The 111,015-nt window shown below is 48.3% G+C and overlaps 2 protein-coding genes and 2 non-coding genes across 12 annotated transcripts; all 4 read left to right on the forward strand.

Moving 5' to 3' along the window:
• Positions 1–3,047: 3,047 nt before the first annotated feature.
• LOC114676628 (small nucleolar RNA U13) lies at positions 3,048–3,149 on the forward strand. Its single transcript, XR_003727677.1, has one exon. It is a non-coding gene; the product is annotated as a small nucleolar RNA U13 (small nucleolar RNA).
• Positions 3,150–3,708: 559 nt separating this feature from the next.
• On the forward strand, positions 3,709–13,888 carry VHL (von Hippel-Lindau tumor suppressor). 8 transcript variants are annotated; one of them, XR_013414120.1, is made up of 6 exons: positions 3,709–4,107; positions 5,692–5,848; positions 6,410–6,532; positions 6,928–7,001; positions 7,603–7,674; positions 10,018–11,049. XR_013414120.1 is itself a non-coding variant. In XM_077993424.1 (5 exons), exons 1-4 carry the CDS (start codon positions 3,768–3,770, stop codon positions 7,642–7,644), a joined length of 579 nt encoding a protein of 192 aa, XP_077849550.1. In that variant the 5' UTR covers positions 3,709–3,767; the 3' UTR covers positions 7,645–7,674; positions 10,018–11,905. The 8 variants fall into 8 exon arrangements, 5 of the variants coding, with proteins under 5 accessions (XP_077849550.1, XP_028700275.1, XP_028700273.1 ...); XR_013414119.1 differs by lacking the exon at positions 7,603–7,674 and having other exon boundaries at positions 10,018–11,905; XM_077993424.1 differs by lacking the exon at positions 5,692–5,848 and having other exon boundaries at positions 10,018–11,905.
• Positions 13,889–25,409: 11,521 nt separating this feature from the next.
• On the forward strand, positions 25,410–106,530 carry IRAK2 (interleukin 1 receptor associated kinase 2). 2 transcript variants are annotated; one of them, XM_001090790.5, is made up of 13 exons: positions 25,410–26,165; positions 36,026–36,208; positions 60,925–61,071; positions 71,297–71,400; positions 74,613–74,807; positions 74,890–74,954; positions 78,966–79,080; positions 82,001–82,110; positions 84,854–85,049; positions 89,407–89,469; positions 97,047–97,247; positions 101,312–101,603; positions 104,817–106,530. In XM_001090790.5, the coding sequence occupies exons 1-13, from the start codon at positions 26,072–26,074 to the stop codon at positions 104,927–104,929; spliced, it is 1,878 nt and encodes a 625-aa protein (XP_001090790.2). In that variant the 5' UTR covers positions 25,410–26,071; the 3' UTR covers positions 104,930–106,530. The 2 variants fall into 2 exon arrangements, with proteins under 2 accessions (XP_001090790.2, XP_014985735.2); XM_015130249.3 differs by lacking the exon at positions 60,925–61,071 and having other exon boundaries at positions 25,734–26,165.
• On the forward strand, positions 79,244–79,351 carry LOC114676527 (U6 spliceosomal RNA). Its single transcript, XR_003727595.1, has one exon. It is a non-coding gene; the product is annotated as a U6 spliceosomal RNA (small nuclear RNA).
• Positions 106,531–111,015: the final 4,485 nt, after the last annotated feature.

The following is a 111,015-nucleotide window of genomic DNA, read 5'->3' on the forward strand; positions in this document are numbered from 1 at the left end:
GCCCAGGCTAGTGCTGAACTCCTCAGCTCAAGTGATCTGCCCACCTCAGCCTCCCAAAACGCTGGGATTACAGCATTTGTAATCCCCTTCCTCTTTTTTTTTTTTTTTTTGAGACGGAGTCTCGCTCTGTCACCCAGGCTGGAGTGCAGTGGCCGGATCTCAGCTCACTGCAAACTCTGCCTCCCGGGTTTAAGCCATTCTCCTGCCTCAGCCTCCTGAGTAGCTGGGACTACAGGCACCCGCCACCTCGCCCGGCTAGTTTTTTTTTTTGTATTTTTAGTAAAGACGGGGTTTCACTGTGTTAGCCAGGATGGTCTCGATCTCCTGACTTCGTGATCCACCCGTCTCGGCCTCCCAAAGTGCTGGGATTACAGGCTTGAGCCACCGCGCCCGGCCAATCCCCTTCCTCTTAAATGATCTTTGAAACATATTTGCAATCTCAAAGCCTGCATTTATCTAAACAACTGGTTTCATTTTAGGGATGTAGGCATTTCTGTAATATTAAACTGGTATATTTCACCTCGCTATCATGGCAGTACAACTGAGGGGATGTTTGCATGAATCTTGTGAATTATGATGGCTCTGAGCCATTGTAATTTGATTAACCGAAGTCTTACTTTGGGGTTTATTTTATTTTTATTATTTATTTATTTTTTGAGATGGAGTCTCACTCTGTCGCCCATGCTGGAGTGTAGTGGTGCTATCTGGGATCACTGCAACCTCTGCCTCCTGGATTTAAGTGATTCTCCCACCTCAGCCTCCCAAGTAGCTGGGACTACAGGCACGGGCAACCATGCCGGGTAATTTTTTGTATTTTTAGTAGAGACGGGATTTCACCATGTCGGCCAGGCTGGTCGCGAACCCCTGACCTCAAGTGATCTCCTCACTTTGGCCTCCCAAAGTGCTGGGATCACAGGCGTGAGCCACCACATCTAGCCTACTTTGGGATTTTTCTCTACAACATTTTCATGTTGTTAATGTAGCTGGGGGTCCAGCATCACTGCTGGTCACTTAATCCGGCTGGAGGCCACCAGGATACATCCTCTCTTTGTAGTAAGCTGTTAAGGAGAGCCCTAGGCAAAATTACTTAGGTTCATGGTGTCAGTGCTTTCGTGGAGATGTCCAACTCCTGAGGTTCACTCATACTGTCATTTTTTCCTAAGGCATCAGGTGATGAGCCTCTCTGACCCAGCATTCTGACTACACTACCCTTTTCACATTCTTTTCTTTCTTTTTTTTCTTTTTTTTTTTTTTTGAGACAGGGTCTGGTTCTGTTGCCCAGGCTGGAGTACCCTGGCATGATCACAGCTCACTGCAGCCTCGACCTCCCGGGCTCAAGTGATCCTCCTGCTTCAGCCTCCTGAGTAGCTGGGACTACAGGTGCACGCCACCATTCCTGGCTAATTTTTTCATTTTTTATAGAGACAGGACCTCGCTATGTTGCCCAGGCTGGTTTCAAACTCCTGGACTCAAGTGATCTATCTCCCTTGGGTTCCCAAAGTCTTGTGATTACAGGCATACGGTGCCTGGCCTTCACATTCTTATATACCCTTCTTTATTTTTATTTTTATTTTTTATTTTTTTGAGACGGAGTCTCGCTTTGTCGCCCAGGCTGGAGTGCAGTGGCACCATCTTGGCTCACTGCAAGCTCCGCCTCCTGGGTTCACGCTATTCTCCTGCCTCAGCCTCCGAGTAGCTGGGACTACAGGCACACACCACCACGCCCGGCTAATTTTTTGTATTTTTAGTAGAGACGGGGTTTCACCGGGTTAGCCAGGATGGTCTCGATCTCCTGACCTCGTGATCCGCCCGTCTCGGCCTCCCAAAGTGCTGGGATTACAGGCTTGAGCCACCGCGCCAGGCCTCTTATATACCCTTCTGTTTCCTTAGTTGTGAAATGGAGATAATGACATAGCCTTAATTCATGTGGGATGCTTAGCACAGTGCCTGGCACTTGATAGACTTTTTCTTTCTACTTGAAATTTATTTTTGAGCTGGGCATGGTGGCTCACACCTGTAATCCCAGCACTTTGGAAAACCAAGGCAGGCAGATTACCTGAGGTCAGGAGTTCGAGACCAGCCTGGCAAACATGGTGAAACCCCATCTCTACTAAAAATACAAAAATTACCTGGGTGTGGTGGCACACACCTGTTATCCCAGCTACTCCAGAGGCTGAGGCACGAGAATCGCTTGAACTCGGTAGACAGAGGTTGCAGTGAGCTGAGATTGAGCCACTGCATTCCAGCCTGGGTGATAAAGAGAGACTGTCTTTAAAAAATATATTTTTACCTAATATAAAACTCTCTGGATCCTTCTTTTTCTGAGCTGCATCTCCACTTGAGTCCATCCCACATCATTGAACATTTAATTACACAGAATTGTGTACCATCTTCCTTGACCCCCAGATCTTTAGCCTTCTATAGTACCCTGTGTCTCTTTTTGTTGTACGAGTCACAGTTGCAATTTTTTTTTTTTTTGAGACAGAGTCTCATTCTGTCACCCAGGCTGGAGCACTCACTGCAACCTCCGCCTCCTGGGTTCAAGCAGTTCTCCTGCCTCGGCCTCCTAAGTAGCTGGGATTACATGCCCGCACTATCACGCCAGGCTAAGTTTTGTATTTTTAGTAGAGATGGGGTTTCACCATGTTGGTCAGGCTGGTCTCGAACTCCTGACCTCCTGATCAGCCCTCTTTGGCCTCCCAAAGTGCTGGGATTACAGGTGTGAGCCACTGCACCCGGCCATAGTTGCAATTTTATTTGTGTGATTGATTGCCGTATGACCCTTTTATTGAAGTACAGTGAAAGCAGGAAACATGACCGATTTTTACAATATTTTCAACACTTAACCACCATAGGTGGTACATAGTAAGGCCTTAATAAACATTTGTAAAATGAACAAAGGTCATGAGTGTTTATGTTTGTAGTTTTAATTGCCCTAAAGTAAATATCTGATTTGCCAATTTCCACCAGAGTGCTCTGCGCATAGTAGGTCTAATTATTTTTCCCTCTTTACTAATCACCCATGCCTTGTAAGAATTCAGTTAGCTGACTTTTTGTAGTTTATAAGCCTGATGACTGGGTGTTCCTGTGTGTGTGAGATGTGCCACCCTCGAACCTTGTTACTACGGCGGCACATCGCGCGTCTGACATGAAGAAAAAAAAATTCAGTTAGTCGGCCAGGAACAGTGGCTAAGGCCTGTAATCCCTGCACTTTGAGAGGCCAAGGCAGGAGGATCACTTGAACTCAGGAGTTCGAGACCAGCCTAGGCAACATAGCGATACTCCGTCTCAAACAACAAATAAAAATAATTTGTCGGGCATGGTGGTGCGCGCCTGTAGTACCAACTGCTCGGGAGGCTGAGGCGAGGGGATCGCTTGAGTCACGGAGGTCAAGGCTGCAGTGGGCCAAGCTCGCGCCACTGCACTCCAGCCTGGGCGACAGAGTGAGACCCTGTCTCAAAACAAAAAAAAAACCTTAGAGGATTTAAAAAAAAATTTATAGCGGAAATATAGTAACGAGTTGCCCTAGGCTCGTCTTCGTTCAGCCTTCGCCTCCGCTCAGCCGCCGCCTCCGTTAGAACGGCCGCTGGTGCTGGGGGATCCTTTTGCGCACGCGCACAGCCTCTGGCCGGCTATGTCCTCGAGCGGGTTCCATCCTCTACCCAGCGCGCGCGAAGGCTACGCAGGTCGACTCGGGAGCGCGCACGCAACTCCGCCTCGCGTCCGGCCCGCGAATCCCGCGGCGTCCAGTCCGGGCCGCGGAGGGAATGCCCCGGAGGGCGGAGAACTGGGACGAGGCCGAGGAAGGCGCGGAGGAGGCAGGCGCCGAAGAGTACGGCCCTGAAGAGGGCGGCCGGGAGGAGTCGGGCGCCGAGGAGTCCGGCCCGGAAGAGTCCGGCCCGGAGGAACTGGGCGCCGAGGAGGAGATGGAGGCAGGGCGGCCGCTGCCCGTGCTGCGTTCGGTGAACTCGCGCGAGCCCTCCCAGGTCATCTTCTGCAACCGCAGCCCGCGCGTCGTGCTGCCCCTATGGCTCAACTTCGACGGCGAGCCGCAGCCCTACCCAACGCTGCCGCCTGGCACGGGCCGCCGCATCCACAGCTACCGAGGTACGGGCCCGGCGCTTAGGCCTGACCCAGCAGGGACGATAGAACGGTCTGCTGAAGCCCCTCAACCGCTCCGGGGTCCATTTTGCAGACGGGGAACTGAGGCCCCTTGAGGCGGGACATATCCAGGGTGACGCTGCTCGCAAGCGTCAGAGCATTCTTTTTTTCCCCCCCGAGACAGAGTCTCACTCTGTCACCCAGGCTGGAGTGCAGTGGCGCGATCTCGACTCACTGCAGCCTCCGCCTTCCGGGTTCAAGCGATTCTCCTGCCTCAGCCTCCTGAGTTGCTGGGATTACAGGCGCGCGCCACCGCGCCCGGCTGATTTTTGTATTTTTAGTAGAGATGGGATTTCACCATGTTGATCAGGCTAGTCTCGAACTACTGACTTCGTGATCCGCCCGCCTCGGCCTTCCAAAGTGCTGGGATTATGGGCGTGAGCCGCCGCGCCCGGCCCAGAGCATTCTTTATAAGGCTGAATAGTTTGCATTTGAAGGTGGCTCCTCTCACCCCCCGCCCCACGTGTATTTTCCCCTAAAAGAAAAGCTCGGCCGGGCGCGGTGGCTCAAGCCTGTAATCCCAGCACTTTGGGAGGCCGAGACGGGCGGATCACGAGGTCAGGAGATCGAGACCATCCTGGCTAACACGGCGAAACCCCGTCTCTACTAAATACAAAAAACTAGCCAGGCGAGGTGGCGGGCGCTTGTAGTCCCAGCTACTCGGGAGGCTGAGGCAGGAGAATGGCGTGAACCCGGGAGGCGCAGCTTGCATTGAGCTGACATCCGGCCTAGGGGACACAGCGAGACTCCGTCTCACACACAAAAAAAGAAAAGCTCCATCTTTAACATCCCATCTGTTCAGTCCTGATGACTCCAGTGGGCCAGTTCTGCGCAGTCTCTGCCCTCATGGAGAACATATTCCTCCTGGGGAGACAGACAGATGCATTAACTGACAGGAATAAGCCAGGGTCATGTTGACGCCGGAAGAGCCGACCGTGTGTGACGTGGGAGCTTGACCTACCTGCCTGCTCGGAGTTGGAGGGGTTGTGGTTGTGTGGTTTCAGTTAAGGAGCGCTTCCCAGAGAAGGAAGGGAGCAGGATGGAGTAGGAGCTAGCCAATCCTAGGTAAGAGGTTCTAGACATGCGTGCGTTGAGACCTGGAGTCTTGAGAGAGGAAGCTCTAAAGGTGATTTTACCCCCTAGGAATGTGGAGGCATTGAAATTTTTTTTTTTTTTTTGAGATGGGAGTCTTGCCCTCCAAGCTGGAGTGCAGTGGCCCAAGCTAGAATGCAGTGACGCAAGCTAGAATGCAGTGGCGCAATTGCGGCTTATTGCAACGTCCGCCACCTGGGGTCAAGTGGTTCTCTTGCCTCAACCTTCCGAGGATTGGGGATTAGAGGCGTGCGCCACCACGCCTGGCTAATTTTTTTTTAGTAGAGATGGGGGTTTCGTCATTTTGGCCAGGCTGGTCTCGAACTTCTGACCTCAGATGATCCACCGGCCTTGGCCTCCCAAAGTGCTGAGATTACATGTGTGAGCCACTGCGCCCAGCCCTTTGAAAGTTTTTCTATATATATATATATATTTGAGGTGGAGTCTGGATCTGTCACCAGACTGGAGTGCTGTTGTGCAATCTTGGCTCACTGCAACCTCCCGATGCAACCTCCGGATGCAACCTCCCGACTCCCTGGTTCGAGCGGTTCTCCTGCCTCAGCCTCCCGAGTAGCTGGGATTACAGGAGCTTCAAGTATGTGCTCTTTGCTTACCGTCTTATACCTTGAGCATGTCACTTGCCCTCTCAGACCTGTTTTCTCATCTATAAATGGATCTGTTGTGAGGACTGACTGAGATAATGTTACTAGAAGGGCTTTGTATGATATTTAAGCAGAGTGAGAGGCAAGCTTTTTAGCTTTTTGTGTAGGTCAGGGGAAATGGAGAAAATAGGTGCCCTGACTTCGACCAGTGTGGCTCTTTTTTTTTTTTTTTGAGATGGAGTCTTGCTCTGTTGCCCAGGCTGGAGGGCAGTGGCATGATCTCAGCTCATTGCAAGCTCCACCTCCCTGGTTCACACCATTCTCCTGCCTCAGCCTCCTGAGTAACTGGGGCTACAGGCACTCGCTACCACACCCGGCTAATTTTTTTGTATTTTTAATAGAGACGAGGTTTCACCGCGTTAGCCAGGACGGTCTCGATCTCCTGACCTCGTGATCCGCCCGCCTCGGCCTCCCAAAGTGCTGGGATTACAGGTGTGAGCCACCGCGCCCAGCCACCAGTGTGGCTCTTTAACAACCTTTGCTTGTCCTGATAGGTCACCTTTGGCTCTTCAGAGATGCAGGGACACACGATGGGCTTCTGGTTAACCAAACTGAATTATTTGTGCCATCTCTCAATGTTGACGGACAGCCTATTTTTGCCAATATCACACTGCCAGGTATTGATGTTCAGTTTTACTTTTTAAAAAGATAAGGTTGTTTGTTGTGGATAGGCCACTTGAAAAATTAAGCCCAGTCCTTAATTTTTGCCTGATGTCAGGCAAGGTATCCAATCTTTTTGTATCCTATTCTCTACCATAAATAAAATGGAACTGATGTATTTGTATGTTTTGTGTTAAAGATGTTATGGTGTCTCAAAAGCACTTTGGGCTCTTAAGAGACAAGCAAAATTAAAGTATCACATCATAGATTAGTTTTGTAGAATTGTAAAATTATGAATGCCTTTTGTTTCCCTGGCCGAATTGTGCCCTGGAGCTCCAGGAGAACAATGTGTAGAGCATGAGATATTTTGGCTTATTTCTTGGTGACTTCTAATTTTTTTTATTTTTTTCAGATGGAATCTCGTTGTGTTGGCCAGGGTGGAGTACAGTGGCGCAGTCTTGGCTCACTGCAACCTCTGCCTACTGGGTTAGCGATTCTCCTGTCTCAACCTCCTGAGTAGCTGGGACTACGGCGTGTGCCACCCACCCCGCTAATTTTTTGTATTTTTAGTAGAGACAGGGTTTCACCATGTTAGCAGGATGGTCTCCATCTCCTGACCTCATGATCTGCCTGCCTCAGCCTCCCAAAGTGCTGGGATTTACAGGTGTCAGCTGCAGCACCCGGCCTATGTATTTTTATTTTTATTTTTATTTATTTATTTATTTGAGACAGAGGAGTCTCCCTCTGTCGCCCACGCTGGAGCGCAGTGGCATGATGTTGGCTCACTGCAAGCTCCGCTTCCTGGGTTCATGCCATTCTCCTCCCCCAGCCTCCCCGGTAGCTGGGACTACAGGCGGCCGCCCCCGTGCCTGGCTAATTTTTTTTGTATTTTTTAGTAGAGATGGGGTTTCACCGTGTTAGCCAGGATGGTCTCATTCTCCTGACCTCGTGATCCACCCGCCTTGGCTTCCCAAAGTGTTGGGATTACAGGCGTGAGCCACTGCGCCTGGCCTATGTATTTTTAATTTAACACAATCAAGCTCACAGTGCCAATCAGAGGTATATTTATTTTTGTTTTTATTTTTAGAGAGTCTCACAGTGCCATCCAGGCTGGAGTGCAGTGGTGTGATTTCAGCTCACTGCAGCCTCTGCATCCCAGGTACAAGTGATTCTCCTGCCTCAGCCTCCTGGGTAGCTGGGGTTATAGGCGCCTGCCACCACACCTGGCTAATTTTTGTATTTTTAGTAGAGACGTGGTTTCACCATGTTGGCCAGGCTGATCTTGAACTCCTGACCTCAGGTGATCCGCCCACCTCAGCCTCCCAAAGTGCTGGAATTATAGGCATGAGCCACCGCGTCTGGCCTGTTTTTTTTTTTTTTTTTAATCATTGAAGATTGGTATAATACTTCACTATTTGTTTGAAGCTCAAATGATTTTATCAGGGTAAACCCTAATAAACTGATGTTCCTGTGGGTAAAAAAACTCACTAAAGACCAGCGATGCATGGTGGCTCATGCCTATAATCATGCCTGTAATTCCAGCACTTAGGGAGGCTGTGGCGGGAGGGTCGCTTGAGGTCAGGAGTTCTTGACCAGCCTGGACAACAAAGTGAGACCCCAGCTCTACAAAAAAAAATTTTTTTTTTTTTTTTGAGACGGAGTCTAGCTCTGCCACCCAGGCTGGAGTGCAGTGGCCGGATCTCAGCTCACTGCAAGCTCCGCCTCCTGGGTTCACGCTATTCTCCTGCCTCAGCCTCCCGAGTAGCTGGGACTACAGGCGCCTGCCACCTCGCCCGGCTAGTTTTTTGTATTTTTTAGTAGAGACAGGGTTTCACCGTGTCAGCCAGGATGGTCTCGATCTCCTGACCTCGTGATCCGCCCGTCTCGGCCTCCCAAAGTGCTGGGATTACAGGCTTGAGCCACCGCGCCCGGCCTAAAAAAAATTTTTTTTAATTACCTGGCTGTCTTAGCATGTGCCTGTAGTCGCAGCGATTTGGGAGGCTGAGGTGGGAGGATCCCTTGAGCCCAGGAGTTCGAGGCTGCAGTGAGCCATGATCACACCACTGCACTCCAGCCCAGGTGACAGAGTGAGACCCTGTCTCAAAAAAGAAAACAAACAAACAAACAAAAACAACCCACAAAGCCCCCCAAATACATGGGTTTCATAGGATTCAAACTAATACGTGTGCATAGATTCTGTTTAAGGAAGTAGATATATAAAAATGAGCATTGCTGAGTTAAATTTGGTAAATTTGCCTTATAGAATACCCTTAAGGAGTACGTTTCCAGTGAGTGTAAAATAGGAATTGGGATACCCAATTCAGTTGTACTAGATTTTCGAAGTACACATTGTTTTGGTTATGTGTTTTGTGACTACCACCCCAAAAACCACCTTTTTTTTTTTTTTTTTTTTTTTTTTTTTTTTGGGAGACAGAGTCTCACTGTGTCACCCAGGCTGGAGTGCAGTGGTGTATGATCTTGGCTCACTGCAATCTCTGCCTCTTGGGTTCAAGCGATTCTCCTGCTTCAGCAGCTGGGACTACAGGTGTGCACCACCAAGCCTGGCTAATTGTTTGCATTTTAGTGGAGACTGGGGTTTCGCCATGTTGACCAGGCTGATCTTGAACTCCTGAGCTCAGGCAACCTGCCTGTCTCAGCCTCCTAAAGTGCTAGGATTACAGGTGTGAGCCACCGCACCTGGCCCACCATTTTATTTTGTTCATAATTCTGTAGTCCAGGCTGGGCTCAGCTAGGCGGTTACTCTGCTGGTGGTAGTCGTTGGTATGGCTGGCTTTTGCTGGCAGCTGGGGGCTGGACCTGTCCCTCTTTTTTTTTTTTTTCATTTTTCTTTTTTTTCGAGATGGGTTCTCACTCTGTCACCCAGGTTGGAGTGCAGTGGCATGATCTCAGCTCACTGCAACCTCTGCCTCCAGGGCTCAAATGATGCTCCTCCCACCTCAGCCTCCCCAGTCGCTGGGACCACAGGCACGTGCCACCATGCCTGGCTAATTTTTTGTATATTTTATAGGGACGGGGTTTTGCCATGTTGCCCAGGCTGGTCTCGAACTCCTGAGCTCAGGCAATCTACTCACGTCAGCCTCCCAAAGTGCTGGGATCACAGGCATGAACCACCATGCCTGGCCAGGGCCTGTTCCTCTTTATGTGGTCTCTCTAGCACGGTGGCTCAGAGCTTTCAAAAGAATAAAAGCAAAAGTCGACAGGCCTTTTTAAGGCTTCGACCCAGAATTGCAGTGTTGCTTCATCCACATTCAGTTAGTTAAAGCAGTCACAAGCCCAGCCCATTTCAAGGTGAAATTACTACCAGGAGGTGTCCATAGGGGGCCATCAGTATAACACACTGCCACATACATGCACTCACTTTTTTTCTTTAACCTAAAGTGAGATCCATCAGTAGTAAAGGTAGCTGTTGGCAAAGCCTCTTGCTCATTCCTTGTACTGAGACCCTAGTCTGCCACTGAGGATTTGGTTTTTGCCCTTCCAGTGTATACTCTGAAAGAACGATGCCTCCAGGTTGTCCGGAGCCTAGTCAAGCCTGAGAATTACAGGAGACTGGACATTGTCAGGTCACTCTACGAAGATCTGGAAGACCACCCAAATGTGCAGAAAGACCTGGAGCGGCTGACGCAGGAGCACATTGCAAATCAACGGATGGGAGATTGAAGATTTCTGTTGAAACATACACTCTTTCATCTCAGCTTTTGATGGTACTGATGAGTCGATCTACATACAGGACTGCTTCCTTACTCAGTTTCAAAGTGTCTCATTCTCAGAGTAAAATAGGCACCATTGCTTAAAAGAAGGTTAACTGACTTAACTAGGCATTGTGATGTTTAGGGGCAAACATCACAAAATGTAATTTAATGCCTGCCTATTACAGAAGTATTTATCAGGAGAAGGTGGTGGCATTTTTGCCTCCTATTAAGTCAGGACAGCTTGTGTGTAAGGAGGTTTGTATAAGTAATTCAGTGGGAATTGCAGCATATCGTTTAATTTTAAGAAGGCAGTGGCATCTGCTTTTAATGGATGTATAATACATCCATTCTACATCCATAATGGTTGGTGACTTGTCTGCCTCCTGTTTTGGGAAGACTGAGGCATCCTTGAGGCAGGGACAAGTCTTCGTCTTCTTTGAGACCCCAGTGCCTCCACATCATGAGCCTTCAGTCAGGGTTTGTCAGAGGAACAAACCAGGGGACGCTTTGTTAGAAAGTGCTTAGAGGTTCTGCCTCTATTTTTGTTGGGGGGTGGGAGAGGGGACCTTAAAATGTATACAGTGAACAAATGTCTTAAAGGGAATCGTTTTTATAGGAAGCACTTTTTAAATTTTCTAAGTTGTGCACTTTTCTTGGTCCACTCTTGTTGAAGTGCTGTTTTATTACTATTTCTAAACTAGAATTGGCTTTCTATAGTTGTGATAATAGCATTTTTGTAACTTGACAGCTGCACAGAAAATAGGAGAAAATCTGCATGTTTGATTTTAGTATTAATGGGCAAATAAGTTTTTGCTAAATGTGAGTATGTCTGTTCTTTTTTGTAAATATGGGACATTCCTGATTGATTTGGGTGTTTTGTTTTGTTTTTTTGAGACGGAGTCTCGCTCTTGTCACCTGAGCTGGAGTGCAGTGGCGCCATCTCGGCTCACTGCAACCTCTGTTTCCTGGGTTCATGCGATTCTCCTGCCTTAGCCTCCTGAGTAGCTAGGATTATAGGCGCCCGCCACCACGCCTGGCTAATTTTTGTACTTTTAGTGGAGACAGGGTTTCGCCATGTTGGCCGGGCTGGTTTCAAACTCCTGACCTCAGGTGATCCGCCCACCTCAGCCTCCCAAAATGCTGGGATTACAGGCGTGTGAGCCACCGTGCCTGGCTGATTCGGCATTTTTCATCAGGCAGGACCAGGTGGCACTTCCACCTCTAACCTCTGGTCCTACCAGTGGATTCATGGAGTAGCCTGGAATGTTTCATAGTTTTCTAAATATACAAACTCTTATAGGCTAGACTTAAATTCATTAACTCAAATTCAATACTTCTATCACACTCAGTTTTTTGTAACTAATAGCTTTTTTTTTTTTTTTTAATTTTTATTCTATTCCTCCCCTAATAGCTTTTAAAAAAATATCCCCAGTAGAGAAACATTTGGAAAAGACAGAAAACTAAAGAGGAAGAAAAAAGATCCCTATTAGATATACTTCTTAAACACAGCCACATTAACAGTTTGAACTGTTTCCTTTCAGCCTTTTTAGGGCATATATTGGTTGATTTTCACATAGTTGAGATTGTACTGTTTATACAGTTGTATACCCTACTTTTTCATTTAACTTTGTAACTTAACTATTTCTCTATGTTATTATAAGCTTTTCACAAACATTAGTGTAGTCTTCCTTTTATAATTAATGTTTGGGGGTATTTCTTGGCATCTTTAATTCCTTATCCTAGCCTTTGGGCACAATTCCTGTGCTCAAAAATGAGAGTGACGGCTGGCATGCTGGCTCACGCCTGTAATCCCAGTGCTTTGGGAAGCCAAGGAAGAGGACTGCTTGAGCCCAGAACTTCAAGATGAGCCTGGGCTCATAGTGAGACCCCATCTATACAAAAAAATTTAAAAAATTAGTGTGGCGGCACACATCTGTAATCCTAGCTACCTGGCAGGCTGAGGTGAGAAGATCATTTGAGTTTAGGAATTGGAGGCTGCAGTGAGCCATGAGTACGCCACTGCACTCCAGCCTGGGGGACAGAGCAAGACCCTGGCTCAAAAAAAAAAAAAAAAATCAGGCCAGGCATGGTGGCTCATGCCTGTAATCCCAGCACTTTGGGAAGTCGAGGCAGGCAGATCACCTGAGGTCAGGAGTTCAAGACCAGCCTGGCCAACATGGTGAAACCCCGTTTTCTACTAAAAATACAAGAATTAGCCAGGTGTAGTGATGCACGCCTGTAATCCCAGCTACTCAGGAGGCTGAGGCAGGAGAATTGCTTGAACCCAGGAGGCGAAGGTTGCAGTGAGCTGATATCACACTGTTGCACTCTAGCCTGGGTGACACAGCGATACTCTGTCTCAGAAAAAAAAAAAAAAAAAAAATTCAAATCAGAGTGAAGTGAATGAGACACTCCACAGTTTTCCTTCTACTGCAAAATTTCAACTGATTTTAGCCCCTTCTTTCAACATTCAACAAATAGTCTTTTTTTTTTTTCTTTGAGATGGAGTCTCACTCTGTTGCCCAGGCTGGAGTGCAGTGGCATGATCTCTGCTCACTGCAAGCTCCACCTCCCGGCTTCAAATGATTCTCCTGGCTCACCCTGCTGAGTAGCTGGGATTACAGGTTCCTGCCACCATGCCCGGCTAATTTTGTATTTTTAGTGGAGATGGGGTTTCACCATGTTGGCCAGGATGGTCTTGATCTCCTGACCTCGTGATCCACCCACCTCAGCCTTCCAAAGTGGTGGGATTACAGGTGTGAGCCCCCGCGTCCAGCCAGCCTTTTTTTTAACCTTTGTGTCAAAATGATAGTTCATGTTCCTCTTGTTAAAACATGTAGGCGGAGCACGGTGGCTCATGCCTGTAATCCCAGCATTTTGGGAGGCCGAGGCAGATGGATCACCTGAGGTCAGGAGTTCAAGACCATCCTGGCCAACATGATGAAACCTCATCTCTATTTAAAATACAAAAATTGCCAGGTGCGGTGGCTCACACCTGTAATCCCAGCACTTTGGGAGGCCAAGGCGGGCAGATCAGGAGGTCAGGAAATCGAGACCATCCTGGCTAACACGGTGAAACCCTGTCTCTACTGAAAAATAGAAAACATTAGATGGGCGTGGTGGTGGGCGCCTGTAGTCCCAGGTACTCGGGAGGCTGAGGCAGGAGAATGGCGTGAACCCGGAAGGCGGAGCTTGCAATGAGCTGAGATCATGCCACTGCACTCCAGCCTGGGCAACAGAGTGAGATACTGTCTCAAAAAAGAAAAAAAACAAACAAAAATTATCCGGGCATGGATATGGGCACCTGTAATCCCAGCTACTCGGTAGGCTGAGGCAGGCAAATCTCTTGAACCTGGGAGGTGGAGGTTGCAGTGAGCCAAGATCACACCATTGTACTCCAGCCTGGGCAACAAGAGTGAAATTCCATCTCAAAAAAAAAAAAACAAACAAAAAAAACCATGCAGTTTGAGTACTGTGTTTTTGGTGTTGTCCAAGGAAAATTAAAAACCTGTAGCGTGAATAATATATGTTTTTCATTTGAAATCTTGTGAATGTATTAAATATATAGCTCTTAAGAGACTGTGAAGTTCCTATTTTAAGTTTTTTTTTTTTTTTTTAAAGCTGTTCTTTAATACATTAAATGGTGCTGAGTAAAGGAAATAGGCAAGGTGTGTTGTGTGGTGTTTTAACCAGGCACTTCTCTCTCAGAGAGTTTTGAAACCTGTTTACATAAAGGCCCAGGATGAGAAGGAGATCCAGACATAAGCCACCAGCCTCATTCCAAGTCTCTTCTCTTTCCAACCCTGGATTTTTTTTTTTACTTAACATTGTTTCTTTTAGCTTTATTTTTCTTATAAAAGAAATATATCACTATACAAAATTAAACACTACAGAAAAATATTAAGAAGAAAAACATTCACCTCAGAAACAAAGTTTTTTCCCATGAAAACAGGACCCAAAAAGGTAAGTGGTTAGTATTTCACCAGCAATTAATTATGTTGAGAATAAGGCCAGGTGAGGTGGCTCACGCCTGTAATCCCCGCACTTTGGGAGGCCAAGGCGGGCAGATCATCTGAGATCAGGAGTTCGAGACCAGCCTGGCCAACATGGTGAAACCCTATCTCTACTAAAAAAAAACATTAGCTGGGTGTGGTGGCGTGTGCGTGTAATCCCAGCTATTCAGGAGGCTGAGGCAGGAGAATTGCTTGAACCTGGGAGGCAGAGGTTGCAGTGAGCCGAGATTGTACCATTGCACTCTAGCCTGGGTGACAAGAGTGAAACTCTGTCTCAATACAAAACAAAACAAAAAAATATATATATATATGTTGAGAATACAACAGTGAGGGCATGTGCTAGAAATCAGTGCACTAAGGATATGAAATAGATATCAATGTTTTACACAATGTGTGAACACCAGTGTGAACTTTTCGGATACTTTCACCCTGGGTCTCTGTATCCCATTCTTAGCACCTCAGTCCCACTCTCTGCTAGTCGCAGGCTTCCTGATACCCCTTCAATACAGATTGAGTATCCCTAGTCCAAAAATTCCAAATCCAAAGTGCTAAAAAATCCAAAAGTTTCTGAGTCCTGACGTGACTCCACAAGTGGAAAATTCCACATGTGAGTACTTAATACAAACTTCGTTTCATGTGCAAAACTATGAAAAATACTGCTCAAAATTACCTTTAGCCTGTGTCTATAAGGTGTATATGAAACTGGTGGTGTGACGTATATGTTTTCTGTTTTTGTTCCTGGCTCATAACTCCCACAGCCCTTGTTATGGATGTGAGCCACCTTGCCTGGTTAATTTTTTTTTTTTTTTTTTTTGAGACGGAGTCTTGCTCTGTCGCCCAGGCTGGAGTGCAGTGGCCGGATCTCGGCTCACTGCAGGCTCCGCCTCCCGGGTTCATGCCATTCTCCTGCCTCAGCCTCCCGAGTAGCTGGGACTACAGGCGCCCACCACCTCGCCCGGCTAGTTTTTTGTATTTTTTTAGTAGAGACGGGGTTTCACCGTGTTAGCCAGGATGGTCTCGATCTCCTGACCTCCAGATCCGCCCGTCTCGGCCTCCCAAAGTGCTGGGATTACAGGCTTGAGCCACCGTGCCCGGTCCTGCCTGGTTAATTTGTAAGTTTTTTTGCAGAGGTGGGGTCTCGCTCTGTTTCCCAGGCTGGTCTTGAACTCCTGGGCTCAAGTGATCCTCCCACCTTGGCCTCCCAAAGCCCTGGTATTACAGCCCTCATTTCAGAGAAGGTCCCACCCCATACCCTGGGGGAAGGAATGGTGACATAAAGCCTCGTTAAAACCCATGAGGACAGTGGAGAGCGTCAGGATAGCTGAACTTGTAGAGATTCCTGGAGGGTGGTTTGTCCAGGGAGGGGACAAGCTCTGTGCCCCTTACCTATGCCTTGGTCTATGCATTTCTTCATCTGTATCCTTTATTACATCCTTTATGATAAACCGGGTAGGCCGGGCGTGGTGGCTCACACATATAATCCCAGCACTTTGGGAGGCTGAGGTAGGAGGATTGCTTGAGCCCAGGAGTTCAAGACCAGCCTGGACATCATAGATCCTGTCTCTACTAGGAAAAAAAAAAAAAACCGGGAGTGGTGGTGCATGCCTGCAGTCCCAGCTGTTCAGTTTGCACTCCAACCTGAGTGACAGAGCAAGACCCTGTCTTGAAAAAATGACTGGTAAACATTTTTCACTGAGTTTTGTTAGCCACTCCAGCAAATTAAACCCAAAGAGAGGGTGGTGGGAACCTTAACTTGAAACTAGTTGGTCAGAAGTTCTGGAGCCCCAGACTTGATACTGGTGTGGGGATGGAGGCAGTCTTGAGGACTGAGCCCTTACCCTGCAGGATCTGATATTATTTCCAGAAAGATTGTGTCGGAAGTGAATTAGAGGATACCTAGTTGGTGTTCACTGCAGAATTGATTGCTTGCTTGCTCTTGGGAAGAAATCTACACATTTGGACACAAAAGTGTTCTGGGTTGGTATTGTGTTCGTGTGGAATCTAGAGGAAAAACACTGTTTGAGAGTTTTTCTGAAATAGGTAATGAATTTCACCTTTAGACTTGGGTCCCATCCTCAAGATATCTCATTATATATATGCACATATTTCAAAATACAAAAAAATCTGAAATTGGAAACACCTTCAGTCCCAAGCATTTCCAATGAGGGATATTCAACTTGTTTTTCCCCTTCTTTCGGCACACCTAAACTGCCTGCCCCAACAAAACATTTTCCTGCCCCCACCCCTCGCCAAACATACCCAGTAGTCCATTGGCAGGTCACAGAAAATTGAGGTACACGTATGATGGACATGAGAAGGATTGGGCAATAGTACTCGATATATGAGAGGGAGAAAAACCCACAAAACTTGTTTCAAAATTCAAAACATGAAACTGCAGGAAAATATAAGTCTGCTTGACATACAAACTAATGGCAGTAGGCTTTCTCCCTGTCTGTTAGATGGAAAAACACAAAAGACTGTTGCTTTCCAATTGGGAAAAGTTGAATCCTGGAGCCCTGGGGCTGGCCCCACAAATGCTAATAACAGAGCTGAGGTTACTGAAAGGCTGGGGGGAAGTCCTATTGAACCATTTCATCTTAACATAAGTTGGAGGAGAGTTAATTGGGCAAAGGACAGTTTAGCAATTTGCTTGATGGGGAATGACATGAGATGATAGTTTGTCCTTTGTAGGAGGGTGTTCATTACCTAGGCCCAACTCAAGAATTTTGAGAACTCTTGTAGCTATCCCATGCTCACGAACCTCAGATAGGAACTGTGGTAAGGGCTTGTATTATTCTGTTCTCAGGCTGTTATGAAGGAATACCCAAGACTGGGTAATTTATAAAGAAAAGAGGTTTAATTGACACAGTTGCTCACAGCTGGGGAGTCCTCAGGAAACTTAAAATCATGGTGGAAGGCACCTCTTCACAGGGCAGCAGGAGAGAACGAATGTCAGCAGGGGAAATGGCAGACACTTATAAAACCGTCAGATCTAACGAAAACTCACTATCATGAGAACAGCATGGGGGAAATTACCTCCCATGATTTGATTAAATTACCTCCCACCGGGTCCCTCCCACAACATGTGGGGATTATGGGGATTACAATTCAAGATGAGATTTGGGTGGGGACACAGCCATACCATATCAGGGCTGTTCCAGCAGGTCTGGGTTACCCTGGCCTGGAGCAACTCCAGGCAGTAGGGAGGATTTTGAGAAGGTCTAGTGTGCCTCTGGGGCAGCTGTTTTCCAATACTTGTTTATACTTGGCAGCCTTCAGGACTTCCACCCCCTCTGATAGATGCAGAAAGCAGATCCCTCTGGAACAGACTCCAATATTGGAAATAAATGTACATCCATGGGAGATTGCCCAAATTAAGTATGGCACTCCTAAATAAGCCATTAAAAAGGATGGGGCCAGGGGCTGCGGCTCACGCCTGTAATCTCAGTGCTTTGGGAGGCTGAGTTTAGAGAATCGCTGGAGGACAGGAGTTTGAGACCAGCCTCAGCAATATAGTGAGACCTCCATCTCTACTCGAGTAGCTGGGATTACAGGTGCACACCACCATGCCTGTCTAATGTTTGTGTTTTTCGTAGAGACAGGGTTTCACCATGTTGGCCAGGCTGGTCTCAAATTCCTGACTTCAAGTGATCTGCTTGCCTTGGCCTCACAAAGTGCTGGGATTGCAGGCATGAGTCACCACACCTGGCTGAAAATTTTATTTTTTCAATTATAATAGAGACAGGGCCTTGCCATGTTGCCCAGGCTGGTCTTAAACACCTGGGCTCAGGCAGTCCTCCCGCCTTGGCCTCCCAAAGTGCTGAGATTATAGATAAACATGCACCACCACACCTGGCCTTATGTTTGTTTTTCTTTTTTTTTTTTCTGAGACGGAGTCTCCCTCTGTCCCCCAGGCTGGAGTGCAGTGGCACGATCTCGGCTCACTGCAAGCTCCACCTCCCGCGTTCATGCCATTCTCCTGCCTCAGCCTCGAGAGTAGCTGAGACTACAGGCGCCTGCGACCATACCCGGCTAATTTTTTGTATTTTTAGTAGAAACGGAGTTTCACCGTGTTAGCCAGGATGGTCTCGATCTCCTGACCTCGTGATCCGCCCATCTCGGCCTCCCAAAGTGCTGGGATTACAGGCATGAGCCACCGCGCCTGGCCATGTTTGTTTTTCTTAATTTTTTTTTTGTTTGTTACTGTTTTTTGTGTTTTGTTTGTTTGTTTTTGCCTTTTCTTTTTCTTTTCTTTTTTTTTTTTTTTTGAGACGGAGTCTTGATCTTGTTGCCCAGGCTGGAGTACAATGGCACAATCTCAGCTCACTGTAACCTCCACCTCTGGGTTCAAGTGATTCTCCTGCCTCAGCCTCCTGAGTAGCTGGGATTACAGGCATGCGCCACCACACCCAGCTAATTTCGTATTTCTAGTAGAGACGGGATTTCTCCATGTTGGTCAGGCTGGTCTTGAACTCCTGACCTCAGGTGATCCACCTGCCTCAGCCTCCCAAAGTGCTGGGATTACAGGTGTGAGCCACTGCACCCAGCCATGTTTAATAGAGGTGGGGTCTCACTATGTTGTCGAGGCTGGACTCCTGGGCTCAGGCAATCCTCTCTGCTTGACCTCCCCAAGTGTTTGGATTACAGGGGTGAGCCATGGCGCCCAGCCCATCACAATTATAGATGTTCATCTTTGCTCCAGAAAATCTGGTTTTAGGAATTCACCTTAAGAAAGAAAAAACAAGTGTGAATAGATGTACATATATGAAGTTTGCTGCAGTATTATTTAGAATAGTATAATACTGGAAATAAATTTATACTGATAGGAGTTTGGGCACGTATAGTATGGTGTTCCTGAATAAGCCATTAAGCCGGGCGCGGTGGCTCAAACCTGTAATCCCAGGACTTTGGGAGGTGGAGGCGGCAGATCACCAGGTCAGGAGATCGAGACCATCCTGGCTAACACGGTGAAACTTCGTCTCTGCTAAAAATACAAAAAAAAAAAAAGAAGCCAGGCGTGGTGGCGGGCTCCTGTAGTCCCAGCCACTCGGGAGGCTGAGACAGGAGAATGGCGTGAACCCGGAAGGTGGAGCTCGCAGTGAGCTGAGATCGTGCCACTGCACTCAGCCTGGGTGACAGAGCAAGACTCCATCTCAAAAATAAATAAATAAATAAATAAGCCATTAAAAGGGAAATAGTACTATGCTCATATATTGACATGAAAAGCTATTAATTGAAAAAAATTACATAAAATTAAAGGTTTAAAAATTTTTTTTCACCATTGTGTCTGCAAAAAGAAAATATGTTTAAAAAATTGGTCACGGTCGTTCACTCCTGTAATCTCAGCATTTTGGAAGGCCGAGGTGGGCAGATCATGAGGTCAGGAGATCGAGACCATCCTGGCCAACATGGTGAAACCCCATCTCTACTAAAAATACAAAAAACTAGCCAGGTGTGGTAGCATGCACCTGTAGTCCCAGCTACTTGGGAGGCTGAGGCAGGAGAATCGCTTGAACCCAGGAGGTGGAGGTTGCAGCGAGCCGAGATTGCACCACTGCACTCCAGTCTGGTGACAGCGAGGCTCTGTCTCAAAAAAAAAACAAAAAAAAAAACCAAAAAAACCCCAATAATTTTGTATAGGACTAAAAACATGTAAAAGGAGTATATACTCCAAACAATAATGGTGGTTCCTCAGGGATGAAGTTATGGGAAGGTCTTTGTTTTCTCTTTCTTTCTGTCTTTGACAAATATCACATGCTATCAGAGAAGCCAATAAAGATATTTTTGTTAAAAAATAAAAATATAGCTGGGCACGGTGGCTAACGCCTGTAATCCCAGCACTTTGGGAGGCTGAGGTGGGTGATCACCTGAGGTCGGGAGTTTGAGACAAGCCTGACCAACATGGAGAAACCTCATCTCTACTAAAAATACAAAATTAGCTGGGTATGATGGCACATGCCTGTAACCCCAGCTACTTGGGAGGCTGAAGCAGGAGAATCGCTTGAACCCAGGAGGCAGAGGTTGCAGTGAGCTGAAATCACACCATTGCACTCCAGCCTGGGCAACAAGAGCAAAATTCCATCTGAAAAAAAGAAAAAAAAAAGTATATGCAAAATGCATAGAGAAGCTTTATTATTATTCTCCTTTCATCAGTCTTCCCTCCTGCTCCAGCTTTTTTTTTTCTTTTTTTTCTTTTTTTCTATATGGAGTCTTGCTGTGTCCCCCAGTCTGGAGTGCAGTGGTGCGATCTTGGCTCAGTGCAACCTCCACCTCTTGGGTTCAAACGATTCTCCTGCCTCAGCCTCCCAAGTAGCTGAGATTACAGGTGTGTGACATCACACCCAGCTAATTTTTTGGTATTTTTAGTAGAAACAGGTTCCGCCATGTTGGTTGGGCGGGTCTCGAACTCATGACCTCAAGTGATCCACCCACCCCAGCCTCCCAAAGTGCTGTGATTGCAGGTGTGAGCCACCGTAGTTGGCCTCTGCCCCAGCTTTCTGATATGACTGGCTCTCAACTCTGCCAACACATATTATAATTATCTGGGAAGCTTTAAAAAACAGTAGTGCCTGAGCCCCACTCCAGAAGAATTGAATCTGGCTCCCTGGAGGTAGGGCTAGGCATTTATACTTTTCTTTTTTTTTTTTGAAATGGTGCCTCGCTTTGTCACCCAGGCTGGAGTGCAGTGGCGCGATCTCCGCTCACTGCAAGCTCCACCGCCTCCCGGGTTCACGCCATTCTCCTGCCTCAGCCTCCCGAGAAGCTGGGACTACAGGCGCCCGCCACCACGCCCGGCTAATTTTTTTGTATTTTTTGGTAGAGACGGGGTTTCACCGTGTTTACCAGGATGGTCTCGATCTCCTGACCTCGTGATCCGCCCGCCTCGGCCTCCCAAAGTGCTGGGATTACAGGCGTGAGCCACTGCACCCGGCTGGCATTTATACTTTTTAAAAGCATCCCAGATGTTTCTAATATGCAGCCAGGGTTGCAAACCACTGACTATAATTTCAAGGTAGTTAAACTTGAACAGCTCAAAATGACATAAGTGTGTAACTAATTACATTCAGCCTCAACAACTGTTGCTAACTGATCCTGGTGGGTGTTGGTCATGGAAAATAGCTAGTTAGAGGAAGAAATTAAGTGCGAGATCAGAGGAAATTTCTTGTGGTGAGGTGGTATAACAGAGCAGAATGGGTCAGACTTGGGTTGCATTCTATTGATGCGGAACAGGCAAGCCCCAAAATTGGGGTTTAGCCTAGGAGGGTTCTTAGCTTCACCTAGAAAGGAATTCAAGGGCCAGCCAGTGGTGTTAAATAGCAACTTTTATCGAAATAGCAGTGTGCAGCAGCAGCAGAGGTACTGCTCCTTGCAGGGTAGGGCTACCCCATAGGCAGTGTGCCCGAGTAGCCGCTCAGAGGCAGTTCTACAGTCACATTTATACACACTTTTAATTATATGCAAATTAAGGGGCGCTTTATGTAGAAAATTCTAGGAAAGGGGCAGTGACTTCTGGGAGTCGCCATGGCAATGGTAAACTGACAAGGTACACTGCTGGCAGTGTCTTATGGGAGGTTCTTCCCATCACACCTGTTTTAGTTAGTCCTCAATTTGGTCCGATGTCCCAGCCATTCCTCTGGAGTCAGGTACTGCTTCCTACCTCACTGTCACTTGGCCAACTTGGCCCAGTTACAATTGACTTCGGCCTCAGTTTCTTCATCTGTAAAATAGAAGCAATAAACCTACCGTGCAGGGTTGTATGGATCACAGATAATGGATGCTAAATGCCTGCTAGGTCAGTTGGTAGGTGAAGTGCAACCCTTAGTAATAACAAAGACCTTACTTTGAATAACTTATTCTAAAGAGTGGTAACCGAGATGTGTCCCTATGATGACCTGCTCAGGCCCAAAATGAAGGAATCGCAGTAATCCCAGCACTTTGGGAGGCCGAGGCGGGCGGATCACGAGGTCAGGAGATCGAGACCATCCTGGTAAACACGGTGAAACCCCGTCTCTACCAAAAAATACAAAAAAATTAGCCGGGCGTGGTGGCGGGCGCCTGTAGTCCCAGCTTCTCGGGAGGCTGAGGCGGGAGAATGGCCTGAGGAGGCAGCAGAGAGAGCAGTAGGGGCTCCTCTGCCTTCCAGAATTGACCAAGGCTGAATGTGAAACTTCCGTGGTCTTAAAGCCTCACCCCAGGGAAGAGGCCCTGTGGCACTGAGGGAGGAGCTCTACACACACACACACACACACGCACACACACGCTGCTTGCAGAAGAGAAGGAGAAGCAGGTAGGGGACTCTACAAAAAAGAGAAAAGGAGAAAAAGAAGAGGACCTTTATTCTCTTTTGCCTCCATGTGCCTGGGATGGAGATGCTTCTCCACCCAGCCTACGGCAAACCATCATTACAGTTCCCAAGTCCACGTTCAGCCACTGCGGAAAACACGGGACTTCCTTGAAAAGCAGGCTTAGAACACTATGTCCCACTTTCAACATCAAAAAGGACATCATAGTAATCCTTTATTGGGCTCAGCACTTCACAGTTGATCTTGAGCATTTTGGAGTCCATTTGGGCTTCATAACACTCCTTCCAAGTGGCTGCAGCAGGAGACCTAGTTTCCAAAAGGGAAAACAGAACTGGCTCAAAGGACTAAGAGCTGGAGAGGGGCTGAACCAGGGCTCCAGTCTTGATAGGACTCCAAGGCCAGTGGGTGCTTTTTCAAGACCACCAATGACAGCTACCACTTTTTGGGCACATTCTCTGTGCGAGGAAAGTCCTGTAGTAGGTGTTCTATATAGGCTGTGTAATTTGATTTATTCCACTCCCCTCACAACTCTAAGCCACAGGAATGAGCAGGCCCACTTTACAGATACTGGAAACAAGTCTTGACAAATGAAATGAGTTGTCCAGAGTCACAAAGCCTGTTGGTGGCAGAACGGCAACTTGGTCCTAGGACTGCTCACTTTGATTTCAGTTTACTCCTTTTGCAGCGCTCCTCCATAGCTGATGGCCACAGCTACACAGTGGTACCTACTCTAGTTACTTACCTGTCCTTTGTGACCTCACCTAATCTCTTGGAATCTATTTACTTCTGTGTAAAATGGAGATAATAATATCTATAGTATAGGCTTGTAAGAATGACATAAGATCATTTTTGCAAAGTACATTGTAGATACATTTAAGTGTATCTGTATTTACAACATACTTTAGCCAGTGGTGATGAAGAGCCTGGGGTCAGAATGCTTAGGTTCAAATGATTTTAACCTCTCTGTGCCTTAGTTTCCTTGTTTGTAGAATGGGGGTCTACCTACCTACCTCAAAGGGTCATTGTAAGGAGTAAGTAAAGTAACCCAGGTGAAGGCTACACACAGTAAGTGCTCAATAAATACTAGCTACTATATATTATACATATATGTGTGTGTATATACACACACACACACACACACACACACACACACACACACACTGTGAGTTCTGTTCCTTGTACCCTCTTTGTTTATTTAGAGACAGGGTCTTACTCTCACCCAGGCTGGAGTACAGTGGTGCAATCTTGGCTTACTGCAATCTCCACCTCCTGGGCTCAAGTAATCCTCCTACCTTAGCCTCCCAAGTATCTGGGACTACAGGCACATGCCACCATGCCTGGCTAATTTTTGTAGAGACAGGGTCTTGCTCTATTTCCCAGACTGGTCTCAAACTCCTGGGCTCAAGCGATCTGCCTGCCTCTGCCTCCCAAAGTGCTCGGGTTATAGGCGGGAGCCGCCACACCCAGCCCCTTATACCCTATTTAATAATCCAATTTGTCCTGCAGTCCCCTGTACCATACTCTGCTTTTCCCCCAGTAATAGTTATCATCTTCTAAGATAATGCAATTAGCCACCTGCACTCCCTTTTACCACCCTCTACTTTCATTCTTTTTTCTTTTTTTCTTTCTTTTTTTTTCAGAGAAAGGGTCTCATTCTGTCACTCAAGCTGCAGTGCAGTCATAGCTTACTGCAGTCTCAAACTCCTGGGTTCAAGAGATCCTACCCCCTTAGCCTCCTGAGTAGCTGGGAGTATAAGTATGCACTACTATGCTTGGCTCATTTTAAAATTTTTTGTAGAGGCCGGGCGCAGTAGCTCACGCCTCTAATCCCAGCACTTTGGGAGGCCGAGGTGGGTGGATCACGAGGTCAGGAGTTCAAGACCATCCTGGCCAACGTGGTGAAACCCTGTCTCTACTAAAAATACAAAAATTAGCTGGGCATGGTGGTGCGTGTTTGTAATCCCGGCTACTCGGGAGACTAAGGCATGAGGATTGCTTGAACCAGGACCCGGGAGGCAGAGGTTGCAGTGAGCCGAGATTGCGTCACTGCACTCCAGCCTGGGCTACAGAGTGAAACTCCCTCTCAAAAAAAAAAATTTTTTTTTGGTAGAGATAGGATCTTGCTATCCTGCCCAGGCTTCTACTTTCATTCTCCAACATAATCTGCCTATTTTTTTTTTTTTGTTTTTTGAGACAGAGTCTCGCTCTATCGCCCAGGCTGGAGTGCAGTGGCCTGATCTGGGCTCACTGCAAACTCCGCCTCCCGGGTTCACGCTGTTCTGCCTCAGCCTCTTGAGTATCTGGAACTACAGGCGGCCACCACAACGCCTGGCTAAAATGCCTGGCTAATTTTTTTTGTATTTTTAGTAGAGATGGGGTTTCACCGTGTTAGCCAGGATGGTCTTGATCTCCTGACCTCGTGATCCGCCCGCCTCTGCCTCCCAAAGTGCTGGGATTACAAGCATGAGTCACCGCGCCTGGCCTTGTCTGCCTATTTTTATTGCTTATTGTTTGTCTCCCTCCAGGACAAGGATTTTGTCCTTCTCTTCAGAGGTATTCCCAGCACCTACAACAGTGCCTGGCTCATAGTAGCTGCACAATACATATTAGCTACTATAGTAAAGTCTACCTGACTACCCTATTTAATAGAATATTCCCCACACTCAATCTGAATTCCTGATTCTCTTTAACCAACGTTTTTGCCTTTTTTTGCAATAGTACTTATTGCCGTTTAAGACACTCTGTAGCTTATTATTTTGTAAGCCTCATGAAAGCAAGGATTTTTGTATGTCTCCCCTCCCCTCCCCTCCCCTCCCCTCCCCTTCCCTCCCCTCCCCTTCCCTCTCTCCTCTCTCCTCTCTTCGTGAGACGGAGTCTCGCTCTGTCGCCGGGGCTGGAGTGCAGTGGCCGGATCTCAGCTCACTGCAAGCTCCGCCTCGTGGGTTTATGCCATTCTCCTGCTTCAGCCTCCCGAGCAGCTGGGACTACAGGCGCCCGCCACCTCGCCCGGCTAGTTTTTTTTTTTTTTTTTGTATTTTTAGTAGAGACGGGTTTCACCGTGTTAGCCAGGATGGTCTTGATCTCCTGACCTCGTGATCCGCCCGCCTCGGCCTCCCAAAGTGCTGGGATTACAGGCGTGATCCACCGCGCCCGGCTGTAGGCTTTCTTATTCAGGTATCACCAACACCTAGGGCAGTGCCTGGCATACAGTAGGTAATTAATGGAGTATTTGATGAGCGCATGAGACATGGTGTAGTGCCCATGGAAGTGGAGTCAGAAGGCCGCCTGCCGCTGCGGCAGAATTCCCATGTGGCCTTCTCCCCCGGGGCCTCAGTTTCCCCTCGCAGTTCCGATCCTCTGGCCGGCGCTGGGGTGGAGCCGGCGGGGCCGTCGTGCTGCCCGTGGCCGCTAGGGACGCTGGTGCCCTCCCGTCCCGCCCACTTCCCGGCCGGTCCGCCCCCAGCTAGAGAAGCCCCAGCCCGCGGTGTCCGATCCAGTTGCCCAGCGCCGGAGCCCCGTAGCGCGCCATGGCCTGCTACATCTACCAGCTGCCCTCCTGGGTGCTGGACGACCTGTGCCGCAACATGGACACGCTCAGCGAGTGGGACTGGATGGAGTTCGGTAAGTACGGCCCGGGGAGGGGAGGGGGCCAGAGCGACTGGTGCCCCCAGCGATCCCGCCAGCCGCCAAGCTCCCTCGGGCACCCGGGTTAAGCGGGTCCCGATCAGAGGGCGTGCGAGCTAAGCATCCTGGACTGGGCCCGCCGCGGACCTTGGCCCGTCACCTGAAGGTGCCGCGTGGTCTCTGAGGACGTCTATCGGGAGCTCTGTCGCCGAGCTGGGGCCGCCGCCACTGCGCTCTGAGTCCAGAGAACGGTGGGTGCTGGGGCCCTCCTGTCACCGCTGCTGGCTCCGTGACGGCGCCGGGTGGACATCCAGCCCACAACTGCGTGCGAAATGCGAGCCTCGACCCCGTCCTGCAGACAGCGCGGGCAAGTGCGCGGGGGCTTGGCGACCGAGCTGCAGAGGGTCTCTCAGGGACCACGGTGCTGTCACTCCTTGGGTGTGTGTGTGTGTGTGTGTGTGTGTGTGTGTGTGTGTGTGTGTGTGTGTGTGTGTTTAGTTTTAGTGTATATTAGAAGGATCTATTACTTAACATATATATATATATATATATATATATATATATATATATATATATATATAGAAAGAAACGGAGTTTCGCTGTTGTCGCACAGGCTGGAGTGCAATGGCACGATCTCTGGCTCACTGCAACCTCTGCCTCTCGAGTTCAAGCGATTCTCCTTCCTTAGCCTCCTGAGTAGGTAAGATTACAGGCGCTCGCCACCACCCCAATTAATTTTTTGTATTTTTAGTAGAGACGGGGTTTCACCATGTTGGTCAAGCTGGTCTGGAACTCTTGATCTCAGGTGATCCACCTGCATCTGCCTCCCAAAGTGCTGGGATTACAGACGTGAGCCACTGCGCCCAGCGTATTTATCATATTTGTGATTAAATGCATGTTACCATTGTAGTTTTAAAATCAAATATTTACTTTTAGTATACATTTTTGGATCACAGTATTTATGACTATAAACCTGTTTTGAGATCAGATGTGTCCTAGTAGGTTCAGTGTGTATAATGTGGCCTAAGCACAGGCACTTACTTTCACTCTATCGCAAGGTGCACAGTTGTCGAAAATTCCGTGGGAAGGCACTCAGGCAACCTCCGTATTTTGTATTTGTTGGTGCCTGATGGATGACTGGCGGAGGGCCATGGCCTCTGCTGGGGGTTGCTTGCCTGTTGTCTCTGCTTTCCAAGTGGAGATCTGCATTCCAGACTCTTGCTGTATGACTTTGGGTCCGTTTCTTAACCTCTCTGAGCCTCAGCTTCTGAATCTGTATGTAAACTGGATATGATAATTATAGCTTCTTCATAAAGTTGTGAGGAATGAAAATATTGTATAAGAGCACCAACACCTAAGTGTTAAATATTCTTATAAGTCATAAGTTGTAATCTTTCTTTTTATTTTTTGAGACAGTCTCATTTTGTGGCCCAGGCTGGAATGCAGTGGTGTGATCTCAGCTCACTGCAGCTTCTGCCTCCTGGGTTCAAGTGATTCTCCTGCCTCAGCCTCCCGAGTAGCTGGGATTACAGGCAGCTGCCACCACACCCAGCTAATTTTTATGTTTTTAGTAGAGATGGGGTTTCACCATGTTGGCCAGGCTGGTCTTGAACTCCTGACCTCAGGTGATTCGCCCGCCTTGGCCTCCCAAAGTGCTGGGATTACAGGTGTGAGCCACTGCGCCTGGTCCTGGCTTCATTACTTTGAATATCTCCTGGGCAGTGGACAAACTTTGCATGGGACTCCCTCTCATTTTTTCCACATTGGCCCAGCCCTCAGTTACAAATGTCAGAACAACTTCTGTTTCTAGGAAATTCAATTAGAAGGCACACCTATGAGTTAAAAAAAAAAAAAAAAAAAAGGTTTATTGAGATATTCACATACCATACCATACACCTGTTTAAAGAGTACAATTTAGTGGCATTTAGTATATTCCCAGGGCTGTGTATCCATCTTCACAATCAATCTTAGAACATTTTAATCACCCTAAGAAGAAACTGTACCCCTTAACTGCCAATCCCCTCCTTCCATTTTCCCAAGTTTTAGACATTGCCTATTCTGGACATCTCATATAAATGGAACCATAATATATAGTGCTCTGTGACTGACTTGTTTCAGCTAGCATAAGGTTCATCCATGTTGTAGCATGCATCAGTACTTAGTTTCTTCTTATTATAGGATAATGTTCCATGGGATGGATATACTATATTTTATTCATTTATCAGTTGTTGGGCATTGGGTTCCTTTCACTTTTGGGCCATTATGAATAGTGCTGCTGTGAACACTCACGTACAAGGTTTTGTGCAGTGGTGCAAACATAGCTTACCGCAGCCTCAACCTCCTGGGCTCAAGCGATCCTCCTGTCTCCTGAGTAGCTGGAACTAGAGGTGTGCACCGCCGTGCCCAGCTAACTTTTGTATTTTTTGTAGAGACGGGTTTCACCATGCTACCCAGGCTGATCCTGAACTCTGGAGCTCAAGCCATCTGCCCATCTCAGTTTCTCAAATTGCTGGGATTATAGGTGTGAGCCACCATGCCTGGCTTTATGTTTAACTATTTGAGGAGCTACCAGATGTTTTCTAAAGTGGCTGAACCACCAGTGTATGTGGATGACCATTTCTCCATATCCTTGTCAACATGTGTTATTTTTTTCTTCTTTTCTTTTTCCTTTTTGAGACGGAGTCTCGCTCTGTTGCCCAGGCTGGAGTGCAGTGGCATGATCTTGGCTCACTGCAACCTTAGCCTCCTGGGTTCAAGTGATTCTCGTGCCTCAGCCTCCCAAGCAGCTGGGATTACAGGCGTAAGCCACCATGCCTGACTAATTTTTGTATCTTTAGTAGCGATGGGGTTTCACCATGTTGGCCAGGCCAGTCTTGAACTCCTAACCTCAGGTGATCTTCCCGCCTCGGCCTCCCAAGGTGTTGGGATTACAGGTGTGAACCACTGCACCTGGCTGGTGAAGTGGCATCTTACTGTGGTTTGATTTGCATTTCCCTAATGACTAATGCTGTGGAGCATCTTTTCCTGTGCTTATTGGCCGTTTGCACATCTTGTTTGGAGAATACCTCTGCGAGGCTTCCCACTGGGGTGGATATGATCTGAACGCTTCACCAGGCCTGTCTGCTCTGACACATCTGCCCAGTGCTGGCCTCTCTGACCTCCTCATCTTCCACACCCACTGTCACTCCCCTGCTCCAGCCACACTGATCTCCCTGGGCCAGACACAGGGTCTTCACATGTGCTGTTCCCTCCGCCTGGGACATTCTTCCCCCTGTGTTACCTGGGGCTAGATTTCTAGTCTATTAGTTTCCTCTTGCTGCAGTTACAGATTACCACAAAGTTGGTGGCCTATAACACCTCAAGTTTATTATCAGCATTCTGGAGGTCAGAAGTCCTAACTCAGGGCCGCTCTAGGAGTTTCCTTGCCTTGACTGGCTTCCTGAGGCCTGCAGCATCCTGTGGCTTGTGGCCCCTTCCTCCATCGTCAAAGCCACTGGTGTATATCATCACATCTGTCTCTGTGACCTCTGCTTCTACCGTCACCTCTTCTCTGAATCTGACATTCTGGCCTCCCCCTTACAGGGACCCTGGTAATTACCTTGGCCAGACCCAGATAATCCAGGATAATCTCAGCTCAGAACCCTTAATTTAATCAAATCTGCAAAGTCTTTTTTGTCACGTAAGATACCATATTCACAGGTCTCGGGGCTTAGGATGTGGATGCTTTCCAAGGGTATTATTCTGTCTGTCATAGTCCTTCAGGTAAGCTCCCCTGGCACCTTCTTTGAAATCGAGAGGCCTTTCCTGCCCCTGTTCCTCTCTAGCCCATCACCGTGTTTCATTTCCCTCATTCCACTTCATGTTCTTTGATGTCCCCTCGTTCCTTAAGTGTTTCCACCTGTCTCTTCTTATGGAGTGGAAGCACAGTGTGGGCAGGGGCCTTACCTGTCTAGTTTTTCACTCCTGTATTCCCAGAGCCTGGGCAGTGCCTAGCTAGAGGGCAGGTGCCAGAGTGAATGATGAGCTGCCAGGCCTTGGTGTGGTGAGGATGTGGACTGCCCCCTATTACCCATTGGAGCTGGCCTGGAGCCTTGGGTCAGCCCCCTTCCCACACTGGATCACAGCCAGCCATGCCCCCAGCCCACTGCTTCTCGCCTAGTACCAGCGCTCTGGTTCCCTCTTCAGCCAAATGAACGAGTGACTGTGATCGTCCCTTTAGTCCTAAAAATTCTTGGCTTCCTGTGGGTCATTTTAGAAAGAAGACAGTCCCTCGGAGCTGATGGTGGCACTGGGAGAGTGTAGTAAGAACACTAAAGTGATTCAGAAGATCCCGCAGCCATAGACAGACACGCTGTTTTGGACCCGACACTTGGCAGATAATCTGGCCACCCCTGGTTCTTGTCTCTGTGATGGCAGCTGCCTCTGTTGGGCTTTGCCTGACCCTGTGTAAGATAGGTTTCCTACAGCTTCAGCCCCGGGTGTGTGCAGAGGGGCTCGACGCAGGGTCTCTTATGTGACCGCTCCCTGTCTCGTTCACTCATGCGTGTGCCAGCCTTTGTACACAGCCCTGCTTTGCCCCTGCCTGGCTGTGTGACGTCAGGCGGTGACTGTCTCTCTCCGAGCCTTTAGTTTCCTCATCCATGGAGCACCCTCACAGAGTTGCTGAGAGGCTGAGGAGACTTAGCTGGTTGTAAAGGGTCAAGTTAGGGCTTTCCTCATCCCCTACCCAGGGAGGGGTGTGGGCATTTGATTCTAAGATGGGTCATTTCAGAAGGCTGTGCCATCCCTGCTCTGGAGGACTTTGAAGATAGGCAAAGTTTTCTACTGCCTCGGTTGAACTCCTGCAGGATTCAGGCACTCAAGAGTGATAGTCCCAGTACTGTTAACCATCAGGGATAAAAACATTTTCAGGCCAGGTGCAATGGCTTACACCTCTAATTTCAACACTTTGGGAGGCCAAGTTGGGAAAATTTCTTGAAGCCAAGAATTTGAGACCAGCCTCGTGATCCGCCCGCCTTGGCCTCCCAAAGTGCTTGGATTACAGGTGTGAGCCACCGTGCCCAGCCTTTTTTTTTTTTTTTTTTTTTTTTTTTTTTTTTTGAGATGGAGTCTCGCTCTGTTGCCCAGGCTGGAGTCCAATGACATGATCTCGGCTCATTGCAAACTCCACCTCCTGGGTTCAACTGATTCTCCTGCCTCAGCTTCCAGAATAGCTAGGACTACAGGCGCATGCCACCATGCTCTGCTAATTTTTGCATTTTTAGTAGAGATGGGCTGGGCGCGGTGGCTCACGGCTATAATCCCAGCACTTTGGGAGTCCAAGGTGGCCGGATCACGAGGTCAGGAGTTCGAAACCAGCCTGACCAACATGGTGAAACGCTGTCTCTACTAAAAATACAAAAATTGGCCGGGTGCGGTGGCTCACGCCTGTAATCCTAGCACTTTGGGAGGCTGAGGCGGGTGGATCACGAGGTCAGGAGATTGAGACCATCCTGGCTAACACGGTGAAACCCCATCTCTACTAAAAATACAAAAAATTAGCTGGGCGTGGTGGCGGGTGCCTGTAGTTCCAGCTACTTGGGAGGCTGAGGCAAGAGAATGGCGTGAACCCGGGAGGCAGAGCTTGCAGTGAGTGGAGATCACGCCACTGCACTCCAGCCTGGGCAACAGAGCGAGACTCAGTCTCAAAAAAAAAAAAAAAAAAAAGAAATTAGTCAGGCAGGATGGTACTCGCCTGTAATCCCAGCTGCTCGGGAGGCTGAGGCAGGAGAATCACTTAAACCTGGGAGGCGGAGGTTGTGGTGAGCCAAGATTGCGCCACTGCACTCCAGCCTGGGCAACAGAGCGAAACTCTGTCTCAAAAAAAATAAATAAATAAATAAATAAATGTAGAGACGGGGTTTCGTCATGTCGGCCAGGCTAGTCTCAAACTCCTGGCCTCAAGTGATCTGCTTGCCTCAGCCTCCCAAAGTGCTGAGATTACAGGCGTGAGCCACCGCATCTGGCCACAGAACAGGTTTTCATAGAGTGTAGATAGTTTAACACTTACGGCTAATACTTATATCATGTTTATTTTGTGTCAAGCACTGTTCTGAGTGCTTCTGTACATATAACTCGTCTAATCCTTGCAACAGTCTCTGAGGCAGGTGCTGCTGTTATCCTTGTTTGACAGATGGGGAAAGTGAGGCTCAGGGAGAGATGAACACCTTCCCCAAACACACAGCAAGTAAGCAACAGAATGGGTTTGAACCCAGGCCCCGAATCCCAATATCTGGCCTCTGAACCACCACTACTGTCCTGCTGACTTTCACACATGTTTTCATATCTGCAGAAAAAGTCTGGAAGATTAGACACCAAAATACAACTGGTGGTGTCCTTGGAGTCCTCCAAGTGGGATGGTCATGGGGACTTTCATTTTCTTATTTCTCAAATGTTCTACTATGACCAGGTATTACCGGTCCATGTTGAGAAAAAAACTTCGGACTTAGCAGAAGGCCTTGGTAGTGACTCATCCCCCCAAGATCTCTATCATATCCTGACTCTAAAGGGTCTGGTTGAGACTGGATACGGTGGCTCACGCCTGTGATCCCAGCACTTTGGGAGGCTGAGGAGGGCGGATCACTTGAGCTCAGGAGTTTGAGACCAGCCTGGCCAAGATGGTGAAAATACCAAAAAATTAGCCGAGAGTGGTGGCACATGCCCTGTAGCCCCAGCTACTTGGGAGGCTGAGGCAGGAGAATTGCTTGAACCTGGGAGGCATAGGCTGCAGTGAACGGAGATCATGCTACTGCACTCCAGCCTGGGCAACAGAGCAAGAGTCTGTCTGGAAAAAACTAAATAAAATAAATAAAGGGTCTGGTTAAATGCTGATTGGTCAACACCTTAAGATATGGCACTGTCATGTAACAAAAATGTCTAAGCTGGAAGGCACCTTAGAGTTTAATTCCTGTTTCTCTTGTATTACTATCACGAGTAAGAAAAGTTCAGCCCACGGAGAATCAGGCTGTGGCTGAGTTCCTGCTGCCACCACCCACCGGGGTGGCCCTGGGCTTCTGTTTTCTCATTACGTCATGCTGCCTCCCAAGATGGGAGTGTGTGTGGATGCCCAATGCTTCGTGCGGGGAGATGGTCCTTCCTTTTCCATCCGTTCTCTTCTCTGTATTGCTAGAAGCAGCCCCTGACCCAGCTGACATCACTTCCCACTGACTAGGAATCTGGCCTGGGGTTTCCAGTGACTAATATAGCAATTTAGGAACTTTCCATCCTAACGGGGCACTTCTCCTGGAGACTTTCTGTGTGCAGGAGGCTGTCACCAGCCCATTTTGTTCAAAGGGTAGGGGATTGTGCAATCTGATCGCAGCACTCACTGGCTCTGAAATCTTCTATGGTTCCTTGTAACTCTTAGGATCAAGTCCAAACTCCAAAGCTGGGCATTCGCTTGAGGGTCTTTGTTATGTGGTCCTGGGCTTTATCTCTTGCCTTTCCTTCTTCTACTTGGCCCACCTATGTTTATATTTTCTTTTTGTTTGTTTGTTTTGCTTTATTTTTTTGAGATGGAGTCTTGCTCTGTCACCCCGGCTGGAGTGCAGTGGCGCTATCTCAGCTCACTGCAACCTCTGCCTCCCGAGTTCAAGTGATTCTCCTGCCTCAGCCTCCCGAGTAGCTGGGACTACAAGTGGGCACCACCACACTTGGCTAATTTCTGTATGTTTAGTGGAGATGGGAGTTCACCATGTTGGCCAGGCTGGTCTCGAACTCTTGAACTTAGGTGATCCGCCCATCTCAGCCTCCCAAAGTGCTGGGATTACAGGCATGACTCACTGCACCTGGCCAATTATTCCTAGTTTAAAAAAATGCCTTTCTCACTTCAGTAAACTCAGTGGAATACTGGTCATAAAAATCCATTAATGGGCCAGGTGCAGTGGCTCACGCCTGTATCCAAAAAAAAAAAAAATTAGCCAGGCATGGTAGTGTGTCTGTAGTCCCAGCTGCTGGGGAGGCTGAGGTGGGACAATTGCTTGAGCCTGGGAGGCCAAGGCTGTGGTGGTCCATGTTTGCACCACTGCACTCATGCCACCTGGGCAACAGAGTGATGCCCTGTCTCAAAAAAAAAAAAAATTTTAATTCTTATTTATTTTTTATATTTTTGAGAAAGAATCTCACTCTGTCACCCAGGCTGGAATGCAGTAGCACGATCTCAGCTCACTGCAACCTCCACCTCCTGGGTTCAAGTGATTCTCCTGCCTCAGTTTCCCAAGTAGCTGGGATTACAGGCGTGTGTCACCAAGGCTGGCTAATTTTTGTATTTTTAGTAGAGACGGGGTTTTATCATGTTGGCCAGGCCGGTATCGAACTCCTGACCTCAGGTGATCCACCCGCCTCGGCCTCCCAAAGTGCTAGGATTACAGGCATGAGCCACTGTGCCTGGTCCCTGTGGTATAATGTTAATAAATAAGACCAGGATGCAGAATCTCAGGCAAGGCGCGGTGGCTCACACCTGCAATCCCAGCACTTTAAGAGGCTGAGGTGGGAAGATTGCTTGAGGTGAGGAGTGCAAGACCAGCCTGGTCAACATAGTGAGACCCCATCTCTTAAGAAAAGATACAAAATTTTACCTGCAGTGTGGCAACAACTACATCCAAAGACACATCTATGTAGAGGGGGTGATTTTTGGAAAGGAGGAGTACCCTAGTGGCCTTCGGAGGGTGGTGAGGTGCTGTGTAACTTCTCCCCCGTATTGTCCATGTTTTTTTTTTTTTTGGTGAACAACCATCAGTTTTATGGTAAAACACCAAAAGAAAGAATACATTATTTTTATTGTTACCAGTGGTAGTTCCCTGCAAGTTTTGTCCCATACTTCAGAATAGGCAAAGTATTTTTGTATCCATGGCTCTCTTGATCCTTATAACAGTCCTCTGAAGACAATGTGGTATGTGTGTGTGTTTTCATTCAATCATTCACTTAGCATATTTTTTTTGTTGTTGTTTTTGGAGACAAGGTCTTCCTCTGTTGACCAGGCTGGAGTGCAGTGACATCATCATGGCTTGCTGCAGCCTCCAACTCCTGGGTTCAAGTGATCCTCCTATCTCAGCCTCCTGAGTAGCTAGGACTACAGATGCATGCCACCATGCCTGGCTACTTTGTTTATTTTTTGTAGAGACAGGTCTTGCTATGTTGCCCAGACTGGTTTTGAACTCCTGAGCTCCAGCAATCCCTCCTTGGCCTCCTAAAGTTTGGAACTGCAGGTGTGAGCTGCTGCACCCAGCCTCATACACTTGTTGAGTTCCCCTGACCAGGACTGGGACTTAGCTGAGAGGAATGAGATGCCCGGGGCAAAATGGAAGGAGGCGCTGACACTCAGGGTCCTATGGTGCCACCTGAAGATGAGCGCCTCCTGCATTTTCCTTCCCTAGGTGCCTCACCTGACTCACCCTCATCCTGGCCCCCCCTCCTCTCTGAGCCAGGCACTATTCTTAGTTCTGGGGAAGTAACCATGAACCAAACAAGTAGAGCTCCCTGCCTACATGGACCTTCTATTATAGAAGGGGAGGCAGGTAGAGCTGGTACCCACTGAGGCTCCCACGGGCGCAGTGACTGCCCCAGGCATAGCAGCAGCTTCGACCCTCCTGTCCCGTGCTCTTTCTCTTAAGTCTTGTGTACTCGACCCCATGGGTGTCCAGCAGAGTCAGCGTTGTAACTTGGGCCGCCTGTGGACCTCAGCTAATGGTGATGTTTCCAGTGTGGAGGGGTGGTTGGGGAGGAGGTCCTGGAAAAGCCCAGCTAGTGGCTAGCGTGGGGACCTCTCCTGGAGGGACTGCCTCTCTGACTCTAAGCAGAGTCCTCTCCCTCCCTTCCAGCCTCCTACGTGATCACAGACCTGACCCAGCTGCGGAAGATCAAGTCCATGGAGCGGGTGCAGGGCGTGAGCATCACGCGGGAGCTGCTGTGGTGGTGGGGCATGCGGCAGGCCACCGTCCAGCAACTTGTGGACCTCCTGTGCCACCTGGAGCTCTACCGGGCTGCCCAGATCATCCTGAACTGTGAGTAACTCAGGGCCTTTCTTGGGTGGGGCCCATCATGCCCCTGAGCAGTTTCCGTCCGTGTGAGTTGCACTCTCTGGCCTTAATACTTGTTTCCTCTTTTAATTAAAAAACTAATTTAATGAGTGAGTTTATCATGCACATAAGAAACTGGTAACAGGCCAGTCCTGGTGGCACACGCCTGTAATCCCAGCACTTCGGGAGGCCGAGGCGGGTGGATCACCTGAGGTCAGGATTCGAGACTGGCCTGGCTAACATGGTGAAAACCTGTCTCTACTAAAAATACAAAATTAGCTGGGCTTGCTGGCCTGCGCCTGTAATCCCAGCTACTCTGGAGGCTGAGGCAGGAGAATCGCTTGAACCTGGGAGGTGGAGGTTGCAGTGAGCCAGGATTGCACCACTGCACTCCAGCCTGGGTGACAGAGTGAGACTCTGTCTTCAAAAGAAAAAAAAAGAAACTGGTAACAGTGGTTACCTGTGGAGAGAGGAACTGGGCAGCCAGAGAACACAGTGTTGGAGGGAGACTTTACTGTAAATTCTTTCTTTTTTTTTTTTTTTTTTTTTTTTTTGAGACGGAGTCTGGCTCTGTCGCCCAGGCTGGAGTACAGTGGCCGGATCTCAGCTCACTGCAAGCTCCGCCTCCCGGGTTCACGCCATTCTCCTGCCTCAGCCTCCCGCGTAGCTGGGACTACAGGCGCCCGCCACCTCGCCCGGCTAATTTTTTTTTGTATTTTTTAGTAGAGACGGGGTTTCACTGGATTATCCAGGATGGTCTCGATCTCCTGACCTCATGATCCGCCCGTCTCGGCGTCCCAAAGTGCTGGGATTACAGGCTTGAGCCACTGCGCCCAGCCACTGTAAATTCTTTCGTACCTTTTAAATTTGGGCTATCTGTTCCAAAAATAAGTACATTAATTAATTTTGAAAACTCCAATAGCTATAACAAAAATTCAAAAAAGCATTCAGTAAAAATGATTCATATTGTCATCCTTTCCCCACTTTACATCCCAAGAAGTAATGACTTTGGTAAAAATTTCTGGCTTTTCTTACTAGAAATTTTCTCTGCATGGCAAGGGTATTATGCATCTGCAATCCCTTTCTAAAAAGCTTTTTTTTTTTGAGACAGGGTCTTGCTCTGTTGCCCAGGCTGGAGAGCAGTAGTGTGATCAAAGCTCACTGCAGCCTTGATGTCCTGGGCTCAAGTGATCCTCCTGACTCAACTTCCTGAGTACTTCGGACTATAGGCACATGCCACCATGTCTGACTAATTTTTCATTTTTTTGTAGAGATCGAGGCTGGTCTTGAACTCCTGGTCTCAAGTGATCCTCCTGCCTTGGCCTCCCAACGTGCTGGGATTGTAGGCACGAGCCACATTACCTTGCCTGCAACCCCCTTTTGATACAGATAGTAGCACATCATGTACTGGTGTGAATTTTTTTTTCACCTAGCAATAGACCTTGGGGACTGTTTCATATTGACACATTCTTTCTTTTTCTTTCTTTTTTTTTTTTTTTGAGACGGAGTCTCGCTCTGTCACCCAGGCTGGAGTGTGGTGGTGCAATCTTGGCTCATTGCAAACTCCTCCTCCCGGGTTCACGTCATAATTGCTACATTGTATTCTTTTGACAGATGTTCTGTGATTTGTTTAGCTTGCCCCTATTGAGATATGTTTATGTTCCTTCTAGCATTTTTTGGTTCTTTTTTTTTTTTTTTTTTGAGATGAAGTTTCGCTCTGTCACCCAGGCTGGAGAGCAGTGGCACAATCTCAGCTCACCACATAACCTCCACCTCCTATGTTCAAGAAATTCTCCTGCCTCAGCCTCCCAAGTAGCTGGGATTACAGGTGCCCACTACCACACCCAGCTAATTTTCTTTTTTTTTTGTTTTTTTTGATATGGAGTCTTGCTCTGTTGCCCAGGCTGGAGTGCAGTGATGAGATCTTGACTCACTGCAGCCTCTGCCTCCCAGGTTCAAGTGAGTCTCCTGCCTCAGCTTCCCAAGTAGCTGGGACCACAGGCACCCACTACCATGCCTGGCTAATTTTTGTATTTTTAGTAGAAACAAGGTTTCACTATGTTGGCCAAGCTGGTCTCAAACTCCTGACCTCAAAGGGTCCACCTGCCTTGGCCTCCCAAAGTGCTGGGGTTATAGGTGTGAGCCACCGCGCCCAGTCAACTTTTTGTATTTTTAGTAGAGACGGGGTTTCATTATGTTGGCCAGGCTTGTCTTGAACTCCCAACCTCAGGTGATCTGCCCACCTTGGCCTCCCAAAGTGCTGGGATTACAGGTGTGAGCCACCATGTCCGGCCATTTTTCTGTTCTGTATAGTGTCATGATATACTGTCCTAGACGTATAGAGCCTGTTTTGCACACATGTAAGTGTAGCCATGGGATGGCTTTCTGTTATAGTATTGGAATGTCTGGGTTGAAGATTTTTGCATTCTAAGTGTTGATTGATATTTAGTATTAACAAATTACCTTCCTCAGAAAGCAGGATCATGTGTGGTGGGGACATATTTAGCTGGTAATACCTCCCTACCCTGAAGGGTGGCTGTGAAGTTGAAGAGCAGGTCAAGTGCCTGATGTTCAGCTGGTACTCAGCAGAAGGCAGTGGGAATGGGGGTTCTGGTTACCCCCACACCTCCTCACATCCCCAAAGAGACCCCCTCAGTGTAGGGCTGGGAGCCACTCTTCTGCAGGTACTTAACTGAGCACCTGCCTGGTGCTGTCCTAGGTTCTAGAATACAGCACAGGCAAAGCGACAGGTCCTCTGCCCTCACGAGGGCACAGTCTTGTGAGGAGACAGTTAATGCACAGGAAAACAAGTAAAGAAATGGGCAGGCAGGATACAGTGACCAGATAGGGGAGCATCCTAGGACAAGGGGTGAAGGAAGGCCAGTGCGAGGATGTGAACCTGGAGGAATAGGAAGAAGACAGCCATGTGACGCATTGGTAAGAGCCCAGGAGAGAGGGGCCAGCGTGTGCGAGGGCCCTGAGGAGCCAGTGGTGGGAGCCCTAGACACCCGGGGAGGAGCTGTCCTGTCAGGGTTCCTGAGCTGGGAACCACCTGGCTGGACCAGCAGACCAGATTCAGCACCTGCCTGTCCCTCAGGTCTTCTGGAATCACTGAGGGCTTCCAGGAAGAGGGACTGGGAGCAAGGGCCTGAGGGTGGGGGCCTAGAGAGCACCACCCTCTGAGGTAAACCAGGAGAGCAGAGGATGGTGTGGTGGACCTGCAGGTGGAGAGATCTAGAGCTACAGCCCAGGCTGGGCTTTTGGGGGCATCATGGAGCAGACCACACCAGGCACAGGGAGGCCAGTGGGGCAGCGAGAGCATCTCCTCCCTTCAGCTGCCAAGCGACTTTCCAGGCCTTCCTATCTGGGGTAGGGAATGGGGTGATCTGGCTCCCAATGGGAGTGATGTTCCAGCACAGGACCGTGGCTGGGCCTGCTTCTGCACAGGCCGGACCCTGACTCCACTGTGTGCCCCAGCAGCATAGTGGTGGCTCCTCTTGAGTCACGGTCCTCCCCATCCCCTGAACTTCTGTCTCCACCCCTGCTGGCCACCTCCCTAAACCCACCTTCCTCCTCAGAGTGGAGAGGGTCGGCTGCCCGGGCCACAGCCTCCCCACTCCTGGAACCCACCTGCAACCCCTCCTGCCCGGCGCTCCTGAGCCGCTGCCGTTCCTTACGTTCCCCCTGCGAAAGTTGTCAGAATCGACATGGAGTGATTTTGTATTAAAAAAAAAAAAAAAATAGGCCGGGCGCGGTGGCTCAAGCCTGTAATCCCAGCACTTTGGGAGGCCGAGGCGGGCGGATCACAAGGTCAGGAGATCGAGACCACAGTGAAACCCCGTCTCTACTAAAAAAAAATACAAAAAATTAGCCGGGCGCGGTGGCGGGCGCCTGTAGTCCCAGCTACTCAGGAGGCTGAGGCAGGAGAATGGCGGGAACCCGGGAGGCGGAGCTTGCAGTGAGCCGAGATCGCGCCACTGCACTCCAGCCTGGGCAACAGCGTGAGACTCCGTCTCCAAAAAAAAAAAAAAAAAAAAAAAAAATTATAATAATAATAATAAAATAACCCTTGGCTGCACGTGGTGGCTCACACCTATAATCCCAACACTTTGGGAGGCCGAGATGGGTGGATCACCTGAGGTCAGGAGTTTGAAACCAGCCAGACCAACATGGTGAAACCCTGTTTCTACTAAAAATACAAAAAAATTAGCTGGGTGCCTGTAATCCCAGCTACTCAAGAGGCTGAGGCAGGAGAATTGCTTGAACCTGGGAGGCAGAGGTTGCAGTGAGCGGAGATTGCACCACTGCACTCCAGCCTGGGTGACAGAGCGAGACTCCATTTCAAAAATAAATAACCCTGACAAATAGAACTAGGGAAGGCCATGAAGGGAGAACTGTCATGCATAAAGGCCCGACAACACTGACTGTCACGGAGGACTCTTCAAAAACCACAACCTTGCATAAATACCATCGTAACCACACACAAAAAATACCCCTGCGAGGACATCTGCCCAGCAAATGCCTGTCCGACCCTAGAGACTGTAATCACTCTTGCTATTCAAGGATAGTTATCTCAAAACAGTTACGTAATCCTCTTCACTTTTCCTTTGAAAAACCTCCCTGGATACGCCCTTAGTTTACTATAGCATATGTACTCTCATTCCGATGCCCTATTCCTGAGTAAGTATCATTTTCTTTTTTTTCTTTTTCTTTTTTTTTTTTTGAGATGGAGTCTTGCTCTGTCACCCAGGCTGGAGGGCAGTGGCGCGATCTTGGCTCGCTGCAACCTCTGCCTCCTGAGTTCAAGCGATTCTCGTCCCTCAGCCTCCCAAGTAGCTGGGACTACAGGCGCCTGCCACCACACCTGGCTAATTTTTGTATTTTTAGTAGAGACGAGGTTTCACCATATTGGCCAGGCTGGAATCGAACTCCTGACCTGAGGTGATCCGCTGGCCTCGGCCTCCCAAAGTGCTGGGATTACAGGCGTGAGCCACCGCGCCCAGCTGCATCATTTTCTTGTAGAAAGCCTCTCCTTGTTTGTTATTTAGGTTGACACCCCGAAGGCCAGATCCTCATTCTGGCCCACCAGAGAGGCCAGGTGGTTTCACAGTGCAGTGGTGGGCGGCAGGCCTGAGTTTCAGTTCAGGCTCAGCCTTGATTGTGTGGTTCTGGACAAGTCCCTTCCTTTCCCTGGGCCCCAGACCTCTTGACCCCCTTGTCATCCAGCTCAAGTGCAGTCAGGAGCAGGGGCGGGAGTTCCAGCTAAGTCTACATTGGAGAGGGGGATGATGGGGTGGGGCTGGCACCAGACCCCGATATTGCTCCCGCAGCTCAGGCTGAGAGGTTGCAGGGGAGTCCCGATGCCTGAAAGCAGAGAAGCACCAGGGCTTTGAGACACAGCCTCTTGTTGGACACTCACCATTGATGTCAAAACCTGTTGACTAATCTCACACAGATTCTTAGCAATGTGACGCCAAAAAACAATAGAGTGTGAAATTTCCAGAGATACTCTCATCTGAGTGTGATGCCTTTTTAGGGGAACACTGAGCACTTTTGAGGTGCTGGCAGCCCCTGAGGGTCTGCTCAAAGGAGCCCCTTCTCCACCCAAGGAACCTGGCCAAGAATGGCCAAGGGGTGAAGGTCACACCCGGGCAGCCTGGATCCAGAGCCATCCTGCTTAGCTTCTTTTTTCTGAGATGGAGTCCCGCTCTGTTGCCCAGGTTGGAGTGTAGTGGTGTGATCTCAGCTCACTGCAACCTCTGCCTCCCGGGTTCAAGCGATTCTCTTGCTTCAGCCTCCTGAGTGGCTGGGATTACAGGCGCCTGCCACCATGCTCAGCTAATTTTTGTATTTTTAGTAGAGATGGGGTTTCACCATGTTGGCCAGGCTGGTCTTGAACTCCTGACCTCAGGTGATCTGCCTGCTTTGGCCTCCCAAAGTGCTAGGATTACAGGTGTGCGCTACTGCACCCGGCCGCCCTGCTTAGCTTCCACAGGGGACTTCTGCTGCATCAGTTGCCTCTGAGCGCAGTGCTTGGGCGTCCAGGAAACACTAGTGATGCTCTTGCCCGTTGACCTCTGTTCTGCTTAAAACTTTACTAAAGATCTGTGCTCTCCTGTTCTCACCGCCTCTACCCTCCTTTCTTATTCCCCAGACCTCATCTTCCTTCTAGCCCTGCTGATCAAAATTGCCTGAGGAAGAGAGATTAAGGCTGGTTTCCACATCCACAAAACCCCTGCTGTTCTTCTGTTATGGGTGTCTGGTCATGTTTTACTATTGGTTTGAATTCTCAGGCAAGGCACTTCCCCTTTCTGTATCTTTTTTTTTTTTTTTTTCATTAGGAAAAAAAGTGCTGTAAATCCTTGTCACTTTTTGGAGGTGAATATAGAGAAGCATTTTAAATTTCTTATTCTACCTGGTCAGAGTCTCTTCCCTTCCCTAATTGTTTAATGTTTAACATCAGTTAAACGTGCTTTTGCACTCACTTGCTTAGGATTGGTTATGAACTTGCTCACTGTCGCTGGCAGTTTGAGAACCTGACCTCTGCCGACCACTTTATTTTATTTATTTATTTATTTATTTATTTATTTATTTATTTATTTCAGACGGAGTCTTTCTCTGTCGCACAGGCTGGAGTGCAATGGTACGATCTCAGCTCACTGCAACCTCCACCTCCCAGGTTCAAGAGATTCTCTCGCCTCAGCCTCCCAAGTAGCTGGGGTTACAAGCAAGCTCCACCATGCCTGGCCTAATTTTTTTTTTTTTGAGATGGAATTGCACTCTTATTACCCAGGCTGGAGTGCAGTGGCACGATCTCGGCTAAGTGCAACCCCTGTCTCCTGGATTCAGGTGATTTTCCTGCCTCAGCCTCCCGAGTAGCTGGGATTACAGGCATGTGCCATCATGCCCAGCTAGTTTTGTATTTTTAGTAGAGACGGGGTTTCTCCATGTTGGGCAGGCTGGTCTCGAATTCCTGACCTCAGGTGATTTGCCCACCTCGACCTCCCAAAGTGCTGGGATTACAGCCGTGAGCCACCACGCCTGGCTGGATGCCCACCACCTCTTAAAGGGTGTTAACAATAAATTTGAAGAAAACAGTACTTGAAAACCCCACATACCAAAAGTCCTGGACATGAAGTGGCTTCCTGAGGGACTTACCTTTCCAGGGGATGTGCCTGGATGTGACTGTAGCCTTTTGAAGGCCCTGCTTGAACTCAGTGGTACGATTGGGGCCCACTGGGGGCCATATCCATGCACAGTCTCTTGAAATTGTGAACTGCGGAGGCTGCCTGGTCTGAATGGGTAGAGGGCTGGCTCCGTGGGTCTCTGTTCCTTGATTTTCCTCAGACTTAGTTGCCAAGGCCATAGTTATTTAATTTGTCAAACACTGAATATTCTCTGATGTAGAATGGGCCAGGCACAGTGGCTCAATCCTGTAATCCCAGCACTTTGGGAGGCTGAGGCGGGCGGATCACAAGGTCAGGAGATTGAGACCATCCTGGCTAACACAGTGAAACCCTGCCTCTACTAAAACAAACAAACAAACAAAGAATTAGCCAGGTGTGGTGGCGGGCGCCTGTAGTCCCAGCTACTCGGAGGCTGAGGCAGGAGAATGGTGTGAACCTGGGAGGCGGAGCTCACAGTGAGCTGAGATCACACCACTGCACTCCAGCCTGGGCGACAGAGCGAGACTCCATCTCAAAAAAAAAAAAAAAAAAAAAAAAAAGAAGAAATAGAATGGATCAGTACAGAAGGCTTAGAACAGAAAGCAGCTACCCATTCCTTGCCCTAGCAAATCTGCTGGCCAGAGTCAGCCCCTTTTTCCTCTTTTAGCCATCCATGTCTTGGTCTCCTCCATTAGCCTTCCAGGTTCACTACTTATCGGGGGAAATCCCCACCCCCAATATTCAACGTGAGTTCTTTTCTATTTCCCTAAGCATCGGCTGGTCTGAGAAATAAAGGGAAAGAGTACAAAAGAGAGAAATTTTAAAGCTGGGTGTCTGGGGGAGACATCACATGTTGGCAGGTTCCGCGATGCTCCCTGAGCCGTAAAACCAGCAAGTTTTTATTAGCGATTTTCAAAAGGGGAGGGAGTGCACGAATAGGGTGTGGGTCACAGAGATCACATGCTCCACAAGGTAATAAAATATCACAAAGCAAATGGAGGCAGGGTGAGATCACAGGACCACAGGATGGGGTGAAATTAAAATTGCTAATGAAGTTTCGGGCATGCACTGTCATTGATAACATCTTATCAGGAGACAGGGTCTGACAGCAGACAACCTGTCTGACCAAAATTTATTAGGTGGGAATTTCCTCGTCCTAATAAGTGTGGGAGCACTACAGGAGACCAGGACTTATTTTATCCCTTCGGCTTTGACTGTAAAAGACGCCGCCCCCAAAGGGGCCATTTCAGAGGCCTACCCTCAGAGGCCATTCTCCTTCTCGGGGATGTTCCTTGCTGAGAAAAAGAATTCAGCGATATTTCTCCTATTTGCTTTTGAAAGAAGAGAAATGTGGCTCTGTTCCACCCAGCTCACTGGCTGTCAGAGTTTAAGGTTATCTCCCTTGTTCCCTGAAGACTGCTATTATCCTGTTCTTTTTTCAAGGTGCCCAGATTTCATATTGTTCAAGCACACATGCTCTACAAACAATTTGTGCAGTTAACACAATCATCACAGGGTCCTGAGGTGACATATATCCTCCTCAGCTTATGAAGATGACGGGATTAAACAGATTAAAGACAGGCATAGGAAATCACACGTATTGATTGGGGAAGTGATAAGTGTCCATGAAATCTTTACAATTTATGTTCAGAGATTGCAGTAAAGACAGGCATAAGAAATTATAAAAGTATTAATTTGGGAAACTAATAAATGTCCATGAAATATTCACAATTTATGTTCTTCTGCCGAGGCTTCAGCCGGTCCCTCCATTCGGGGTCCCTGACTTCCCGCAACAACTACTGTTAAACAAGTGCAGACAACAGTGGCTGAAAGACAGGCGTTCATTTCCCTTTCCTGTGACTGCCAGGCTGCCCCAGGCTCATGTGGCAGCTCCGTGGTGTTGTGGCCCAGGCTCTTTCTTCTTTATTGTTCTGCTAACGTGGACACAAGGCTTCTCACATGTGAGATGGCCCCTCTGTGCCCCCATATGCACACGGCAGCCAGCAAGAAGAGAAAAAGAGGAAAAGGGTGGGCACACTCCACTTCTTTTAAGGACATGACCAGGGAAGTTGCTCACCTACTTTCTCTCATAAGCTATTGGCCAGAACTTGGTCACAGAACCACACCTGCTTGGAAGGGAGGCTGGGAAATGTAATCTTTAGCTGGAAGGTTATATGTGCAACTAAAGCTTCTAGTACTCTAGAAGAGGAGGAAATCAGTATTGGAGGGACAATTATCAGTTTCTGCCACAGTCCATTTTGACCACCCACATATCCATATACACCTGTCTTGACATGCATGAAACATCTGCTTTCCACAAGGGAGACAGGCCTGGGGGCCTAATCAGTCATTTCCTTTAGGGCAAGTCTGGTATGTGTGGGTGATATGTAGCCTTCTCTAATGGCCCAGTGACCCAGGGCCTCTCAACCAAAGAGAAGCTGTCTACATCCCCTTCCCCCAGCACACCCAAATTCAGTGGTGGAATTTGAACAGGAAGCCACAATAAAAACTACCACTTGAGATGAGAAACACGAGGTAGTTACTTGTCTATAGCAGTCAACAAATCTGGCAGAGGAGCAATTGTAAAACTCCATTCCCTGTTTTTTGTTTTTTGGTTTTTTTTTTTTGAGACAGAGTCTCGCTCTGTCACCTAGGCCAGAGTACAGTGGCGTGATCTCGGCTTACTGCAAGCTCTGCCTCCTGGGTTCACGCCATTCTCCTGCCTCAGCCTCCTGAGTAGCTGGGACGACAGGCGCCCGCAACCATGACTGGATAATTTTTTTTTTGTATCTTCTGTAGAGACGGGGTTTCACCATGTTAGCCAGGATGGTCTTGATCTCCTGACCTCGTGATCCGCCCACCTCGGCTGCCAAAGTGCTGGGATTACAGGCGTGAGCCACTGTGCCTGGCCAAAACTCCATTCCCTGTTAAAGGAGTAAGTTCTTTGCCTGGCCTATTTGGCAGCCCTTGGTTCTCAGTGATCTGTGATTCTCAAAGCATCGTAAGCATCAGTATCACCTGGGAACTTGTTAGAAGTGCAAATTATTGGGCCCCACCTCATCTGCTGATTCTGAAACTCTAGGGGTGAGGCCCAGCAGTCTGGCCTAAGTTCCCCAGGTGATTCTGATGCACCTTGAGGTTTAAGAACCAATGCTCTGGCCAGGCGTGGTGGTTCACACCTGTAATTCCAGCACTTTGGGAGGCCGAGGTGGGTGGATCACTTGAGGTCAGGAGTTCAAGACCAGCCTGAACAACATGGTGAAACATCATCTCTACTAAAAATACAAAAATTAGGCCAGGCATGGTGGCTCACGCCTGTAATCTCAACTACTTGGGAGGCTGACGCAGGAGAATTGCTTGAACCTGGGAGGCAGAGGTTGCAGTGAGCTGAGATTGTGTCACTGCACTCCAACCTGGGCGACAGAGTGACACTCAAAAATAAATAAATAAAAATGGAAATACAAAAATTAGCCAGGCGTGGTGGTGCGTGCCTATAATCCCAGCTACTCAGGAGGCTGAGGCAAGAGAATCTCTTGAACCAGGACGCAGAGATTGCTGGGAGGCGGAGATTGCAATAAACCGAGATTGTGCCACTGCACTTCAGCCTGGGTGACAGAGCAAGACTCAGTCTCAACAACAACAAAAAGAACCACTGCTCTGATAGCTGGTCCTCCGTGATTTCTGGCTATGTTTGGAGGCAGGGGAAGTGGAGCTTCCATGTTCATTATTCTCTGTGGCCTTATGTGAAACGGAACTGGAAAGAATGTGCTTTTATTTAGGGCTCTCTGGCTTTCACAAACCACCTCCTGCTGGTGTGGGTCTGGGACTTGAGTGGAGCTGTAGGAATCAAATAATCTCCAGCTTTTATCAGATTCAGCTGTGGTTTCTTTGGCACCACAGTTCTGTCAAAAACCAAGAAGCTTCTGCTCTCATGGCAGAAGAAAATCAGTTCTGCTGTGGTAATCACAGCCAAAGATCCAGCCTAGACACATCTTAATTCTTAGCCCTGAAGTGTTTGGTCTGTTACTTCTTGGCTTCTGTGCTTAGCCTCCCCACCTCACCCCCCAGTGTAATGTGCTTACCTGGAGCTTCCCTTGAAGCCACCTGAAACAGTAAGTTGGATGGGAAGGCAGGACTCTTAATTTGACTTTTGCCTTTGAGCTCTCTGTATTTGGCAGAAAACCTCTTCTGAGGTCAATAGTAGAACTGAGAAAGGTGGAGCAGAGATCAAATGATTAGAAAGCTTAGTACCATGGTCTTCCCTGCTGCTGAGGCAGGGGGATCTTGAGATCCCCCAAAATGGGGATTCTTGTTGACTTGGATTGTTAGCTACAGGCTGGGTCTTTGTTTTCTTTCTTTCTTTCTTTCTTTCTTTTTCTTTCTTTCTTTCTTTCTTTCTTTCTTTCTTTCTTTCTTTCTTTCTTCCTCTTTCTTTCTTTCTCTCTTTCTTTCTCTCTTTCTCTCTTTCTTTCTCTCTTTCTTTCTCTCTTTCTTTCTTTCTTTCTTTCTTTCTTTCTTTCTTTCTTTCTTTCTTTCTTTCTTTCTTTCTTTCCTTCCTTCCTTCCTTCCTTCCTTCCTTCCTTCCTTCCTTCCTTCCTTCCTTCCTTCTTTCTTTCTTTCTTTCTTTCTTTCTTTCTTTCTTTCTTTCTTTCTTTCTTTCTTTCTTTCTTTCTTTCTTTCTTTCTTTTTAATAGAGACAGAGTCTTGCTTTGTTGCCCAGGCTGGAATGCAGTGGTGCAATCATAGCTCACTGCTGTCTTGAACTCCTGGGCTCAAACAGTCCTCTTGCTTCAGCCTCCCAGGTAGTTAGGACTATAGGTGCAAATCACCATGCCCAGCTAATTTTTTTTTTTTTTTCAGATTTTGGAATTTTTGCATTATCTCCTTAGTGGCTGAGCATCCCTAATCGAAAATCCAATATCTGAAGTGCTCCAATGAGCATTTCTTTTGAGTGTCATGTTGTTGCTCAAAAAGTTTTGGATGTTGGAGCATTTTGGATTTCAGGTTTTCAGATTAGGGCAACTCCACCTGTTACCACTATTTTCAGTCCCTCTATAGGTTGGCTTTGCAGTGTTAACAAATATACTTACATTTCTTCCATAAGCTATAGGCAGTGTCTCCTGATGCCCCATTTTGTAAGATGAAGCCCTTTCTTGTCCTCTCCTCTCCATTTCATCTCCCATCTTCTGGCAAAGACTAGTTGAAAAATAGTCCTCTGTGAATTTTGGGACCTCTGAGCCTCCAGGGAAGAACTGGGTCTTGGATGAAGATTCACTCTCTGGGTCAGACAGGAAGGGGGAATACTGCCTTTGTGTCCTAGTTGAAAGCTTCCTCATTGTGGTGGGGAGGGTACTACATGCATAGGGCATCTGCAGTGGCAGGTGATGGTCTAGGGTAGCATTTCCCACACCATGTGCCTCAGAAGACTGGTCCAGCAAGATACCCTGCTGCAAACAAAAGGGTTCATGAATAACTAAACTCGGGAAACCCCGCATACTTTATCACTGCCTCCACCTTTGGAGATTTACAATGCACACCAACTGTGAAGGCTCTGATAAGTCCTGCAGCAAAGAAACTTATTTAGGCTATTGTTTCCCATTCATATTTGACCACAGTATTCCTTTTCATTTGATACTTACTAATATGCCCATGAGATCAATATACTTTGTGAGTCACTGCTCTGGGGAAATGGTGACCATGGTGAGGGTGCTGGGCATCTCAGGGAAGCCCCATGATGGAGAACCTAGGGGGCAGGGGCAGTACTTGTATGTTCAGACCAGCTTCCAGCACGAAAAGAGTCTGTTTCTGGGGCTAGGGTCCACCATCACCCTAGGGCTTAACGACGAGAGTCCTACTCCAGAGAGGGATTTTTCCAGATGACCAGGCTTAGGAGGGGACCATGGGCTGGGCTCCAGGCCTTATATGCTGGCATCTTAGGGCCTTAAGAGCAGGAATTGAGGCAGAGGTGAGTATCCCAGCTATGGCTCCCAGAGAGAGGAGAATCCACTATAATCAATGCTGAGCTCTAGAGCTGATTAAGTGTCTCCAAAGGCTGGGTTAGGGGGCTGAGCCTGTAGATGGTAGGGAGCAGATGGCTCTGGCTCTGAGGGTGGAGGCTGGAAACCGGGTGCACTTGGCCCTGCCACAGGGATTTAGATATGCAGGAGCTGGACAAGAGAGTTAATAAGGAGCTAAAAATACATTTTTTGGCTTTTTTTGAGATGGAGTCTTACTCTGTTACCCAGGCTGGAGTGCAGTGACTCAATCTTGGCTTACTGCAACCTCTGCCTCCCAAGTTCAAGTGATCCTTGTGCTTCAGCCTCTGAGTAGCTGGGATTACAGGCATGCACCACCACGCCTGGCTAATTTTTGTATTCTTATTTATTTATTTATTTATTTTTGAGATGGAGTTTCACTGTTGTTGCCCAGGCTGAAGTGTAATGGCGCAATCTCGGCTCACTACAACCTCCGCCTCCCGGGTTCAAGCGATTCTCCTGCCTCAGCCTCCCGAGTAGCTGGGATTACAAGCATGCGCCACCATGCCCGGCTTATTTTGTATTTTTAGTAGAGACGGGTTTCTTCATGTTGGTCAGGCTGGTCTCAAACTCCCGACCTCAGGTGATCCCCCTGCCTTGGCCTCCCAAAGTGCTGGGATTACAGGTGTGAGCCACCGCACCCGGCCTAATTTTTGTATTTTTAGTAGAGACGGGGTTTTGCCATGTTGGCCACGCTGGTCTTGAATCCCTGACTTCAGTGATCCACCCGCCTTGGCCTCCCAAAGTGCTGGGATTACAGGCATGAGCCACCACACCTGGCCTAAAAATACATTTACTGAGTGCCTTCTGTGTGCTAGATATTGGGGATGCAACCATGAAAACATAGCCAAGGTCCCAGGCCTCAAGGAGTTTATAGTCCAGTGGGAGATGAATTGTAAGGAGCTAACACATAGGAGCTAACACACAGATGCATGTCACCCACTGCAGTATGAGTGCTGAAAGGATAAATGTAGGTCGGGTGGGGAGGGCAGGTAGGAGAGTAAAAGATGAGAGGATCTGATCTCATCAAGGGAAATTTCCCTGAGGCAGTGAAACTTGAACCTCCTTCAAAAGGAATAGTGGACCAAGAAGTGAAGGCCCACACAGACATATCTAGCCAGGGGGAGCAGCATGTGCAAAGGCCCGGGGGTGGGCTGAGGCTGGGGACAGGGTAGGGTCAGGCCACATAGCGCCATGCAGGCCACCGCCAAGAGTTTGCTTTCACCCAGGAGTGAAGGGAAGACGTTGGAGGGCTTCCATCTGGGAGTATCCCCTTGTTTTGGCCACCATATGGACTGGGAGGCCGGGCCTGTGAGGTTCCAGGTGTCAACTGAGCAGGATAGGAAGACACTTGAGGAGTCTGAAGGGGTTTGGGAGGTGACCAAGGTTTTCTCTTCCCATCTGTTGCTACTATCTTCCTGGAAGTCTTCAGTTTCACAATTTTCATGCAGTTTCTTCTTGGTTGTGCAACTCTGACAGTTTCTAACTTTGGGTTTGGCATCTCAGCCAGAGTCATTTCCTTCCTGGAGCTGGGCTCTCATTGAGTGGAAAATTTGGGGCTGCTATGTGAAATGAAACAGCAGAGAATAAACCCTTCCTCTCCCGAAGGGGCAGGGCTGTGCCAGGTCCAGACAGGGCTTGTGTGCCTGCTCTCTTGGAAGGGTGCCCCGCCTCCGCCCCTTTCCAGCTGCTAGGGCACAACAGAACATGCCTACATCTAAACCCTGGCCCACTGCGACATGCCACTGGAGGTGACACTGTTGTGGGCCAAAACCACAGGTCAGGGGTCAGAGTACCTGGGTTCTAGTAGTAGCTTGTATTTAGCACCTGATATGTGCCAGGTAAGCATATTTTCTCACAACTCTTATTATCCCTATTTTATAGAGAAGGAAACTGAGGCTCAGAGATTAAGTAATTTCCCAAGGCCACATAGCCCGTAGTGATGAGGCCAACGTGGGAATTCAGGTCTGCCTGACCTTACCCCCTTGTTGGGTAGGTTACTAGATTGCATCAAGTCTCACTTTCCCCATCTGGAAAATGGGTAAAGACATTGCCCTATCTACTTTTTTTGTAGACTGGGAAGGTTCAAAGCATACGAGATGGTGAGGTTTTCTTTTTTCCTTCCCTTCTCCCTTCCTTCCTTCCTTCCTTCCTTCTTTCCCTCCCTCCCTCCCTCCCTCCCTCCCTCCCTCCCTCCCTCCCTCCCTTCCTTCCTTCCTTCCTTCCTTCCTTCCTTCCTTCCTTCCTTCCTTCCTTCCTTCCTTCCTTCCCTCCTTCCTTCTTTCTTTCCTTCCTTCCTTCCTTTTTTTTTTTTTTTTGAGACAGAGTCTCACTCTGTTGCCCAGGCTGGAGTGCAGTGGCATGAGCTTGGCTCACTGCAACCTCTGCCTACTGGACTCAAGCGATTCTCCTGCCTCAGCCTCCCAAGTAGTTGGGACCACAGGCGCACGCCACCACGCCCGGCTAGAGGTTTTCTTAAAGTTAATTGCTGAGTGGCTAAGGACGGGTCACTTGACCTTTTCCTTCCATGCATTCGTTATTCCATTGGAAAAAAGCAAGACTTTAATCACTGTTGGTCTCTTGAGAGTGGTGTTAGAATGAGCAGTGTGTGGAATACCTCCAAGCCAGTCCCCAGGGTTTTAGAGAGGAAGGGTAAGAGCCAGGGTGAAGTGAACCATCCTTTATTGAACTCCTGCTAGATGCTTAGCTCTTACAACTAGGCTCCTCCGGTTGCAAGTTTTGGACACATACTCAGATGATGCATTAGCCACAATAGGCTCGGTTATGCTGCAGTATCAGATGAACCTTGAAATCTAGTTGCTCAACGCAACAAATACTGATTTCTCACTCACCTGAAGTCCAGTATGGGTCATACAGTCTCCTGCATTCTTGTAGCCAGCTATGTCATCTAGAACACGTGGCTTCCAAAGTCACTGTGGCTGGGGAAGAGAGGAATGGAAGAGGCTCACTAGCTGTTAAGTGCTTTGTCCAGGAAGTGATGGATAGCATCTCCACTTAAAATCCACTGGCTAGACCGGGCGCGGTGGCTCATGCCTGTAATCCCAGCGCTTTGGGAGGCTGAAGCGGGCGGATCATGAGGTCAGGAGATCGAGACCATCCTGGCTAAAACGGTGAAACCCTGTCTCTACTAAAAATACAAAAAAATTAGCTGGACGTGGTGGCGGATGCCTGTAGTCCCAGCTACTCAGGAGGCTGAGGCAGGAGAATCGCTTGAACCCAGGAGGTGGAGCTTGCAGTGAGCCGAGATCGCGCCATTGCACTCCAGCCTGGGCGACAGAGTGAGACTCCGTCTCAGAAAAAAAAAAAAGAAAAATCCGCTGGCTAGAACCAGGCATGTCACCCAGCCTAACTGCTAAGGAGGCAGGAGTATGAGAGGGAGCAGGTGGTTATTTGGTAAGTACTCTCTCGGCTACAGGTTACCTCAGTTCCAGGGTGCTTATGGTAAGGTTCTGCCTAACTGTGGCCTACAGGGACCTGCATGGTCTACCTTTGCCCAGCTCTTTGACCTCACTTCTACCACTTTCCCCCTCAGTCATTCCCCTCAGCCACTAGGGTCATCCTTCACTTGCGGGGATATGCCAACTGTTTGCTCCCTAAGGACCTTTGCACGTGTGTTCCCTCTCCTCGGAACACTGTCCCTCCCAGCTTCCCTGCATTCTTCCATGCTGGTCCTTTTCATCTTCTGGGTGTCTGCATACATGGCCCCTCCTCATGGCAGCTTTTCCTGGCCAGCCTATGGAAGTAGGTCCATCAGGCACCCCTCCCTCGAGTTTGTCTTCAGTGTAGAGCTCCTCCTAGTTTATAATTAGATGTCTTTTATTTAACTAGCTTAATGTCAGTATTATGGCAGTTTTGATAAAGGATTCCCCATTCCCTAACATAATGAATGAATGAATGAATGAATGAATGAATGAATGAGAAAGAGAGTCATTTCAGCAGCAGGTGGAGTACAAGTTCACTGGGGAACCAGAGATTGCACAATTAGGAAGGCAGGCTGTGCTCTCAGGTTTGCCTCATTTCAGGTCTAGCTTAAGTTGGGAGTGTGTGTGTGTGTGTGTGTGTGTGTGTGTGTGTGTTGTGTGTGTGACTGTGTATGGCCTGGAGGGCCAAACCCAGGGATTAGGAGGGAAAGGAAAAGAGAGGGCACAGAAAGCTGTGTTTGTCTCTGATAGGGCCAGCTGGCACGAGGGTGCTTTAGTTACAGCTGAATCACTTTTGTTTGTTCTGGAAGGGATCTATTCTGGCCACATGAGTCAGCTTAAGGACAAATTACTGTTTAGTTTGACGGGCGTGAAGGGTCCGGGGGATTTCCCGAGTGTGCTCACCCAGGAAAGACCTTGTTGCCGGCTCTGAGTCCCCTCTGCTCCAACAGCTCCTGGATTTGCCACTATGTGAAATGTTCTCACGCAGCTAGTGTGACGGCCCAGGCGCCATCAGCCAAAGGCCCAGCACCCATAAACATCCTTTAATCCTTTCTCCCGAGGGAAGTGGGGCATAAACAAGCACATAATAAATAAATCTGCATTCTAGGCTTTGCTTTCTTCAGATATAAGACAATTACCTTATACTTGGTAGCAATTATCCCCCAGAGCTGTTATCTATTTAATTAATGTGAATTAAATAGGCCACGGATATGGGAAAGAACTTAGGAAAAAAAGCCTGACCTAGAGTTAGAGATGGTCATTATAATAACAGTAGTAGGAGGCCAAGGCGGATGGTCAGGAGTTCAAGACCAGCCTGGCCAATATGGCAAAACTCCGTCTCTCCTAAAAATACAAAAATTAGCCGGGCGTGATGGTGTGTGCCTGTAATCCCAGCTACTCGGGAGGGTGAGGTAGGACAGTCGCTTGAACCCAGGGGGCAGAAGTTGCAGTGAGCAGAGATCGTGCCACTGTACTCCAGCCTGGGCAACAGAGCGAGACTGTAGCAAATGATGGTAGCTTAGATCTGCTGGGTGTTAATTTTTTTATCCTCATGGCAAGTCTCGGGGACGGGGGTCCGCTTCCACATCTCATTTGTCAGATGAGGAAGCCAAGGCTTAGGAGGGTCCCCCTGCTGCTGAGCCCGACTGCAGGACATGCTGCAGACTGCTGGGAGTTCATTTGCCTTCCATGGCCTCAGTGATTCATGCTCATTAGGGAGAGCACAGGCATTCCGAAAACAAATCAGGGAGAAAAAGAAATCATGCCTGGCAGCCAGCTCTGGTGAACCATGACAGGGGCACAGAGAAGCGCTTCTGCCCCTCCCCCATTTCCTCCTTGTATCTGGGACTCAGCCCTCATCACTGTGGGTTCTCAGCCTCAACAAGGCAGCTGTCAAAGATATCCAGATTCCAGGCTGGGTGCAGTGGCTCACATCTGTAATCCCAGAACTTTGGGAGGCCAAGGCAGGTAGAGTGCTTGAGCCCAGGAGTTTGATACCAGCTTGGGCAATATGGCAAACCCTGTCTCTACCAAAAAAACCAAAAACAAAAACAAAATTAGCCAGGCGTGGCGTCGTGCTCCTGTAGTCTCAGCTACTTGGGAGGCTGAGGTGGGAGGATTGCTTGGACCTGGGAGGTAGAGGCTGTAGTGAGTTATGGTTGCACCAGTGCACTCTAGCCTGGGCCACAGAGCAAGACTCTGCCTCAAAAACAAAAACAAAAAAATCCAGACTCTGAGAACCACCATGTCAACCTCCTGGTGCCTGTGACCACCTAAGCTGTAGATTAGCTGTTCCTTCCATCACCTGCATCCCCTTCCCGTCCCTGGGGGTCCCAGCAGGGAGAACGCTGGGCTGCCCGCCTCCAGTGTGTGACTGAGGCTGGCTGCCAATGGTGTGGGCGCAGGCCCCCACCTCCCCTGCTGCTGGGTTCCTGTGTTACTTTGCCCTCATGGCCACTGTGCCTCTCGGGACTGTGCACCAAATCGCTGCCCACCTAGAATCGGTTTCCATTAGAGTGTTTAAAATGTTAAAAATAGCCTTCCACTCCAAATGCTTCCTTCGGAGGCCTGAGTTGGGAATCAGAGGTTCTTTTCTATCTGCACCTTTCTGGCAGAACTGAAGGAGGGTGGCTGTTTGCACAGCGTTTCGGGCCCCTGCTCTGGGCCAGCCACTTCACATTTGTCATCATGGAGCCCTGGGACGGCCCTGGGAGGTGTGGCGTTATTATTCTGACTTCACAGGAGAGGCGCATGAAGCTCAGAGGGTTAGGAGGTCTGTGCCTGGGCGTGAAGCTGGAACTGTAGAGCCTGGGTCTGGTTCAAGCCAGAGCCGACGCTTCCCCACACTTACTCTCGTGATCCCAGTTCTTCTCTTTGATCACAGTCTGTATTTTTGGATCTCACAATCCTGCAGAATCAACTTTATGTGTGGAATTCTCTTGAGAATTTAATCCTGGGAGGAAAGAGTGCTGTCTTGGAAGCCTGAGGCTGCCCCTGTCTATCTGTGATAGGAAGTCCATGAGCAGCTCACTCCTGAGCCTTCACCTTGGCAGACAGGAAGCTCAGCGTGAGAGTTAAAGTTCGTCACAGCCCTTTCTTGTGGGCATTTGGCCTCCTTTGCCTCATCCTGCCTTTGGTGTTCTATTTTTATTTCACTAGCTCTCTGGTGTGCCAGCCTGAACAAGTGGGCATTGCGTCTGTCTAGCTAGCAGGGAGCAGGTTTGGAGGGATGAGGACAGAGGCTATTTTCTCCACCTTCAGGTTTGGACAGTGAACAGGCATGCATGGACCTGCCCGCTCACCCAGCTCAGACCACACCGGTAGCTCCAGGGTGGAGATGAGGGCGGTTCATGTTTATACGCACCATTTATTGCTTGCATTTTAAAGACACCTAAAAACTCAAAGCTCTCGAAGATGGGGGTTTCACAGGAAACCAAAACTTCTTGTTGGGGCTGACGTGGGGCCCTGTTGACTGACATCCGTGGCTTACATCCGTGGCTGGGTGTGGCCTGGTGCCTCTTGTGTGGGAGGGTGGATGTCAGCCCCAGGTGTGCTGACAGGTCTGGCCACAGGTAGCCCTGCCGACACTGCCCCTCCCCATCTATTTCTCACCCCTGCTCACTTCCGAGTGCCCTGTGGTGCCAGGTGGGGCCACCGCATGTCACTGCAGAAAGAACAAGAAAAAGAAAGAGAAAAGCTGTACTCTCTTTAGGATGAAAACATAATGACATTTTTTATCTTCCCCATGGGTGGAGCCCACAGAGGTCGGCCACAACTGGGTTGGTGGCCTTGATGTTCCTGCCAAGTGTGTTTTGACAGAGAGGCAAAGATTTGTGCTGAACAAAACATTATCCTGAATAGGACACTGGGCTGGGAGCAGTGGCTCATACCTGTAATCCCAGCACTTTGGGAGGACAAGGTAGGAGGATCACTGGGGCCTAGGAGTTTGAGACCAGGCTGGGCAACATAGTGAGATGCTGTCTCTACAAAAAATTAAAGATTAGCTGGCCGTGATGTTGCCTGTAATCCCAGCTGCATGGGAGGCTAAGTGAGGAGGATAGCTTGAGCTCAGGAGTTTGAGGCTGCAGTGAGCTGCGATCACACCACTGCACTCCAGCCTGGGTGACAGAGCAAGATCCTGTCTCAAAAAAAAAAAAAAGGAACAGGACTGAAGTTAAGTAAGGCTGTGAGTATCACCCTCATCCCCATTTTACTGATGAGAACAATGAGGCTCAGCCAGGCAGGCCTCAGACAAGGAGAAGGTGCCTCATTTGCTGGGGTCATGGGCGGTGCTGGGTGTAGGTGAGACCTTTAGGGCGGATTTTATACTGTTGTGGGCCTGGCCTCTGCAGGAGGTCACTGTTGGGAAGTGATTTCAGTGAGCCTAGCCGGCCCTGAGCCAGGGGAGCCACTGCTGCCCTTTTGACACAGATGTCACAAGGATGACAAGCCTTTCCAGGAACACAGGCCCCACCTGAGGCGGTTTGAGGAGGGAGGGTGGAGGGAGAGAGGCAGTGTTTCCCTGCCAGAGAGGGGAGGCTGGGAAAGATGAGGGCTGGGAGTGGCGGGGGGTGGCCTTCTAGGGGACACAGGCAGAGCTTTCATTTCTGTGCACCCTGCGAGCGACAGCTCTGTTCCAGACCCGTGCTTTAATCAGCACTCTCGCCGGCATTGTTCATTGTCATTCTGTACAAGGGACTGGTTTTTGTTGTTGTTTGAGACAGAGTCTCGCTCTGTTGCCTAGGCTGGAGTGCAGTGGCGCAATCTTAGCGCACTGCAGCCTCTGCCTCCTGGGTTCAAGCGATTCTCCTGCTTCAACCTCCTGAGTAGCTGGGACTACAGGTGTGCACCACCACGCCTGGCTAATTTTTGTATTTTTAGTAGAGACAGGGTTTCGCCATGTTGGCACACAGGTGATCTGCCCGCCTTGGCCTCCCAAAATGCTGGAATTATAGGCGTGAACCACCGTGCCTGGCCTAGGCACTGTTTGTTCTCCTCCTGGGCCTGTGGGATGCCATGAGGCAGACGGTGATCCTGTGATTCCTGCCAGCAAGGCCCTTGTTGGAGAGAAACTGGCTTCCAGACTTCGAGTTTCAGCCACAAAGGCCTTGCCCTGATGGCAGTCGGGATGGGGGGGGTGTGGCCTATGGAACCACCAAAGTGCCTGTGGAGCCCAGGTCGGGAGAGAAGTGCGTGCCCTCTGGGTGCCCTTCTGTCCGTGGTTCTGGGAGGAGACCCTGCCTTCCTGCCTCAGTGCTGCCTGCCTTCCTGTCTCCCTCCGGCAGGTCTTGTTCCCCACTGAGCCTCAGCTTCCTGACTTGAGATCGCCAGGGTTGTGGGGAGGGGTGCTTGAAGTGAACGTATCAATACACGACGTGGATATTCGTTGGTGAAAAACAGAAGTGAGGCAGATCTGAATCTCATGAAGGGCTGATTCATCGTCTGCTCACTGGAGCCAGAGGGGTCTCCAGGGCAAATGCTACTCACACTAGCTTGGAAGATTCAATTCTATCATTATTTTAGCTAGCTTGCTAACTGATTTTTTAAAAAGAAGTATACTTTACTGTGTAAATAATGCATAATCATGTTGTTGAAAAATTCTATGATGCGAATAAATCACAAGGAAAAAACTCCACAATATAAAATCACACCAGGTGTGGTGGCTCACGCCTCTAATCCCAGCACTTTGGGAGGCCGAGGTGGGCGGATCAGGAGGTCAGGAGGTCAAGACCATCCTGGCTAACACGGTGAAACCCCGTCTCTACTAAAAATACAAAAAATTTGGCCGGGCGCGGTGGCTCAAGCCTGTAATCCCAGCACTTTGGGAGGCCGAGACGGGCGGATCACGAGGTCAGGAGTTCGAGACCATCCTGGCTAACACGGTGAAACCCCGTCTCTACTAAAAAATACAAAAAAAAAACTAGCCGGGCGAGGTGGCGGGCGCTTGTAGTCCTGGCTACTCGGGAGGCTGAGGCCAGAGAATGGCGTAAAAACCCGGGAGGCAGAGCTTGCAGTGAGCTGAGATCCGGCCACTGCACTCCAGCCTGGGCAACACAGCGAGACTCCGTCTCAAAAAAAAAAAAAAAATTAGCCGGGCATGGTGGCGGGTGCCTGTAGTCCCAGCTACTCGGGAGGCTGAGGCAGGAGAATGGCGAGAACCCGGGAGGCGGAGCTTGCAGTGAGCCTGGGACTAGTTTCACTGTTGTTGGCTGTTTTACTTGACACAAGTCATTTCACTTATTTGAGCCTCAATATGCTAAAAAATAAAAAGCAGATAAACCTATGAACTACCAGAGATTGTTGTGAAAATTAAATCTGCATGGTGCCAGTGTGGTGCTATGCAAATTTAGGTCTTATTGTTTTAGTTCAAAAGCGTGGGTTTGACAAGTGAGGTCCCAGGGTAACAACTGGTTTGTTTAGAGAGGCACAGTTCACCAGTTCAAAGAAATGTTTCGGGAGATGTTTTGTCCCAGCCCTACCTGGGACATCTGTTGTGATATCCCCGTGTCATGCTTTATGTCATGCTCTGTGTGATGTCAAGTGAGTCAGCAGCTTTCCCTGGGACTTCAGTGCCCCAGTTTTTGTCGTTCTCAAACATGAGTCTATCCCAAACCATCAGAGAATGAGGGCCTTGAATGCAGGGCTATAGAATTGGGTTTTATCTGGGAGGCAATGGGGAGACAGAAAGATTCAGGCTAAGGAGTGTGGACGTTATCTAGGCAATGGGGAGCCCCATAAAGGCTTCAAGCAGGGAAGTGACGAGGCCAGATGTGTACTTTGGTAAGAGGCAGGCTGGCAAGGGTGTGGAGGCTGACTGAGCTGGCGGCAGGGCCCAGCCGGAAGGGATAAGATCAGGGCCCAGTGGAGGAGGGGAGAGGAAGCTGTTCCACAGAGCAGCTCTGAGAAGCAGGCTGGAAGCTGAGGTTGACACACCCTCGAAGCACCTTTGGGGTTTCCCAAGTTGATGTAAAGAGGAAACGATTACCCTCGAGAAGGCAGGGGAGTTCTTTGGCCAGTCCTGCCTGCCTTTGGCATGTGATCTTAGCAAGTAAATGTAAATTTAACCTGCTCAGGCCTCAGTTTCCTCATCTCTGAACAGGGATGAAAGGCAGAGATGTTGTGAGGATTCATGTCTGTGCAGCTGGGCTTGGGCCTGGTGCAGCCCGTATTCAGTGGCCATAACTGCTGTTTTTTAGGATTCCTATCCATCGAGTGGGAAGGATGCGTGTGTCTCCACCGCGTGGAAGGGAGGTTGTAGGATAGCCAGAACTTTGATCCATAGGGGCTGGAGTGGGAACTTAGAGGGATGGTGTCTTTGACACACTCACATGTTCAGGGAAATGTGCAGTCTATAGCGCCCATCCTCATCTCTACTCTCCCTTCCCTCATGACACCCCAGTGGGAGGCAAATGGACGCCATTATCACCTCCATTTTACATGTGAGGGAAGGGAGACCAAGAGGAGGAAGGTAACTTGTTGGAGGTCACACAGCTGGTTGGGTGGAAGCAGGTGTGTGTGACTCAGCACATCAGAGCTCCACCCTCGCCGGGACTGCCATGTTCAGCCACTCCTCTTTTTTTTTTTTTTTTTTTTGAGACGGAGTCTTACTCTGTCGCCCAGGCTGGAGTGCAGTGGCGCAATCTCGGCTCACAGCAATCTCCGCCTCCCCGGTTCAAGCGATTCTCCTGCCTCAGCCTCCCAAGTAGCTGAGACTACAGGCGTGTGCCACCACGCCCAACTAATTTTTGTATTTTTAGTAGAGACGGGGTTTCACCATGTTGGCCATGCTGGTCTCAAACTCCTGACTTCAGGCAGTCCCACCCACCTCGGCCTCCCAAAGTGCTGGGATTACAGGTGTAAGCCACCGTGCATGGCCCACAGCATTTTACAGATGGGGAGGCCAAGGCCAGAAAGGGAAAGCCCCTCCTGCCCTGCAATACTGTGCATTTGTGGCAGAGCTGGAATCAGAACCCAGGCCTCTGACTTCCAGACCCAGTCTCTCAGTGGCTACCCCACTTCATGGAATAGTAATAACTTTCTTTCCACCTTGTTTTCAGGGAAACCAGTTCCTGAAATCAGGTGTCCCATTCCAGCCTTCCCTGACTGTGTGAAGCCAGAAAGGCCTTTGGCAGCTTCTGTAAGAAAGACTGAGGATGAACAGGAAGAGGGGCAGCCTGTGAGGATGGCCACCTTTCCAGGCCCAGGTATTTTAAATTTAACTTTTTTACTTAAAGCACATTTATTTAAGGAAATGAAGATATATCTATAAGGACATTCAGCTTAGCATATAAGAGCAAAACATTGAGGCTGGGCATGGTGGCTCATGCCTATAATCCCAGCTCTTTGTGAGGCTGAGGAGGGAGGATGGCTTGAGCCTGGGAGTTTGAGACTAGCCTAGGCAACCCGGTGAGACCTTGTCTCTACAAAAAATTAAAAAAAAATTATCCAGGCATGGTGGCATACACCTGGTAGTCCCGGCTATTCAGGAGGCTGAGGTAGAGGGACTGCTTGAGCCCAGGAGTGCAAGGCTGTGGTGAGCTATGATCACACCACTGCACTCCAGCCTGGGTGACAGAGTGAGACTGTGCCTAAAGAAAGCAAAAATCTGGCAACAACAATGGGGGATGATAAAATTAATGTCAGACAGTCACAATAAAGTACTGTCAACAATGACATAGACATGGCTGGGCGCAGTGGCTCACGCCTGTGATCCCAGCACTTCGGGAGGCCGAGGCGGGTGGATCACGAGGTCAGGAGATCGAGACCATCCTGGCTAACACAGTGAAACCCCGTCTCTACTAAAAATACAAAAAATTAGCCGGGCGTGGTGGCGGGCGCCTGTAGTCCCAGCTACTCGGGAGGCTGAGGCAGGAGAATGGCGTGAACCCGGGAGGCAGAGCTTGCAGTGAGCCGAGATTGCGCCACTGCACTCCAGCCTGGGCGACAGAGTGAGACTCTGTCTCAAAAAAAAAAAAACCAAAAAAACCCCCACAAAACAATGATGTAGACATGCATATGTACATGAAAGCATACTCACAATATAGGGAGGTAGAAAAGTGGAAAAAAATCAGGTAACAAAACATATAAAACATCTATTACCATTTTTGTGAGCAGAAAATAAATAACTCAGTAATTGGAGGCTTTCTAGTGCCAGACACCATTCCAAGTACTGTACTTCAAAGATATTGACTCATTTAATCTTCAACTAACTATGAATTAGGTATTGTGATTATGCCCATGTTATGGATGAGAAAACTAAAGCACAGAGAGGTTAATTAACCTGGCTGAGGTCATGTACTGCCCGGTGCCTGTGTTTCAACCGTGGTCTCCCGAGTCCCCAGCACAGGTTGGCCCTGCCTGCAAGCTCTGGGCCAGATGTCTGACCATTTCTCTGTCCAATCTCCATAGGCCCCAGCCCTCACAGCCATGCAGTGGGGAATTGAGGGGTGCTTCCTGCCCACCACTTTCCTCCCCTCCATCAGTAACAGGTCTGCTGAAGCCTAGAGAGGGAAAGCAGTTTGCTTAAGGTCACACAAATAGGAAGTAATGTCTGAGCTGTGTGATTTGAACATGCACGTCCCTAACCATCGCACTCACTGCTATCCCAAAGCCTTTCAGACCACTTCACATTTGTCTCCGTCACCTGTGCCCAGGTAAGGGCTCTGGAAAAGTTTCCAAATGACAGAATGTCTCAGCCAGCAGATGACCTCCCTAGGGGAGCTGCTGCTCAGCCCAATCTCCATTCTCACCGCCTCGCCTCTGGAGTCTTGCCTCACTTCCTGTCTCCTACGGCCTCCCGAGTGATGAGCCAGAGACCCTAAATCCACGTAATCTCAGTTCACTGGTGCCGTTCCTGAAGCCAGGGGCAGCATCAGCTGAAAGGAACCTGTTTTGTGGGCTTTTGTATTAGATGGACTCATATTTGAATCCCAGTGCCGCTGTTTTGTAGAAGAATTACTTAGCCTTTGTACCTCAGTTTGCTCCTCTGTAAAATGGGGAGAATAATAGACCCTATTGCATCATGTTGTGGTAAGAAATCCTGCACCTGAGTGTTGCACCATGGAGGTGCTCATTAAATGTTATCTGAGATTATGAACATTCCAGACACTCTAGATAGGTTGAATCTAGAAAGTTAATTCTAGGCCAAGGAGTCTGGATTATTTCCTGTAGCTAAATATATATATATATATATATATATATATATATTTAAGTGCAGATCTTTGATCAGCAATGAAAGATAAGGGGAAATGGTCCTGACCAAAGGGAAAATTATAACAAAATAGGGAAATTGTAGGGGCGTGCTGGTCAGGATGGAGGAGGTAATAGGCATAGCAGTTCCTTCTGATATTCCTTATCTAGGTTACTGTAAAGATCAACGTCAAGGCCAGCTGGGCGCAGTGGCTCACGCCTGTAATCCCAGCACTTTGGGAGGCCGAGGTGGGTGGATCACAAGGTCAGGAGATCAAGACCATCCTGGCTAACACGGTGAAACCCCATCTCTATTAAAAATACAAAAAATTGGCCGGGCGCGGTGGCTCAAGCCTGTAATCCCAGCACTTTGGGAGGCCGAGACGGGCGGATCACGAGGTCGGGAGATCGAGACCATCCTGGCTAACACGGTGAAACCCCGTCTCTACTAAAAAAATACAAAAAACTAGCCGGGCGAGGTGGTGGGCGCCTGTAGTCCCAGCTACTCGGGAGGCTGAGGCAGGAGAATGGCGTGAACCCGGGAGGCGGAGCTTGCAGTGAGCTGAGATCCGGCCACTGCACTCCAGCCTGGGCGACAGAGCGAGACTCCGTCTCAACAACAAAAAAAAAAAAAAAAAAATACAAAAAATTAGCTGGACGTGGTGGCACGCGCCTGTAGTCCCACCTACTTGGGAGGCTGAGGCAGGAGAATTGCTCAAACCCAGGAGGCGGAGGTTGCAGTGAGCTGAGATCATGCCATCGCACTCCAGCCTGGGCAACAGAGTGAGACTCTGTCTCAAAATAAAAATAAAAATAAAAATAAAATAAATATCACATGTCTCTGTCAGCCTTTGCTGTTTACTTTCTTTCCTTTTTTTTTTTTTTTTGAAATAGGCCTTGCTTTGTTGCCTAGGCTAGATCACAGTGGCACAGTCATAGCTCACTGCAGCCTCAACCTCCCTGGCTGAAGCAATCCTCCCACCTCAGCCTCTCAAGTAGCTGGGACTACAGACGTACATCACCACAGCTGGCTAATTTTTTATTTTTGTAAAGACGGGGTCTCATTATGTTGCCCGGGCTGGTCTCGAACTCCTGGGATCAAGCGATTCTCCCACCTTGGCCTCCCAAAGTGTTGGGATTACAGGCATGAGCCACTGCACAGGGCCCTATTTGCTTTCTTTCTTTTTTTGGCGGGGTATGGAATCTCTGTCACCCAGGCTAGAGTGCAGTGGCACAATCTCAGCTCACTGCAACCTTTGCCTCCCCGGTTCAAGTGATCCTCCTGCCTCAGCCTCCTGAGCAACTGGGACTATAGGCCTGCACCACCATGTCTAATTTTTGTATTTTTTGTAAAGATGGGGTTTCGCTGTGTTGCACAGGCTGGTCTTGAACTCATGGGCTCAAGCAATCCGCCCGCCTTGGCCTCCCAGTGCTGGGATTACAGGCGTGAGCCACTGCACCCAGCCCCTATTTGCTTTCTTGATGGCACTTGGAGCAAATGTGCCCAGACAGGTCAAGATGATAACTACAATCTGCAGGCAGAGACAGGAAGTTGATTGTATATCTTTGCCTAAATTGAAAATAAGAAATCATTCATGTCATTAAATCACCCAAAGTGTGTCTTCTGGGAAAACCCCAAGGTTCCACTGAGCCCCAGAGTTCAAACTGATCAATTATCTTGAAGGATTTTGGTAGGAGTGACGGATACTGGGCCCACATCTTGACCCCTGTGATACCCTGGCTCCCCCTTGCAGTAGGTGGGAAGGAAGTGGGAAGAGACATGGAGGAGGAAAATATGTTTGTTTGTTTTGTTTTTTGAGACCGAGTTTCACTCTGTCGCCAGGCCGGAGTGCAGTGGCGCAGTCTCCGCTCACTGCAACCTCTGCCTCCTGGGTTCAAGTGGTCCTTCTGCCTCAGCCTCCTGAGTAGCTGGCACTACAGCTGTGCGCCACCACGCCCAGCTAATTTTTTGTATTTTTAGTAGAGACGAGGTTTCACCATGTTGACCAGGATGGTCTTGATCTCTTTACCACCTGCCTCGGCCTCCCAAAGTGCTGGGATTACAGACATTAGCCACTGCGCCTGGCCGAGGAGGAAAATATATGAGCAGAGGAGCCATGGACAGGCTATGAGCACCTCAGCAAAGGAGTCTCGAAGCTAGAATTCAGATAAAAGGGTTTTGAGCAGCTGAAATAACCGTCACAAAGCCTTAGCTGTAGGAGAGGCCACTGGGCTATCAGTCAGAATCTGTTTACTTACTCTACACATAGTTTCACCAGCCTTGGTAAAATACCAAGTACTGCATGTGTCACAGCCTGACCTTTGTGCTTTATAAGCATCAGCTCTTTTTACCTGGACAAGGAGCAGACCATTATTGCTCTTTTTACATTTGAGAAAGCTCAGAGAAGTGAGGCACGGTTCATCTGAGGTCAGATCTTGAGTAGTGCTGGAGCCAGCGCTTGAGCCGAATCTGTCTGATACTAATAAAGGAGATGGGGCAGCTGGGGGTAGACCCGCTGCCAGCATCAGGGCAGGACATAGAAGACCCTATGTCAGATACAGTGCCGCTTCTTGGACCTGCAGTGACACAGCTTGGCAGGACCAGAGGTGGTGCCTTTTGCTTGAGAAAGCAGGCATATTAGCCTCAGTAGAAAAGCAACAAAAAGGCCAAGGCAGGCGGATCACCTGAGGTCAGGAGTTTGAGACCAGCCTGGCCAACATGGCGAAACCCCATCTCTACTAAAAATACAAAAATTAGCTGGGCATGGTCTCAGGCGCTTGTAATCCCAGCTACTCGGGAGGCTGAGGTAGGAGAATCGCTTGAACCCAGGAAGCGGAGGTTGCAGTGAGCCGAGATCATGCCATTGCACTCCAGTCTGGGTGACAGAGAGAGACTCCGTCTCAAAAACAAAAACAAACAAAACAGAACAAAAAAGAAAAGCAAGAAAAAGAAAGCTTCTGGAAGGATTTCCATGGGAAATGGTTTGTTTTTTAGCTAAGTCCTGGCACTTGATCTGGCGTCAGATGAGCTGTGCCTCACTCTTGGAAACAAGATTATGTAGAAGCCCCCAAGCCCCATCCATCACCATCACCCAACAAGTATCCCATCTTGTTCATCTACTCTCCTGCCCCATCTCCCTCCCCTCCCTTAGCCATTATTTTAAAACATTTTTATATGAAAAAATTACAAACATACAAAAGCCAAGAGCATAATGACCCTCCATGTCCCCATCAGCTGGCTTCAGTAATGATCCACCCGTGGCCAACTTCTGATTACTTTGTATTGAATCCAGGGAGATTTTTGTATCCTTGATGGCAGGAGAATTCCTTCTCATTCTCCTCTCTCTGCCCTTGGACATACAATGGGGGCCTTTAAAGATTGTGGTTGTGAGTTTAACCTATCACAGATAACTACCCCAGGCATGAGGAGCCCATCAGATTAGATCCCAGAGGAGGGGAGGGCTGGGTAGGGAGAGATGGAGAGTAATGGCTGGTGGGGGGCTGGGTAGGGAGAGATGGAGAGTAATGGCTGGTGGGGGGCTGGGTAGGGAGAGATGGAGAGTAATGGCTGCTGGGTCCTGTCTGATTTTCCAGACCAGAGTCCATTCATTTTCCCCAAGACCACAGGGATAAATAAACCCAGTTAGTAGCCCTCATATGTCGCAGGAGCAGGCCTCAGGGGTTCCCCCAAACGGAGAGGCCTGGGGGAGCCTCCTGAGCAAACCCCAGGCATTAAGTCAGATAGGAAACTCATGACTTGTGTGAGGCAAGGTCTGACCTCAGACTCACTGGGCACAGAAGGACCCTCTGTGCAGTGAGAGCCCTGCCCTGTGACCAGGCATGGCAGCAGGATGGAATTCAAGTTAGTCTGGAGCAGTGGTTCCCAGAGTGTGGGGCCCACACCCGCAGTGGTACACAGAACCTGGGTATTAGCACAAATATAGATCATGTGTAGAAGAACTAGGGACGTCATGGATATTACTGTTTAATACAAGGCTGAATATATAACACTGGAGTTAAAGTTGGTTGAAAGAAAACCGTCAAGTGACTCATAGTGAGGTGGCACAGACTTGGCCAAAAACTTGGAGACTGGATAAACATAACTGCAGTCTGAAGGATGCGGGCCAAGGGTACTGAGCTGAGGCCAAGAGAAGGCAGGGCAAGGGTGAAGGTGGCCATCACAGAGCAGCCTTTCTGCAAGACAGGGGCCCTGTGCTGGCCAGCAGAGGCCTGCATTAGTCCAGGTCCTTGGTGAGAGGCAGACACCAAGACAGGATAGGATTTCATCAACAAGATAGGGTTTCATTAGGACAAATAGTTGCAAGAAAATGGAGTGGGAGCCGGGCAAAGCTGGGAGAGCCGTGGGACCACAGTGTGCCATTTCCGAGGAAGGCTGGGTGGGCACTTGCTGTCCTGCCTTCGGTCTAAGGCAGACTCTCCAGGGTGTCTGTTGGCCATCACAGTCCTGTCTGCCTAGTGTACCCTCTGCACACAGTGCCTGGGGAACAGCCCCTGGGAAGCATGGTCGGGATGCAGATGCAGGGATTGACTGGAGCCAGCCACAGCCAGGCCCGCAGACAGACAAGCTCCCAGCAGCTGGGGATCTCCAGCTCGCATTCTCCTGGCTGCTAGACTCACACAGCAGCAGGGCAAAGATCCCAGGAATGAGGTTGAGGGCAGCCCCTTGACAGGCTCCAGACCTTTTCTCAGGTGATTTCATTTTATCAGCTATCTGTGTGGGTTAATTGTTTAGCCAGGCTGATTCTATTTTTATTTTTATTTTTATTTTTTTTATTTTTTATTTTTTATTTTTTGAGACGGAGTCTCGCTCTGTCGCCCAGGCTGGAGTGCAGTGGCCAGATCTCAGCTCGCTGCAAGCTCCGCCTCCCGGGTTTACGCCATTCTCCTGCCTCAGCCTCCCGAGTAGCTGGGACTACAGGCACCCGCCACCTTGCCCGGCTAGTTTTTTGTATTTTTTAGTAGAGACGCGGTTTCACGGTGTTTGCCAGGATGGTCTCGATCTCCTGACCTCGTGATCCGCCCGTCTCAGCCTCCCAAAGTGCTGGGATTACAGGCTTGAACCACCGCGCCCAGCCCGATTCTATTTTTAATCTCGTGAAGCCGGGCGCGGTGGCTCACGCCTGTAATCCCAGCACTTTGGGAGGCCGAGGCGGGCGGATCACGAGGTCAGGAGATCGAGACCACGGTGAAACCCCGTCTCTACTAAAAATACAAAAAATTAGCCGGGCGCGGTTGTGGGTGCCTGTAGTCCCAGCTACTCGGGAGGCTGAGGCAGGAGAATGGCGTGAACCCGGGAGGCGGAGCTTGCAGTGAGCCGAGATCGCGCCACTGCGCTCCAGCCTGGGCGACAGAGCGAGACTCCGTCTCAAAAACAAACAAACAAACAAACAAACAAACAAACAACAAAAAAAAATCTCGTGAAATAAATTTTTGTTTTTTTGTTTTTTGAGACTGAGTCTCGCTCTGTTGCCCAGACTGGAGTGCAGTGGTATGATCTCAGCTCACTGCAACCTCCGCCTCCCAGGTTTAAGTGATTCTTGTGCCTCAGCCTCCCAAGTAGCTGGGACTATAGGCACGTGCCACCATGCCCCACTAATTTTTGTATTTTTAGTAGAGACAGGGTTTCACCATGTTGGCCAGACTGGTCTCGAACTCCTGACCTCAGGTGATCCATCTGCCTCAGCCTTCCAAAGCACTGGGATTACAGGTGTGAGCCACTGTGCCAGCCAAAATAATTTTTTTTTTTTTTTTTGAGACGGAGTCTCGCTCTGTCGCCCAGGCTGGAGTGCAATGGCACATCTCAGCTCACGGCAACCTCTGCCTCCCTGGTTCAAGCAATTCTCCTGCCTTAGCCTCCCAAGTAGCTGGGATTACAGGCACCTGCCATCATGCCAGGCTAATTTTTGTATTTTTGTAGAGATGGGGTTTCACCATGTTGGCCAGGCTGGTCTTGAACTCCTAACCTCAGGTGATCCACCTGCCTCAGCCTCCCAAAGTGCTGGGATTACAAGCCTGAGCCACTGTGCCCAGCCCAAAATAAATTTTTTAATAGCCAAAGTTCCAGATGAATCACTCCTTTCCTGATGTTGTAAGCCACAAATACCTGAAGCAGGTAGATTTATCCAGTAATCTTGGAGTCAAGCCCAGGTTCCTTTGGAAGGGTCAGGTCCCCAGTTACTCAGAAGCTGTCCTTGCCATGGGGCTCCCTGGGTATTTCCAGATGATGATGTTTGAAGCCTCTGGCCTCTGGCCGAGTCCTGCTTCTGTGTGGACCAGCCACCATGGCTCACCTCACCCACAGTCTGTGCCTCTGCTCACCCAGGAGACCCCCCGACCAGATGGCCTCATTAGTCTTCAGATTAATCTTCACGTGGGGCCTAGTGAAGAAATTTCACCCTCTTTAACCTCATGTTTAAGTGACCCTAAACTACTTGTCAAACTTTCTGTCTTGTGAATCTTGTTCACTCACTAAGGGATTAAGGGCACAGGCGCAGCCAAACGTGGTGGCTCACACCTATAATCCCAGCACTTTGAGAGGCCGAGGCAAGTGGATCAAGACCAGCCTGGCCAACATGGTGAAACCCTGTCTCTAATAAAAATACAAAAATTAGCTGGCATCATGGCACATGCCTGTAGTCCCAGCTACTTGGGAGGCTGAGGCAGGAGAATCGCTTGAACCCAGGAGGTGGAGGTTGCAGTGAGCTGAGAGAGTGCTACTGCACTCCAGCCTGGGCAACAGAGTGAGATCCTGTTAAAAAAAAAAAAAAAAAAAAAGAGCATAGACGCTGGAACCACTGACTGTGTGCACTTGGAAAAGTTACTTAACCTCTCCATGCCTCATTTCACCATCTGCAAAGAGGCAATGAAAATGGTGCAGTGGTACCTTATCTCCTGATTGGCATGAGGATTAGATGAGTTAATGCACTGAAAGGATTTTTTTTTTGAGACAGGGTCTCATTCTGTCTCCTAGGCTGGAGTGCAGTGGTGTGATCATGGCTCACTATAGCCTTGACCTCTTGGGCGCAAGTGATCCTCAGCCTCCCAAGTAGCAAGGACCACAGGTATACACCACCATACCTGGCTATTTTAAAAAAATTTTTTGTAGGGCCAGGTGCGGTGGCTCACGCCTGTAATCCCAGCACTTTGGGAGGCCGAGACGGGTGGATCACGAGGTCAGGAGATTGAGACCATCCTGGCTAACACAGTGAAACCCCGTCTCCACTAAAAATACAAAAAATTAACCAGGCGTGGTGGCGGGCACCTGTAGTCCCAGCTACTCGGGAGGCTGAGGCAGGAGAATGGCATGAACCCGGGAGGCGGAGCTTGCAGTGAGCCGAGATCGCACCACTGCACTCCAGCCTGGGTGACAGGGCAAGAATCCGTCTCAAAAAAAAAAAAAAAAAGAAAAAAAATCTTTTGTAGAAACGGGATCTTGTCATGTTGCCCAAGCTGATCTCAAACTCCTGGGCTGAAGCAATCCTCCTGCCTCAGCCTCCCAAAGTGCTGGGATTACAGATGTGAAGTATTTAGAACAGTGCCTGGCATGATGTTTCCTAATTTGTATACCTAGATGTTAACTTACTACAGCCCCAGGCCCTTCTACTGCCCCACCTCTGCATGGGCTGGTTCCACTGCCCCATATCTGCTTATTGAAAACGTTTCTTCATCTTTCAAGCCCAGGTCAAGTGCCCCTTCTTCCTCTGTGAATCCTCCTCATCTCCCAGCCTGTTATGGTGTCTCCTCCCTCTGACCTCGCTTTCCCATGGGATATATCCTCGGAGGACGGTTATTGCATCCCTGCCACGGTGGAGGTTTCTGGAAGCCAGGCTCAGTAGCTAGTTCACCTCTGTGTCTTTTTCTGCTCTTTGAGTAGGAGGTGAGATAGTGCAGGGCCTATAAGTCAAACGGATTTCTGTCTGAATTTTGGCTCTACCGTCTACTGGCTGGGTGGTCCTGAGCACTGCATCTACCTCCGGTGCCTTTGTGTCTCCACTTGTCAACTGGGATGATAAATAGGCCCCAGGTCGTAGGGGAGTCAGAGGCTTATCCTGAGGTGATGCTTGAGGAGTGTGTTGGCCAGCACATGGTGGGTGTCAGGAAGTGGCAGCAACAAGCGTTTGGGGAGTGAACAGGAGACTGGCATGGTTGGAGGACTAGACCAGGATCCCTCCTGTCTTCCTCCCCCAGGCTGCATCCTGACCCGCAATCCCTCCTTTCCAGGGTCCTCTCCAGCCAGAGCCCACCAACAGGCCTTTCTCCAGCCTCCTGAAGAAGATGCCCCTCATTCCTTGAGAACCAACCTCCCCACTTCTTCTGATTCAAAGGTAAATCCACCCCTCGGCTGCAGCCCCCAAGCCATGTCTCCCAGCATGTAGTTCCCTCTCTAAAATGCAATTTCTCTACCCCTTAAGACCAATTTAAGGGTGGGGAGGAGAAGGGAAATTGCCATCAAATTACCCCAAGCTTCTAAGACTGTAAGTAGAGGAGGTCAATAATAGTGGGGAGAGGGAGGGAGGGCACTTCAGTGAGTACACTTCTTGTTTTTTAATTTATTATTATTTTTGAGACGGAGTCTCACTGTGCCGCCCAGGCTGGAGTGCGGTGGCACGATCTCGGGTCACTGCAACCTCCACTTCCCAGGTTCAAGTGATTCTCCTGCCTCAGCCTCCCAAGTAGCTGGGATTACAGGTGCATGTCACCACGCTCAGCTAATTTTTTGTATTTTAATTTTTTGTATTTTTAGTAGAGAAGGGGGTCTCACCATGTTGGCCAGGCTGGTCTCGAACTCCTGACCTCAGGTGATCCACCCGCCTCAGCCTCCCAAAGTGCTTGGATTACAGATGTGAGCCACCACACCTAGCCATTATTTTATTTTATTTTTGATCTGTGGTCCCAGCCACTTGGGAGGCTGAGGCGGGAGGATGGCTTCAGCCCAGGAGGCAGAAGTTGCAGTGAGCCATGATCCTCCCACCACACTCTACCCTAGGTGACAGAGTGAGACCTTGTCTCAAAAAAAAAAAAAAAAAAAAAAAAAAAAATTATGACCATATTGGTATAAAGATAAATAAAATCCAAGCTGGATTAAAAATGAGGACATTTCTTTGACTCTAAAAGTTCATTTATTTTCTTCTGATTTTAAAATAAATTAAAATGTTTTGATGGCTCCTAAAAGTGTTGTGAGTCTGAGACCCTTTGCATCCAGTGCCTGGGGGAGAAGCCAGCTTTGCATGAGTGTGGTTAATGAAGCTCTTCCATGTCCCAGGTGTGGTGTCACATGCCTGTAGTCCTGGCTACTTGGGAGGCTGAGGTGGGAGGATCACTTGAGCCAAGGAGTTGGAGACCAGCCTAGGCAACATAGGGAGGCCCCATCTCTAAATTAATAAATAGATCAGTCTTCTGTGAAGGATAATACCAACACTTTGGGAGGTTGGGATGGGAGGATCACTTGAGCCCAGGAGTTTGAGACCAACCTGGGCAACAGTGTGAGATCCTGTCTCTACAAAAAAGTTTTTTTTTGTTTTTTTTTTTTTGTTTTTTTTGAGGAATCTTGCTTTGTCACCCAAGCTGGAGTGCAGTGGCATGATCTTGGTCACTGCAACCTCTGCCTCCCAGGTTCAAGCTATTCTCCTGCCTCAGCCTCCCGAGTAGCTGGGATTACATGCACATGCCAGCATGTTTGGCTAATTTTTTTGTATTTTTAGTGGAGACAGGGTTTTGCCATGTTGGCCAGGCTGGTCTTGAACTCCTGGCCTCATGTGATTCGCCCACCTCAGCATCCCAAAGTGCTGGGATTACAGGCATGAGCCACCGTGCCCGGCCAAAAAGTTATTTTGAGACAGTCTCCCTCTGTTGCCCAGGCTGTCTCGGCTCACTGAAACCTCTGGTTCCCCAGTTTAAGCGATTCTCCTGCTTCAGCCTCCCGAGTATCTGGGATTATAGGTGTGTGCCACCATGCCTGGCTAATTCTTGTATTTTTAATAGAGAACAGGGTTTCACCATGTTGCCCAGGCTGGTCTTGAACTCAGATGATCTGCCTGCCTTTGCCTCCCACAATGGCGAGATTACAAGCGTGAACCACTGTGCCTGGACTCTACAAAAAGTTAAAAAATTAGCCAGGTGTGGTGGCACACACCTGTAGTCCCAGCTACCTGGGGGCGCTGAGATGAAAGGATTCCTTGAGCCTGGGAAGTTGAGGCTGCGGTGAGCTGACATCATGTCACTACACTCCAGCCTTGGTGTCAAAGTGAGACCCTGTCTCAAAAAGAAATCAAAACTATGTGTGTGGCATGATACCAGTTTTGTTAAATAAATCCTAATATATCTAATAGGCCGGAAATACACCAACTTTAATAGCAGTTAAATGGATAATGGGGTTATGGATACTAATTTTCAAAAACTGTTAAGAGCATATGCAACTTTAAAAAATTTAAATTTAGGCCGGGCACGGTGGCTCGTGCCTGTAATCCCAGCACTTTGGGAGGTGGAGTTGGGTGGATAACGAGGTCAGGAGATGGAGACCATCCTGGCTAAGATGGTGAAACCCCATCTCTACTAGAAAAAATAGAAAAAATTAGCCGGACGTGGTGGCGGGCACCTGTAGTCCCAGCTACTCGGGAGGCTGAGGCAGGAGAATGGCTTGAACCCCGGAGGCGGAGCTTGCAGTGAGCCGAGATTGCACCACTGCACTCTAGACTGAGCGACAGTGCAAGACTCTGTCTCAAAAAAAATTTTTTTTTTTAAATTTCCGTACATCTGTTTTAAAGAGAGAAGTTATTAAAAAGGGAAGCAGAACTTCTCTTTATAGGCTTATGTACACATGCAGTCTCTGGAATTCTGTTTAGAGCAGGCTTGTCTTGCTTGCCCATGGGTCATGTGCAGCCCAGGATGGCTTTGAAGGTGGCCCAACACAAATTCGTAAAGTTTCTTAAAACATTATGAGTTTTTTTTGCAATTTTTTTTTTAAAGCTCATCAGCTATCATTAGTATTAGCGTATTTTATGTGTGGCCCAGGACAATTCTTCCAGCATGGTCTAGGCAAACCAACAATTGGACACCCCTGGTTTGGTTATAGGAACCTGTATCCCACTTCCCAGGAGTCTGGAACCCCATTATCCATGCTGTGTATTGGACCAAGGGTGCTGAGCTCGGCCGCTGACCAGCTGTGTGACCTCACTTCAGCTGTTTTATTTCCTCAGTGCTCACTTTTGTAAACTGAATTAAAGGAAACATCAACCATGTGCCAGGAATACTCACATCTTAGTCTTCAAAATTACTCTTCAGGGTACTACTGTTACCTTCATTTTTGCTGATGGAAAAAATTGAGGCTCAGAGAGGTTAAGTAGCTCACCCAAGGTCACAGAGCAAGATACAGATGGAGCTGGGATTTGAGCTTGGGTCTCTCCATGTCCTTTTTACAGTTTCCGTTGGATAAGATGATCCCCTCCACCCCTTCAGCTCTGTTGTTCCAAGGTCCCTTGAGGTAGCAGAGGAAACGAGATTCCATAGTAATCTCCATCTCTTCTCTCTGGGTGTCCAGGACTACAGCACCTCCATTCCTAAGCAGGAAAAACTTTTGAGCTTGGCTGGAGACAGCCTTTTCTGGAGTGAGGCAGATGTGGTCCAGGCAACTGATGACTTCAATCAAAACCACAAAATCAGCCAGGGGACCTTTGCTGATGTCTACCGAGGGCACAGGCACGGGACGCCATTCGTCTTCAAGAAGCTCAGAGAGGTGAGCGCTTCTTGGTTTCTAGTTGGGGTGGAGGCTGCAGGGGTGGGGCGGGATCTTCACGCTCTGATTTCTTTCTCCGCAGACAGCCTGTTCAAGTCCAGGATCAATTGAAAGATTCTTCCAGGCAGAGCTGCAGATTTGTCTTAGGTAAGCCTCCCCTTTGGAAAATCCTGTGTTTAATAATGATGATGGCTAACCTTTATATAGTGCTTCCTGTGTGCCAGGCATGTCATTTAGTCCTTACAAGAACCCTATAAATGTAGCTGCTATTATCACATTATTTTACAGATGGGTAAATTGAGGCACAGAGGGGTTAAATGTCTCATCCAAGGTCACACAGCTAATGAGCGGCAGAGCCAGGATTTGGATCTACCTGCTTTGGCTCCAGAGTCCATTCTTCTCCTGTGTAGCAATTCCATGTCTAGATTAGAATTATAAAGGAACCTTGGCTTACTCCAACTCCTTCCTTCCACATGGGAATAAATCTGCTTCTCTCCTTTTTTTTTCTTTCTTTCTTTATTTTTTATTTATTTATTTATTTTTTTGAGACAGAGTCTTTCTCTGTCTCCCAGGCTGGAGTGCAGTGGTGTGATCTCGGCTCACTGCAACCTCTGCTACCAGGTTCAGGTGACTCTCGAGCCTTAACCTCCCGAGTAGCTGAGATTATAGGCGTGCACCACCACGCCCGGCTAATTTTTGTATTTTTAGTAGAGACGGGGTTTCGCCATGTTGGCCAGGATGGTCTCAAACTTCTGATCTCAAGTGATCTTTCCTCTCTGGTCTCCTAAAGTGCTGGGATTACAAGTGTGAACCACCGTGCCAGGCTTTATTTTTCTTTTTTAAGAGATAGGGTCTTGCTCTATTGCCTAGGCTAGAATGGCCTTGGAATGATCGTAGATCACTGCAGCTTTGAACTCCTGGGCTTGTGATCCTCCCACCTCAGCCTCTGAGAAGCTGGGACTATAGGTGTGCACCCAGTTCATTTTTTTCTTTTTCTTTTTCTTTTTTTTTTTGTAGAGATGGGGTCTTGCTATGTTGACCAGGCTGGTGAGCTCAAATGATCCTCCTGCCTCGACCTCCCAAAACGCTGGGATTGTAGGTGTGAGCCACTGTGCCCAGCCATGTGTGTGCTTTTTTTTAAAAAAATTATTTTTCATCTGAAACACTTGTGCCTTATATTGTAGGGTATTTTAAGAAATAAAGAAAATTGAGTATCTGTTCATTCTGGAACCAGTGTTAAAAAATAAAGAAAATTAGCCGGGCGCAGTGGCTCATGCCTGTAATCACAGCACTTTGGGAGGCTGAGGCAGGCGGATCACCTGAGGTCAGGAGTTCGAGACCAGCCTGACCAACATGGAGAAACCCTGTCTCTACCAAAAGTACAAAATTAGCCGGGCGTGGTGGTGGGCGTCTGTAATCCCAGCTACTAGGGAGGCCGAGACAGGAGAATTGCTTGAACCTGGACCTGGAAGGCGGAGGTTGTGGTGAGCCGAGATCACGCCATTGCACTCCAGCCTGGGCAACAAGAGCGAAACTCCATCTCAAAAAATAAATAAATAAATAAAATTAAAAAAAAAAAAAAAGAAAATTGGCCGGGCGCGGTGGCTCAAGCCTGTAATCCCAGCACTTTGGGAGGCCGAGACGGGCGGATCACTAGGTCAGGAGATCGAGACCATCCTGGCTAACACGGTGAAACCCTGTCTCTACTAAAAAATACAAAAAAACTAGCCAGGTGAGGTGGCGGGCGCCTGTAGTCCCAGCTACTCAGGAGGCTGAGGCAGGAGAATGGCGTGAACCCGGGAGGCGGAGCTTGCAGTGAGCTGAGATCCGGCCACAGCACTCCAGCCTGGGTGACAGAGCGAGACTCCGTCTCAAAAAAAAAAAAAAAAAAAAAAAAAAAGAAAATTGACCAGGTATGGTGGTTCATACCTGTAATCCCAGAACTTTGATGCCGAGGCAAGAGGATTGCTTGAGCCAAGGAGTTTGAGACCAGCTTGGGCAACATAGCTATACCCTGTCTCAACTGAAAAAAATATATATATAAAAATATTTTTTTGGCTGGGCATGGTGGCTCACACCTATAATACCAGCACTTTGGGAGGCTGAGGTGAGTGGGTCACTTAAGCCCAGGAGTTCGAGATCAGCCTGGGCAACATGGCAAAACCCCATCTCTACAAAAAATACAAAAATTAGCTGGGTGTGGTGGTGCATGCCTGCAGTCCCAGCTACTCGGGAGGCTGAGGTGGGAGGATCACTTGAGCCCAGGAGGCAGAGTTACAGTGAGCCGAGATTACGACACTACATTCCAGCCTGGGCAACAAAGTGAGTCTCTGTCTCAAAAATAAATAAAGGCCGGGCATGGTGGCTCACACCTGTAATGCCAGCACTTTGGGAGGCCGAGGTGGGCAGATCAGTTGAGGTCAGTTTGAGACCAGCCTGGCCAACATGGCAAAACCTCATGTCTATCATACAAACATCAGCCTGGCGTGTAGGCACGCACCTGTAGTCCCAGCTACTCAGGAGGCTGAGGAATGAGAATCACTTGAGCCCAGGAAGTGGAGGTTTGAAGGTTGCAGTGATCCCAGATTGCACTACTGCACTCCAGCCTGGGCAACAGAGTGAGACTCTGTCTCAAAAAAAAATTTTTTTTTAATTAATTAATTATTTAAATAGTAAAAATTTAAACATAAAGAAAATTATAAATAAGAAAACAGAAACTATTTTTCACAGCACCTATAGATAAGCACTACTGTTTTAATATTTTGATATATTTCCTTTTTTAATTGTTAAAACTTTTTTTGTAGAGACAGGATCTCGCTATGTTGCCCAGGCTGGTTTTGAACTCCCTGGCTCAAGTGATCCTCCTGCTTTGGCCTCTGAAGTGTTGGGATTTTAGATGTGAGCCATTGTGCCGGGCCCATATTTCGATATGTTTTCTTTAATACTTTCTCTATACATACATGTATATGAATACTCATATGTGTACATACACACACACACATAGATACACACACACACATCTAATAAAAACTAGAAGTATGATTCCCTTTCCACTTTGGCTTAGTGCTTTCACGGAGTCGGCAGTCACTCCTTCATTCATCGATTTAGAAAATGTGAGTAGCCAAGCCCTTTTCTAGGCTCTAGGGAGTGTAGGCCAGAAGCATACAGAGCCCCTGCCTTGGGAAAGTTTATGGTCCAGTGGGGAGACATGTAAATAACTCTAATGAGTACGCAAAAGCGAGTAATAGGTTGGCTTGCGGGAAGCAGAGAAGGGTGGAGAGATACGGCAGGAGGCCATTTACAATGGTCTTGGGAGGTTGAATCAGAGCCTAACCCAATCCAAGTGACCCAAGGCAGAGGAGAGGGGAATGAAGGGACATTTTAAAAGTTATTTGTGGCAGTGAATGGTGACTGATTTGATATGGGAGATAAGAAGGTTTCTAGGAAACTGGGTGGGTGGTGATGTGCCTTTCTGGGATAATAAATATGGGTGAAAAAACAGGTTTGGGACTTGTTGAGGCTAGGATGATGTTGACCTGAGCATCAGGATGCAAGCTGACGTTCAGGTCTGGAGCTTAGGATGGTGCTGGCGATAAGAGATTTGGGAATGTTCCCTATAGCAATGGGAGGTTGTTGGAGGAGCAACATGCTAAACAAGATAAGGAGTCCAGCTGGCAGAAAGAGGAAGGCAAAGGAGGGGGGTCTTAGTGAAAAGGGCCAGGACAGGGTGGTGAGAGACGTAGGAGGAGAGTCAGGAGGGAATGGTGACTGAGAACCAGCAGAAGAGGATTTCAGGAAAGAACCCCAGTCCTAGAGTCAGGCAGATGTGGGATCTGGTCCTGGCTTTACTGCTTGCTAGTTTCTGACCTTGGGCAAGTCCCTTAAGCTCTCAGTCTCTGTTTCTGGAGATGGGGCAGTTGAGGTGTCATGTGCTGCAGAGCAGTAAAGCAGGGTGAGGACTGCCACACTCCTTGAAGGCAAGTAGTTTTCATCTTTCCACCTGGGCCAGGCCCTTAGGGGTCAGAGCATGTGGCACCAGTAACCTGGGAGGTTACTGGTGGCGTTGGAGGAGGAGAGGGCAGAAGAGGGGTGGGACATGAGGAAGTAGATCATTCTTTCCGTCTGACTCCTCACCCCTGCACTGATGCCCGATTCCAGATGCTGCCACCCCAATGTCTTACCTGTGCTGGGCTTCTGTGCTGCAAGACAGTTTCACAGCTTCATCTACCCCTACATGGCAAATGGTTCCCTACAGGACAGACTGCAGGGTCAGGTAAGGGACTGGGTCATGGTCAGAAAATGGGACCAGGCTGCACCCCGCCGTGGGGTCAAGGGTTAAGGACTTACAGAAATTCAGAGGGGAGAGGGGCCATCTAGGTGAGACCAGGGAGACTTCAAGGAGAGAAGTGGGGCCAGGATACATAAAATCTGGTTAAGTGCTCACTTTGGCAGCATGGGTACCAAAATTGGAATGATACAGAGAAGATCAGCATGGCTCCTGAATGAGGATGACAAAATATGAAAAAGAAAAAGAAAAGCACAAAAAGATCTGATTAAACATCTTCAGGAAAATATCTATAAAAAAATTTGATGAGAGGCATTTCATTCAAATCAAGAGCATGACAAAAGTATCTCACAGAACGAACTTCGTTCATTGTGGTTCCGGAGGTGTTAGCCAATGCAGTAGGACAAGAAAAAGAATTAAGAGGTAAAGAGTATGGAAAAGTAGAGGTGAATTTTTGTTATAAAATGTTCTTCTAATATATACCTATTTGCTTGTGTGTTTATGGAATATCTCTGGAAAGATACACAGAAGCTGGTTCACTGGCTACTGCTAGGGAGGAGAACTAGGTGATTGGGGCCCAGAATAAGAAGCAAACTTACTATTAGAGTATTACATCATGTGAAGGTAATCCTTAATAAAAATTACAGTGTTTTAAAACAGGCCTCTGCTGGCCGGGCGCGGTGGCTCAAGCCTGTAATCCCAGCACTTTGGGAGGCTGAGACGGGCGGATCACGAGGTCAGGAGATCGAGACCATCCTGGCTAACACGGTGAAACCCCGTCTCTACTAAAAAATACAAAAAACTAGCCGGGCGAGGTGGCGGGCGCCTGTAGTCCCAGCTACTCGGGAAGCTGAGGCAGGAGAATGGCGGAAACCCAGGAGGCGGAGCTTGCAGTGAGCCGAGATCGCGCCACTGCACTCCAGCCTGGGTGACAGAGCCAGACTCCGTCTCAAAAAAAAAAAAAAAAAAAAAAAAAAAAAAAAAAAAACAGGCCTCTGCTTATCGTATCCTCAAATAGAGGGGAAAGAGTTATTCCATAACAGAATTATTGCTTCCCATGGCAGAGACCAGACAAAGCAGTTATTCATGGCATACTAATGATCATTAGCTTTTCTGGGCACTCACTATGTGCAGGTTGCTTTGATAAGGGTTTTACACAGGTCATCTCCTCCAGGCCGTGCCACAGCCAAAGCACTTTCTTCTCCCATTTTTCAAAAGAGGAATCTCTGACACATAGAGACAAAGTGAGTTGCCCAAAGGAACATAGGAGACAAGTGTCAGGCCAGAGCTTACATTGGGTTTGTCTGGCTCTAGGTTTCAGAGTTTTTTAGAAGAAATTAGCAGGGGTTGTCCAGGCCAGTTCTTAGTGGATGTGGGTCCTACTCCAGGGCTTCAAAAATAAGTGATGAGGCTGGGCACAGTGGCTCACTCTTGTAATCCCAGCACTTTGGGAAGCTGAGGCAGGTGGATCACTTGAGGTCAGAAGTTTGAGACCAGCCTGACCAATATGGTGAAACCCTGTCTCTACTAAAAATATAAGAATTAGTCAGGCATAGTGGCATGTGCCTGTGGTACCAGCTACTCAGGAGGCTGAGACAGGAGAATCACTTGAACCCGGGAGGCAGAGGTTGCAATGAGCTGAGATTGTGCCACTGCACTCCAGCCTGGGTGACAAAGTGAGACTCTGTCTAAAAAAAAAAAAAAAAAAAAAAAGTGATGATTTAGCCTGGGAGAGTCAGTCTTAGAACAACAGTGGGAACAAATGAGAGTTAGCCCTGGTGAAGTTTCCCCTAATACAGATAAAATCAGCGTAAGGCCCAGGTGCTTGGCTCTCACACACAAGCTCCCTAGCTCTTCTCCCAACCAGCCTCTTTCCGAGAGAAATTCCAGAGCAGCCACTATAATAGACATGATGAAAATAACCGCTGATTGAGCACCTACTGTGTGGCAGGTGCTATGCTAGGGGCATACCATATATTTCCTTGAATCCTTACAGCAACCCTAAAACATAGGGATTAACATTTCCATTTTATACCCAAGGAAACTGAAGCTCAGAGACATTAAGTGTCTTTTTCCAAAATTACATAGCTAGTGCATGTCTGAACTGGGAGTTACCTCTAGATCTGTCGGATGTCAAAACCCATAGTATAGGGTGAGGCACATGGCTCATGCCTGTAATCTCAGCACTTTGGGAGAGCGAGGTGGGTGGATCACTTGAGCCCAGGAATTCGAGACCAGCGTGGCCAACATGGCCACATTTCCTGTATTCACGAAAAATACAAAAATTAGCTGGGAGTGGTGGCACGTGCCTGTGATCCCAGCTACTTGGGAGTCTGAGGCGGGAGAGTCACTTGAACCTGGGATTTCAAGGCTACAGTGAGCTATGATGCTGCATTCCAGTCTGGGTGACAGAGCAACACCCTGTCTCAAAACAAGCAAACAAACAAACAAACAAAAACAATGAAAAACTCGCAGTATCATGCTGAGCCCTCTGGCAGAGGACATGAAGGGCAGGAGGAGGGTCAGGAGCCGGGGACCCTGCCATCAGGACTTTGTTTTTTTTTTTTTTTGAGACAGAGTCTCGCTTTGTTGCCAGGCTGGAATACAGTGGCACAATCTCGGCTCACTGCAAGCTCCGCCTCCTGGATTCACGTCATTCTCCTGCCTCAGCCTCCCAAGTAGTTCGGACTACAGGCACCCGCCACCATGCCCAGATAATTTTTTGTATTTTTAGTAGAGATGGGGTTTTACTGTGTTAGCCAGGATGGTCTCGATCTCCTGACCTCGTGATCCGCCCGCCTCGGCCTCCCAAAGTGCTGGGATTATAGGTGTGAGCCCCTGCGCCCGGCCACCATCAAGACTTAGAAAGGTACATTGTGACTGTTTGTCCTGTTTTTCTTTCTCTTAGGGTGGCTCCGACCCCCTCCCCTGGCCCCAGCGTGTCAGCATCTGCTCAGGGCTGCTCTGTGCCGTCGAGTACCTGCATGGTCTGGAGATCATCCACAGCAACGTCAAGAGGTGAGAGAGGTGGGCTGGACCTTGCTGGGGCCTGGGCTGCAAGGGTAGAACTGGCACCTATTCCTGGCTCACCTCACCCCTGCCACTCACTCCTGTCCTCTTTGTTTTTCTCTTCCCACCTCCTCTCCTCTGCCCTCCCCTGGATGTCTTTTTCTCTGTTATGCCCTCAAAAATCAGTGTTTCCGGGCTGTGCTCTGAGTCTAATTGCTCTCAGCATGAATTCCCTACCTGTCACATTTGTCTTTCGGAGCTGCTGTTTTTCCAACAAGCCCTCCACACCTTGCTGCATCTCACCGTCCACTCAGCAGCTGGCCTGGACCCCATCCTTGAACTTTGGGCCATGTCTGCCAACCCCCTGGGATTTCGAGCTCCTCGTTCAGTGTCTTCTCTGAGACCTGTGCCTTCCTTGTGTAGCTGTTGGTGTTAGCATCTTGTCTGGAAGGCTCCTGCAGCTTAGGCCTGCATCCCTGCATCTCAGTGCCATGCACACGAGAGGGAGAGGTCCCCATCTAGGGATGGTTAGGATAGGGAGGGATTCCAAAGATACCAGAAAATTTGGCAGAACTGGCTTCATAGACACAGAACTCATATTTCTCCAAAGTTCTCTTTCCATTTGACTTGTGGAAGTCCTTTCCTCTTTTCTCTCCCCGAATTTTTTTTTGTTTTTTGAGACGGAGTTTCACTCTTGTCACCCAGTCTGGAGTGCAGTGGTGCAATCTCAGCTCACTGCAACCTCTACCTCCCTGGTTCAAGTGGTTCTCCTGCCTTAGCCTCCTGAGTAGCTGGGATTACAGGTGCTCGCCACCACACCGAGCTAATTTTTGTATTTTTAGTAGATAGGCTTTTACCCTATTGGCCAGGCTGGTCTTGAACTACTGACTTCAGGTGATCTACCCGCCTTGGTCTCCCAAAGTGCTGGGATTACAGGTGTGAGCCACCACCCCCAGCCCTCTGCCCCAATTTTTATTTAATTGCAACAATAATTGTAATAGCAGTCAAGGAAATGCAAGGGTGAGAGAGGTCACCACTGACCTACCCCGTGACTCATCAGCTGGCCTCTAGGTTTTGTTTCTTTTTTCAGTTCCTGCCCACACAAATCCTTAGTCTGTAGGTTGCACCTAGGTACCAATTCACATCCTGTTCTTTACCCCTTCATTTAAATATAGTAAACATTTCACTACATTGTATACCATCATGTTTTTTAGTGTCTTGTTAATCTTCCCCTGAAGGAATTTGCCCATAATTTACTTAACCACTCCTTGCACACATGATAAAAACTTTTTTTTTTTTTTGGCCGGGTGCAGTGGCTCGTGCCTGTAATCCCAGCACTTTGGGCAGCTGAGGCAGGCAGATCACGAGGTCAGGAGATCAAGACCATCCTGGCTAACATGGTGAAACACTGTCTCTACTAAAAATACAAAAAAAAAAAAAAAAGACAGAGTCTCAGGTTCATGCCCTTCTCCTGCCTCAGCCTACCGAGTAGCTGGGACGACAGGCACCTGCCACCACTCCCGGCTAATTTTCTGTATTTTTAGTAGAGATGGGGTTTCACCGTGTTAGCCAGGATGGTCTCGATCTCCTGACCTCGTGATCCGCCCACCTTGGCCTCCCAAAGTGCTGGGATTACAGGCATGAGCCACCGTGCCTGGCCAAAAAAAAATTTTTTTTGAAACAGGGTCTTGCTCTTTTGCCCAGGCTGGAGTACAGTGGTGCAATCTCTGCTCACCGCAGCTTCCCATCTCAGCCTCCCAAGTAGCTGGGACTACAGGCATGCACCACCATGCCCAGCTAAATTTGTTTTAGTGGAGATGAGGTCTTGCCATGCTGCCCACGCTGGTCTCAAACTCCTGGGCTCAGGTGATCCTCCTGTCTCGGCCTCACGAAGTATTGGGATTACAGGCACGAGTCACTACACCTGGCCTGCACTAAATATCGGTACACATGTGGCTTAGCTTTTTCCCATTTTGGAGTATGTTCTCAGTGTTTGCTCCTGTGGGTTAGATGACTGGGTCAAATGATTTTTTTTTTTTTTTGAGACAGTGTGTCACTCTGTTGCCCAGGCTGGAGTGCACCTCTGCCTCCTGGGTTCAAGCGATTCTCCTGCCTCAGCCTCCTGAGTAGCTGGGACTACAGGCGCCTACCACCACACCTGGCTAATTTTTGTATTTTTGGTAGAGATGGAGTTTCAGCATGTTGGCCAGGCTGGTCTTGAACTCCTGACCTCAGGTGATCTGCCCATCTCTGCCTCCCAAAGTGCTGGGATTACAGGCATGAGCCACTGTGCCTGGCTAAGAGGGATTTTTTTTTTTTTTAACATGATCTGGGGCAGGTTTAGTCACAAAGGATGCTGGCCACTTAGACCTGAGTCAGCCATGCCAGAGCTGGGGGTTGGAACAGTTGTGGAAGAGACCGAGTCTGCACAACCTATAGGCTTGGCAAGCTGAGGCTGATCAGGGTTGGCGTCTGTGGGAATTAGGGAGGCTGCACTTCTTTGGCCACATTCCTGGGGCAGCAAGACTAATTCTGAACTCCATCTCCATTTGCTGGAGGGAGTATGCTCCTGATGTCCTCTCTTCCCCAGTCAGGGCTGCCTCAGAAGCTCCATGCTGAGGGTCTTTAGAGACCTCAACTTGCAGGAGCCGATGTTGCTCTGCCACTATATTGTCTCCCCAAAGGGTCTCCATGGCAACCTGTTGTTATCCAGCTCAAAATGAGAAGGTTCTCTCCCCTTTCGTTTCCACAGCTCTAATGTCTTGCTGGACCAAAATCTCACCCCCAAGCTTGCTCACCCAATGGCTCACCTGTGTCCTGTCAACAAAAGGTCAAAATACACCGTGATGAAGACTCACCTGTTCCAGGCGTCAGTTGCGTATCTGCCAGAGGATTTCATCCGGGTGGGGCAGCTGACGAAGCGAGTGGACATCTTCAGCTGTGGAATAGTAAGAGCGTCCTTCTCTGCTTAGACTGGGGCCCGCCCTGATTTGTCCTTCCCACAGCTCCTTTGTAATCACAGGATACGGTAGAGGCACACAGACGGGTTCCATCAAAGTTCAGCAGGGGCTGTCAAACCGTGGCCCACAGGCCACTCTGGCCTGTGGCCTATTTTGTGTGGTCTGTGAGCTAAGAGTAGTTCTACATTTATAAAGGATTATATTTTTAAACCAAAGAATATGTGATAGAGACTGAACATGCCCCACAAAATCTCACATATTTACTGTGTGGCCTGTTACAGAAGAAATTTGCCAGCCCTTGAAGGAAAACCGCTCATGAGTATCCAGGTTCTAGTAGGCTCCAGATATCCTCTCCTGACTTCCCTATTCCCATCAGCCATCCACCTGTCCATCCAATTGTCTATTTGTCCTTATTTGTTCATCGCTGTCCGATCATCCATCCACTCTTTAGCTGCCCATCCATTCAGCGACCGTTGACCCACCCAGCATCCCATCCTGCCACCACCACCATCCTTGTCTGCCATTGTGTTGTGCCAGGCACTAGGAATATGAATGTAACGAAAACACAGCCCTCCCCTCAGGAGCTCATGGTCTGCGTGTAGCAGTCTACAGAGTATATTTCTGTAGAACTCCAATTCCTTTGGATCTCTAGGATTGGTGGGTTAAAAGGTTTATGCCTTGACAGGCTTGGAAATATTGCATTAGGCAAAGCCAAGCAGGTTTCTTTACCACAAGATTAATTCAAGCTGGTAGGATGGTAATGAGCCTTTAATCTGGGACTTGTGAATTCACCAGAGAGGGGTATGCAGTGTTTCCCAAGCTCATTTGACTGTGGAACCTTGTTTTCTCAGAATATCTGTCCTCGTCAGTGTTCCATGGAACCCAGTCTGGGAAATGCTGCTGAGAAGAATGACAGTCAGGTTGGCTTCAGCCAAGTGCATACAGCTGCCCTGTGGGCCTCACCCTCTCTTCTTCTCTAGCCTTGAACTCTGTACTTCCTCTCTCTGACCACAGTCTCCTGTCTACCTCTGCCACTAGAACCGTGGCCCTGAGTCACCTCTGCCCTCAGCAAGAACCCCAGATTCTGTACCCCTGTGTCTCCCAGCAGGTTCCTCTGCCTCCCTCAGCCCCACTGCGAGTTGTTCAGTGAAGCTCAGCAGGGCTAGTCCAGGCTCCTGCTCCTTTAAGAACCAGGTGGGGCCGGGCGCGGTGGCTCACGCCTGTAATCCCAGCACTTTGGGAGGCCGAGGCGGGCGGATCACAAGGTCAGGAGATCGAGACCACGGTGAAACCCTGTCTCTACTAAAAATACAAAAAATTAGCCGGGCGCGGTGGCGGGCGCCTGTAGGCCCAGCTACTCGGGAGGCTGAGGCAGGAGAATGGCGTAAACCCAGGAGGCGGAGCTTGCAGTGAGCCGAGATCACGCCACTGCACTCCAGCCTGGGCGACAGAGCGAGACTCCGTCTCAAAAAAAAAACAAAAAACAAAAAAAAAAAAACAAAAAAAAAAGAACCAGGTGGATGGGCAGGGAGTGGTGGCATACGCCTGAAATCTCAGTACTTTGGGAGGCCGAGGTTGCAGTGAGCCAAGATCATACTATTGTACTCCAGGCTGGGCAAAAGAGCCAGACTCTGTCTAAAAAAAAAAAAAAAAGAAAAGAACTGGGGGATGGAACCCCTAGGCCCAGCTCAGTTACCTTCAGCTGTGTGACCTACACCCAGCACCTCTGTCTCTGGGCCTCAGTTATGCTTTCTGTAAGATGGGGCTAACGATATACATGGAGACAAATGGGATAATATATGTAAGCAGGTGAGCATGGTACCTTGCACCCTGCACCTACCAAGAATATTATGATGACTGTGGTTATTGTTATTCCCACCTTTACACCCTCCTTCTGATATCTGTTTACTCTTGACCCTCTAACCAGTGTGTTAGTGTCACAGGTGACTTCCTCATCCATCCATTCACTCTCCCGCTCATCCACCCACGCACCCACCCTTGCACCCACTCACCCATCCACCTACCCACCTGTCCACCCATGTACCCACCCTCCCTCCTACCCTCCCAGCCACCCACCCACCCATCCATCCACCCATTTATCCACCTACCCACACATTCACCCATCCATCCATTCATCTACCACCCATCCGTCCATTCATTCATTGAATGCCCCCTGTCTCCTGCCACCCTTTTGCTCAGCCCTGCCTCTGGTTGACTGAAATGATTTTGAACTTTGACTTCTCCTGTGGGCAGCACAGTGCATTGCTCAGTGTTTTTTGGTGAGTGCTCAGTGACCTCTATAAAGGACTTGGCTCAGAGCCTGCCCTGTGAAAGGGGCACAGGAAATCTTTGTTTATTCATTTCCCCTTGTTCCATCCCTTCCTGGCAGGGACCTGTCAGGAGTCCCTTTTCAATTGGCTCCTGTCCCACTTGCAGCAGTGATGCCCTCTGCTGCCCTCTTCTGGTCACTGCCAGTCTGTTATTAATCCTGGGTGGTTTCAAACCTTTATCCTTTTTCCTCCAGGCTTGGAGGGATTCTTGGCTATAAATGTGACCCTATTCTGACTTGCTTCGAGAGATGCTGTGGGAGAGAGATTCCACACTAAGTGTGTGGTATTCACACCTTTAATATTCACAACTGCTAGTCCCCATTTAACAGATGAGGACACTGAGGCTCAGGTTTTAGTTACTTGCCTAAAGATCACCTGAGCATGTAAGGAACAGAGTCAGAATTTGAACTCAGGCCTGACTGTAGAGCCCTTAACCATCATGGCATTGTCTCTACTGAGAAACCCTGTTCAAAGCAGGTTTCCTGTTTATGAAGACATATATCATGGTTTGCCAATTTTCTGGTGACTTACATGTATACAGGGCTGTGCTCCTTGTGCGAGTGGCTGCACTAATGAATAATGTTAGGAAAGGCCTGTGAGTGAAACATGCTATGGATGCTGCAAGATTTGTCTGGAAGAGATACCTGCCTGCATGCAGACTCCTTCCTTTCCTGAGATTCACACAGCAATGCCTGCTTGCCATAGCTGAAGGATTTTCTTTTCTTTTCTTTTCTTTTTGAGACGGAGTCTTGCACTGTTGCCCAGGCTGGAGTGCAGTGGTGCAATCTCAGCTTACTGCAAGCTCTGCCTCCTGGGTGCACGCCGTTCTCCTGCCTCAGCCTCCCGAGTAGCTGGGACTACAGGCGCCCACCATCATGCCCGGCTAATTTTTTGTATTTTTAGCAGAGACGGGGTTTTACCATGTTAACCAGGATGGTCTCGATTTCCTGACCTCGTGATCCACCTGCCTCGGCCTCCCAAAGTGCTGGGATTACAGGGGTGAGCCGACGCATCTGGCCAGCTGTAGGATTTTTAAATGAAACAATCTTGGGCCGGGCGCGGTGGCTCAAGCCTGTAATCCCAGCACTTTGGGAGGCCGAGACGGGCGGATCACGAGGTCAGGAGATCGAGACCATCCTGGCTAACCCGGTGAAACCCCGTCTCTACTAAAAAATACAAAAAACGAGCCAGGTGAGGTGGTGGGCGCCTGTAGTCCCAGCTACTTGGGAGGCTGAGGCAGGAGAATGGCATAAACCCGGGAGGCGGAGCTTGCAGTGAGCCGAGATCCGGTCACTGCACTCCAGCCTGGGCGACAGAGCGAGACTCCGTCTCAAAAAAAAAAAAAAGAAGAAACAATCTTTAAAAAATAGTGTGTATAGGCCGGGCGCGGTGGCTCAAGCCTGTAATCCCAGCACTTTGGGAGGCCGAGATGGGCGGATCACAAGGTCAGGAGATCGAGACCATCCTGGCTAACATGGTGAAACCCCGTCTCTACTAAAAATACAAAAAACTAGCCGGGCGAGGTGGCGGGCGCCTGTAGTCCCAGCTACTCGGGAGGCTGAGGCAGAAGAATGGCGTAAACCCGGGAAGCGGAGCTTGCAGTGAGCTGAGATCCAGCCACTGCACTCCAGCCTGGGCGACAGAGCGAGACTCCGTCTCAAAAAAAAAAAAAAAATAGTGTGTATATACGGGTGTGTATCTATCTATATCTATCTATACCTATATATCTTATGGTAATATACATAAACACACATACACGTGAATTTTTGAAAACCATCTTCTCTGCCTGGCTATCAATTAATTACAACCTTCCACTGGCAGCTTGGTGGCATCTTTAATTGGGGGAGGAGGTGTTTAGTGATATTCCCACGTTCCAGATTTTGGGCAGGTGTGTCTGCTGGCAATGGCAGAGCTGTGCCTCGAGCTCAGACTTTGCAACTGAGAAGACAGAATCTACGGCCTGGCTGTTTGTACAAGTGTCTGAACCATGCTAACTCACGTTCTGTTCTCTCCAGGTGTTGGCCGAGGTCCTCACTGGCATCCCTGCAATGGATAACAACCGAAGCCCGGTTTACCTGGTAAGGGAACTTGTCACATCTGGCTGGGTGGTATATTTGGGAATCACAGCTCTGTAGAGAGGGCAAAGATCTCAACTCTAGCTAATTTTACACATGCTAATGAGGCCCAGTCCAAGCTTGCATTTGCATCTCCACAAAGCAGCTTTAACCTCCCATCCCCACCTACCAGCCAACCATTGCTTTTTCATGATAATAGCATGTGGGGCTTGGCACCGTGGCTCATGCCTGTGATCCCAGCCTTTGGGAGGCCAAAGTGGGTGGATCACTTGAGATCAGGAGTTCAAGACCAGCCTGGCCAAAATGATGAAATCCCATCTCTATTTTAAAAAAAAAAAAAAGTACGAAAACCCCGCAACATTATCCAGGCGTGGTGGCATGCACCTGTAATCCTAGCTACTTGGTAGACTGAGGCAGGAGAATCACTTGAACCTGGGAGGCAGAGGTTGCAGTGAGCTGAGATTGTGCCACTGCGCTCCAGCCTGGGTGACAGAGCAAGATTCTATCTCAAAAAAAAAAGAAGTTGGAATGTTTACAGAAAGCGCACTTCTTCTCTACATATCATGCAATTCGTTAGGGATTTTCCTCAAATTGATAAAAGTTAATTTCTGCCCTTTTAAATAAGTTTCTTTAATAAAAACAATTTCCATTTTGTAGGCCAAAGATCTGATATACAGAGTCATTTAAAAAAATATAACAACCTGACTAGGTGTGGTAGCTCACACCTCTAATCCTTGCACTTTGGAGGAGGCCAAGGCAGGTGGATCACTTGAGGCCAGGAGTTCGAGACCAGCCTGGGCAACATGGCAAAACTCCGTCTCTACTAAAAATACAAAAATTAGCTGAGTGTAGTGGCACATACCTGTAATCCCAGCTACTTGGGAGGCTGAGGCAGGAGAATCGCTTGAACCCAGGAGATGGAGGTTGCCGTGAGCCGAGATTGTGCCACTGCACTCCAGCCTGGGTGACAGAGTGAGACCCTGTCTCAAAAGAGAGTAAAAATATAACAACCTAGCCTGACTTTGTGTTAAATACTTTCCATACATTATCTACCTAAATCATCTCAACTTTTCCATGATAGAGTCATTATGTTCATCTGCAGATGAGGAAAGCTGGCTCTGAGGTTGGCCTAGGATCTTGGTTGGAGTTACCAAGTGTCAGAGCTGGAATTCTGAGTCAGATCTCCCTGCCCCGAGATCCTGAGTTCTTAACCACATCTGCCTCCTGCTTGTTTCTTCTGACAGTCCAACCATATGAATTCAGTATTATCATTCCCATTTATAGCTGAGAAAACTGAGGGCAAGCTGAAGTGACTTGTCTCACACCCCTCAGTGAGACCAGTGGTGGAACTGGGGTTTAATTGGACCCATGGCTTGTGCAGAGTTTCAAATCTCATGCAAGCTCTAGTCTTCCTCATCAGTTTGAGAGGGGGCACCTTTTCCTACTGGATATTGAGGCCATTGGAACAGACAGATTTTTTTTTTTTTTTTTTTTTTTTTTTTTTTCTGGTGACTGGGCCCCAGAAGCATCCCCTGGGCTCTGGGGTAGGGAGGCTGAAGGCCTCCCCGCTACATGCAGAAAGTCACGACATGTTCCTTTGCTGAACTCTGTGAGTTCCACCCCTTTTGGCCAGTCAATCCCATATGCTGCAGAGAGGTCTCTCTGGGCAGCTCAGATGTGGTTTGGGGCTGTTTGGGGGCAGTTTCTTATTTTCTTGAGATGCATTTCCCAGCAGTCCTCTGGGGCTCCCAGGACAAGTATCACAGTAGAAGGAGGCTTTTGAGGCACTGACATGAAATTGTCTAGAATTATTTTTTTGGTAATGATTTCTAAAAATGTGGAAAATAACCATTTTTTAAAATGTAGTTTCTTACTCTAGACTCTCGTATGGTCTCTTATCGTGTTCTGTTGTGGTAGGTACAATCCGATGGTTAATCAAGATTTGAGCCTGGGAGGAAAGCTTGCTGACTTCCCGTGGCCCAGGGTAGGAGGAAGCAGGCCTCCCCCAGGCTTGGGAAAGTGTTAGTTGCCACAGTGTTTCCTGAGGGCATTTGGTGGTTTCCACCAAAATTGAAAGTATGGGTACCCTCTGACGCAGCAATTCCGTTTGTGCCTAGAGAAACATGCACACATGTGAGGAGAGACAGATGAACAAGGATATTTGTAGCGGCATTTTTTTTTCCGAGGCAGAGTCTTGCTCTGTTGCCCAGGCTGGAGTGCAGTGGCATGATCTTGGCTCACTGCAACCTCCACCCTACCGGGTCAAGAGATTCCCCTGCCTCAGCCTCCTGAGTAGCTGGGACTACTGGTGCGTGTCACCATACCTGGCTAATTTTTGTATTGTTTTGGTAGAGATGGGGTTTTGCCATGTTGGCCAGGCTGGTCTCAAACTCCTGACATAACTCAGGTGATCTGCCCACCTTGGCCTCCCAAAGTGTTGGAATTACAGGAGTGAGCCACTGCGCCTGACCAATTTTTTTTTTTTTTTTTGAGACAGAGTCTCGCTCTGCCGCCCAGGCTAGAGTGCAGTGGCGTGATCTTGGCTCACTGCAAGCTCCGCCTCCCGGGTTCACGCCATTCTCCTGCCTCAGCCTCCCGAGTAGCTGGGACTACAGGCGCCCGCCACCTCGCCCGGCTAGTTTTTTTTTTGTATTTTTTAGTCGAGACAGGGTTTCACCGTGTCAACCAGGATGGTCTCGATCTCCTGACCTCGTGATCCGCCCGTCTCGGCCTCCCAAAGTGCTGGGATTACAGGCTTGAGCCACCGCGCCCGGCCAACCAATTTTAATTAATTTGATTTAGAGATAGGGAGGGGTCTTGCCCTGTCACTCAGGCTGGAGTGCAGTGGCATGATTGTAGCTCACTGCAGCCTCAAATGCCTGGGCTCAAGCGATCTTCCCATCTTGGCCTCCCAAAGTGTGAGGATTACAGGTGTGAGCCATGGCGCCCAGCCTGTATGAGTTTTGACAAACATATACAGTCATTTAACCACCACCACAATCAAGATATGGAATATTTTTGTCACCCTAGAAAATTCCCGCCACTTCCAGGACTTGGCAACTACTCATCTAATTTCTGTCCACATAGGTCTATCTTCTTTAGAGGGTCATATCAATGGGCCCACGGAGGATGCACCCATTTGTTTCTGTCCCCCTTCATGTAGCGTGGTGCTTAGATTCATCCATGTTGTTGATGTGTCAGTAATTCATTCCTTTTCATTGCTGAAGAGTATTCCATTGTATGGATAGATGACTGTTTATCCATTTACCAGTTGCTGGACATTTGGGTTATTTCCAGGTTTTGGCAATTCTGAATAAAGCCAACAGAAACATTCTTATTTTAAAAAATGAAAAAGAGGCTGGGCGTGGTGGCTCACGGCTGTAATCCCGGCACTTTGGGAGGCTGAGATGGGTGGATCACTTGAGCTCAGGAGTTCAAGACCAGCCTGGGCAACATGGTGAAATCCCGTCTCTACTAAAAATACAAAATTAGCTGGGTGGGTGGCGAGTGCCTGTAGTCCCAGCTACTCAGGAGGCTGAAGCAGGAGAATCGCTTGAACATGGGAGGTGGAGTGCAGTGAGTCGAGATTGCACCACAGCACTCCAGCCTGGGCAATAGAGTAAGACTCTGTCTCAAAAAAATAAAAAAGTAAATTGAAAAAGACATGTATGTTCTGACAGGGACATATCTCCAAGTGAAAAAAGCAAATTCAGAATAGTATATAATATGATCACATTTTTGCTAAAAATAGATGGATGAATGAATGAAAACATTGTATCACATATTTTCTTCTCTATAAATTGAGGATAATAGTAGTACTCTCCTGACAAGGTATATTTGTTTGTTATCATTTTTGGAGATGGGGTCTTCCTTTGTCAAGAAGGCTGGAGAAGTGCAGTGGCATGATCATAGCTCGCTGCCACCTTGGACTCCTGGGCTCAAGGGATCCTCTCACCTTAGCCTCCCGAGTAGCTGGGATTATAGGCATGAGCCACTGTGCCCGGCATCTGACAGTGTTATTGAAGGTTAAATAATATGTGAGATGCCTAAAACAGTAACTAGAACATAATAAACAATTTATGTTAACTATTATTATTATCATTATTATTTGAGATAGGGTCTCTGCCACCTAGGCTAGAGTGTAGTGGTACAATCATGGCTCACTGTAACTTTGAACCCATGGCCTCAAGTGATCCCCTGCTTTAGCCTCCCAAGTAATTGGGACTAGAGGCATGTGCCACCACTCCTAGCTAATTTTTATTTTATTTATTTTTATTTTGAGACAGTCTCACTCTGTCACCCAGGCTGGAGTACAGTGGTGCAGTCTCGGCTCACTGCAGCCTCTGCCTCCTGCCTTCAATTGATTCTCCTGCAACAGCCTCCTGAGTAGCTGGGATTACAGGTGTGGACCAACACGCCCAGCTAATTTTTGTATTTTCAGTAGAGACAGGGTTTCACCATGTTGACCAGGCTGGTCTTGAACTCCTGACCTCAAGTGATCCATCTGCCTCGGCGGCCTCCCAAGTAACTGAGACCACAGGCATGTGCCCTCACGCCCAGCTAATTTTTAATTTTTTATTTGTAGAGATGGGGTCTTGTTATGTTGCCCATGCTGATATTGCTATTATATTAATAGCTCTTAGGTTACTGTTATAATTATTATATAAGTAAATATATAACCAAAATAATTACAGCTGTATAGCAGAAAGTAATATAATCCAAACTATTAGCAGGGGTTACCTTTGGAGAGTAGAAATGAAAGGAAAGGTAAACTTTTGCCCCCAAATTTTAACCACTTATGTTTAATTTTAATTTTTTTTTTGAAGTGGAGTCTCCCTCTGTGGCCCAGGCTGGAGTACAGTGGTGTGCTCTTGGCTTACTGCAACCTCTGTCTCCCAGGTTCAAGCAATTGTCCTGCCTCAGTTTCCCATGTAGCTGGATCACAGGTGTGTGCCACCATGGCCCAGATAATTTTTGTATTTTTAATAGAGATGGGGTTTTGCCACGTTGCCCAGGCTGGTCTCGAACTCCTGAGCCCAAGTGATCCTCCTGCCTTGGCCTCCCAAAGTCTTGGGATTATAGGCGTGAGCCACCGTGTCAAGCCAAAAGTTGCTTTTTAAAGGTAGTTTGTTTGAAACTAGACTCCCAAAAATGTCCATATATTACTTTGGTTATGTTTATTTTTTTTTCATTTTTATATGGAGATGGCATGTCACTTTGTTGCCCAGGCTGGTTTTGAACTCCTGGGCTCCAGCGTTCACCTGCCTTAGCCTCCCAAAAGTGCTGAGATGATAGGCGTGAACCACCATGCCTGGGCATTGTTATGTTTTTTAAGACTCTTATTCTCTCACAACCTCTCCCGCAATGCCCTTTTTCATTTTGGATGTCGTTGCATTTTTGCATAGAATAGGTCATTTGCCCTATATAGACAGACTGTCTCACATTCTGGGTTTTGCTGATTACATCCTGTGGTCTCCTTCCCTTGTTTCTCTATTCCTCATATTTCCTGTATTTCGTACTTAGCACTTGTGACTTGTTTAGTCATGGTCATTGCCTTCGTCAAGAAAACTTTCTGGAGGCGCTGTGAGCCTCCCAGTTCTTCACTACACGGGGCGCGTAGCCTGTTGTCCTACTTTTAGTGCCGAGACCAATAAGTGTGTTCAGGTTTTAGTGCTAAGATTGATCAGTGGTTTCAGGTGGAGCTGCAGACTCCTCCATGGTGAAGTTCCCTCGACATCCTTTCATCGCGTGTTCTCAGTCCCCCAACCACTGTTTAAACACCAGATGTCTTCTATACTTTGATTATCATCATAGTCTTTGCATCAGGATACATAGCAATGATGGCAGGTTTCCAGTTGGGGCAAATTGTGAGACCCTGCCTCTAGAAAAAAAGAAAATAATACACTTCTGCTGTTCTTGATTATCAGCTTTAAACACTAGCACACTTTTAAAAAAATAAGCATTTAGGCTGGGTGCAGTGGCTCACACCTATAATCTGAGCACTTTGAGATGCCAAGGCAGGAGGACTGCTTGAGCCCAGGAGTTCAAGATCAGCCTGGGCAACGTAATGAGACCCCATTTCTACAAAAAATTAAAAAATTAGCCAAGTACAATGGCATGCACCTATAGTCCCAGCTACTTGGGAGGCTGAGGTTGGAGGATCGATTGAACCGAGGAGGTTGAGACTGTAGTGAGCTATGATCATATCACTGTGCCCGGCCTATTTCTATTTTTATTTATTATTTATTTTTTTTGAGACGGAGTCTACTCTGTCACCCAGGCTGGAGTGCAGTGGTGTGATCTCAGCTCACTGCAGCCTCTCCCTCCCCAGTTCAAGCAATTCTCCTGCCTCAGCCTCCCAAGTACCTGGGACTACAGGTGTGTGCCCCCATGCCTGGCTAATTTTTTGTATTTTTCGTAGAGATGAGGTTTCACCATGTCACCCAGGCTGGTCCCGAACTCCTGACCTTGAGTGATCTGCCCTCCTTGGCCTCCCAAAGCACTGGGATTACAGGCCTGAGGCACCATGCCTGGCCTACAATACGTGTTTTTACAATATTTAGTATACTCTATTTGTAACATTTATATATGCTAATCATATAGACCATATTACTCATGAAATATACAACATATAATTTATATTAAATAAATCTTACATATTTGTATAAAATTATTTATATAGCGTATGTGCTATTGTATGCATAGTTCAGATTCCTGTATTTTATGTGCTACAAAATATAAAATATATGTAAATACAAAATGTATAAAAAATATAGACATATTTTCTTTGTGGTTCTCCTGTTATGTATACATAGGTTAGAATCCTACATTTGAAATTTTTTTTTTTTTTTTTTTTTTTGAGACGGAGTCTCGCTCTGTCGCTGGGGCTGGAGTACAGTAGTGTGATCTCGGCTCACTGCAAGCTCTGCCTCCCGGGTTCATGCCATTCTCCTGCCTCAGCCTCCCGAGTAGCTGGGACTACAGGTGCCCGCCACCACGCCCGGCTAATTTTTTGTATTTTTAGTAGAGACGGGGTTTCACCGTGTTAGCCAGGATGGTCTCGATCTCCCGACCTCGTGATCCGCCCACCTCGGCCTCCCAAAGTGCTGGGATTACAAGCCTGAGCTACCGCGCCCAGCCAAGCCCAGATAATTTTTATATTTTTAGTAGAGACGGGGTTATGCCATGTTGGCCAGGCTGGTCTTGAACTCCTGACCTCAAGTGATCCACCCGCCTCTGCCTCCCAAAGTGCTAGGATTACAGGCGTGAGCCACGGCGCCCGGCCCTGGTGTAGGTATTTTTGTTATTCCCATTTTCCTGATGAACCAACCGAGGCCTAGAAAAATTAAGGCCCCGCGTTTGTGGCATGAGTTCACTACGGAGTGTCTTGTGCATGTAGGAAATCGAGTCCTTCTCCATTTCTTGGGTGTTTTACTTCTTTCTGGAATCCTTGCATTTATTCTTACGATGTCCTGTTGGTTTTGAGCATTTTTTGCAGCTCTAGAGGTGACTGGGGCGCGTGCGTTGGCTGTCGCAGCCCTGCAGCTCACACAAGGGCGTTTCTACACTTCTTCCCACAGAAGGATTTACTCCTCAGTGAAATTCCAAGCAGCACCGCCTCGCTCTGCTCCAGGAAGACGGGCGTGGAGAACGTGATGGCAAAGGAGATCTGCCAGAAGTACCTGGAGAAGGGTGCAGGGAGGCTTCCGGAGGACTGTGCCAAGGCCCTGGCCACGGCCGCCTGCCTGTGCCTGCGGAAGCGTAACATCAGCCTGCAGGAGGTGAGCCTCGCCCGCAGCAACCTCGCTGCCTGGGCGTGTGGGTCCACCTCATCAGGGACGGCTCCTTCACAGAGGCCTGGTGCACAAACCAGGGTTATGGCAAGCCGCAGAACCTCCTGGAGCTCGCATCAGCCAAGGGGCTGGGTAGGTAGGGATGGATAGTGCGAAGTTTGAGCAGGACAGGGGTATTGCAGGGCCTCAGGGTGCAGGACCATATACGGGGATGTTAATGAACTTGATGCACTCTGCGAATCGGCTTTATTCCCCCTTCTCTATAGACCCCTTCTTTCCTCCGTGCTCCCTGGAGGGAACGGATCTGCCCGCAGGTTTTAACGCAGAGAATGAGCCTCCACCCTGAGGCCCCCCGCAGAGGGAGGACCTGATTGGCTGAACTTGGGTCAGGTGTCTACCGCTTGGCCAATTAGGCATGGCGGGGCAGTTCACTATGCAAACCTGGCTGCCCAGGGCTCCATCCCTGTATGGTGTCAGGGCCAGGTCCCAAAGAAAGGGAGCGTGCTCAGCCCATGCACTAGGCGGATGTCCTAGAAGGCAGCCACTACACCGTGTAAGACGTTTTTCTGGACATGAGAAGTAGCCGTGGCTTCCATGGTAAAAGGTAATCGAGAGACTACTGCTTGGTCTTTTTTTTTTTTTTTTTTTTTTGAGACAGAGTCTCCCTTTGTCGCCCAGGCTGGAATGCAGTGGCGCTATCTCCAACCTCTGCCTCCCGGGTTCAAGTGATTCTCTTGCCTCAGCCTCCCGAGTATCTTGAATTACAGGCATGAGCCACCGCGTCCGGCCATTGCTTGCTTGGTATTTCTTTTTTTTATTTTTATTTTTTTTTTTTTTGAGACGGAGTCTCGCTCTGTCACCCAGGCTGGAGTACAGTGGCCGGATCTCAGCTCACTGCAAGCTCCGCCTCCCGGGTTCACGCCATTCTCCTGCCTCAGCCTCCCGAGTAGCTGGGACTACAGGCGCCCGCCACCTCGCCCGGCTAGTTTTTTTGTATTTTGTAGTAGAGACGGGGTTTCACCGTGTTAGCCATGGTCTCGATCTCCTGACCTCGTGATCCGCCCGTCTCGGCCTCCCAAAGTGCTGGGATTACAGGCTTGAGCCACCGCGCCAGGCCGCTTGGTATTTCTAAGGACAAAATCTCCACTGGCCACGAGGAACCTTAGAAGTCATCTAGCAGAGTGATTTTCAAGTGGTGTTGGGCACAGAGGGGCTCCTTGAGAATATCTCAGGAATTGCTGTTGGCAGCAAGAGGGGTTGGGGGAGGTGCAGGCCCCCAATTGTGACTCGAACCAGACACCCACTTTGACTTCTCTCAGTTACTATATTGGGTTCTGTGGAAAGGGTTTGGTAGCTGAAAAAAATCTTCAAAAACCACTGCTGTAGCCCAAGCCTCCCATTTTACAGAAGGGCAAGGGCCAGAGAGGAGAAGATGAGGCCAGAGAATTTGTTTCTGTCAGAGCTCTCTGGACTCCCAGTTCAGCCCTATGTCCATCGTCTTGCACTGTCACGTGGCAGGAGCTGGAGGCTTCAGTCTTTGTTCTCAGCCTTTGCTAGCACAGATGTCCCCCCAGTGTCCATGTGCCACGATGTTCAGTCATTCATTACGTAGTTGTACACTAGGGCCAGGGGACACATCTGGGAACAAGGCAGACCCAGCTTCACTCTCCTGGAACTCATGGACATTGTATAGTAATTGTCTGTGTGGTGAGCGCCAGGACAGTGTATGACGAGGACCCCACCCTGTTGACCTTCCTGAGGAAGGGGTGTTTAAGCACATGAAGAGCAATCCAGGCAGAAGGAACACCCTGCAAGTGGCTTGAGCCGAGAGAGAGCTCAGCACGTTCAAGGGCTTGGAAGAAGGTCCGAAGGGCTAGAACACAACACATGGGGCACAGTGGCTTGTGTTGGGTGTGTCGAGGAAGGAGTTGTCCGATGATAGAGGGCTTTGTAGGCACAGTAAGGATTTTTGCAGAGCCGCTAAGGTTTTTTTTTGTTGTTGTTTTTTGACAGAATCTCACTCTTTCGCCCAGGCTGGAGTGCAGTGGTGCAATCTCGGCTCACTGCAACCTCCACTTCCCAGGTTCAAGCAATTCTCCTGCCTCAGCCTCCTGAGTAGCTGAGATTGCAGGTGTGTGCCACCACACCCAGCTAATTTTTGTATTTTTAGTGGAGACGGGGTTTCACTATGTTGGCTAAGCTGGTCTTGAACTCCTGACCTCAGGTGATTCACCTGCCTCGGCCTCCCAAAGTGCTGGGATTTCGGATGTGAGCCACTGTGCCCAGCCTCACTAGGGTTTTAAGCAGAGGTAGAACATAATCAGATTTATATTCTAAAAAGTTCTGTCTCCTTCAACCAATTATTATTTCAGTAAGACTTTCATCCTTTTATTCATTCCATTATTTTGTTCAATGTGTCACTTAATGTACAGGTGAAACTGCTATAACAAGGAGACTGCAAAATGCAGTGGTGTAAATGAGATAGACGTTTATTCTCTTTAGTGTAACAGTTTGAATTTACACAGTCCAGTGCTAATGTGGCAGTGCCACGGTATTGGGGACCCAGGCTCCTTCTATATTTTTTGTCTGCTATCCTTACCATGTGGCTTCCATTTCAGGATTTAAGATAGCTGCTGTTCTCAGGCCATCACACCTGCATTCCAGCCACTGAAAGAGGGTTAAAAGGAAAAGGTGGACACACTCCCTTTCTTTTAAAGATATAACCTGGAAATGTATCACTTTTTCTCACATAATGGAGAGCAGAACCTAGTCACATGGCCACACCTAGCTACAAGGAAATGCGGTCTTTAGATTGGCAAATATTTATTGGGCATCTACTGTGAAGATTTATCTCAAGAAGTAACATGTGACCTGGGCCTTGAAGGATGAGATGTTTGCCATGTAAAATAAAGGGGATAGGGTGCTTTCGGTGTAAGAAGAGGTAGGAGATGGCCTTTGCAGTACATCACAACCAAGCTAGGAAGATGAGAAAACAGCTGGGTCAGGGACTCAAAGATAAGCAAGGCTGGGTTTGGTGGTCACCTGTGCCATTTACTGGATTGGCTGGGTGGCTTTAGGCAGGGAACTTAACTTTTCCGATCTTTTAATTTTTTATCTATAAAAACTCATGCATTGTGTATGAAATGGATACATTAGTATACTGAATTTTTTGCAAGGCACTGATGAGATGAGATTTGTCATTGTTATTATGAGTATAAGGGTATGTATGTGTGTGTATCTGTGTGTGTGCTCTGTGTGTGTGTGTGAAGAAGAAACATTCCTTCCTTGCTTCCCTCCAATTTTCCTAACCTCCCTAACCAGAAAAACCTTCCAGGGCAACATCTATATTATTTGTGCTTTTTTTAATTGAAAGTGTTAGGAACTTAACCTCTTACACACACACACACACGTGCATGTGCACACATACAGACATAGGGAGAGGGGAAGAATATGAATGAGTGAATTAGTGAATGAATGAACTTAGTGTCTCATTTAACCAGACAGCAGAGAGGACAGGCATTGCTCTGGTTTCAGGGAAGTTAGACCCAGGATGTCAAACACCAAAGGTACAGCCATTGTGTCTCTGTGTCTGTGGCTCTCTCTCCGTTGCTTGCCTCTGCTTTACTCTGTGTTGAGCTTTCATTTTCCCCTACTGTAAATGGGTTTTCTGGGTGTGGTGGGGCGTCTGGTTCTACCACGAGAAAGGAAAGGCTGGAGGTCTTTCCCCAATAAGCTCTAGGTGGAAAAGTTTCAGGGAAGGATTCTGGTTGTCCGCCTTGGATCACAGGCCCAAATCTAGACTAATCCCTATGGCCAAAGGAGTGCGGTACTATGATCGGCCCATGCTGGGTCCTGCTGTCTCATCTATGGCAGGGCGGTGGGTGGGCAAGTGCAGGTCTTTTCAAAGGAAGGGTGCGGTTTTTTCAGACAAAGCAACCAGCGTTAGGTTCTTCAGTCTGCTCCCCGTCCCCTCTCTGCTGGGAGGCCAGATGTTAGCATTTTTATTTCCGAGAGAATTCTTGATGACCTTCTTTCTCCCTCTTCTCCCAAAGGTGCGTGGCTCTGTGGCTGCTGTGGAAGAGCGGCTCCGAGGCTGGGAGACGTTGCTCCCTTGGAGTGGGCTTTCTGAGGGTACAGGCTCTTCTTCCAACACCCCAGAGGAAACAGACGACGTTGACAATTCCAACCTTGATGCCTCCTCCTCCGCGAGTGTGGCACCCTGGGTGGGGCCTGCCACCTCACTTCTCCCCACAGAGAATGGCGAAGGAAGGCTGCAGGTCATCATGGGAAGGGAGGCCGACTCCTCCTCTGAGGCCTGCGTTGGCCCGGAGCCTCCCAAGGATGGTAAGCCGGCCGGAGGTCAGAGTGCATATAGATGCTCATGTGTGTGTCCCCAACTTCAGCCCATCATTTTTTCTTTCTGTTGCCCTCATTCACTCCTTCATTTGGTTATTCAGCCATTCACCAACCAGCCAGTTTTACACAGAGAAACCTGGGAGGCATCCTTGACACCTCCCTCTCCCTGCCCTGGACTGTGTCCAGTTAATCATCCAGTCCTGTCCATTTGCCTCCTAAATCTCTCTCACCTTCATTTACTCCTCTGCATTCTCCCTTTGTCTGAGCTCCTGTCCTCAGGGGACTGCATAGCTTCCCTGAGTCCTCCTCCATCCACCTGGGCCCCTCCCTCACCAGGTCCTTCTCCAGGAGCCAGCCAGAGTATCTTTTAAAAACACAACGCGGGCCAGGCGAGGTGGCTCACACCTGTAACCCCAGCACTTTTGGAAGCCAAGGCGGGTGGATAACCTGAGGTCAGGAGATCGAGACCAGCCTGGCCAACATGGCGAAACCCTGTCTCTACTAAAAATACAAAAAAATTAGCTGGGCATGGTGGCACGTGCCTGTAATCCCAGGTACTTGGGAGGCTGAGGCAAGAGAATTGCTTGAACCCGGAAGGCAGAGGTTGCAGTGAGCCCAGATTGTGCCACTGCACTTCAGCCTGGGCGACAGAACGAGACTCCGTCTCAAAAAAGAAAAAACAAAACAAAACAAAAAACACAATGCATGTCATCCCTCATTTAAAGTCCTCAAGGCCCCATGTGGTCTCTTCCTGTCTGCCTCTCCTCTCAACACAAACACCATCCTCACCAGTCACTTCTAAAGATATCTTCCAGGCTGGGTGCGGTGGCTCACGCCTGTAATCCCAGCACTTCGGGAGGCTGGGGTGGGCGGATCACCTGAGGTCAGGAGTTCAAGACCAGCTTGGCCAACTTGGTGAAACCCTGTCTCTACTAAAAATACAAAAATTAGCTAGGCATGGTGGTGTGTGCGTGTAGTCCCAGCTACTTGGGAGGCTGAGGCACGAGAATCACTTGAACCCGGGAGGTGGAGGTTGCAGTGAGCCGAGATCGTGCCATTGCACTCCAGCCCTGAGTGACAGAGTGAGACTCCATCTCAAAAAAAAAAAGAAAAAAAGAAGATACCTTCTGGCTGGGCACGGTGGCTCACACCTGTAATCCCAGCACTTTGGAAGGCCGAGGCAGGCAGATCACGGGGTCAGGATTTTGAGACCAATCTGGCCAATATGGTGAAACCCTGTCTCTCTACTAAAAATACAAAAATTAGCTGGGCGTGGTGGCAGGCACCTGTAGTCCCAGCTACTTGGGAGGCTAAGGCAGGAGAATTGCTTGAACCCGGGAGGTGGAGGTTGCAGTGAACCGAGATCGCACCACTGCACTCCAGCCTGGGTGACAGAGGAAGACTCTGTCTTGGGGGGGGGAAAAAAAAGATACCTTCCATTCCTGCCACTCAGGTCCAAGGATACCAAGTTTCTTTCTGAAATAAAAAATTAGGAAGGTCCCCCCTGCCATTTTTTTTTTTTTTGAGATGGAGTTTTGCTCTTGTTGCCCGGGCTGGAGTGCAATGGCATGATCTCAGCTCACTGCAACCTCCACCTCCCGCATTCAAGCGATTCTCCTGCCTCAGCCTCCTGAGTAGTTGGGATTACAGGCATGCGCCACCACGCCTGGCTAATTTTGTATTTTTAGTAGAGACGGGGTTTCTCCATGTTGGTCAGGCTAGTCTCGAACTCCCGACCTCAGTTGATCCGCCCACCTCGGCCTCCCAAAGTGCTAGCATTATAGGCGTGAGCCACCGTGCCTGGCCAGGAAGGCCCTTTCAAAGCAGCGTCCCTGTCCCTTAGTAAACATGGTTCAATGAACATCCCACGCTCTGACCACTCCTGTTTCTCCTTTTACTACTCCTGCCATGGGGAGGGAGAGGAAGAAGAAAGACAGGATGTGAGCATTTTTTTCTCACTCCACCCTCCCACCCCTCAGCGTCATAAAGAGGAGCAGGGAAACCCTCTCCTTTTTGTAAGGTCAGGGTAGGTTGCTGGGCTTCCTGCAAAGGCAGAGGAGATGAAAATGCTCATTACAGCCGGGTGCAGTGGCTCATGCCTGTAATCCTAGTAATTTGGGAGGACGAGGTGGGCAGATTGCTTGAGCCCAGGAATTTAAAGATCAGCCTGGGCAACATGGTGAAAACCTACCTCTACAAAAGATGCAAAATTTAGCCAGGTGTGGCCAGCCAGGCATGGTGACTCACACCTGTAATCCCAGCACTTTGGGAGGCCGAGGCGGGTGGATCACCTGAGGTCAGGAGTTCGAGACTAGCCTGGCCAATGTCGTGAAACCCTGTCTCTACTAAAAATACAGAAGAAGAAAAAAAAAAGGCCAGGCCTAGTGGCTCACACCTGTAATTCCAACACTTTGGGAGGCTGAGGTGGGTGGATCACGAGGTCAGGAGATCGAGACCATCCTGGCTAAGACACTGAAACCCCATCTCTACTAAAAATACAAAAAATTAGCTGGGTGTGGTGGTGGGCGCCTGTAATCCCAGGTACTCAGGAAGCTAAGTCAGGAGAATTGCTTGAACCCAGGAGGCAGATGTTGCAGTGAGCCGAGATCGAGCCACGGCACTCCAGCCTGGGCAACAGAGTGAGACTCCATCTCAAAAAATAATAAATAAATAGGTCGTTTGCCGTGGCTCACAGGCCGGGCGTGATGGCTCATGCCTGTCTGTAATCCTAGCACTTTGGGAGGCCAAGGCGGGTGGATTGCCTGAGCTCAGGAGTTCAAGACCACTCTGGGCAACATGGTGAAACCCCTTCTCTACTAAAATACAAAAAAACTAACTGTGTGTGTTGCCCAGCCTGGGCGACAGAGTGAGACTCCATCTCAAAAAAAAAAAAAGTAGCCAGGTGTGGTTGTGTACACTTGTAGTCCCTGCCTCTCAGGAGACTGAGGTGGGAGGATCACCTGAACCTGTGAGGTCAAGGTTGCCTTGAGCTGAAATGGTGCCATTGCACTCCAGCCTGGGCAACAGAGTGAGACCCTGTCTCAATTAAAAAAAAAGAAAGAAAGAAAAAAGAGAAAAAAGAAAAGAAATGCTCATTACACTCAGGTCCTGATTCAGAAATCTGAGTTAAGTGACTCTAAGAATTAAAATAATGGTAATTTTCATTCAAGTTGCTCTTGTTTGCTTTCTGTTGAACATCAGCTACAGAGACTTCGTGGCAAATTGAGATCAATGAGGCCAAAAGGAAACTGATGGAGAATATTCTGCTCTACAAAGAGGAGAAACTGGACAGCATTGAGCTCTTTGGCCCCTGATGACTGGAACACAGCTGAGGACCCTTGTCCTCAGTTGGAACGATGAGCATCAGATCAAGAAAAAGGTCTGAGGCAGAATCCAAGATCTACCAGGAAACACACAACAAAACATCAGCTGTCATGGGTGGGAGGGAAACTTCATTTCACTGGAATGAGTTGGGAGAGAAGGGCCCTCAGCTTTCAGAGACACAAAAATCTATGAAATCTCTTCCTTTCTGGGCTTTGTTAGTCAGAGCAGGGGATCAGAGGAGACTGAAGCAGAAACCCTGTACATGGGCCCAGGATGTGGTTGATTTTGTGGTTCCGGGGAGTGTGTGATGATAACCACCCCAGCAGATTCCATTACCTCAGCAGCTCTTGTCCCCCTACCACTGGCAGTTCTGCAATGCCATAGCATTTTCCAGAGCTAAGATCTCTGGATCGTATTTGCTGACAGCCTGCAAGCTTGCATGCTCTGAAAGACTTTTTTAGTTTTTATTTTAATTTTTTTGTAAAGATGGGGTCTCGCTATGTTGTCCAGGCTGGTCTTGAAGTCCTGGGCTCAAGCAATCCTCCCACCTCAGACTCCCAAAGTGCTGGAATTACAGTTGGGAGCCACCGTACCTGGCCTGAAAGACTTTCAACTTGTGTCTCAGTGGAGTTCTTGACTCACCTCTCTGGGTCTCAGGTTCTACAAATGTCAGACACCTGGCGAAGAGGTCTGCAGGCCTTCCACTGCCTGTATTAGAAATCTTGCAACTCACATATTTATTCATTCACTGCCTGGCACCTTATCTTCCCATCCCACTAATGTTAGTATTTTTTAATGGAGCTTTTATTTTGAGAATATGAGAATTTGTAAAAACAAAACAAAACGAAACAAAACAAACCCCACATATTCTCAAAATAAAAGCTCCGTTAAAAAATACTGTCACCTGGGTCACTCTGTCACCCAGGCTGGAGTGCAGTGGCACGATCTCAGCTCACTGCCACCTCTGCCTCTAAGGTTCAAGCAATTCTCCTGCCTCAGCCTCCCGAGTAGATGGGACTATAGGCACTTGCCGCTACGCCTGGCTAATTTTTGTATTTTTAGTAGAGTCGGGGTTTCACCATATTGGCCATATTGGCTGGTCTCGAACTACTGACCTTGTGATCCGCCCACCTTGGCCTATGAAAGTGTTGGGATTACAGGCTTGAGCTACCATGCCTGGCTGAGAATATGTGTTATTTATGGCTGGATGATGAAGAATCAGGAGAATGTATTTCATGTCTGATTCTGCTGCTAATTAAGTCAATTTAATTTTTGGGACCTCAGTTTCTTTGTAAGTAAGATAACACCTGCTTGTTCTTCATCCCTGGGCTGTTGGGAGGAACAGATGAGACAGTGGCTATAGAAGCGCTTGGAAAATGCACTTGTCCTGTTTTATAAAATAAAAAAGGTATTAAATGTGTATTTCTGCCATGTACCTAATGATTATTCAGTGAGTATATATCTGAAAAGGCATGTTGCAAATATTTTTGTGAAACAGATGCTATTTTAAATTCACTGGGAGAAATGTCCTATTTAAAGTAATTCTATAGTAATTTCTTTTTATATAATAAAAATATGTTTGTAAAGTCAACAGACAACTTGTAATTAGTTTGTGTCTGGAAGAATTTGTTTAGAGAAGGCACTCTGCATCCTTGAGAATGGGGTAGCCAAGAGCTAGGATCCTGGCTCTTACTGTTGACTGTTAATAGCTACATGACCTTGGGCCCAGTTAGGGAGTTACTCTGAGGCTCTTGTTTCCTCATCTGTACAATGGGAAAAAGAAAAAGTACCCATCGCGTAGGGCTGTTGTCGGGTGGGTCCTGCCTGGTGAAAGCATTTAGCAGCTCCCCAGTAAGGAGAGCTTTGGCTTGATGTGTGATGTAGCTGAGCTGGATCCCAGTCCAGATGGACAGTGATCTATACAGACAGCCCTGTCTTCAGCTCTGGTATCTGTGAGGATTCAAGGTGAATGTGCATTTTGTGCCCCAAATGGGACCTGGCCTGTTGCGAACACCTTACAATTATAAGCAGGGTGTTTCCAGGGCTGTTTGAGCAATAGAGGGCTGACACCAATAGGTTCCTGGTTATCCAGATATACTTATATTTCTAGAGTAGGATTTTATGTATTTTTGGAGACGTCAGTGAATCCCCTTGGGACTTGGATGAAAGCTCTAGACCTCTGCTACATACAGACATACATACATATGCATTCTGAGTACTTGAATTCCAGACCTTCACGGGCACCATGATGTCTTTTCGTGGATCCCCCATAGGGAAGCCCTGAATTATTATTTTTTTTTAGGTTAATAGAGGATTTAAAAACCCAAACAGTACAAAGTTTCCATGGTGAGAAGGCAGGCTTTTTCTCAATGGGATCTTAGTCTCCAGTTTCTTCTTCCCAAAGGCAACCACTGTCACTAGGTTGGAGTATCCTTCCAGAGGTGATGGAAAACGGAGGTGATGCTCAACTTAATTAGTCATCAGGGAAATGCAAATCAAAACCTCTATGAGATGCCACTTCACATTCACTAGGATAGCTATAATAAAAAAGACAAAAACAAGTGTCGGCCGTGATGTGGAGAAACTGGAGCCACACACACTGTTGGTGGGAATTGAAAATGGTGAGCACTTTGGAAAACAGTTTGGCACTTCCTTAAAAGGTAAAAGAGTTTCCATATGACCTAGCAATTCTACCCCTAGGTATCTACCCAAGAGAAATGAAAACATGTCCACACAAAGGCCTCCATACCAGTGTTTATAACAGCATGAATCGTAATAGCCAAAAAATAGAAACAACCCAAATATTCATCAACTGATGAGTGGATAAATGAAATGTGGTCTATTCATAAAATGGAATATTCAGCCATAGAAAAGAATTAAGTGCTTGTGAAAAGTAAAGTAGAGGTTCCTCTTCAAAGGCTTTCCTCCCTGTCTAATTAGGAATAAATAGTAACTTCTCTTAGAAGCAAAATTTATTCAAAGGCCTGTGCTAACATTCTTAAATATCTGCCAGCCATACTAAAGAAATCAATGTACTTTATGTTCTTAGCTCCCACAGTTTAGCCTAAATATTTGCCCTGGCATGGTTATACTGGTCCAAGCAAGCATCAAGTTATAGCCTGTTTCTCTTCCTTATTTGAAAGTGTTTTTACCTTTCTCAGCATTCCACAAGTTACTTCCTCCTTCCTTTGTTCTCCTCTGCCTTTGCCTCTTTTAAAAAGTTTTAAGTTGCTAGCCAATCAAGACAAATACAGAATGTGAAGTCCTGTTCCGTCTATGGGAAAACTGGACACAGCAGTAGGGTGGATATGTCAGGTTATAAATGACCCTGGCTCCTTTGTTCGGTGTACTCTTGTGGCAAAACTGCTGGTGAGTGTACCCTTTCTGCAGAAAGTATAAAAATGACCTTGCTGAGAAAATTAATGTTCAAGTGCTATTTCTTTACAGCACCGGGAAACAAGCATTTCAAACATACTGACACATGTTACAACACGGATGAACCTAGAGATCATGGTAAGCAAAAGCAAGTCACATATTGTATGATTCCATTTTTAATTTTGTCAGAATAGGCAAATCTATCAAGACAAACTAGATTACAGTCTTGCTGAAATTATAGGAGTGAGCCACCAGACCAGCTGGTCATATACCCTTCTTTTTTTTTTTGAGACAGAGTCTCGCTCTGTTGCCTAGGCTGGAGTGCAATGGCGCGATCTTGGCTCACTGCAACCTCCGCCTCCCAGATTCAAGCAATTCTACTGCCTCAGCCTCCTGAAAAGCTGGGATTACAGGCGTGCACCACCATGCCCTACTAATTTTTGCATTTCTTTTTATTAGAGATGGGATTTCACCATGTTGGTGAGGCTGGTCTTGAACTCCTGACCTTGTGATCTGCCCACCTTGGCCTCCCAAAGTGCTGGGATTACAGGCATGAGCCACCATGCCTGCTGCTCATACACTTTAAATGAGTAAACTTTATGGTATATAAATTATATCTTAAAGCTGTTAGAAACAAACACACAAAGTGGTTACCCTCAGGCATTTGAAAAAAAAAAGCCACATTTATCTTTGTATGCCACTCCTTTCTATTTAGCCACACATGTATTTTGTTCATGCTTTTTTTTCTAGGTCCTTTGTTTTTTCATGTCTTTCTTGGCCATTGCTCCTCAACAGTGAGTTTAGATGACTTCATTCTTTTTGCCTTACATTCCATTGTATGGATATTCCTTAATGTATATAACTACCTCCTACTGATAAGGATTGAAGTTTTGTTTTCATTCCAGCTACTACAGACAAGGCCACCTTCCAAGGAGATTGTATCAATTCACACGTTCATCAAGGATGTATGGGAGTGCATTTCCTCACATCCTCAGCCACAAGGTATATTATCTTGCTTTTTGATTATTGTCAATCTAACGAGTGGAAAATTATAATTTTATATGTACTTTTTATTTTAATTTTTTTTTTTTTTTAGATGGAATCTCGCTTTGTCGCCCAGGCTGGAGTGCAGTGACACGATCTCACCTCACTGCAAGCTCCGCCTCTTGGGTTCACGCCATTTTCCTGCCTCAACCTCCTGAGTAGCTGGGACTACAGGTGCCCGCTACCACGCCCGGCTGTTTTTTGTATTTTTAGTAGAGATGGGGTTTCACAGTGGTAGCCAGAATGGTCTCCATCTCCTGACCTCGTGATCCGCCCGTCTGGTGGCCTCCCAAAGTGCTGGTATTACAGCCGTGAGCCACCACGCCCGGCCATATGTACTTTTTTAATGGCTGAGGTGGAGCCATCTTTCTTTCTTTTTTTTTTTTTTGAGACGGAGTCTCGCTCTGTCACCCAGGCTGGAGTGCAGTGGCCGGATCTCAGCTCACTGCAAGCTCCGCCTCCCGGGTTCACGCCATTCTCCGGCCTCAGCCTCCCAAGTAGCTGGGACTACAGGCGCCCGCCACCTCGCCCGGCTAGTTTTTTTTTGTATTTCTTAATAGAGACGGGGTTTCACCGTGTTAGCCAGGATGGTCTCGATCTCCTGACCTCGTGATCCGCCCGTCTCGGCCTCCCAAAGTGCTGGGATTACAGGCTTGAGCCACCGCGCCCGGCCACATCTTTCTTATTTTTAAGAGTGTTTGATAACTTGTTTTTGTTCATTGCTTCCTTTGCCTTTTTTTTTTTTCCTTTTTCCCTGAGATGGGGGTCTCACTTTGTCTCCTGAGTGCAGTGGCATAATCTTGGCTCACTGGACCCTCGACTTCCCAGGCTCAAGGGATCCTTCCACCTCAGCCTCCCGAGTAACTGGGACTACACATGTACACCACCACAAGTGGCTAATTTTTGTGTTTCACTAGAGACAGGATTTTGCCATATTGCACACACTGGTCTCGAACTCTTAGCCTCAAGCGATTCACCCGCCTCGGCCTCCCAAAGTGCTGGGATTACAGACGTGTGCCACTGGACCCAGCCTCCTTTGCCAGTCTTAATACTAAGTTATTATTTTGGGAGAATTGCTACATCGAATATCGGCCCTTTGTCATATGTTTCGAGTATTTTTCTAAATTTGTACCTTGTCTTTGATTTTTTCTTTTCTTTTTTCTTTTTTTTTTTGAGACAGGGTCTTGCTCTGTCCTCCAGGCTGGGGTGCAGTGGCGCGATCATAGCTCACTGCAGCTCCGACCTCCCGGGCTCAAGTGATCCTCCCACCTCAGCCTGAATAACTGGCACCACGCCCAGCTAATTTTATTTTTTGTAGAGATAGGGGGTCGCACCATGTTGGCCAGGCTGGTCTCTAACTCCTGAGCTCAAGCCATTCTCCCGCCTCGGTCTCCCAAAGTGCTGAGATTGCAGGCGTGAGCCACCGCTCCCAGCCGTCTTTAATATTTTTCACCAGGCGGATAGTCCACGTTTTTGTGTAGTCTTTTTTTTTTTTTTTGGTGGCTTCCAATTCTTCCCCTTTCTGGGTGTGTCACTTGGTCTCTCTGAGCCACAGTTTTCTGCTCTATAAAGTGGGGTGACAATGCTCAGCATACGGCTTGCTTTGGCTCGATGAGCGAATGCAGGTCTGAAAGCTTCCGGCACAGGGGCCGACGCT

This window comes from Macaca mulatta, chromosome 2 (genome assembly GCF_049350105.2).
Source record: "Macaca mulatta isolate MMU2019108-1 chromosome 2, T2T-MMU8v2.0, whole genome shotgun sequence".
NCBI lineage: Eukaryota > Metazoa > Chordata > Mammalia > Primates > Cercopithecidae > Macaca > Macaca mulatta.

Bases quoted from the DNA above. Each gene is read 5' to 3' on its own strand.
- VHL (XM_028844440.2), top strand. From the start codon at position 3,768: ATGCCCCGGAGGGCGGAGAACTGGGACGAGGCCGAGGAAGGCGCGGAG. The intron at 4,108-6,409 runs GTACGGGCCCGG...TTGTCCTGATAG, and splicing joins CCGCATCCACAGCTACCGAG to GTCACCTTTGGCTCTTCAGA. The intron at 6,533-10,017 runs GTATTGATGTTC...TTGCCCTTCCAG, and splicing joins TGCCAATATCACACTGCCAG to TGTATACTCTGAAAGAACGA.
- IRAK2 (XM_001090790.5), top strand. From the start codon at position 26,072: ATGGCCTGCTACATCTACCAGCTGCCCTCCTGGGTGCTGGACGACCTG. The intron at 61,072-71,296 runs GTATTTTAAATT...CCTCCTTTCCAG, and splicing joins GGCCACCTTTCCAGGCCCAG to GGTCCTCTCCAGCCAGAGCC. The intron at 74,808-74,889 runs GTGAGCGCTTCT...CTTTCTCCGCAG, and splicing joins TCTTCAAGAAGCTCAGAGAG to ACAGCCTGTTCAAGTCCAGG.